This window comes from Vulpes vulpes, chromosome 9, assembly GCF_048418805.1.
Source record: "Vulpes vulpes isolate BD-2025 chromosome 9, VulVul3, whole genome shotgun sequence".
Lineage (NCBI taxonomy): Eukaryota > Metazoa > Chordata > Mammalia > Carnivora > Canidae > Vulpes > Vulpes vulpes.
This window is the reverse complement of record NC_132788.1, coordinates 104636329-104758591: the sequence shown is the minus strand read 5'-3', so window position 1 is coordinate 104758591 and position 122263 is coordinate 104636329. Positions and strand designations below refer to the sequence as shown.

Sequence of the window (122263 nt, the reverse complement as noted above, 5' to 3'; positions counted from 1 at the left end):
TGAGTGGGAAATATCAGAAAGGGAGACAGAACATGAGAGATCTCTGTGAGAAACCAACTAGGGGTGGTGGAAGGGGAGGTGGGCAGAGGGTGGGGGTGACTGGGTGATGGGCACTGAGGGGGGCACTTGATGGGATGAGCACTGGGTGTTATTCTATATGTTGGCAAATTGAACACCAATAAAAATAATTTTATAAAAAAATAAAATAAAAACAATAAAATAAAAAACAATTTTACTTGATAACAGCAGGAAGCATAGAAATAGCATCTGAGAGTCACCATGATTCATTTGAAGAGATTTCATGTGCAGTTTTTAGGTGGTGGACCAAAGACTGTCCTTTTCTGCTTAATCTGTTCAAGTGTCCACATGGCAGTGATACAACCAGAGTGTATGATTTACTCCACTTGCTGGCCTTAAAATTTTGTGATTCCTCTTGAACACTCAAAGTTTTGGGAGGTTCACATGGTTTCCAAAGGCATGCCTGTGGTGCTCTTTTTATGTCATGCAACATCAAATTTACACAGATTAAACTTACATGAAATGCAACCTTCCAGGACAGTTGACAAATTCTTGTGCTTAAGCTCCCCAAATGTTGCTGCTGTTTTCAAGTCCAAGACAGTTGCAAGAAGAGGATAAATCAGCCAAATGTTCTAGGTGCTGTGGGTTTGGACTCTCTAGTCAATATTTTTCCTCCCTCCCAACATGAAGTCCATTTTCTTCCTCCTTTCTGCCTCTCTAAACCTTTTGCTTTCTTTAAGAACTAGCCTCTACCTCCTTCAAGAGCCTTTTCTTCTTCTAGCCCTCAGAAATCCATTTCCCTTGCCATCCATATGATTTGACTTACCCTATATTTTATGTGCTGTTGCACACATGATGTATGTGTTTCCTTTCTCAGATTATAAGCTTCTGGAAGGCAAGAATGATAAATATTATAATGATAAATTAACAAGGTGATAAGTGAAATGTTCCTTGCCTCCACTTAGAGCATTACTTCTCAAGCTCTGCACTGTTGACATTTTGGGCTAGAAAATAACTGGTTGTGGGCAGGCTATGCTGTTCATTGCAGGATATTGAGCAGCATCACTGGCCTCTACCAGTGAGATGCCAGTAACTGCCTTTATCCCAAATAACCATCACAACCATAAAAAATGCCTCCAGGCATTGCCATCTGGGTATAAAAATGATCCCATTGAGAATTATTGGTCTAGACATTAGTTTATAGTGAACAGGTAATTCCTGAAGAAATCATTTGTGGTCAACCAGCTGTTCCAGGAAATTAATAATGGACCAGAGACCTGAATATGTTTGCTAGACATCTAATCTTTACTCGGAGGTGGCGGTTTTATGGGGAACTTCTCTTGTGTTGTCTGCCCAGCTTTTCTTTTCTGGGAACTCCCAGCCCCTGTGGCAGAAGCCATTGACCCAAACCCACTTCTGCTTCTATGCAACATGCACTTTTGCTTAGAAGGGACCATGCTTGGGTTAGTGTTCCAGAGGAGAGGAAATAAAACAAAAGGTGTCTAAGTTGGAGCTCTTAAGATTTTCTTTTATTGCATCACAGAATACTTTGAGATTCTGATTTTGAAAAAGTGACTTCTCCCTGCAAAAACACATATAGGCATCACATCAATCAGGGATGCTTTTAGTTGCAAGTAATAGAAACTAACTGACCTGTCTTTCTGCTCCAAATGTGGCCTGATAATCAGTAGCATAGTGTCATCCAAATCACTTAGAAATTTGGTACAAATGCAGAATCTTTGCCTCTATCCCAGATCTAGTGAATTGGGCTTTTCATTGTAACAAGGTCTCCATGAAAGTCTATGCAAGTTAAAGTTTGAGAAACTTGAGTCTATAGCTCTGCATCATCAGCACTGCCTGCCAACTTGTTACAAATGCAAACCTCAGCTGTTACCTGGGAATCGCCATCAGACTCAGAACCTCTGCAGTGGAGAACCTAGAAATTCATGGCTTAACAAACTCTACACGAGGTTGAGAAACACCATCCTACTCAAAGCGAGGTCCTGGAACTAGCAACAAAGCACTGACTGACTTGTTAGAGATTCAGCATTGCAGCCTTCACTCTAGGTGTACTGAAGCAACCCTGCATCGTAAGAAGACTCAATAGATATAGATGTTCACATGACATGGAATCCAAGTTGAGATCTGGTGAAGCAATTGATGAGATCATCAAAGACACAATCTCCATCCCTTTCCATCTCATCAAAAATGAGAATGTTCTTTACAGACAGCTGAGAATCTTCTGGTATCTTATCTATAGTAAAGGAGTGAAGAGGGAGCTACTGCAGTGGACACTTTACTGGTCCCTCCACATCTGCTCTCATGTCTGTCATCAATATGGCATCCAGCTGGGGGGCCCTCCATTCCCCCACCATCCAGTTTGCCCAGGACTAAAGTGTTTCCCTGGATGTGGAAATGATGGTACTAAAACTGGGACAGCCCACGGAAAACTGAGATGGTGGGTCAACTTAACTCACTTCAGTATGGAGGTCAGATTATGTTCTTCCTCTTTTCAAAATCTTAGTTCCCATAATCACAGTCCAGAGTCCTCCCGGCACATCTCCACAAATCAGAGGTAAGGGTGGAAGTACTTCTACCCTTACCTCTGGGAGTTAATCTCCTAATCTTTTCCTTATAGCTTCCTTCTACTTCTCTCTCCAGCTGAACAGCTCTTCTGACTCCTCCTCAAACAAAACAAACCCACTTCTGTGTCAGGAGTGGCAGGGAGCTTGTTGTTCCCTCCCAGAGTGCTCTTTACCCCTAATGTCTCATGGCTCTCAAGCACTGTAAGTCTCTCTTCACACATCACCTTAGAGTGAAGCTGTTCCCAATCTCTATCACCTTTCCCTGCCTTAGCATACTCCATAGTACTCAGCATTGTTGCACAGACATTTACTTATTATTTGGTTTACTTCTTGTGTTACTCACTGGAGTTTCCCTGCAGCTAGGGCAGGGGGTTTGGTCTGTTTTATTCACCTCCTTATCCTCAGTGCTTAGAATAATATCCAGCATATAGTAAGTGCTCAATAAATACTCCTGGTTTATGATGAACTTGCTGATTGGTCCTTCATGTTCCCGGTTTAGGTCTTATGCTCTCACTATGTCTGTTTTGGTCATCATTTTTCACCCCCCCCCACATCTCATTATATTTATGCTATATTTATGAGTATGCACAGATATATATATACTCAATAGAAAAGATAGAAAACTTGCCTACACCTACAACTAGAAATCAGAATTGCTAGTGTGTCAGCTTTCTTCCATGATCCTTTTGCCTTTGGCATAGAAGGGGCTCCCCACATGCCACATAATATTGTCTCTACTGGTCATTTCCAGTTGCAGCAATATGGCCACCCAGAAGGGGTCCATTCATTGACTTGTCCTCTAACCACTCAGATTTTCTGTCCTAAGTATTTTTATAAGAGACTAGAATGGACCTGGCAGATGTTCAAGAAAAAATACTACTCTAACTGCTAGGAAAAAAGTCATTCAAGGAAACTTGCTTGAGAACAGTAACGCAGGATTTATTCAATAGAGGGATCATCTCAATGGGTGTAAGGACCAGTCCAAAAGGGTCTTGAAGACTGGGAGGAAATTGGACTCAGTTCTGATACCAGCAGTGACAACTGGAGATTTACATCCAACAAGAAGGGTGGGAGTCAGGGGGTGTAAAATCAACAAGAGGAAACATCAGGGCCAGGGGATTTCTTACTGAAAGCAGCTAGTATGGTAAGATATGGAAGGTGGAGAGATACCAGGAATGGGGGATTTTTGCTAAACTGATTTAGCAAGATTTTTGTTCAAACTGGATTCTACAAGGACAGAGACGAAAGCCCAAGGTTGTTGACCTAGTCCAGCCAAGTCCAAGAAGAGAATCTTTGTCAAAGGTCCCATTGGAATGGCCATGAAGATCCTGTTCACCAAGTGGAGAAAGTAAGTCTACAGAGTGAAGAGGACAGACTGAACCACGTTGTAGGGAAAAGGAACAATAATTATGTGATTCTATAGCACAGAGGCTAATGGCCAGAGCTGAGAACCCAAGTGTGGAGTCCCAGGTCCACCAGGCTTGGGCAAGTGGCTCAAACCTTCCCAACCTACCACTCCTACTACAATGTATGGAATCTCTAGGTTCTTGCTGCTCCTCTTGGGATAGCACAGTGTTCCACCAATATTAGTGTGAACTTCAAATTTACTACCTAGGAGACAGACAAAATGTTTATCTCTACCTCAAAGTATGACATTGACTTCATTTAGCTTATTGGGAGAATTATTCATTCTCCAACAAGAAGTAGAGGCTGGCAGCAGGGTGTCTGTAATGGGGATCTGGGCTGGCAGGCAGATGAGGTCAGACAGGGGGAAGTTCCAAGAAGTGAGTGGCTAGAGTCCAAGGAACTGAGAATTAGGACAGTTAGTATTTCTATGTCTGCTTGCAACAGACGGGGCAGGGCAAGGGAGAGGATAAGAAAACCTGTTTCAAAGTAATTTCTGCATAGCATAAATACCATGAAAAGTGGGAAGAAAAGCAACTTCACCTCACAGATCAAGCCTACAAGTCTGAAATGTGGAACTGAAATGTTCCTATATTACTACTTGATACCTCATTCTTTCATTTACCTCCACGGAGGGGCACATGCTTATTAATATTCAATATCTAGTTCTGTGGGTTTGATTCAACTTACTTTTTCTCCCCTCCAGCAGGCTTTCCTGAGGTATGATCAACAAATAAAATTGTATATATTGACGGCGTACAACGTGATGTCTGGATAGACACAGACACTGTGCAATAACCGCACTCAAGCTGATTAACACACACATCCCCTCCCACAGTTACCATCTCTTAGCTTTGATGAGAATACTGAAGCTGCACTGTCAGCATGTTTCAGATATAGAAACCCACGTTGTTAGCTCTAGTCCCCACACTGCACAGCAGACCCCACCCCAAATTCATTCATCTTACACAACTGAAACCTTACATCCTTTGACCAGTATCTCCCCAATTCTCCCTGCCCCCAGGTACTGGCCGTCATCATCCTAGCCTCTGCTGCTATGTACTCAGCTTTCTTAGATTCCACCTAGAAGTGAGATCGTGCTGTGTGTGTCCATCTGTGTTTGGCTTATTTCACTTAGTATCGCATCATCCAGATTGATCCCATGTTGTTGCCAATGACAACGTTTCCTTCTTCTTTAAGGCTGAATAACATATGTGGGTATATATTTCTGGCACAATTCTTTATCCGTTCAGGCTTTGATAGACAGGTTGTTTCCATATCTTGATTATTGTCAAGATACAATGGAATATTACTCAGCCATTAGAAATTACAAATATCCACTATTTGCTTCGATGTGGATGGAACTGGAGTGTGTTATGCTGAGTGAAATAAGTCAATCGGAGAAGGACAAACATTATACGGTCTCATTCATTTGGGGAATTAAAAAATAGTGAAAGGGAATAAAGGGGAATGGAGAAAAAATGAGTGGGAAATATCAGAGAGGGAGACAGAACATGAGAGACTCCTAACTCTGGGAAATGAACAAGGGGTGGTGGAAGGGGAGGTGGGCGGGGGACAGGGGTGACTGGGTGACGGGTGAGGGGTGAGGGGAGCACTTGATGGGATTAGCACTGGGTGTTATGCTATATGTTGGCAAATTGAACTCCAATATAAATAAATAAATAAATAAATAAATAAATAAATAAATAAATAAATTCCACATATGAGTGAAAATAAATAAAATTAAAATAAAATGAATAAAATAAAATAAAATAAAATAAAGAAAAAAAGAGAGTGCTGCAATGCACATGGGAGTGCAGATATGTTTTTAAATGTTGCCAAGCATGCAGGGTTCACAGGGTGGTTGCCGGCTAGGCTGATTAGTGCCCCAAAGTCAGGGATGTCCTCCTTCCTTGGTCCTTATTTCTGTGCCCAACAAGTGACTAAGTGACCAGAGAATTCTGCGGTAAGCATGATGTGGATGCAAATGGCATCTAGAGGTTTGTATTAATGATGTTGCCTTTAATTTGATTTGCCTCTACTTGACCTGTTGAAATAACACCAACAGATTGTGGTCCTCTTGAAACCCCCAAGACTTCTTGAGAAATAGGAAATAAGACTCTACAGTTCCCTCTCTGTTATCAGTTATCAGTTAGAAGGTAGAGGGGCTATGGCGAAGAGGACAAACTTTCTTCTGTGTGGTGAGTGTTAAATATCTTATTTTCTTTGGTTCTAGAACATTTAAACTGTTCAGTTGAGCTGGTGGAGGGCTGGCCTGAGGACATCTCCTGAGATGGGGCATGTCTGGATTTCTAAGTGTGTCTTAAAATTGATATGGCCAATATTTCAATGCCTTTATTTGCCACTTATTTTCAGATACGATGTCTAATGTCCTTGAAAGTAAAAGCAGCATTGAAAGTAGTGCTTCTCAACTAGGGGCAGTTTAGTGCCCCCACAGGGGACCCTTGGTAATATTTGCAGACAGTTCGGGTGGTCTTGCCTCAGGGTGAGGGTGTGCCTGGCATTTAGTGGGTGGTGGCCAGGGGTACCACCCAACACCCTCCAGCGCACAGGCCAGCCCCTGTATGAAGAAGTATCAAGGCCAAAAAGTCAATAGTGCTAAGGCTGAATAATCCTACCTTAAAGGAAGCCATGAAAATTTAGGGGAAAAAATGTAATGGCATGAGCTAAAACAACAACAACAATGTACACCAAATTGGAAAACAAATCAAAACCAAAAAACCTCATGGAAAGATTCATCAGCAGAAAACTCAAAGTCTCCATCCACCAATGGTTTTAACCATTGGTGTAGTTGATTTTTTTCTTAAGTTCCAGTGTAGAGTATCTCCCTTCTCTGGACTTGTCAGCATGTATCTATACACATCTGAAGTTGACAGAGGACTTGGTATTTGGGGAGATCTTGGCTCCAGTCCATGAGGCTCCTCAAGGCGTCCTGAGTCATGTAAGCAGAGTCTGAAGAGAAGTGAACTCTCTGTGTCTTGTTGAATCTCTTCCAAATGGACAGTGAGGGGATCTTACCATGCAAGTTCTCTCCTCTCCCTGTGGCACAAAACAGGACACTTTCTGGTCCCCGGGACTGTTGGTATAGTAAATGCAGTGTTACTAAAAGGCGCAAAATCTCAGAAATTAAGGTTGTGAAGGAGCATTTAAGGAATAAGGTGAGTGGCAATGTAGCCTAGTGAGAGGTTGGGCTTTGCTGCTTCCCCGTTGTGTTCTCCTGGGCAAATTATTGAACCACCATGACCCTCAGGCTGCTGTACTGTAAAATGGGGGTGAGAAGAGGCTCTGTTCCTTGAGAATGTCAGAGGGAATCCATGAGATGGTCATACCTGGAAGGTGCTTATCAGTGCTTACTCAATACTGGGTATCACTGTTGGTAATAGTGGTTCCCTGTCCACCTTCTCTGCTGTAGCTGTTGGCATCAAAACCACTAGTTTTAAATTTAATGTTTAAAAAGTTATTGGTGGGATGAGCACTGGTTGTTATGCTATATGTTTGCAAATTGAACTCCAATAAAAAAAATTAAAAAATAAAAATAAAAATGTTATTGGGACATAATTGGTGCATGACATTATGTAAGTTTGAGATGTACATCATGTTGATTTGGTACATTTATATACGGCAGAATGATGGCCACCTTCACTTTAGCTGGCATCTCACGGTTTCACATAAGTACCATTTCTTGTGTGTCATGGGAATGGATGAGATCTAGTCTGTTGGCAGCCTTGATGTTTCTCCTACCGTGCTGTTGTCTATCATCACTATGCTGTGCACTTGATCTCCAGTACTTACTTGTCTACTAGCTGCAAGTTAGAGCCCTCAAACTCTCCCCAGGCCCACCCCTGTCCCCCCAGCAACTGGTAGCCATCATTCTACTGTCTGTTTTTTTGAGGTCAGTTTCAGAATTACCATGGAATGGGATGGGTATGAGACAGTAATCAATTATGAGAATTCCAGTCTCAGATTCAGGACAGGACACTTTGCTTCTTCAGCTTCCATTGAGCCTCAGCCTCACTGAGAGTCCACATGTTACACCTTCCCCTCTGCTCACCTGTTTTCTCTTCTCCTCTTGCCCCTTCCCCCTGGTAAAATCTAAGCCAGAGTTACAGGGCAAGGTGAACAGTGAGAAAAGCATTAGGCAGTGGTCAATCTGTTCCAGTTCCTTTTGGGGAAGGCACTCTAGTTCTGCAGGAACCTGAGAGCTACCATGGTCCAGCTACCTCTTAGGAGCATAGATTGGCCCCTACCTGCTGGGCTGTGGAGTTGATACTGATTCACAACCCTCCTTTTTGGGAGTTTCCCAGGTATGATCTGAAACGGACCCCATTATTCCAGGGCAGAGAGATACTGAAGGAGGAGACACATACTCTAGGTTGGGGGATGGCAGTTTTAATAAGCAAAGGGAGCTTGCATACAAGGTTTGTCTTGGGCAATAGCAAGATAAATGGATCCCCACACCATGTACCAAATCTTGTAAGTTTATGTATAGAGAGGTGGGCCTTAACTGGGTTCAATCATGCATACACCGCATCACTATCTCAAGGCAAAGTCCTTAGAACAGCCTCTGGGAGCAAGAATGGCAATGGAACCTTCTTTGTAACAACAGGGTTGAGAAGCCCCCGAGTGCCTGGGTCCAGTTCATGGTCAATTGGCAGTCAAGTCTTTTCAATGACTTCTCAGAAGTTGGGCTGACTTGGGAAAGAGGAACACCGTCTGGGTCCTAATGGTTTCATCAGAACAACCAGGATGACTCATACAAGAAGATGGGGTTTTAACTGCTAGGGCAACCAAACTCTTTGCTTTGTCTTCAAAATAATCAAGGGTCACCATGTTTAAAAATCATGAGTGTCACCAAAAAAGGCAGGATTCCTGTATCGATGGGGCTGGTGGTGGTGATGGTGATGGTGGTGGTGATGCTTCTGATATTTTTCTCAAATGGTATTTTTTAACACTTTCATGGCTTCTGTTCCCCAGTATCATTTTATATTCTCTGAAAATACACAATGGTACTTCCTAAGTCACTAGGCAAGTAACACATGTTTACTCTAGGAAAAGTTAGAAAATGCATATGAGCAAATTAAAAACTACTTAGAAATGAGCACTCTTCACACCCAGGTCTGTCTCCTCATACTTTCTCTCCAGCATGTATGAGTACACATTTCTTTTGTGTTCTTCTTTTCAAATCGGCCTCCAGCCACACCAGCATAAACCTGATGTAAGTGCTTAGCAGCTTTGGAAGAAGAGTTCATTTGAGTAAGTTTCTAGCATTTGTTAGTTTTATAAAATTGGTTAGAAACTTAATGAAATGATTCTGAACATTGTTAGGATCAGGGAACTGAATCTCTTTAAATGGTCAAACTATTACTCCTGGTATGAGAGCTGTCTGTGTTAAGGATAATTTACTCCTATTTAGCATGCTGTCATCTTTGTAGTCAAGACACTAAGTTCTATGTTGTAAATCAAAATCTGTCTTTGGCAGGCAATTAAAAGACCATGAGGATAGATTAAGGGAAATAAATGACAGCCTGAGGAAGAAAAACCTACGTTTAATTGGGGTTCCCGAGGGCGCCGAAAGGGACAGAGGGCCAGAATATGTATTTGAACAAATCCTAGCTGAAAACTTTCCGAATCTGGGAAGGGAAAGAGGCATTCAGATCCAGGAAATAGAGAGATCCCCCCCTAAAATCAACAAAACCCGATCAACACCTCGACATTTAATAGTGAAGCTTGCAAATTCCAAAGATAAGGAGAAGATCCTTAAAGCAGCAAGAGAAAAAAAGTCCCTGACTTTTATGGGGAGGAATATTAGGGTAACAGCAGACCTCTCCACAGAGACCTGGCAGGCCAGAAAGGGCTGGCAGGATATATTCAGGGTCCTAAATGAGAAGAACATGCAACCAAGAATACTCTATCCAGCAAGGCTTTCATTCAAAATGGAAGGAGAGATAAAGAGCTTCCAAGACAGGCAGGAACTGAAAGAATATGTAACCTCCAAACCAGCTCTGCAAGAAATTTTAAGGGGGACTCTTAAAACTCCCCTTTAAGAAGAAGTTCAGGGATCCCTGGGTGGCGCAGCGGTTTGGCGCCTGCCTTTGGCCCAGGGCGCGATCCTGGAGACCCGGGATCGAATCCCACATCAGGCTCCCGGTGCATGGAGCCTGCTTCTCCCTCTGCCTGTGTCTCTGCCTCTCTCTCTCTCTCTCTCTATCATGAATAAATAAATAAAATCTTTAAAAAAAAAAAAAAGAAGAAGTTCAGTGGAACAATCCACAAAAACAAGGACTGAATAGATATGATGACACTAAACTCATATCTATCAATAGTAACTCTGAACGTGAATGGGCTTAATGACCCCATCAAAAGGCGCAGGGTTTCAGACTGGATTAAAAAGCAGGACCCATCTATTTGCTGTCTACAAGAGACTCATTTTAGACAGAAGGACACCTACAACCTGAAAATAAAAGGTTGGAGAACCATTTACCATTCAAATGGTCCTCAAAAGAAAGCAGGGGTAGCCATCCTTATATCAGATAAATTAAAATTTACCCTGAAGACTATAGTGAGAGATGAAGAGGGACACTATCTCATACTCAAAGGATCTATCCAACAAGAAGACTTAACAATTCTCAATATATATGCCCCAAATGTGGGAGCTGCCAAATATTTAAACCAATTAATAACCAAACTGAAGAAATACTTTGATAATAATACACTTATACTTGGTGATTTCAATCTAGCTCTTTCTATACTAGATAGGTCTTCTAAGCACAACATATCCAAAGAAAGGAGAGCTTTAAATGATACACTGGACCAGATGGATTTCACAGATATCTACAGAACTTTACATCCAAACTCAACTGAATACACATTCTTCTCAAGTGCACATGGAACTTTCTCCAGAATAGACCACATACTGGGTCACAAATCGGGTCTGAACCGATACCAAAAGATCGGGATAGTCCCCTGTATATTCTCAGACCATAATGCCTTGAAATTAGAACTTAATCACAACAAGAAGTTTGGAAGGACCACAAACACATGGAGGTTAAGGACCATCCTGCTAAAAGATGAAAAGGTCAACCAGGAAATTAAGGAAGAATTGAGAAGATTCATGGAAACTAATGAGAATGAAGATACAACCGTTCAAAATCTTTGGGACGCAGCAAAAGCAGTCCTGAGGGGGAAATACATCGCAATACAAGCATCCATTCAAAAACTGGAAAGAACTCAAATTCAAAAGCTCACCTTACACATAAAGGAACTAGAGAAAAAGCAACAAATGGACCCCACCCCCAGCAGAAGAAGACAGTTAATTAAAATTCGAGCAGAACTAAATGATATCGAGACCAAAAGAACTGTGGAACAGATCAACAGAACCAGGAGTTGGTTCTTTGAAAGAATTAATAAGATAGATAAACCATTAGCGAACCTTATTAAAAAGAAGAGAGAGAAGACTCAAATTAATAAAATCATGAATGAGAAAGGAGAGATCACTACCAACACCAAGGAAATACAAACGATTCTAAAAACATATTATGAACAGCTGTATGCCAATAAATTAGGAAATCTAGAAGAAATGGATGCATTCCTGGAAAGCCACAAACTACCAAAACTGGAGCAGGAAGAAATAGAAAACCTGAACAGGCCAATAACCAGGGAGGAAATTGAAGCAGTCATCAAAAACCTCCCGAGACACAAGACTCCAGGGCCAGATGGCTTCCCAGGGGAATTCTATCAAACGTTTAAAGAAGAAATCATACCTATTCTACTAAAGCTGTTTGGAAAGATAGAAAGAGATGGAGTACTGCCAAATTCGTTCTATGAGGCCAGCATCACCTTAATTCCGAAACCAGACAAAGACCCCACCAAAAAGGAGAATTACAGACCAATATCCCTGATGAACATGGATGCAAAAATTCTCAACAAGATACTAGCCAATAGGATCCAACAACACATTAAGAAAATTATTCACCATGACCAAGTAGGATTTATCCCTGGGACACAAGGCTGGTTCAACACTCGTAAAACCATCAATGTGATTCATCATATCAGCAAGAGAAAAACCAAGAACCATATGATCCTCTCATTGGATGCAGAGAAAGCATTTGACAAAATACAGCATCCATTCCTGATCAAAACACTTCAGAGTGTTGGGATAGAGGGAACTTTCCTTGACATCTTAAAAGCCATTTACGAAAAGCCCACAGCAGATATCATTCTCAATGGGGAAGCACTGGGAGCCTTTCCCCTAAGATCAGGAACAAGACAGGGATGTCCACTCTCACCACTGCTGTTCAACATAGTTCTGGAAGTCCTCGCCTCAGCAATCAGACAACAAAAAGACATTAAAGGCATTCAAATTGGCAAAGAAGAAGTCAAACTCTCCCTCTTCGCCGATGACATGATACTCTACATAGAAAACCCAAAAGCCTCCACCCCAAGATTGCTAGAACTCATACAGCAATTTGGTAGCGTGGCAGGATACAAAATCAATGCCCAGAAATCAATGGCATTTCTATACACTAACAATGAGACTGAAGAAAGAGAAATTAAGGAGTCAATCCCATTTACAATTGCACCCAAAACCATAAGATACCTAGGAATAAACCTTACCAAGGAGGTGAAGGATCTATACCCTAAAAACTATAGAACACTTCTGAAAGAAATTGAGGAAGACACAAAGAGATGGAAAAATATTCCATGCTCATGGATTGGCAGAATTAATATTGTGAAAATGTCAATGTTACCCAGGGCAATTTACACGTTTAATACAATCCCTATCAAAATACCATGGACTTTCTTCAGAGAGTTAGAACAAATTATTTTAAGATTTGTGTGGAATCAGAAAAGACCCCGAATAGCCAGGGGAATTTTAAAAAAGAAAACCATAGCTGGGGGCATCACAATGCCAGATTTCAGGTTGTACTACAAAGCTGTGGTCATCAAGACAGTGTGGTACTGGCACAAAAATAGACACATAGATCAATGGAACAGAATAGAGAACCCAGAAGTGGACCCTGAAATGTATGGTCAACTAATATTCGATAAAGGAGGAAAGACTATCCATTGGAAGAAAGACAGTCTCTTCAATAAATGGTGTTGGGAAAATTGGACATCTACATGCAGAAGAATGAAACTGGACCACTCTCTTTCACCATACACAAAGATAAACTCAAAATGGATGAGAGATCTAAATGTGAGACAAGAGTCCATCAAAATCCTAGAGGAGAACACAGGCAACACCCTTTTTGAACTCGGCCACAGTAACTTCTTGCAAGATACATCCACAAAGGCAAAAGAAACAAAAGCAAAAATGAACTATTGGGACTTCATCAAGATAAGAAGCTTTTGCACAGCAAAGGATACAGTCAAAAAAACTAAAAGACAACCTACAGAATGGGAGAGGATATTTGCAAACGACATATCAGATAAAGGGCTAGTTTCCAAAATCTATAAAGAACTTATTAAACTCAACACCAAAGAAACAAACAATCCAATCATGAAATGGGCAAAAGACATGAAGAGAAATCTCACAGAGGAAGACATGGACATGGCCAACATGCACATGAGAAAATGCTCTGCATCACTTGCCATCAGGGAAATACAAATCAAAACCACAATGAGATCCCACCTCACACCAGTGAGAATGGGGAAAATTAACAAGGCAGGAAACAACAAATGTTGGAGAGGATGCGGAGAAAAGGGAACCCTCTTACACTGTTGGTGGGAATGTGAACTGGTGCAGCCACTCTGGAAAACTGTCGGAGGTTCCTCAAAGAGTTAAAAATAGACCTGCCCTACGACCCAGCAATTGCACTGTTGGGGATTTACCCCAAAGATTCAGATGCAACGAAACGTCGGGACACCTGCACCCCGATGTTTCTATCAGCAATGGCCACAATAGCCAAACTGTGGAAGGAGCCTCGGTGTCCATCGAAAGATGAATGGATAAAGAAGATGTGGTTTATGTATACAATGGAATATTACTCAGCGATTAGAAACGACAAATACCCACCATTTGCTTCAACGTGGATGGAACTGGAGGGTATTATGCTGAGTGAAATAAGTCAATCGGAGAAGGACAAGCAGTGTATGTTCTCATTCATTTGGGGAATATAAATAATAGTGAAAGGGAATATAAAGGAAGGGAGAAGAAATGTTGGGAAATATCAGGAAGGGAGACAGAACATAAAGACTCCTAACTCGGGGAAACAAACTAGGGGTGGTGGAAGGGGGGAGGAGGGCGGGTGTTGGAGGGGAATGGGTGACGGGCACTGAGGTGGACACTTGACGGGATGAGCACTGGGTGTTTTTCTGTATATTGGTAAATTGAACACCAATAAAAATTAATTAAAAAAAAACAAAAAAACAAAAAAAACAAAATCTGTCTTTGGGAGAAACAGGCAGGTGGCCCAGTCATGTACAGAAGCTCCCTGAAGGACTCAAGGGAAGATTCCTGAAATGTTAATACTTTCCTTTTATTTTTCTCAGGGCTTTCCTGCTTGATCATCTTTGTGACAAAACACAGTTCATCGGGCAGAGGTATGTTGGCACTTGAAACCAAGAGCAAGCCTCTTTTTAAGTCACTTCCCAGTATATTTGGATATACTGTGGACTGGATGCATCAGGCCACAGTTCATCAGGATGTGGGTTTGCCCCCATGGCCTCAACAGACAATTGCAAAGCCTGGCAGGCATCATTTCTAAGAGCTCTGCAACTCTTAGTGAATTAGGACGAGCTACACTGATTACCAATTTTGTAGGTCCAGAGTGGCCAAATACTGACAATTTTGTGCAGTTCCTCAACTATTTATTCTACAACTTTTGCACTGTGTTCAGATGGACGACTATGCCCAGTTTCATACAAAGGTGGAATGAGAAAGCAGGCTTCTGTTTTGCCTGACACTTTCAAAAGATCCACCATGCCTCTTCAATACAACCCCACTTTTTTCCTGGTATCTTTTCTTTGCTTCCAGTAGACTCCAGAAGTATCCTTAATCTCTTCCTGTCTTTCCCACAGTCCCCCAAGTCCAGTCGTCTTCCTCCTTAAATATCCTTTAAGCAGGGTCCCCATTCTTTTCAAGTGGGCCAATGCTGTCCAATCGAAACAGAATGCAAACCCAATACAACACTTGATTCTTTTTAGCAGCCCCAGTTAAAAAGATCTTACCACTCACTAGTTGGGCTGGGCATACTCTTTCCAGACTGGAGGGATTGAAAACTATCACGTCTTCATTTGCTGCTGCCACCCGCAAATGCAGAGTGTTCCAGATGCCAGTCACTGGCAGCCAAGCTTGCCTCCATCTCCACAACCTTTCCTTTCACCTTACAATGATGAATATTAAAGATTCCAAAGTGCCTCTTGTTTCTTGTGACAAAATCAACTGCTTCTCAAGATGCCTGGAGGTAGAAATGATCATCCCTTCAGATCGTAGTTTCTGGAGCCAGACTGCCTGGGTGTGATTCCTGGCCTGATCACTTACTACCTGTGGGACAGTAGACAAGCCAATCTCTTTGTGCTTCATTTCCTAATCTATATAATGGAGATAATCACAGTAACCATCTCATGGAGTTTTCTAAAGTCAGTAGTATGATATGGAAAGGGCTGAAGTAGTCCTGATACAAAGCAAGTGTCCTATAAGGATTGGAGATTTCTCCCATCCTTTCTAGGTGAACCACACTCAACTACCCAAATGAGGTCTTGCTTCTCTTGGTCTAGACACACAATAAAAAAAAAAACCTTATGTTGGCCCATTTCTTCCCTCTTTCCCACCTTACCCTTCTTCCTTCTTTCATGGGAACTTTTCATATTACATAGTTTCAAACTTACGGGAAATGGAAAAATATTTTCAGATCTTCTTTCCCTCTGCTTATTCACCAAATGCTTTATCATATAAGTATTATATATAATGAACATTATATATATAAACATATTTATACATTCATTTGTGTATATAATACATACACATGGGACATACACACATTTTTATACTCTATGTATGATATATAATATAGTAATTTCATATGTGCCTTATGTATATGTATATATAGGATACACAAACATAATTTTTTTCTAAACCACTTGAGAAGAAGCTGCAGGCATCATACTCCTGCACTCCTTAATACTTCAGTATGCATTCCTTTTGAAGAATATTTTATTTAAATTCAATTTACCAACATATATTACAACACCCAGTGCTCATCCCATCAAGTGCCCTCCTTAGTGCCTGTCACCCAGTCACCCCATCCCCCCACCTTCCTCCCTTCAGTATGCATTCTAAGAACAAGGACATAGTCTCAAATAATCGCAGACCAGTGAACAAAATCAATGCAACTGACCCATTTGTCAGGGGGCCTTTACTTAGCCTAATCTGTGGTCACATTGTTCCACTCAGTCTAAAGGAGGACAAGGAGGCTTGGAGAGATTTCAGAAATCAACTGAGGTCCCAGCTAAATAAGTTCTACAGCATTAAGAGTACTTCATTCCCCCACAGTGTAAAGGTTAGTGGGAAGGGACAAGCAATTATAATGTATTAAGACTACAATGTCATCACTTTAGTTTGAGCTGCAAACACTTATACGTAGGAGCCAAAACAGGAAGAATGTGGATTTTGGACAGGATAATGTCTCCTAATAAAACATGGCATGATGGTTTTCTTTAGTCAACTTTTTATTTGGACATTTTAGATCTATAAAAACATTGCAACAATAGTAAAAATGATATCCTTACACTCTTCACCTGGATTCATCGATTGCTAACATACTGCCACATTTCCTTCAGGTTTCCTAGCTACCTATCTATACCCACAAATATCTATTAGCAAAAATAATTATAGGTAGCTTTCAGTGAAAATTAATAGAAGGAAACCTCACTAACATGGGGTCTGGAGGTTCAACAGGGGGAGCTCTCCTGTCCTACCACTTGTGGTCAATTGCAAACCCAACAGGAAGAGATGCATCTTGCAAGCGAATACTACTTCATTCCATCAGCAGGAGGAAGAAAGTCTCCTCAGCCCTGCTTCCCTCCTCCAACCCAACAGACTAGCCAATGAGAGATAGTCACAGCCAGTGAGATACAGCCACAGCTCAGCCAATGAGGGACAGTCACAGCTCATCCACGAGAAGCCACTATACTTCAGACTCCCAGTTTACTCCAATGGACTTTTTGTGTAGAACAGTCCTGCGCAGCTTGCTCTAGAGAAGAGCCATGTCCTCCCTTTTTCATGTTCCTTGGATAGCCAGCATGCCTCTGGTTTTTGCATCAGCTAGGCCCATTTCTTCAGCTAGGTTACAATTTCTTCCATCCCAAATAAATCGGTTTTTCCAGTAAAGTAACTGGCAGGGTGTTTTTTTTTTTTAAGGTTAATATATCTATATACAATATCGATATATCTTCTACTTAGTTATTTTTTAATATTTTAATTATTTATTCATGAGAGACACACAGAGAGAGGCAGAGACATAGGAAGAAGGAAAAGCAGGTTCCTTGCAAGGAGTCAATGTGGGTCTTGATCCTGGACCCCAGGATCACAACCAGAGCCAAAGGCAGATGCTCAACTGCTGAGCCACCCAGGTGTCCCTCTTCTACTTAGTTACATATAACACTGAGATTATACAATGGTTTTAAAGAACTATTCATATACATATCTATATATATTTATTTTTTCTGAATCCATTGGAAAATAAATTGCAGATATCATGCCCCTAAATCTTTTAGCAAAGGTCTAGTAAGAACAAGGATATGCTCTTACATTGCACAAGGCCAATTTAGGAAATTTGTGTTGATACATTCTATTATTTAAGTCCATAGTCAAATTTTTTCAATTGTTCCAGTAATGCTTTTTTTTTCTTCAAATTTATGATTTATTCTGTAACCACTTAGGCATGGTATTTACTTACTATGTTTCTTACATCTCCTTTAGTCTAGAATAGTTACTTTCAGCCATTCTTTTTCATTCATGATATAGACATTTTTGAGTCGAGGCAGTTATATCAGACCCAGTACCTCTGAGATTTCCCCATTATTAGGTCTGCTTAGGCATGTGGGGCAGGAAAAGGACGAATGTGATGTTACATCTTTCCTTGTATACCAAATTGGAGGTAGAAGATCGCAGAAAAGTTTAGTTGTTTATCTAATATCAATAACAGAAAATCCATTGACTTAACCAGCTTATTAACTGACTCCAAGAAACTTAAGGTACATCTAGGAAGAGTCATAGAAGAAGTTATAGTCTTAGAAGTCATAGAAGTTTAAAAAAAAACACTACTGAGTAATGTCAATTGCTGACATTTTAAGACACAGGACTTCAAGTGGGCTTAGATTAATTAAATATTGAATAAAACAACAGAACCCAAACAGCTGCCTTCTTCTTCCCTCTCTGTCTCTCTCTTCCTCTTTCCAGATGCATGTATGAGCAACCCCTGCCATAATTCTGCTGCCTGTGTGTTCGAGGAACGAAAATACTACTGTTCTTGCACAGAAGGATATATCTCAACCACAGGGGAAGAAACCTTCACAGACCGGAACGTCAAATGTATAGGTGATCCTGGGCTTGTAGAAAAGTGGCATTACTGCAAGAGTGTCTAAATCTTGGAAGAGAAGGTAGCCATAGGCTTCTTGGAGGCGAAGAACTTTAGTGTCCTACCTGAAGGTTATGTCCTTTATCTCTGTAGCAACATTCATATGAGAGATGGCTAAGAATCAAGGTCCAGGAGAAATTGACTTGTGTTCCATCTCAACTCTAACTAAGTAGCTGTGCAACTTAGGGAAATTGCTTCAATTCTTAGTCTCAAGTATGTAACCTGTAAAATAGGAGTAATCATCATACCTTCCTCAGATGAGGGAACCCAGGTCAGAGGAATGTGTGTTTGTTCAAAGGAGTCAATCCCAAAATTAATGAAATACACGGTTTAAAAAATAAGTTCTCCTTTGCATCCAGTGTTATGCTGGACACTTTACATATTTAAACCACATACCAACCCCTCATGACATGAATGTCTCTTTTAAGTTGAAAGTCAGCAGAATTCTACTGTAAGCGGTTATCTAGTAAATATTTCAGGCTTTGCAGGCCATATGATCTCTTATGTAACTGTTCAACTCTGTCTTTCTAATGTCAAAGCAGCCATAAGCATGAATGGATGTGGTTGTGTGTCAATAAAATTTTATTTACAAAAACAGGCAGTGGGCTAGCCCAGGGCCACAGTTTACAAGCTTGGCTTAAGTATCGAGAATACTTGCTATCCCCCAAATTCCCTAATATATATAGTAGGAAATAGTCATACTTATTTGAAAAAGAAAATGATTTGTTTTGTTAGGTGTGAGTTTAAGTATAACTTCACATATTTTCTAGTGGAATGTTTTCTAAGAGAAATCTGACAGAAGCCACTTATGTGAGCCACACAAGTAATTTAAAAAATTTTATTAGCTTCATTCAAAAAGTAGAAGCAGGAAATTAATTTTAATAATATACTTTAACTCAACATATGCAAAGTATTATTCAAGTTGTAATCAATATTAATTTTATTAGCTTCATTCAAAAAGTAGAAGCAGGAAATTAATTTTAATAATATACTTTAACTCAACATATGCAAAGTATTATTCAAGTTGTAATCAATATTAATGAGACCATTTATATGCTTTTGTTCATTATTGGTTTTGATCTCCAGAAGGCATTTTATGATTACAGTACATTTCAGTTCAGACTAGTCATAGCCTCAGGTGGCTGGTGGTACCTGTTTTGAACAATAGACTTCTTTGACCTGACTCTCACTTGTTGTGACATCCTAAAAAACTCCAGGTCTTTCCATTTGGGAATCTACAATGAGTGGAAGTCAAATTTTTAATTTACAATAATTTTATCTCAGAAATTTATACATATCTCTTCCTTATTTTCTAATATATATTATTCTCAGTTTGATTCTTGTTTCTTTATAATAACTATTCCCTCTCCCCTTTCTGGACCTGCTAAGACTATGGAGACAAACCTGTCCTAATTAAAGTATACATGGTACCTTCTTTCCTCTGATGAACTTATGTTGTTAACCCAACTTATCTCTTTTCTATCCTAGAAATCAAACAGGAGACCTGCTCTAACTTCTACAATAGTGATCCAAATTTCAAAGACTGTCAGAATCAGGTAAGGTTTGCCACTTCATGGGTTTGCACTCTACTTGCACAAGGTGTACAGTGGGGATCATCCTCAGGATACAGTTGAGTGACATAGGGTGGGATACCTCACCATAGTGTGCAAGTGTATTTGATATATATTCCTGTGTAACAAGGGACCTCAAAACTAAGTGGTTTAAACAATAATTATTATCTCCAAATTACTATGAGTTAGCAATCCAGAGAAGCCTTTGTTGGATGTGTTGATGCAGGGTCTCTAGCAAGGCTGTCATCAAGGTGTGAGGATGTAGAGTAAGCAGAAAACTCATCCATGTTGGCAGGAAAGAAAAGCCATGGAGCTGTTTTGGTGAGCATTCTGGCAGCATCTCAAACAGTTAAAAATATAATTACCATATTATGCAGCATTCCATTGCTAGGTATAGCAGAAAATTAAAAATATAGGTCAACACAAAAACTTGTATACCAGTGTTCACAGTAGTATTAACAAGAGCCAGAAATTGGAAATGACTGACTTGCTCATTAAATCCTAAGTGGACAAAAGAAACGTGTCCCATCCATATGATGGACTGCTGCTGAGCCATTAAAAGGTTGAAGCACTGACACATGCTACAACATGGATGGACCTTGAAAACATGATGCTCAGTGAAAGAAGCCAGACACATAAGGCCACAGAGAGTGTGATTTTATTTACATGAACTGTCCAGATAGGCAAATCCAGAGACACAGAATGTAGACTAATGGTTTCCAGGGACTGGGGAGTAGGTGGATGAAGGGATTGAGGGTGACTGCTCAGGATTGCAGATTTTAGGGGATGGTGTGGAAATCGCTCTAAAATTGATTGTGAAAAAAACAAAGTAAAATAAAATTGATTGTGGTGATGGTTGTACAAATTTGTGAATACACTAAAAGCCACTGAATTATACATTCTAAATGGGTGAATTATAGTTCCATGAAATTGTTCAAGAAAAAAAGACGTTGGCTAGATTGGTCAGTGTGCATAGTTGATCCTCCAATATAATTATTCAAAGACTTTGAGTGCCTAAGAAAAAATGTAAAAACCATATGTTCTGAACTCCTTTGTGTTTAATGAGGGGTCCTGAAGCCCAAAGAGATTTCAGTGACTTTTCCAAGGTCACACAGTGAGTTGGTGCCAAAGCTGTGTTTTGCTGACCAGTTTTAAACTATGTGTTTGGGGCTTATCTATAAAAATAGAGACAGCCATCCCAAGCTGATTAAAAGGAAAAATAACAAATACTCTTTTTCTTCTTCTTTCTTAGTTAAATTTGAGTGGTTCTCAGGACAACAGCAGACAAATCTGTACCAGTTTCTCAAAGCTGTTCCATGGCTGTGGAAAGGGAAACACTGCTCTATCCCTGAAGGTCTGAGTGCCTTTCCTTTGGCTCTAGGTGCTGGTGGATGATTTCTCCTCCACCACTCCCCTTTTAAGTAGACTTTGTTTTTTAGAGCACTTTTAGGTTCATAGCAAAGTTGACCAGAAATACAGACTTCCCATATATCCCCGTCTCCTGACCCCCACCCCCACACAGGCACAGCCTCCCTGGCTCTCTTGCACCAAATGGTACTTCTGTGAGCCTGCAATGTCATATCAATGTCACCCAAAGGTCAGAGTTGACATTAGGCATCACTCTTGATACTGGCCAGTCTGTGAGTTTTGCCAAAAGTATAATGACATGTATCCACCATGTATCAAAAAGAATAGTTTCACTGCCCTAAAACTGCTCTAAAACACTCATCTCTGAATTTTTTTAATGTCTTTTACTAACAATTATATATATCCAGGGAGTGCATCATGATATTTTGCCCTACATAATGAAATTATAACAACAGTTAGCTAATTAACATACCCATTTCATCACATTTACGTGTGTGTCTGTGTGTGTGTGTGTGTGTGTGTGTGTGTGTGTGTGTGATGAGAGTGGCTGAAATCTCTTAGCAAATGTACAGTGTATTATATAGTGTTCTTAACTAGAGCCATCATACTGTACATAAGGTGTCAAGACATACTCATCCTACATAAGTACAAATTTGTAATCTTTGACCAATGTAGACAGATTCTGAAGCAAATCAAAACCAGGAACTACTATGATGAGGGAAAGTATTGAAAGACATGCTGAGGAACTGCGTGTACTGAGACTTCCCATCTTAGGATATGAGGCATGTGAAGATTCTCAGAATTGGACACAAGTAGTATTTTCTAATTCAGGGGAATCTCATTTCACCAAAGTCCTTTGGAGTCTGTGCATACAGGGGTGTGAGATGTTCCCAGAATAAGCTTTGAGGGTTCTGTCAATGAGAGGAAATACCTCCTCTTTTAGGCTTCATGTCCAATTGAAATTTCAAGTTATCACATGGCAAAATATTGGGGAAAGGCAAGGAAAACCAAAATCTTCTCCCCAAGTCCCAACCCAGAAAAATACACCATAAAAGTCTAAGAGAAGGAAAAAAGTTTGATTATGGAATAAGTATTAAATCAGCATGCTTTTGTTTTTAAAGTGTCAGATTCTGGGCTCAGGGCTATTGGTAGATTTAGTTGGCCAAAGCACAAGTTCAAATTTGTTTGATTAAAAGACTTTGCTTGACCACTCAAAGCCTCCCGTGCTTCTCACAAGCCTTGTTTCTAACAGGAAATCGGGAATTCCTACCTTAATTTCACAAACCTCACTTCCCAATTAACCACTGGAAAGCCCAAAGAGAAAGCAGTGCTAGTGACATTCTACCTGCAGAATGTGGAGAAGGCTGTCCTTGCAACTGCAGCCATATATAGAAAAGAAAAACAGAGGCTGGAAGGGCCTTTTATGGGTAAGGAATCACAACTCTGGTAAGCACAGCTCCCCTTCCATGTTGTCAGTCTCGGTTCTAGGGTGTTTGCATGTCATCTTGCACAATCCTCCTAGCAATGCAGGGGTGTAGGTGTGATTACCTCTATTTAATAGTAAGGAGGCTGACACTCAGAAAAGTGAATGAATTTCTGGCCTCCTCAATTGTGGAAGAGCCAGGAATCAGACTTTCCACCTTGGTCAGAATGCACATTTTTCCCTCAACCAGTACACAAACAATCAATGTGCATTGCCTGGTACAACTTTGGATTTCGTGGATTTTATTTTTCTTTACATGAACCCACAGTCAACATTTGGAGGTAGACAATTTGACTAGGCACTACAATGAGAGAAAATAATAGGATGCGTCTTTAATTTTGGATTTGAGATATCTATTTCTTATGAATATTCCAGGAAATATAGCTCAGCAAGAAGAAAGTACACACCATCTATAATCCTGGAAATTCAGAGGAAGCTATTTAATTTTTTGTATTTCTTACTTTATTTTATTTTTTGTATATTTTTATTGGAGTTTGATTTGCCAACCTATACTACAACAGTGCTCATCCCGCCAAGCGCCCCTCTCAGTGCCCGTCACCCCATCCCCACACCCACCTCCCCTTCCATTACCCCTTGTTCATTTCCCAGAGTTAGGAGTTTCTCATTACTGTCACCCTCTCTGATATTGCCCACTCATTTTCTCTCCTTTCCCCTATAACCCCTTTCACTATTTTTTTCTATTTCCCATATGAATGAATAGAGAAAGCTATTCTAGCTTAGAGTACTAGTTAGCGATTATTGCAAAGCAAGAGATCACAAGCAGCACATCTGTAATTCATAGTTTCCATGGGTCCAGGAGTCAGGACATGGCTTAGCTGAGGCCTCTGATTCAAAGCATCTCCCAAGACTGAATGAAAATACTGACTGGGGCTGAAGTCTCACCTGAAGGCTTGAACAAGGGAGAATTCGTTTCTAAGCTCCCATGGTTGTTGGCAGGATTCCTTGCCTTGTGGGGTGTTTGAGTGAGGTCCTTGATTTCTTGCTGGATGGAGTTTGGAGGCCTCCCTCAGTGCCTTGCCACTCTGTAGGGCAGCTTGTTTGATCAAAGTCCTCAAGAAAGTGTCTGTTAGCAAGATGGGAGTTACTATCTTATGTAATATAATCATGAGCATGACACCTCATCATCACCTTTGCCATAATCTATTGCTTATAGAAGCAAGTTGTAGGGCCAGCCCATACTTAAAAGGAAGAACTTACCCCAAGGCATGATTACCCCAAGACCAGGATGAGGGTCATGGAGTACCACCTTAGTCTCTCTACCATGCTCAGTGAATTGATTCTTGGCATTGGACACTCATTAGAATGAATGGGACATTTAAAAAATACTTATAGAAGGGCCACTTGGGGATGAGGCCTGCACATCAGTGATTTTAAATGTCCCCAAGTGATTCTAATGGACTCTGGGTGAGAAGTATTCTGTACTTCTCAGACCTAAGAGCCAGACCTTGTCAACGGACCTGAGTTTCAAAGAACAATTTGTCTCTTGGCAGAAGGTGGCCTTGGGTTAGTATCCTTATCTCATTGAGTCTCTGTTTCCAGATCTACAAATTTTATGTATAGAAATTATATATAATATATACATGTGCATTATATGGAATACATAGTATAAGTTATATCTACTTTTTTATATGTGTGTACATAGTATACATATGTTATATATATCATATATACATATATACATATAATCCCCATATATTTATATATACATGTACATTTTATAAAATACATAAGTTATATATACTCCTTTATGTGTGTATATAGTATACATATATAATACATGTTATACATACTAGTATATATACATATAACCCGCACATATATACAAATAAAGATATCCTAACTTCCTCTTTTAAAAAATAAATTCAAAAAAATGAATTCAGAAATATTCCATTTGTATGATCTTTGTGTGTGTGTGTGTGTGTGTGTGTGTGTGTGTGTGTGTGTGTAAAATATGATTTTCCTATTTTAAAGATACTATGTTGCCAAGAATGTGATTTTAATTCTTGATGTTAATGACAGGATGTTTTATTTTTGATACAGAAGTCTGCAGATGCTAGTATTTCCATTCTACACAGGTATATATTTTAAGTCCTTTGTGGTCCCTACTGGTTCCAGGTTCAGACACCAGAGAGCATAGAGGAACTTCTGTTACCTGCACCTGGGTGTGGAGATTCTATCCTCTATCAGGGCCTGACCTGACATTAATCAACATGTACATAAAGGAGACATTAATACACTCTTTCCCTTTTCTCACTAAAAAATACCTAACTCTGGGATACGAATAAGATGTAGTAGAAGGAGAGGTAGGCAGGGGATGGGGTGACTGGGTGATGGGCATTGAGGGGGACACTTGACGGGATGAGCACTGGGTATTATACTATATGTTGGGAAATTGAACTCCAATAAAAGAATACACCAAAAAAATGTGATGAAACATAAAAACATTTTTAAAAGAAAGTAAAGACGGGATGAGCACTGGGTATTATTCTGTATGTTGGTAAATTGAACACCAATAAAAAATTAATTTATTTTAAAAAATAAATAAATAAATAAATAAATAAATAAATAAATAAAAAGAAACTAAAAAATAAATACCCAAGGTAGCTAAACCAGCGTGCATATTATCCGCAATCCACGAAGCTAAGGGACCCTGTCTGTCTCAATCACAACTATGGCTTGGCTCATCATACATGGCCAAAGAATGCACACTAGTGATTTCCTTTAATATTTGGTAACTCCTTAAGGCTATCAATGTTATTATCCCAATCTTGTAGATGAGGAAATTGAAGCTAGGAAAGATTAAGCCACTGACCCAAGGTCCCTCATAGCACATCATACATAGTAAGGTGGTGGCTCCAAGGTGAATCCCAAACATCACAGTTCTTGTCAACATCACTTTCAATGTGTTGCCTCCCTTGTTGATTTGGAAATGGTTATGTCTGCTCTACCTTCCCTCCTAGCCTCTAAATCAGTGCTGGGTTAAAAAGCAAAGGGCAACACTTGACATCCACTTGGAGGCCTATTACCAAAAATAACAAGCATTGGTGAGGATGTGGAGAAATGGGAGCCCTTATGTACTGCTGCTGGAAATGTAAAATGGTGCAACTATGTGGAATTTGTTCCTCAAAAAGAATATACCAAAAAAAACTAAACATAGAATTATTTCATGACTCAGCAATTCCTCTTCTGGGTCTGTACTCCAAAGAGTTGAAGGCAGGAACTCAAAAAGATACTCATACATCCATGTTCACAGCAGCATTGTTTGTAGCAGCCAACAGGTGGAAGCAATTCAAGTAAACATTCACAGATGACTAGATAAGTAAAATGTAATGTATCCAGACAATGCAATACTATCCAGCCTTAAAGGAAGGATATTCTGATACTCGCTACAGCACAGAGGACCCTTGAGAACATTGTGCTCAGGGAAATAAGCAGACACAAAGAACAAACATTCCATATCCCACTAATAGGAGATCCCTAAAGGAGTCCCATCCATGGAGACAGGAAGTAGATAGTGGGAGGCAGGTGTGCATGAGGGGGTTTAATGGGAACAGAGTTTCAGTTTAGGAAGATAAGAAAGTTATGAAGAGGGATGGTGAAGATGTGACTGTGCTTGACACCACTGAACTGTATGCTTAACTGTGGCTAAAATGGTAAATTTCATATCATATGTATATATCATAATAATGATAAAGAAAAGAGTGAAGGTGTATGGTTCATTTCCAGTTCACTTTATGAATTTGACTAAATGTCCACAGGATTTGGCCATTTCTTTCCCACACCAATCAAGAGTAAGCAGTCCCTAGCGCGTATGGGCTTTTCTTTTTGGTGTCCAGTGCAGGTGATTATCATATTGTAGCAGGTGGATAAGGAAATGTTGCTGTTAACCAATCATTCTCTGTTTTTTAGACATTGAAACACGAAGGGTTAAGAAATGCAGGCTGAGAAAGCCATTCAGGCTGAAGGCAGGAAAGCAGACCATGGACATTCTCTGCACCACCATTCAGAAGGAAAGCTTGGGAGGTATAGTATATTGAGGTCCTAGAACTTAGACATCAGCCCAGGAATATTCCCAATGGAATTCCATGTTGCTCCTATAAAACAGTTCCCAGAGGCCCTTTATCATACATGAGGAAGTTCCGCGGATGACATTTCTAAAGCCTAGGTCTGGGAAATTTACACTGGGCTCTTACAGCCAGAAAAAAAAGAAGAAAAGAATCCAATTTCTTATACACAATTGTGTTTACATTGGATGTGTTGAAGTGGGACTGGAGTTGAGATTTCTTAATGACTTCCCATGTGTGCTCCTTGCTTAAGTCACCTCCACCCTCTAGGGAGCTCTAGGCTGGTTTCCTTAAATGGATGTCTTTCCCCTGCACATGAACAGTGAATGGTTCCCCATTTCCTAGAGCAAATTATCCAGCCTTTTAGCTCTCTCTCTTTTAACTTCTGAATATTTGTTATACTTATTCATTTATTTTTTTTGCTTTAAGTTCTAATTTTTAAAAAAAAATTACTTGAGATGTAATTGACATGTAACATTAGTTTCAAGTGTGTGGCATGATGATTTTATATTTGTCTAGCTCATTTTTAAATCTGTGTACCATCTATCATTAATCACCTTAAAGGTTTTCCTTTTATTGCTTTTTATATGACTTTCTCCTCCTGCAAAATTACCTCCTACCAGTCTTTATCTCCCTCCTTCACTTCCTTGCTCTTTCATTTCTTCCCTTTCTCTCTCCCTTCTATCTTTCCGTCTTTCTCCATTTTTCTGCTAGCTTCTCTCTTTCTCATTCTTCACTTTCCTCCTTCTTTCCATCCACTCATTCATCCACCCATCTGTCCATGCATCTACCCAATCTTCTGTTCTTCCTTTCATCTATCTATCCATGCATCCATCTATCTATCCATCCATTTATCCATCCATCCATCCATCCATCCATCCATCCATTATTCCCTGCATCCATCCATTTTTCCATCCATCTACCCACCCACTCACCCATCTGCTAACTTGCCTGCCTTTTTTGTCTTCCTTCCCCTCTCCCTCATTCTTTCCATCGATTCATTGATCTGCATTGAAATGTTTCAGAAATAATGACTTCACTTTTTCCTAGCTACAACCTAAAGTTAGTTATTTAATATCTTTAATCTTGTCCTTTACTGTAGAATGCCAAAGAAAATTTTCCCAATCGAGAATGGTAACAAGGACAAAATTATTATTTAAAATTAAAAATACTTTAAAATTTTTCCCAGCACCATTTATTGAAGTGACTGTCTTTTTTCCAGTGGATAGTCTTTCCTGCTTTGTCAAATATTAGTTGACCATAGAGTTTACATTTCTGGATTCTGGATTCTGTTCCATTGATCTATGTCTCTGATTTTGTGCCAGTACCATGATTTCTTGATCACAGCTTTGTAATACAGCTTTAAATCCAGCATTGTGATACCCCTGGCTCTGGTTTTCTTTTTCTATATTCCCCTGGCTATTCAGCCTTTCGAACTTATTAAACTCAACAGCAAAGAAACAAGCAATCCAATCATAAAAAATACATTAAAAATTAAATGAGTATGACTTATGTGAGTGACTCAGTACATTATCCCATAGTAAAGACTCAATAAGTGGGAACTAAAATTATTTTTTCCAATGGTCTGGCATCCTATCCACAAATGAAAGTTAACACAGACAATTTGTAAAATCTTTGATATTGCCTTCAAATGAGCATCACTGAACCTAGGTGGGGTTTCTTTTGTTGTTGTTGTTGTTGTTGTTGTTGTTGTTGTTTGGGAGGGTTTCTTTTTTATATAAATTTATTTTTTATTGGTGTTCAATTTTCCAACAGATAGAATAACACCCAGTGCTCATCCCATCAAGTGCCCACTTATGTGCCTGTCACCCAGTCACCCCCACCCCCTGCCCACCTCCCCTTCCACCACCCCTAGTTCATTTCCCAGAGTTAGGAGTTTTTCATGTTCTGTCTCCCTTTTTGATATTTCCCATTCATTCTTTCTCCTTTCCCCTTTATTCCCTTTCACTATTTTTTATATTCCCCAAATGAATGAGACCACATAATGTTTGCCCTTCTCCGACTGACTTATTTCACTTTATCCAGGTGCTATTGCATTTATATCTTATGCTTCCATTGGTTCCATCATCAATGAGAGCTTTGTGTCTGAGGAAAACCTAATGACGAAGGAAAAGTTGCATAATTTCTACCTGAACTCCAAGGTAGTGAGTGGTACAATGGGATCCAGAAAGAACACCTCGCTCTCCATGTCCATTAATTTCACATTTCAGCATGAAAAGGTGCGTGAGAACCAGGTGACTCCATTACATCTGCTGGGATTTTGTAACTAACTGGGAATGTTTCCATGCTGATGAATTTACAGGTTGGAAGTTTATAAAAATGAGATAGATTCTCACTCATCTGGGGGACATGGTGTTAGAAAGTCTAAAATGAACCCAGAGTGAGAAACTGGGCTACCCCTGAGCTCTACTGAGTAGATAACCTCAGAATCAACCCCTCAACTGTCCCCCAAGCCTCTGGACAGCTCCAACTTGTCAGACTGGTCCACATAAAACCAGTCATATTTTAAGAAGGCACCAATCCAGATCAGCATATAAGATGAGTGATAGTCATTTGGGGTTTTTGAAGTGCTTCTCAAGTGCTGTAACATGGTGTCAGACCAGGTACATTTCAATAGGAAAGTTTTCTGGGTTTTAGAACTTGCCAAAATTAAAAATGATTCTGTCTTCTTCAAGGGGGTTGTTTGCTGTGTAAGTAATTTCCTCAGAACTAGGCAACTTAAAGTGATATGCATGTATTACTCACTAGGTTTCTGTGGGTCAGGAATGTGGGAGGGGCTTAGCTGGGTGGCTCTGGCTCAAGGTTTCTTCTAAGTTTGTCATCAAGATGTTGGCTGGGATGTGTCACCTGAAGGGTTCATTGAGGCTAAAGGGTTTGTTTTCAGGGTGCTTCCCCCATCTGGCTGTTGGCAGGAAGCTTCTGTTTCTTGCCATGTGGGGCTCTCTGAGAGCTGCTTCAGTGTTCTCACAGCATGGCAGCTGGCTTCCATGAGTGCTCCAAGAGAGACTGCACCTAAGGGAGTGGAATTATGCTTGACATTTTGAAGGGAGTGCCAAAGAATTGGCAGGATACAAAATCAATGCCCAGAAGTCACTGGCATTTCTATACACTAACAATGAGACTGAAGAAAGAGAAATTAAGGAGTCAATCCCATTTAGAATTGGTGGACATTTTTTAAACCACTACAGGAAGAGATGGAGCTGAGTGGTCTGGGTTCAAGTCCCATCTCCTTTCCCATTCACTACTTAGGGAAGTTACTCCATCTTCTGTGATGAGCTCAGCCCAGAAGCTGAGGTTCTGTTACTTCTAGTAGCAATGTGCCTTGTTGGTTCATGGTTCATGTTTATACACATGAGTCCATGTGTATAAAGTCCTTAAAATAGTGCCTGGCATCAGCAAATGGTGCTGGGAAAACTGGATATGTGTGTGCTGAAGAGTAAAGTTAGACCCTTAAATCATATACAACATGACACTAGATGGAACAGACATAAATGTAAGACAAAAAAACTATAAATCTTTTATAAGAAAACATAGTGGGAACGTTTCATTACTTTGACATAGAAAGGGTTTCCTAGGGATCCCTGGGTGGCGCAGCGGTTTGGCGCCTGCCTTTGGCCCAGGGCGCAATCCTGGAGACCCGGGATCGAATCCCACATCGGGCTCCCGGTGCATGGATGGAGCCTGCTTCTCCCTCTGCCTGTGTCTCTGCCTCTCTCTCTCTCTCTCTCTCTGTGTGTGACTATCATAAATAAAATTTAAAAAAAAATTTTTAAAAGAAAGGGTTTCCTAGGTATGACACCAAAAAACAGCCAACAAAAGTAGAAATAGACAAATGGATTACATCAAACTATGCATCAAAAGACACAGTCAGTGGAGTGAAAAAGTAACCCATGGAATGGAAGAAAATACCTGATAATGAATTAGTACCCAGAATACATAAAGAAGGTCTACAATTCAACAACAGCAACAAAATAACTTGATTTTTGAAAAAGAGCAAAGGATCTGAATAGACATTTCTGAAAAGATGATATACAGATGGCCAAGCAGCACATGAAAAGATGCTGGACATCACTAATCATTAGGCATATGTAAATCAAAACCACAATGACATATCACCTCACATCCATTAGTATGGCTACTTTAAAAACCAATTAAATAGAGTGAGGATATAGAGAAATTGGAACCACTATGCACTGTTGATAGGAATATAAAATGGTGCAACCACTATGGAAAGTAGTATGGTGATTCCTCAAAAACTTGAACCTTGTATTACCATATGAAATAATATAGAATACTATTTAACTTTAAAAAGAAATGAGGACTGTTACTATGTAAATGATGAATCACCCAATTCTAAACCTGAAACCAGTGTTACCATATATATTAAATAACTAGAAGTTAAATAAAAACTTGAAAAATGAACAAATACAATTTTGATATGTACTACAACATGGATGAACCTCCATGGTTCAGTATGCTGAACAGGACAGTATGCTGAAGTGAAATACACCAAACAAAAAAAGACAAACGCTGTAATCTTCCTTTTCGTATGAGGTCCTCAGAGTTGTCGAGTTCATAGAAACAGTCAATAGGTGTTTGCCTAAAGCTGTAGGGAGAGTATGAGGAGTTATTTTTAATGGGTATAGAGTTTCAGTTTTACAAAATGACAAAGTTCTGGAGATGAGTTACACAAGAATATGAATATACTTAACACTACAGTGCTGTCCACTCAAAAATGGTTAGGATGGTAAATTTTATGTTATGCAATTTTTACCTTAAAAAAAGCTTTCTTAAAAAATTTGACACCATCATATAAACATTCCCAAGCATTAGATACCATTACTATCTAGGCTCAACCTTTGTTGATTTTTTTTAAATGTAAGTCTGTGGGAATTTCAGGACACTAGGTGGTGAGCACTTATAATATTTTTTTCTGCCATTTCTTTCCTGTCAAAGATGTTGCCAAGCAATATTCAGAAACCACTTCCTCCTTACCCAGCTCTTAGCTGAACATAGGAGATATAGATAGATAGATGATAGATAGATCAATAGATAGATCGATGATAGATAGATAGATGATAGATAGATAGATAGATAGATAGATAGATAGATAGATGATAGATCACCCTTGGACCTGGATTAAGGAAATAAAAAGACTATTGTCTCCATCATGTAATCAAACTTTGGGCATGATTGAGTAACTATGTGAAAGCATTCTGGCTCCATTTATAGCTCCCACTGGGGCCCATTATACTTAAGTTATTCATTGTAGCAGCTTCAATGGGCAGGTCCTCTTATGCATCAAATGAAAGAACAGTGAGAAACACTTTTGTGCACGTACCATATTTTGAGTTGTGTGTGTTACTTAACATCTCTGTGTCTCTATCCTACAATATGTGCACCTGGGAGAGTAACAGTATCTACACCATAAACTGCTGTGGAGGTTGAGTGATTCCATGCTGGATCTATAGATTGGTACCTGCATACATAGATAGGTGTCAGTGTTGTCTGTGTCAGTGATGAGGACGATTGCAATGGAGATAAGGACTATTTGTTGGGAATTCAACAGATGGATTCTCCTCTCCAGGAAATTATATTGCCCTGACCTCAAAAAGGATCTCCTTTTCTTATTTACCTTACAAATGACAGAAGCAGTCAGGTAGGATGGTTAAGATTTATGGCTCTGAAGGCAGAAATCCAGAACTGGAATTCCATCTCCTCCTTTATCACCACAGGACAACTATCAGTTTCCTCCTGTGGAAAAGGAGTATACGAATACCTGCCTCACAAAGGGTTTTGTAAGCAGCAAATGAGATGGTAGATATGAAATGCCTAGTATGTTTTGGAGTATGAACAACAATCAGCAAAATTTAGTTATTCCATGACCGGACTAAGGCAATGTGGTTATTCTCCAGATAAAGAGAGAAAATGAGCAGCCCCTCTGTGTCTACTGGCAAGGGTCATCATGGTCTAATGAAGGCTGTCAAGTCATTTCCTCAGATGAAAATCAAACTGTTTGCAGCTGCAGCCACCTCTCCAGCTTTGCCATTCTCATGGCATCCACCAAATTACAGGTAATATCTACTTCTGTAAATAAATTGACCTTTCATTGAAGTGGAACATTACCGAGTTCCATAAAAAAGAGGATTGATTGAGTGTTTGCATTCTGATATTGAATGGAGAGAGATTTTAAAGCAAGCCCTCTACTTGTGAAAGGCTGTCGATATTTTCAGTGGAAAACACTAGAATGTTGACCTGGAAGTGCAAGTTATTAAATGCTTCTCACAGTTTTCTGTTCCTAAGAATCACAACAGATGCTTATTTTAAAATTCATTTTCTTGATTCCATCCCTGAGAGATTTGGATTCTGAAAACCTAGAGTGAGGGGTCAGGGATGTGCATTTTACAAGGGGATTCATTCCTTAAACAAATATTTGGTGAGCATCTAGGACTGCCAGGCAGAGTCAAAGTGTGTAGAAGATAGCCCCTGTCTTTGTGAACAGGGACATAGTAAGAAATGGATGTCAGAATAAGTGAATTGTGCTGTATGTTGGAAATTTCTCTCTCTGATATGCAAAAATGATAACAGTTACTACTACTCTGTGCTCTCTCAACACCCAGGGAAAGAATGTCAAACATCCCCTTTACATTGATCATACATTGAACTGATAATTTTGGAACCTAGTAGGTTAAAGAAAATATACTAGTAAATTATGTTCATGTTTCTTTTTTACATTTTTTAAAGATTTTATTTATTTATTCATGAGAGACAGAGAGAGAGAGAGAGAGAGAGAGACATAGGCAGAGGGAGAAGCAGGCTCTATGCAGGGAGCCTGACATGGACTCAATCCCAGTTCTCCAGGATCACACCCTGGGCTAAAGGCAACTAAACTGCTGAGCTACTCGGGCTGCCCTCTTTTTTACATTTTTAATGAGGCTACTAGAATATGTAAAATTACCTCATAGGGTGTATCTTTTTTGAAAAAAACAACTTTATTGAGGCATCCTTGACATATAAAAATTGTATTTATAGTTAAAGTGAACAACTTGATGTTTATGTGTATGCACTGTGACAAGACCATCACAGTCAAGCTAAATAACTTACCCGTCACCTCTACATGGATGCCATTTCATGTGGGCATGTGATGGGAATTAAGATTTCAAGCAAATTTCAAGCATACATTACAGCATCGTTAACTCTTGCCACCACACTACACATTAGATCCCCAGAACTCATTCAGCTTTATAACTGAAGCTTAGTGCCCCCTGGTCACATCTCCTCATTTTCCCCTCTGCCCAGTCCCTGGCAACAATTATTCTACTCTCTGCTTCTGTGAGTTTGACTATTTTAAATTTTGCATATAAGTGAGGTCATGCAGTATTGGTCTTCCAGTGTCTGGCTTGTTTCACTTACCTGGTGTCCTCAGGGTTCCTCCACATTGTCACAAATGGCAAGATTTCATTCTTTTTTTAAGGCTGGGTCTATTCCATTGAATGAATACACCTCATTGTCTTTATTCATCTGTCCATCGATGGATATTTAGGTTGTTTTCATATCTTAACTTTTGTGAATGATGCTCATATGATATTTCCATGGGACAGTGCCAGCTTGGTGGTTTCAGGTTTCCAACATCCCTGTGTAGAAAATGCTATCTTTGACTCTATTAGATTGCTAGGACTGCCATAACAAAGTGTCACAGACTGGGTGGCTTAAACAACAGAAATTTAATATCACAGATCTACAATCTGAAAGTCCAAGTGCAAGGTGTTGGCAGGATTGCTTTTTTTCCACAAAGAGTTAAAAATAGACCTGCCCTACGACCCAGCAATTGCACTGTTGGGGATTTACCCCAAAGATTCAGATGCAATGAAACGCCGAGACACCTGCACCCCGATGTTTCTAGCAGCAATGTCCACAATAGCCAAACTGTGGAAGGAGCCTCGGTGTCCATGGAAAGATGAATGGATAAAGAAGATGTGGTCTATGTATACAATGGAATATTACTCAGCCATTAGAAACGACAAATACCCACTATTTGCTTCAACGTGGATGGAACTGGAGGGTATTATGCTGAGTGAAGTAAGTCAATCAGAGAAGGAAAAACAGTGTATGTTCTCATTCATTTGGGGAATATAAATAATAGTCAAAGGGAATATAAAGGAAGGGAAAAGAAATGTGTGGGAAATATCAGGGAGACAGAACATAAAGACTCTTAACTCTGGGAAACGAACTAGGGGTGGTGGAAGGGGAGGAGGGCGGGGGGTGGGGGGGAATGGGTGACGGGCACTGAGGCAGACACTTGACGGGATGAGCACTGGGTGTTTTTCTGCATATTGGTAAATTGAACACCAATAAAAATTAATTTATAAAATAAATAAATAAATAAATAATTTAAAAAAAGAAAAAGAAAAAAAAAAGGATTGCTTTTTTCTGAGCCTTCTCTCTTTGGCCTGTAGATGGCCTCCATCTCGGTGTGTCCTCTGGTGGTCCTCACTCTCTACCTTTTTCCAAATTTCAAATAAGGACACCAGTCCTATTGGATCAGAGCCCCCCTAATTATGTCATACTACTCAGCTCTTTAAAGACCTTGTCTCCAAATACAGTCATATACTGAGGTCCTGGGGACTAAGACTTCCACATATGAATTTGGAGGCAGGGGACACAATTCAGCCTGCAATACTGCCTCCATTTTAAATATGGGGACTTCAGATCTCAGAGAGTTGAAGTCACTTGTTTGGGGGACTTAACTGGGATGCCCATCTGACTCTCCATCAGGCACATAATGACAGTGCTGGAAACTACAATGGATTCCTTCTTTGCTGATTCAGGTGGATCCCATGCTGACCCTGATCACCTATGTGGGGTTGAGCCTGTCTCTGCTGTGCCTCTTCCTGGCAGCCCTCACCTTCCTCCTTTGCCGATCCATCCAGAACGCCAGCACCTCCCTCCACCTGCAGCTCTCCATCTGCCTCTTCCTGGCCCACCTACTCTTCCTCTCAGGCATCAACCGGACAGAGCCCAAGGTAGGAGAATCAGCTGAAACTCACTTTTATGTAAACATTTCCACTGGCATTGCCACTATGATCCTGAAGCCCAAGTAGGTAGATGTAGGAAGAGGGATGGAATACAAAAATTTGGGTAGACAGTCCACTTCCCCCCATTGTCATCAGTTGCCCATTTTTTAGCACTGTCTATTGACAATGGAGTCTCTGGGAACAAGTGTTAGAAAGGGGCTTCCTGGCTATGAAATGGTGGAAATCACATATCTAGTCAAACTCATTTTTTTTAACATGGCAAACCTGAAGATCAACAGAGGAAGTAACTTGGCTGAAATCACATAATAGGTTTTTTGAGGTGTTAGATAGGAACCTCAGAGTCCTGCAGTAAATCCAGTACACACAGATATAGCCCATTTTCCAGCAGAACTTCCTGTGAAAATGAAAATGTTCTATATTTGAACTCTTCAAAATGGTAGCCACTGGTAGGTGTCTAGTATGACTGAGAAACTGACTTTAAAATTTTGATTTTAATTAATTTTTTCACTGTTCTTTTTACATTTTTTAATTAAATTCAATTTGCCAACATGTAGTATAACGCCCAGTGCTCTTTCCATCAAGTGCCCTCCTCAGTGCCCGTCACCCAGCTACCCCATCCCTCCACCCACCTCCCCTTCCACAACTTTTTGTTTGTTTCCCATAGTTAGGAGTCTCTCATGGGAAAAAAAAAAGGAGTCTCTCATGGTTTGTCTTCCTCTCTGATTTTTCCCACTCAATTCCCCTCCTTTCCCTTATAATCCCTTATAATCTTATATTCCATGTGTGAGTGAAACCATGTGATGATTGTCCTTCTCTGATTGGCTTATTTCACTCAGCATAATACCCTCCAGTTCCAACCATGTCGATGTAAATGGTATTCATCTTTTCTGATGGCTGAGTAACATTCCATTGTATATATACCACATCTTCTTTATCAATTCATTTATTGAAGGACATCTTGGTTCCTTCCACAGTTTGGCTATTGTGGACATTGCTGCTATGAACATTGGGGTGCAGATGTCCCAGTGTTTCACTACATCAGTATCTTTGGGTAAATATCCAGTAGTGCAATTGCTGGGTCGTAGGGTAGCTCTATTTTTAACTTCTTGGGGAACCTCCACACTGTTTTCCAGAGCGGCTGTACCAGTTTGCATTCCCACCAACAGTGCAAGAGGGTTCTCCTTTTTCCACATCCTCTCCTACATTTGTGGTTTCCAGTCTTGTTAATTTTCAACATTCTCACTGGTGTGAAGTGATATCTCATTGTGGGGTTTTTTTATGTATATTTTTATTGGGGTTCAATTTGCCAACATATAGTTTAACACCCACTGCTCATCCCATCAAATGCCCTCCTCAGTGCCTGTCAACCAACACCATTTATTGAAGAGATTGTCCTTTTTCCAGGGGATATTCTTTCCTGCTTTGTGGAATATTAGTTGACCATAGAGTTGAGGGTCCACTTCTGGGTTCTCTATTCTGTTCCACTGATCTCTGTGTCTGTTTTTGTGCCAGTACCATGCTGTCTTGATGATCATAGCTTTGTAATACAGCTTGAAATCCAGCCTTGTGATGCCCCAGCATTGGTTTTCTTTTTCAATATTCCTCTGGCTATTCGGGGTCTTTTCTAATTCCATACAAATCTTAGGATTATTTGTTCCAACTCTGTGAAGAAAGTGAATGGTATTTTGATAGGAATTTTATTGAACATGTAAATTGCTTTATGAGTGTTGAACCATCCTTGCATCCTGGGGATAAATCCCACTTGGTCATGGTGAATAATCCTGTTAATGTACTGTTGGATCCTATTGGCTAGTATGTTGGTGAGAATTTTTGTATCCACGTTCATCAGGGGTATTGGTCTATAATTCTCCTTTTTGGTGGGGTCTTTGGTTTGGGGATCAAATGGCCTCATAAATGAGTTTGGAAGTACTCTGTCCCTTTCTATCCTTCAGAACAGCTTTAGTAGAATCGGTATTATTTCTTCTTTAAACCTTTGATAGAATTCACCTGGGAAGCCATCTGGCCCTGGACTTTTGTGTCTTGGGAGGTTTTTGATGACTGCTTCAATTTCCTTGCTGGTTACTGGCCTGTTCAGGTTCTCTATTTCTTCCTGTTCCAGTTTTGGTAAGTTGTGAGTTTCCAGAAATGCATCCATTTCTTCTAGACTGCCTAATTTGTTGGCATATAGTTACTCATAATACATTTTTTAAATCGTTTGTATTTACTTGGTATTGGATGTGATCTTTCCTCTTTTGTTCATGATTTCATGAATTTGAGTCTTTTTTTCTTTTTAATAAAGCTGGCTAGGGATTTCTCTATTTTATTAATTCTTTCAAAGAAACAGCTCCTGGTTTTGTTGACCTACAGTTCTTCTGATCTCTATTTCATTGAGTTCATTCTATTTTGTTGAGTTCTTCTTTAATCTTTATTATCTCTCTTCTTCTACTTGGTTTAGATTTATTTGCTGTTCTTTCTTAAGTTCCTTTTTTTATAAATTTATTTTTTATTGGTGTTCAATTTGTCAACATATAGAGTAACACCAGTGCTCATCCCCTCAAGTGCCCACCTCAGTGCCCGTCACCCAGTCACCCCCACCCCCCGCCGACCTCCCCTTCCAGCACCCCTAGCTCGTTTCCCAGAGTTAGGAGTCTTTCATGTTCTGTCTCCCTTTCTGATATTCCTTTAGCTGCGAGGTTAGCTTATATATTTGAGGTTTTTTTCCAAATTTTTAAGGGAAAAAATACATCACTTGTATTGCGATGTATTTCCCTCTAGAGACCACTTTTGCTGTATCCCAAAGATTCTGAATGGTTGTATTTCATTTTCATTAGTTTCCATGAATCTCTTTAATTCTTCTCTAATTTCCTGGTTGACCCATTCATTTTTTAGTAGGATGCTCTTTAACCACCATGTGTTTGAGTTTCTTCCAAATTTCTTCTTGTGATCGCGTTCTAGTTTCAAAGCATTGTGGTCTGAAAACATGCAGGGCACAATCCCAATCTTCTGGTATCAGTTGAGACCTGATTTGTGGACTGTATGTGGTCTATTCTGGAGAAAGTTCCATGTGCACTTGAGAAGAATGTGTTTTCAGTTGCTTTCAGATAGAATGTCCTGTATATATCTGTTAATCTATTTGGTCTGGTGTATCATTCAAGGCCCTTGTTTCTTTGGTCATGTTCTGTTTAGAATATCTGTCATTTGCTGAGAGTGCCCTCTTGAAGTCTCCTACTGTTAGTGTATTATTATCTAAGTATCTCTTTACTTTGGTTATTAATTGATTGATATACTTGGTGGCTCCCACATTAGGGGCATAAATATTCATAACCATTAGGTCTTCTTGTTATATAGATCCTTTAAGTATGATATAGTGTCCCCCTTCATCTCTTACTACAGTCTTTTGTATAAACTCTAATTTATCCGATATGAGGATTGTTACCCAGCTTTCTTTTGTGGACCATTTGAGTGGTAAATGGTTCTCTACCCCTTCATTTTCAGGTTGGAAGTGTCCTCAGATCTAAAATGAGTCTTTTGTAGACAGCATATAGATGGGTCTTGCTTCTTTTTATCCAGTCCAATACCCTGCATCTTTTGTTGGGATTATTTAGCCCATTCACGTTCAGAGTAACTACTGAAAGACATGAATTTAGTGTCATTGTATTATCTATACAGTCCCTATTTTGTGTATTGTTTCTTTGGGCTTCCTCTTTCTTTTACAGGGTCCCCCTTAATATTTCTTGCAGAGCTGGTTTGGTGGTTACATATTCTTTCAGTTTCTGCCTATCCTGGAAGCTCTTTATCTCTCCTTCTATTCTGAATGACAGCCTTGCTGGATAAAGTATTCTTGGCTGCATATTCATCTCATTTAGTACCCTGTATATATCCTGCCAGCCCTTTCTGGCCTGCCAGATCTCTGTGGAGAGGTCTGCTGTTAATCTGATATTTCTCTCAATATAAGTTAAGAATCTCTTTTCTTGAACTGCTTTAAGAATTTTCTCTTGGGCAGCCCGAGTGGCTCAGCAGTTTAGCTCCACCTTTAGCCCAGGGCCTGACCCTGGAGACCCGGGATGGAATCCCATGTCAGGTTCCCTGCATGGAACCTGCTTCTCCCTCTGCCTGTGTCTCTACCTCTCTCTTTCTCTTTCCCTTTCTCTTTCCCTTTCTCTTTCCCTCTCTCTCTCTCTCTCTCTCTCAAATAAATAAAATCTTTTTTTAAAAAAGAATTTTCTCTTTATCTTTGAAATTTGTAAGTTTCACTATTAAATGTTGAGATGTTAAATGGTTTTTATTGATTTTGGGGGGTGGGGGAGTTCTATCTATTGGATCTGAATGTCTGTTTCCTTCCCCAGATTAGGGAAGTTCTCAGCTATGATTCTTCAAATATATTCTGTGATCCTCTCTCTCTCTTAGCCTCTTCTGGAATCCCAGTTAGATGTAATTCTTCCTTCTCAAGCTATCATTTATTTCCCTAGGCCTTTCCTCATGGGCTCTTAATTGTTTTTCTCTTTTTTCCTCCACTTCCTTCCTTTCCATCAATTTGTCTTCTATGTCACTCACTCTCTCTTCCACCTCATTAACCCTAGCAGTTAGAGCATCCAGTTTGGATTGTGTCTCATTTAAAGTATTTTTTATTTTGGCCTGATTAGATCTCAGTTCTGCAGTAATCAAGCCTCTAGAGTCCTTTACATTTTTTTCCAGAGCCACCAGTAACTTTATAATTGTACTTCTGAATTGAATTTCTGACATTGTATTTAAATCCACATTCAGTAACTCTGTGGCAGAGTATTGCCTCTAGTTCTTTCTTTTGTGGTGATTCCTTTTAGTCATTTTGTCCAGTGCAGAGTGGCTGTATGAGCGAGCTGAGTCAAAAATATCAACCACGACCTAAGTAAAATACACACTAGATGATTCTGAAGAGGTCGGAGACCAGAAAATAAAAGAAAAAGAAGAACAGAACAAAAGAAAATAAAAGGACCACTAAAGTGAAAAACCAATTTTAAAACAAAATAGTAAAAATAAAAAGCCAAAAACAAAGAAGAAAAAGAAAGGAAAAAGGGGGGAGTATGGTGGTGGTGAGGAAGTGATAGTGGAGAGAGAATATAGTCTCCCTAAGGGTACCTAGAGGGTGACCCTCTTGGTTCTGAGTGCATTTTGTTCTGTATGTTAGAATATTCTCAACCCCAAATTTATATAAACCATCAATACTTGTATTAAGACCCAACATTGACCACAAAAACATAAACAAGATAAAAGAGGGGAGCAGAATGGGAAGGAAGAGAGAACATAGTCTCATAGAATGAATCAACACAGTGTTCTAGTTGGTTCTGGGTGTATTTTGGTTGTATGTTAGAAGATACTAAATTCCACCATTGTAAAATAAAATGACACAGAAAAAGCAAAAAACAAAAACCCACATCTCATATATCTACCAAAATTAAATTAAATACATTGAAGGGAATCCAGAATTGAAGGGAATCCAGAAGTGAAAAATATATCTAAGACATGTAATTGTAGAAATATAAAAGTCAAAAAGGGAAAAGCTTAAAAATGAAGAGTTGGTAAAATACTATAGTTAGGCGGGAAAAGAGAAAAAATATTGGAAAATTTTAACCTGATACAAAAATGAGTCGTAATGAAAAAAGAAAAGAAAAGAAAAGATCCTCTAGTTCTATATATGATTTTTCCTCAGTCCTGGAGCTTTCCAGGGCTGCTTTTCCCTTGTTCTTCTAGCAGTTCTGGGGGTGGGGTCTGCTGCACTGATTCTCGGGTGTCTGTGCCTGGGCGGAAATGCCCTGTCCCTTGCCAGGTGCTGGACTCAGTATGAGCTGTTTATCCTGTGAGGCCTCTTTGTTCCCTAGAGGCCCCACGTCTCCCAGGTAAAAGGTGAAAACAAGAGGAAAAAATGGTGGCAGACAGATTTCCAGCTCTGGAGTCGAACTCCCCGCTTGACTAATCTGTCTCCCAGTTCACACTGGTCTAGATGCTCCTGGGGGCAGGCACAGGTGCACTGATCTGCACAGCCTGCACAGCACCCAGCAGCAGGAGAGTTTTTGCTTTCTTGTGCCCTTCCTGCTTCCACCTGTCCCAAGGGGAATGGAGGATAGCCAGCTTTGTCCACTTCAGCACCCTCGGATCCAGGGCCCTGTGTCGCTGGACCCGCATTCCTAGGGACTGCTTCTCCCAAAGAAAATGAAGGACAGCTGCCTCCATCCAGTGCCAGGCTCTAGGTAAAGGGAGCTCTGGGGCCAGCCAGCATAATCAGCTGGCTTATGCCCTGAAGGGTTGTGGTGCTCCAGCCCTTTACCAAGACCAGACCATGTTTTTCGGTGAGCTTTCTCCTGGGTGCCCCTCCTCTTACAGAGTCTTGGGGAATCTTGATGCTTCACTGCCCCTCCTGCAACTCTGCCCTATTTCTCTGCTAAGCACTTTTCTATCAGAGAAAACTGAGGCCCGGATTCTTAAAGTTCCTGCTTGTTCAGGGCTGGGCTTTCATGCCCTGGAGGCTTTCGTGGCTCCCCTTTCACCTGACTTGTCACAGTTCCCCTCTTCCACTTGATTTATTTTTTATTTTTTTTTCGCCTTCCTACCTTGTTAGAAGCAAAAAATAGTCTCTCTGTAGCATGCCAGCTGCTCTCTCTTTATGTCTCAGGACGAATTTGTAGGTGTTCAGGGTGTTTTGAAAGTTACCTAGGTAAGGTTGTGAGACCAGAGGAGATGAGGACCCCTACTCTTCTGCCATCTTGCCTCCTATCTAATTTTAATGAATTTTAATATAAATAGCCCCATGAGTGTTTCCTAACTGCAAGGTAGACTATGAGCTCTCTAGACCTCAAGCTCAAGGTCTCCCAGTGCAAGGAGAGAGAGCAAATCCTCCCTTCTTCCATTAATGTTTTATTTAAGCCCTCAAGTGGATTGGTTGATGCCTACCTACCCTTACTGATGAAGGTGATCTTCAGGTCTACTGACTCAAATTCTAGTGTCTTCCTGAAACACCCACACAGACACACCCAGAAATAATGCTTTACCTGTTATCTGGGCATTAGTTATCTCAGCTGAGTCAACACATAAAGATAAACAGCACACCCACACAAAGGGTAAGGGCCATGGACTATTCATCTACCAACTTTTATCTGTCATGAATCTGAAGAATCTTCCTATGACATTCATTCCTGGGCATTTCTGGCCTGCTCCATACATGGGATAAGCATGGGGCCACTGAAAGTTCCTCAAAAATATGTGGCCCCCAGGCAAAATATTACAGGTGTTAGAATTGAAAATGCAGGCCACACCCAAGTAATACTAAGTGCTGAGGACATAATCGGGTACAGGGGTATAAACCACATTCTTAACTCTTGTCTCCCCTCCAGGTGCTGTGCTCCATCATTGCAGGAGTGCTGCACTACCTCTACCTGGCCGCCTTCACCTGGATGCTCCTTGAAGGGCTACATCTCTTCCTCACCGTTAGGAATCTCAAGGTGGCCAACTACACCAGTGCAGGCAAATTCAAGAAGAAGTTCATGTACCCTTTTGGCTATGGGATTCCAGCTCTTGTTGTGGCTGTGTCTGCAGTAATAGGACCCCAAAATTATGGAACACACACACAGTAAGCATGATGTATGCCTTGATGGTGGAAGTGGTGTCTATGGCTGATACATCATCAGAAATCAAAAGCATTTCAGTCCATTTCCCATTCTAAATTATTCCTCAAACCAGTCTCTTTACAAGCCAAAATTCTATTTTCTCTTAGAAATCCCTAGAGAAATGGTTCTCAGCATCTTTGGGGGCTGGATCCTTTTGAGACTTTAAAATCCAGGGCCTATTTCCCCAAACAGGGAAATGTACCTTTCAGAAAAATGTACTTACACATTAAATTTTGACTATAACTTCAGGATACTAGGGACAAAAAGTACATTCAAGAAATTCAAGGATGTTGGCAAATCAAACTCCAATAAAAAATAAACAAAAAGAAAAAAGAAATTCAAGGATGGAAAAGCCCACCCATAGCCTCTGTGTTCTGTAATATTCTGAAAGAGTAGGCTGAAGAGATTGAGATTCATCCCCAAAATGTAAAGAGTAACAACAATAGCCACAAATCTGGAAGGCTTGTGATGCCTCAGAGATAGCCTATGTTTCATCTCATTCTCCCAGTGATCCTGTGGGGTCAGCACTGTTCATCACCTCATACACAGGATATCTGGGGCTTAGTACTTCTAAGAAACTTTCTCAAGGTTGGAACTATAGAGAGTGTAACTAATAATTCCTCACTAAAGGATTGTTGCCTCACTAAGGAAGTTTGCAAAGCTCTGCAAAGTTAGCTGAAGATGTTAGTATTTTGGCAATGAGGCTGCTGTTGGGAGTAGGCATGCATGTGTTAAAACAACATGATAAAGGTGATTCTCTTGAAGGAAAAAAGATGCCCTGTCTCCATCTTGAACCAAACACCCTACCAGAATGATTCTGGAGATATTATGGTAGCATAGATCAAGGTTGGCAAAAGTTCTATAGGGCTAAAGGGTAAGTATTTTGTCTCTGCAGGTATCCAGTCCTTGTGGCAAATAATGAATATGGCTCTTATGGTAGGAGAGCAGCCAATATGTAGACCATATTAAATGGATGGGTGTGACTGTGTTTCAATAAAACTTTATTTACAGAAACAAGGGGGTGGACTGGATTTGGACTGTGGGTCATCATTTGTAACATTTGGAATAGAACATAAGCACAGGAGCTTTTGTGCTCACTGAATATTGGCAATTGCCTGTTATATGTACTAGTTTTATGCTTCCAAGTCTCTGTTTAGAATAATTAGACTATTTTTGCCAACATAAGCCACAATGTAATAAAAAGGACTTAGGCAACAGAGTACTTGGTACATGGAATTATAGTTGCTTAGTGTTGGTAGGTTTTTTGCTGTACTCAACAACATTATCTCATTTGATCTTTCCTATGAGATCTATATGAGGAAAACTGCAAAAGTGTGATGAAAGAAATCAAAGAAGATTCAAATAAATGGAGAGATGGTTATTGTTCATGAGGAGGAAGATTCAATATTGTCAAGGAGTCAGTCAGTTCTTCCCCAATTGATCTATAGATTCAATACATTCACAATGACAATCCCAGAAAATTATTTTGTAGATATTGATAAACTGATTCTAATGTTTATATAGGGAAGCAAAAACCCTGAGCTGCTAACACAATATTGGATGAGAGGAACAGTCAGAGGACTGACCCAACCTGACTTCAAGAGTTGGCAATATAGCCACTGTCACCATTTAATTTTTTGATACTTGTGTTTGCCCCCACTTACAAAGGAAACTGAGCTTAGAGTGTATAGCTTGTGTCAGATGAGAACCCATATCTGATTCCATCTAAAATCCAGGTTCTGAACTAAATCGTTCCTGGCATTGGTTGAATCTTGCTCAGGAGTCTGAATTCGAGCTCTCTGCCCTCCAAGAAATAAGCAGCTCACGTGTAACCTTCTCTCAACAGCTGCTGGCTCAAGCTCGATAGAGCGTTCATCTGGAGTTTCATGGGACCAGTGGCTGTCATTATCTTGGTGAGTGACTATTGATAGTTATTTATGGGAGTGCCCGCCCTGAGTTAGCCAAGCATAGAGTGTGATTCTTTCTGTGAAAGAAGAAATGATGTGAAGCTAAGAAAATATAGCCTAATGTGATGAACTCCTCTTCCTGGAAATGCTGTCTTCATCTGTCTTTCCCTGCTTCCCCCTGGTTCACTTATTGCTTTGATGGAACATAACCCTCTACTGGGAATTCTTCTAAAAATCCCACATTTCTTCATTCAGCAAATATTTAACAAGTATCTACTCTGCACAGAGTGACATGTTCTCCTGTTCATCAGGAACTTCCTGATCACATCCATTGTCCCGGTATAGATATTAATAGTACTCTTTCACTTTCAAGGTGACTTGGTGTGAATGTTAACTATATAGTCACCCTAATAAAGCACCAAGTGCCACAGATACAAAGACATACAATGTGCTGTATAAAATAGCAGAGCAGGGATTCCCTGGGTTAGCAGGAAGCAGTTTAGTGCTGCATTCAGCCCCGGGTGTGATCCTGGGGTCCGGGGATCGAGTCCCACATCAGGCTCCCTGCATGGAGCCTGCTTCTCCCTCTGCCTGTGTCTCTGCCTCTGTGTGTGTGTGTGTGTGTCTCTCATGAATAAATAAATAAAATCTTTAAAAAAAAAGATCAGAGCATATATGCATAGCATTCTATGAAGCCTGTATCTTTTGGAAAAAGATTCTTAGGTCTACCTCAAATTGAGTTGCCTGCCATGGCCTCAAAATAAAATTCCAATTCAGGTTTTCATTCTGTGTCCACAGATAAACTTGGTGCTGTACTTCCAAATTCTGTGGATTTTGAGAAGCAAGCTTTCCTCCCTCAATCATGCAGTTTCTACCATTCAGGACACCAGGTAAGAAAGTCCCAGAATCAGTGGTATCCACAGATTTCTCCTACAGGACTACTTTTCTTTCTACCTAGGAAAGAAAAACCCATACAAAAATATGATACATTTCCTAGGACTGGATAAAGGGTATGTGAGGTGCAACTTCTAGAGGTAAAAACTATAATTTTAGGTAGCTTCATGTACTCCTTGATCTCTTTATTCAACAAATATTTATTGGGTGCCTCCTTTGTGTAACATAATCATCATATGAAATTCATGCCAAGAGAATCAATGTTATCCTGCCTCCCCCACTTTGTAAATCCACCTACTTCTAGGGACTCTGTTATCCTTTATTGGAGATGTAGAAGGAGGGAGAAGTAGGCTCCATGCAGAGAGCCCTATGCAGGACTCAATCCTGGGACTCCAGGATCACACCCTGAGCTGAGGAAGACACTTAACCACTGAGCCACCCAGGCGTCCCCTCAATACACATTTTCAAAGCTAATTCCACTAAGGCATTTTTCACATAACTTCCAATAGATCTAGGTTAAAGATTTCAAGAAAAATTATTCCAAAAAGTAGGAGAAAGCATTATTCCCAGAAGCAGCCTTTGGAAACCTGGGCTCTCCCTCAGCTTCGAGCTTTCTGTAAGTGACTTAAGCACATGAGGTTGATGTGAATATTAAAACAAGTAACTTATGGAAAGCATTTAGCACAGTGCTCAACACATAGTGATCAAAGATAGTCATTATTGCTCTTTTTCCTTTGCAGAGTCATGACACTTAAAGCCATTGCTCAGCTATTTATCCTGGGCTGTTCTTGGGGCCTTGGATTTTTTACATTTGAAGAGCTGGGGAAGGTGATCAGATTAGTCATGGCGTACACATTCACCATCATCAATGTCCTGCAAGGCATTTTGCTCTTTGTGGTACACTGTCTCCTTAATCGCCAGGTAAGCCTAATTATTTTGTCTCTTGCCAGCCAAGACAAAAAGTCTTACTGAATGGTTGGTCCCATTCTCACCCTTATCTGATGTTTTATGTTTGTTTTTTTTTTTTTAAATAGTCTTTTTTTTTTAATTTTTATTTATTTATGATAGTCAGAGAGAGAGAGAGAGAGAGAGAGAGGCAGAGACACAGGCAGAGGGAGAAGCAGGCTCCATGCACCGGGAGCCCGACGTGGGATTCGATCCCGGGTCTCCAGGAGACCTCTTTGGTCCCTGGGCCAAAGGCAGGCGCTAAACCGCTGTGCCACCCAGGGATCCCTGATGTTTTATGTTTGTATTTAGTGCTGCTTTCCTTCTGGGAAGAGGGTTTAGGTGATGCTTCAGTATGCCATGTGCCCTGAGCTGCCCTAGCTCCTAACTAGCCTTCACATTCCAACCTATCTCTTAAGAGTGTGCTTCTGTCTGCTGCAGATGATATCAAAATACTATAGATTGTATGGCTTGGGCAATAGAGATTTCTCTTATAATTCTAGAGGCTGGAAATCTGAGGTCAGTGTGCCTGTGCTATTAGGTTCTGGTGAGAGCTCTGTTCTTTTTTGCAGAGGGCCACTTTCTTGCTCTGGCCTTACATGGAAGAGAGAGATTTCATGCTTCTCCTTTTCGGGACATTAATCTTTTTGGATCAAGGCTGTACCCTTATGACCTCATTTAATCTTCATCATTTCTATAAAGGGCATCATATCTCCAAATACAGTCACACTGGGAGGTTAGGGCTTTCACATGTGAATTTTGAGGAGACATAGTTCAGTCCATAGCAGAGCATGTATCAGTCAGGATAAGGGAGATTATGCTGCAGTAACAAATAGCCACCACCCCCTGATTTCTGTGGTTTATAAAAATAAAGGTTATTTCTTGCCCAATCTACATAGCCATGGCTTGATCTACATTGTTTTCACTCTGGGATATAGGCTAAAGGGCAGCCCTTATTTAGATATTGGTATTCTTGTGGGACTGGTATTCTCATGGCAAAGGGAAAGGAGATCCTGATAAGTGTAGCTTAATTAGCTTTCTTTCATTGGCCAGAGCAGATTACTTGGCCATACCTAAGTTCACTAGAAAGACACATAATCTCTTATAGTGAAGTGCACTTTAAGGAGGGGCACTGAAATATTTGGCTGAATATGCCAAAAACAGAGTCTTCAGCTCTAATGACAGGTTTTCCACTGAGTATGTTGCCCTGTGACCTTGGGTAGCCTTCCTACCCTCTCTGAGCTTCAAACTTCTCACCTGTGTAAATGGCAACACCTGCCTCACAGGGTTGAGAATTAGATGAGCTATTGCAATATAAATCTCCTAGCACAGTCCTTGGCACACATTAAGTTCTTAGGAGGGTCATCATTATATTTTTATTTCTCTTAGAAGATTGGAAACAGTTTTCCCAGCTTCCCCCCCTTTTAAAAAAAAGATTTTATTTATTTATTCATGAGAGACACAGAGAGAGAGAGAGAAGCAGAGACACAGGCAGAGGGAGAAGCAGGCTCCATGCAGAAAGCCCAATGTGGGACTCGATCCCAGGTCTCCAGGATCAGGCTCTGGGATGAAGGAGGTGCTAAACCGCTGAGCCACCGGGCTGCCCACTTTTTTCCCCTTTACTATTGGTCAGAACTACCAGCAATGAAGATATTGGTGACAAAAATGCCATCATAACACTTCATTAATTTCTCTTTCATCTTCTAGGGCCTTCTTAATGCTTGGTACTCCTCACACCTAGAATAAAGCACAACTTAAGTGTCTTAGTGAAATAATGTTGAATATGAAATATTTAAATATCTTCTTAAAACATGTTAAGTAGGTCTCAGGAAGGAATTCATGAAATCTAAGGATTGGTTCAGCATAGTGGTTAGTGTCAGGGCTCTGGAGTGAGAATGAAGAGGTATTGAATGCTGGCTGTAGGATATGAGACAAGTCCATTTATTTCCAACAACTTCAGCTTCTTTATCTTTAATTGGGGATAACAGAAGAGCCTTCCTCACTTGGCTTATGTCAGGCTGAAATGATATATTGTGTATAAAGTGTATTGAAGATCACTAGTGTTCAATAAATGGTGACCTTTATCGTTATAATCCCCACCACCACCACCATCATCTTCATTGTCATCAGAATCATCATCATGTCCATCAGGCATTCCATGATCACTATCACTTTCACTATTCTCCTCCCTCATTGTCAGGATCATCAACTGACATTTAGTAAATACCTTTTGTATAATGAGGAACTTGAGTTTTAGAATGAATCAACAAGAGGATAGCCAAGAGTGTACAGAAAATCAATGAGAAGGTAGTCATGGGGCTTCGCATGTATGTCTTTTTAACCTTCTCCCTAACCAAGCTCCTAATGTGATGCAAACCTCTGTATTCCTCAGGTGCGAATGGAATATAAGAAATGGTTTAGAGGGATCTGCAAATGGGCTGAAACTGAGAGCACTGAGGTAACTCATTCTGGGACCCAAATCAAAATGGTAAGACCAGCTTCTCTGCAATGCTGTGTACTTGCTGAACCCAACATCTTGTACTGCCAGGAGCTTCCTGGTCCCTTGATCTGAAAGAAAAGAGAAATTGCATTACTTCCTCCATTACTCTGGTGGTTTTTGGTTTTTGAGACCAAAACCAGTAGAATTCTTTTCCCTTATTTCTTCTTTTCCTTTCTTTTCTCCTTTCTCTATTTTCTCTCCTTTTCTTTTCTCTCCTCTCCTCCCCTCCCCTCCCCTCTGCTCTCCACTCCTCTTCCTTCCTCTCTCTCTCTCTCTCTCTCTCCCCAGTCTTTCCACAAATATCCAAATAATATTTATCAAAATTTAAACATAACAACATTCGTTTAACAAATATTTACTAAGTATCCCATATATGCCAGTTACTGTTTTAGGTTCTGGGGAAACACCAGAAGATACATTGACAAAAAATCTTGCCCTCAAGAACTGTTGTTATATAGTAGAGGATGACAAGCCATAATATGGATTATTCAATATTTCACAAAGTGATGAGGAGTATTGAAAAATACAGAGCTGTGAAGAGAAATCAGGACACTTGAGGTGGAGGGAGTTTGGTTTCCAGGAAGGGGGTCATGGTGACAGCCTTTCACTGTCTATTACCACCTTCTATTTTAATTCTCTGCATGACGTCCTCTCTGTATGATATTTCCCTTAGTCTGGAAAACATGAAAGTGTTTACCTTTGGTCAATCTCTGCCCCCTGTAGGTTCAGTGATGTGGTTACTATCATTTTCCTTCTTCCTAGAGTAATGCCTAGCCCACAGAGGATGCTCATTTAATTTGCTGAGTGTCTAAGGTCCTTGTTTATAGATGAGGACACAGAGTGGGAAAGTCCACAGGGTTTGCTCAGAGCTACTCATCTGGGTACAGGGATTCACTCCAGATCATCAACAACTTTAGGACCACTTCCTGGGACATGTACTTTCACACAGAGGACAACTGGCTGCTGATAGTGTCCTAACAGCATATGCCAGTGGCTCAACCCTTGGCTGAAATCACCAGCAGTCAATGGTTATGTCTACCTGGACTGTGTAAAAGAACTGGCCAGCCCATGTGGTCTCCAAACACATGTTGAATAGTGGAATCCATAGCATGGATTCTGGAGTTCACCAGATTTGAGTTGGAATCTGGATTCTTTCAGGCTCTACCTGGTAGATGCTGGGCAAATGGCTTAACCTCTCTGAGCCTCAATTCATTCATCATTGAAATGTCTGATGGACTGAGGAACAAAACAGTGTACATGGAAGCTTTTTGTTCTACTCTGAACCATGTCAGCACTACTTTTATTAATACCAAATTATCAAGAGTCAACTATATAGAAGGCTCCACACCGTAATCCTATCCTCTTATCTTTGGACAATATTTTACCTTCTATAAAGCACATATTCAGGGTGTCTGGGTTGGCTCAGTCAGTGAAGCATCCCACTCTTGATTTTGGCTCAGGTCATGATCTCAGGATCATAAGATTGAGCCCTGCTTTGGGCTCCATGGTAGGCATGGAGTGTGCTTGAGATTCTTTCTCTTCCTCTTTCTCTTCGCTTTCCCAATTCAATCACAACTCTCTCTTAAAAAATTAAATAAATAAAAATAAAAGTAAAAAATAAAAAGCAAATATTGAACCTTACAGTCGTTATTGATCCTCTATAGCATTTAGTGATATTTCACTGTGTGAAGGGAGGAAGGTGGCTGAGGGCAAGTCCTAACTCCACTACTTCCAGGCTGCATGAGGTTTTTTTTAAAGATTTATTTATTTATTCATGATAGAGAAAGAGAGAGAGAGACAGAGACACAGGCAGAGGGAGAAGCAGGCTCCATGCCGGGAGCCGATGCAGGACTCGATCCCGGGTCTCCAGGATTGTGCCCTGGGCCAAAGGCAGGCGCCAAACCACTGAGCTACCCAGGGATCCCCAAGTTTCTACTAGCCTCTTATTGTCTCTCCTTCAGGACTTCATCTGTAAGATGAGGATGGTAATAGTATCTATCTCATCATGAGAAGTAAGCAAGGTCATATGTGTTAGGAACTCAGAGTCCTGCCTGGCACAGGGTAAACAAACACATTATAAAAGTTTTTGAAAGGTCAGATAAATAAAAAGGTCATCATAGATGGCATTTGGGGTGGGGAGAAGGTTATAAAGTCAGATATTAGGACATTTTTATATATACATTTATATTAGGACGTCTTTACTGAGCTTAGGATCTTAGAGAAATTCTGGTTTGTCATTTCCTAAGGTGTTAATTTCTCCTCAGATTGTTCTACCTATTCTCTCCCCAAATAGGTGGAACTACGGACGTCATCAGAAGTCTTTCCTAGAAGAGACCTTGCTTCTGTGTAACTACAGCCAGAGACTCCTGTCTGTGCTATTTGACAAAGAATGGAAACCTGAGCTGGTCCTGGACAGCACCTCCTGTGGTCACACACGGATCAGAAAATGCCATCACCTGTATCTTCCTCCTGAAAGCAGTTCTAAGACCTTTCTTTATTTTTTTTTCTTTTTTTAAATTGTTTTATTGGAGTTCAATTTGCCAACATATAGCATAACACCAGTGCTCATCCTGCCAAGTGCCCCCCTCATTGCCCATCACCCAGTCACCCCAACCCCCCGCCCAATTCCCCTTCCACTACCCCTTGTTCATTTCCCAGAGTTAGGTGTCTCTCATGTTTTGTCACCCTCACTGATATTTTCACTCACTTTCCCTCCTTTCCTTTTATTCCCTTTCACTAGTTTTTATATTCCCCAAATGAATGAGACCATATAATGTTTGTCCTCTTTCGATTGACTTATTTCACTCAGTATAATACCCTTCAGGTCCCTCCACGTTGAAGCAAATAGTGGGTATTTGTCGTTTCTAATGGCTGAGTAATATTCCATTGTATACATAGACCACATCTTCTTTATCCATTCATCTTTCGATAGACGCCGAGGCTCATTCCACACACCTTTCTTTATTTTGGCTTCTGTCTCAAGAGATAGAAGAGGTCACTGGGAGACCTTTGAGACCCTTGCTCAGTATTGTATATCATGTGCCATTAAGTACTCAAGGAATGATTTTTAGTAATGAAGGAAAGTGTATTTTCTTCTTCTAGCTATTGCTACCTTGCCCAAGATTTATTGGCCAACATCTGGATTCACCTGACAGGTTTTTCTCTCTGGGCAATCAATTGCATTTTATGCTCCTGAAGATTTTGCATCATTCAACATTTTCAGAATTCAATAATTCCCATATGAATAAATATTAAAAAGAGTGTTGCTCTCTTACAATGCAAAATTCCTCCACCATCCTGCTTAGGAGCATGTTGTCACCAGAAAGGTCTTGTAGTCAAAACACCTGCATTGTCTTCTTTGCTTGATGATTTTCAAAGCTACTTGTTTCTTGGGTTGATTTTGTTTATATAATATCATTTCAGACCTATCCTGTGGGAATACTCCCAAACCAACAGCATGGGGGGTCACAGCAGTTGTTTCTTTCTTTTTTTTTTTTTTTTGTTTGTTTGTTTTAATATTTCTAATTTCTTTTTCAAAGTTATTGGATTCTAGGAGTGATTTCCAGACCTAGAATTAATAAATGCATGGCTAATTTTGTTACCAGATGGTGTTTTAAAAGCAATTTTACTTGATAACAGCAGAAAGCATAGAAATAGCATCTGACAGTCACCATGATTCATTTGAAAAGATTTCATTTGCAGTTTTTAGGTGGTAGACCAAAGACTGTCCTTTTCTGCTTAATCTGTTCAAGTGTCTCCTCCACATGGCACTGATACAACCAGAGTGTATGATTTACTCACTTGCTGGCCTTAAAATTTTGTGATTCCTCTTGAACACTCAAAGTTTTGGGAGGTTCACATGGTTTCCAAAGGCATGCCTGTGGTGCTCTTTTTATGTCATGCAACATCAAATTTGCACAAATTAAACTTACACAAAATGCAAGCTTCCTGGGCAGTTGACAAATCCTTGCACTGAAGCCCCACAAATTTTCTGCGGTTTTCGTGTCCAAGATAGCTGCAAAAAGAGGATAAACCAGCCAAATGTTCTAGTTGCTGTGGGTTTGGACCTCTTTAGTCAAAATTTTTCCTCCCTCCTAATATGAAATCAATTTTTTCCCTCTTTTCTACCTCTTTCAACCCTTTGCTTCTTTAAGTACTAGCCTCTACCTCCTTCAAGAGCTTTTTCTTCTTCTAGCCCTCACAAATCCATCTCCCATCCTTGGTCTATTACCATCCATATGACTTGACTTACCATATATTTTGTGTGCTATTGCACACAATATGTGTTTGCTTTAAATTATGCCCACCTAGATTATAAGCTTCTGGAAGGCAAGAATGCTAAATGTTTTAATGATAAATGTTTAACAAGATGATAAGTGAAATCTTCCTTGCCTCCACTTAGAGCAATACTTCTCAAGGTCTTCACTGTTGACATTTTGGGCTGGAAAATATTGGTTGTGGGCAAGATATGTTGTGCATTGCATGATGTTGAGTAGCATCACTGGCCTCTACCAGAAAATATTGGTTGTGGGCAAGATATGTTGTGCATTGCATGATGTTGAGTAGCATCACTGGCCTCTACCAGTTACCACCCCCATCCCAAACGATCATCACAACAATCAAAAATGCCTGCAGACATTTTTACTAAAGGCTCACCTACGTCTAAAACTAGAGGCCTGCATTGCTAGTGTTTCAAATTTCTTCCCTGATCCTTTTGCCCTTGTCATATGAGAGCTCCACACATGCCACGTAACTTTGTCCCTAAGGCCATTGCCAATGGAAACAGTATGACTGCCTAGGAGGGATCCATTCATTGACTTGATCTCTAACCATTCAGATTTTCAGTCTTAAGCATTTGAACTAAGAGACCTGCAGGTGTTTAGGAAAAAATGATATTCTGACTCCCAGAAAAAAAAGTCATTTAAGAACACTTGTTAAGAACAAAAATTCAGGCTTTATTCAAGAAGGAAACATCACAATGGATATAGGGACCAATCCAATAGGGTCTTGGAGTCAGGAAGAGATTGGACTCCATTCCAATTACATCAATGCAACTAGAGATTTCTTTCCAAGGTGCAGAGTGGGGGTTAAGGGCTTAAAATCAAAACAGGTAAGACCCAGGCCATGGGAATTCTTCCTGAAGGCAAGCCAGTGTGGTAAGATATGGAAGGTGGTCAGATACCAAGGGTGGGAGATTTTTGCTACCCTGATTTAGCAGGATTTTTGCTCAAACTGGATTCTACAAGGATAGAGATGAAAGCCCAAGGTTGAATCTAGTCCAGCAGAGTCCAAAATGAGTCTTTGTCAGAGGTCCCATTAAAATGGCCATGAAGGATCCTGTTCACCAAGTGGAGAAAGTCAGTCTACAGAGTGAAGAGGACAGACTGAACTACGTTGTAGGAAAAAGGAACAATAATTATGTGATTCTATAGCACAGAGACTAATGGCTAGAGCTGAGGGTTAGAAGGGCCCAAGTGTGGAGTCCCAGGTCCACCAGGCTTGGGCAAGTGGCTCAAACCATCCCAACCTACCTCTCCTACCACAATGTATGGAATCTCTAGGTTCTTGCTGCCCCTCTAAATAGCATAGTTTTCCATCAATATTGATGTGAATTTCAAATTTACTACCTAGGAGGTAGACAAGATGTTTATCTCTACCTCAAAGTATGACATTGACTTCATTTAGCTTATCGGGAAAATCATCCATTCTCCAACTAGAAGTAGAGGCTGGCAGTAGGGCGTCTGTAATGGGGATCTGAGCTGGCAGGCAGGTGAGGTCAGACAGGGGGAAGTTCCAAGAAGTGAGTGGCTAGAGTCCAAGGAACTGAGAATTAGGACAGTTAGTATTTCTATGTCTGCTTGCAACAGGCAGGGACAGAGCAAGGGAGAGGATAAGAAAACCTGTTTCGAGATGCCTGGGTGGCTCAGGGTTGGGCATGGGCCTTTGGCTAGAAGCCATGATCCTGGAGTTCTGGGATGGAGTCACACATCGGGCTCCCTGCTGGGAGCCTGCTCTTCCCTCTGCCTGTATCTCTGCCTCTCTCTGTTTATCTCTCATGAATAAATAAAATATGTTAAAAAAAGAAAGAAGCCCAGTTTCAAAGTAATTTCTGCATGGCAGAAATACCATGAAAAGTGGGAAGAAAAGCAACTTCACCTCACAGATCAAATCCTACAAGTCTGAAATGTGGAACTGAAATGTTCCTATATTACTATTTGATAACACATTCTTTCATTTACCTACACGGAGGGGCACGTGCTAATTAATATTCAATATGTAGTTGTGTGGGTTTGATTCAACTTATTTTTTCTCCCCTCCAGCAGGCTTTCCTGAGGTATGATCAACAAATAAAATTTGTATATATTGACAGTGTACAACATGATTTCTGGATAGACACAGACACTGTGCAATAACCACACTCAAGCTGATTAACACACGCATCCTCCCATAGTTACCATCTCTTAATTTGATGAGAATACTGAAGCTGCACTGTCAGCATGTTTCAGATATAGAAACCCATGTTGTAAGCTCTAGTCCCCATGCTGTACAGCGGACTCCCCCAATTCATTCATCTTACACAACTGAAACCCTAAATCCTTTGACCAGCATCTCCCCAGTTCTCCCTGCGCCCAGGTCCTGGCAGTCATTGCCCTAGCCTCTGCTGCTATATGTACTCAGCTTTCTTAGATTCCACCTAGAAGTGAGATCATGCCGTGTGTGTCCTTCTGTGTCTGGATTATTTCACTTAGTATTGCATCACCCAGATTGATCACATGTTGTTGCAAGTGACAACGTTTCATTCTTCTTTAAGGCTGAATAACATACGTGGGTATATATTTCTGGCACATCTTTATCCATTCAGGCTTTGATAGACAGGTTGTTTCCATATCTTGGCTATTGTCAAGAATGCTGCAATGCACATGGGAGTGCAGATATGTTTTTAAATGTTGCCAAGCATTCAGGGTTTGCAGGGTGGTTGCTGGCTTGGCTGATTAGTGCCCCAAAGTCAGAGATGTCCTCCTTCCTTGGTCCTTATTTCTGTGTCCAATGAGTGACTAAGTGACCAGAGAATTCTGCAGTAAGCATGATATGGATGCAAATGGCATCTAGAGGTTTGTATTCAAGATGTTGCCTTACTTTGACTTTGACTTGACCTGTAGAAATTACACTAACAGATCGTGATCCTCTTGAAACCCCCGATGCTTCTTGAGAAATAGGAAACAAGACTCTACAGTTCCCTCTCTGTTATCAGTTATCAGTTAGAAGGTAGAGGAGCTATGGCGAAGAGGACAAACTTTCTTCTGTCTGGTGAGTGTTAAATATCTTATTTTCTTTGGTTCTAGAACACTTAAACTGTTCAGTTGAGCTGGTGGAGGGCTGGCCTGAGGACATCTCCTGAGATGGGGCATGTCTGGATTTCTAAGTGTGTCTTAAAATTGATGTGGCCAATATTTCAATGCCTTTATTTGCAACTTATTTTCAGATACGATGTCTAATGTCCTTGAAAGTAAAAGCAGCATTGAAAGTAGTGCTTCTCAACTAGGGGCAGTTTAGTGCCCCCACAGGGGACCCTTGGTAATATTTGCAGACAGTTCGGGTGGTCTTGCCTCAGGGTGAGGGTGTGCCTGGCATTTAGTGGGTGGTGGCCAGGGGTACCACCCAACACCCTCCAGCGCACAGGCCAGCCCCTGTATGAGGAAGTATCAAGGCCAAAAAGTCAATAGTGCTAAGGCTGAATAATCCTACCTTAAAGGAAGCCATGAAAATTTAGGGGAAAAAATGGAATGGCATGAGCTAAAACAACAACAACAATGTACACCAAATTGGAAAATAAAACAAAACCAAAAAACCTCATGGAGAGATTCAGCAGCAGAAAACTCAAAGTCTCCATCCACCAATGGTTTTAACCATTGGTGTAGTTGATTTTTTTTCTTAAGTTCCAGTGTAGAGTATCTCCCTTCTCTGGACTTGTTAGCATGTATCTATACACATCTGAAGTTGACAGAGGACTTGGTATTTGGGGAGATCTTGGCTCCAGTCCATGAGGCTCCTCAGGGCGTCCTGAGTCATGTAAGCAGAGTCTGAAGACAAGTGAACTCTCTGTGTCTTGTTGAAAGAATCTCTTCCAAATGGACAGTGAGGGGATCTTACCATGCAAGCTCTCTCCTCTCCCTGTGGCACAAAACAGGACACTTTCTGGTCCCCGGGACTGTTGGTGTAGTAAATGTAGTGTTACTAAAAGGAGCAAGATCTCAGAAACTAAGATTGTGAAGGAGCACTTAAGGAATAAGGTGAGTGGCAATGTAGCCTAGTGAGAGGTTGGGCTTTGCTGCTTCCCTGTTGTGTTCTCCTGGGCAAATTCTTGAACCACCATGACCCTCAGATTCCTGTGCTGTAAAATGGGGATGAGAAGAGGCTCTGTTCCTTGAGAATGTCAGGGGGAATCCATGAGATGGTCGTACCTGGAAGGTGCTCATCAGTGCTTACTCAATACTGAGTATCACTGTTGGTAATAGTGGTTCCCTGTCCACCTTCTCTGCTGTAGCTGTTAGCATCAAAACCACTAGTTTTAAATTTAATGTTTAAAAATGTTATTGGGACATAATTGGTACATGACATTATGTAAGTTTGAGATGTACACCATGTTGATTTGGTACATTAACATATGGCAGAATGATGGCCACCTTCACTTTAGCTGACATTTTATGGTATCACATAGGTACCATTTGTTGTGTTTCATGGAACGGATGAAATCTAGTCTGTCGGCAGCCTTGAGGTTTCTCCTACTGTGCTGTTGTCTATCATCACTATGCAGTGCACTTGATCTCCAGGACTTACCTGTTTACTAGTTCCAATTTAGTGCCCTTAAACATCATCTCCCCAGGCCCACCCCTGTCCCCCCAGAAACTGGTACCACCATTCTACTGTCTGTTTTTATGAGGTCAGTTTCAACAGAGAGGTATAATTACAGGGACATTTTGCTTCTTCAGCTTCCATTGATTCTCAGCCTCACTGATGAGTCCACATGTTCCACCTTCACCTCTGCTCTCCTGTTTTCTCTACTCCTCTTTCTCCTTCCCCCTGGTAAAATCTGAGCCAGAGTTACAGGGCAAGGTGAGCAGGGAGGAAAGTGTTAGGCAGTGGTCAGTCTGTTCCAGTTCCTTTTGGGGAAGGCACTCTAGTTCTGCAGGAACCACACTGACCATCTGGATCCAGCTACTTCTCAGGAGCATGGAGTTGGCACCTACCTGCTGGGCTGTGGAGTTGATACTGGTTCACAACCCTCCTTTTTGGGAGATTCCAAGGTATAATCTGAAACGGACCCCATTATTCCAGGGCAGGGAGATACTGGAAGAGATAGGTCACTCTAGATTGGGGGGGGTAGCAGTTTTAATAAGCAAAGGGAACTTGCATACAAGGTTTGTCTTGAGCAGCAGCAATATAAATGGATCCCTACACCATGTGCTAAATCTTGTAAGTTTATATATAGAGAGGTGGGCCTTAACTGGGTTCAGTCATGCATACACCACATCACTATCTCCAGGCAATGTCCCTGAAGCAGACTCGGAAGTAGGAAAGGCAATGGAACCCTCTTTACAACGACTGGGATGAGTAGTCTGAGTGCCTGGGTCCAGTTCATGGTCAATTGGCAGTCAAGTCTTTTTTTTTTCAGGTTTAAAAAAGGGTTTAATTAAATACAAGAAAGAGGCCAGGCAGGAGGGTGGGGGTCACCTGAAAGCACAAGTCCCTGAGAGCCCCTACCCCTACCCCCTCACAATGCCACAGCTCAGTGGCTGCAAGCAGGTCCCAGTGACTTCGAGATCCTTGGGGGAGGAGCGGAACGGGTCTCTCCAGGACCCTGGATGCTGAACAGGGGCCAGGGACGCATCCTCAGCCTCCTGGGCCCTCAGACCCATGGTCCTCCTCCTGTGAGAGGCACCAGCCAGGGATGGGGGCAGTCAAATCTTTTCAATGACTTCATCAGTAGTTGGGCTGACTTGGAAAAGAGGAACAGCGTCTGGGTCTTAATGGTTTCATCAGAACAACCAGGATGACTCATACAAGAAGATGGGGTTTTAACTGCTAGGGCAACCAAACTCTTTGGTCTGTCTTCAAAATAATCAAGGGTCATCATGAGTGTCACCAAAAAAGGCTGGATTCCTGTATTGATGGGGCTGGTGATGGTGGTGATGCTTCTGATATTTTTCTCAAATGCTGGTATTTTTTAACACTTTGATGGCTTCTGTTCCCCAGTATCATTTTGTATTCTCCGCAAAGACACAATAGTACTTCCTAAGTTACTAGGCAAGTAATCCATATTTACTCCAGGAAAAGTTAGAAAATGCAGATGAGCAAATTAAAAACTACCTAGAAATGAGCACTCTTCACACCCAGGTCTATGTCTCCTCATACTCTCTCTCCAGCATGTATGAGTACACATTTCTTTTGTGTTCTTCTTTTCAAATTGGCCTCCAGCCACACCAGCATAAACCTGATGTAAGTGCTTAGCAGCTTTGGAAGAAGAGTTCATTTGAGTAAGTTTCTAGCATTTGTTAGTTTTATAAAATTGGTTAGAAACTTAATGAAATGATTCTGAACATTGTTAGGATCAGGGAACTGAATCTCTTTAAATGGTCAAACTATTACTCCTGGTATGAGAGCTGTCTGTGTTAAGGATAATTTACTCCTATTTAGCATGCTGTCATCTTTGTAGTCAAGACACTAAGTTCTATGTTGTAAATCAAAATCTGTCTTTGGGAGAAACAGGCAGGTGGCCCAGTCATGTACAGAAGCTCCCTGAAGGACTCAAGGAAGATTCCTGAAATGTTAATACCTTCCTTTTATTTTTCTCAGGGCTTTCCTGCTTGATCATCTTTGTGACAAAACACAGTTCATTGGGCAGAGGTATGTTGGCACTTGAAACCAAGAGCAAGCCTCTTTTTAAGTCACTGTCCAGTATATATGGATACTGAATGCAACAGGGTACAGTCCATCAGGATGTGGGCTTGCCCCCATGGCCTCAACAGACAATTGCAAAGCCTGGCAGGCATCATTTCTAAGAGCTCTACAACTCTTAGTGAATTAGGACGAGCTACACTGATTACCATTTTTGTAGGTCCAGAGTGGCCAAATACTGCCAATTTTGTGCAGTTCCTCAACTATTATTCTACAACTTTTGCACTGTGTTCAGATGGGCGACTATGCCCAGTTTCATACAAAGGTGGAATGAGAAAGCAGGCTTCTGTTTTGCCTGACACTTTCAAAAGATCCACCATGCCTCTTCAATACAACCCCACTTTTTTCCTGGTATCTTTACTTTGCTTCCAGCAGATTCCAGAAGCATCCTTAATCTCTTCCTGTCTTTCCCACGGTCCCCCAAGTCCAGTCGTCTTCCTCCTTACATTATCCTTTAAGCAGGGTCCCCATTCTTTTCAAGTGGGCCAGTGCTGTCCAATCGAAACAGAATGCAAACCCAATACAACACTTGATTCTTTTTAGCAGCCCCAGTTAAAAAGATCTTACCACTCACTAGTTGGGCTGGGCATACTCTTTCCAGACTGGAGGGATTGAAAACTATCACATCTTCATTTGCTGCTGCCACCTGCAAATGCAGAGTGTTCCAGATGCCAGAGATTGGCAGCCAAGCTTGCCTCCATCTCCACAACCTTTCCTTTCACCTTACAATGATGAATATTTAAGATTCCAAAGTGCCTCTTGTTTCTTGTGACAAAATCAACTGCTTCTCAAGATGCCTGGAGGTAGAAATGATCATCCCTTCAGATCGTAGTTTCTGGAGCCAGACTGCCTGGGTGTGAATCCTGGCCTGATCACTTACTACCTGTGGGACAGTAGACAAGCCAATCTCTTTGTGCTTCATTTCCTAATCTATATAATGGAGATAATCACAGTAACCATCTCATGGAGTTTTCTAAAGTCAGTAGTATGATATGGAAAGGGCTGAAATAGTCCTGGCACAAAGCAAGTGCCCTATAAGGGTTGGAGAAGATTTCTCCCATCCTTTCTAGGTGAACCACACTCAACTAGCCAAATGAGGTCTTGCTTCTTTTGGTCCAGACACACAATAAAAAAAAAAATCTAATGTTGATCCATTTCTTCCCTCCTTCTCTCTCTCCCTACCCTTCTTCCTTCTTTGATGGAAACTTTTCATTTTATATAGTTTCAAATTAATAGAAAAATTGGAAGAATATTTTCAGATCTTCCCTCCCTCCCCTGATTCATGAAATGTTTATCATATAAGTATTATATATAATAAACATTATATATAGACACATATAGATATCCGTTCAGTTGTGTATATAATACATACACATGGAACATACATTTGTATACTCCGTGTATGATATATATAGTATAGTAATTTCATACATGACATGTATATATATACATATATATAATACACAAACACATAATCTTTTTTCTAAATGACTCGAGAAGAAGCTGCATACATCATACTCCTTCACTCCTTAATACCTCAATATGCATTCTAAGAACAAGGACATGTTCTAAAATAATCACAGAGCAGTTAACGAAATCAATGCAACTGACCTATTAGTCAGAGAGCCCTTACTTAGCCCAATCTGTGGTCACATTGTTCCACTCTCAGTTTAAAGGAGGACAAGGAGGCTTGGAGAGATTTCAGAAATCAACTGAGATCCCAGTTAAGTAAGTGGTACAGCAGTAAGGTTACTTCATTCCCCCACAGTGTAAAGGTTAGTGAGAAGAGACAAGGAATTATAATGTATTAAGACTACAATGTCATCACTTTAGTTTGAGCTGCAAACACTAAAGTGCATCTAGTGACTAGGTAGGAGCCAAAACAGGAAGAATGTGGATTTTGGACAGGATAATGTCTCCTAATCAAACATAGCACGATGGTTTTCTTTAGTCAACTTTTTATTTTGGATATTTTATAGAAACATTGCAACAATAGTAAAAATGATCACCTTATATCTTCACCTGGATTCATCAATTGCTAACATACTGCCATATTTCCTTCAGGTTTCCTAGCTACCTATCTATACCCACAAATATCTATTAGCAAAAGTAATTATAGGCAGCTCTCAGTGAAAATTAATAAATGGAAACCTCACTAATACGAGGTCTGTAGGGGAGCTCTCCTGTCCTGCCACGTGTGGTTAATTGTAAATCCAATAAGAAGAGATGGACCTTGCAAACCAATACTACTTCACTCCATCAGCAGGAGGAAGAAAGTCTCTTCAGCCCTGTTTCCCTCCTCCCACCCCAACTGACTAGCCAATGAGAGATTGTCACAGTCAGTGAGACACAGCCACAGGCCAGTCAGTGAGAAATAGCCACAGCTCAACCAAAGAAAGATGGTCACAGCTCAGACAATTGGAAGCCACTATACTTCAAATTCCCAGTCAACTCCAATGGACTTTTTGTGTAGAACATCCCTGCCCAACTTCCTCTTTGGAGGAAGAGCTAAAAGAGCTATCTCCTTCCTCCTTCATGTCATTGGACCTCGAACTTTCCTCTGGTGTTTGCTTTAGATATGGTTGCAATTATCTTCCATCCCAAATAAACCCATTTTTGCCAATAAAATAATTGGTTCTTTTAGTTTTAAGGTTCACATATCTGTATACAATAGATATATCTTCCACTTAGTTATATGTCACTTGATATTATATAGTCGTTTTAAAAAATGATTCATATACATATCCATATTTTTTTCTGAATCCATTGGAAGATAAATTGCAGGTATCATGCCCCTAAATCCCTTAGCATTGATCTAGTAAGAACGACGTATTCTTACATGTCATTTTAGGAAATTTGTCTCTGATACAATTATTTAAGTACATAGTTCAAATTTTTCTATTGCTCCAGTAATGCTTTTTTTCATGTTTAGGATTTATTCAATAATCACTTAGGCATTATATATAGTTATTATGTTTCTTTAGTCTCCTTTAGTCTAGAACAGTTATTTTCAGCCTTTCTTTTTCTTTTATGATATTGACATTTTTGTCCAATTGAGGCAGTTATATTAGAGCAGTGAGTCAATTGAGTTTCTCTGAGATTTCCCCATTATTAGGTCTGCTTAGTCATGTGGGGCAGGAAAAGGACGTATGTAATGTTGTATATTTCTTTGTATCAAATTGTAGGTAGCAGATGGCAGAGGAGGTAAGTTGTTTGTCTAATATCAATAACAGAATTCCACTGATTTAACCAGCTTATTAACTGACTTCAAAACTTAAAAGTGCATCTAGTGACAGTACTAGAAGAAAGACTCTTACTTTTTTTATTTTTTGTATATATTTTATTGGAGTTCAATTTGCCAACATATAGTATAATACCCAGTGCTCATCCCGTCCAGTGCCCCCCTCAGTGCCCATCACCCAGTCACCCCATCCCCCCACCGACCTCCCCTTCTACTACCTCTTGTTCCTTTCCCAGAGTTAGGAGTAAAGTCTTTTGCTGACATTTTAAGACACAAGACTTCAAATGGAATTAGATTGATTAAATATTGAATACAATAACAGAGAACCCACAGAGCTGCCTTCTCTCTCTCTTTTTCTCTCTACAGATCCATGTACAAGCAACCCCTGCCCTCATTTTGCTTCCTGTGTCTATGAGAATGAAAAATACTACTGTTCTTACCCTGAATATGTCTCAACCACAGGAAAAGAAGCACTCACAGGCAAGAAAGTCACACACAAAGGTGATGCTGGGCCTGTAATAAAAGTGGCATTACTGCAAGAATATGCAAATCTTGGAATTGAAGCTAGCCATAGGCTTCTCACAGGGAAAGAACTTCAGTATCCTGCCTGAAGGTCTTGTTCCTTTTCTCTGTAGCCTCATTATGTGAGAGATGGCTAAGAATTCGAGGTCCAGGTGAAATTGACTTGTGTTCCATCTCAACTCTAATTAAGTAGCTGTGCAATTTTAGGGAAAATGCTTCGATTCTCAGTCTCGAGTGTATAACCTGTAAAATAGAAGTAATCATCATACCTTTTGCAGATGAGGGAACTAGAAAATATGTTTGTTTAAAGGACTCAATCTCAAAATTAATGATATACCCAGTTTAAAAAATAAGTCCTCTTCTGCATCCAAAGTCATGCAGAATACTTCACATATTTACACCATTTACCACCACCCCATAACATGGATATCTCCTTTAAGTTGAAAGTCAGCAAAATTTTACTATAAAGGGTCATTTAGTAAATATTTCACGCTTTTCAGGCCATGTGGTCTCTGTTGCAACTATTCAACCCCATCTTTCTAATGTCAAAGCAACCATATACATGAATAGATGTGGCTGTATGCCAATAAAACTTTATTTACAAAAAAAAAAAAAAGAAAACAATCAGTGGGCCAGCCCAAACCCATAGTTTGCAAACTTAGCTTAAGTAATAAGAATATAAAAAAAAAAGTAATAAGAATATTTGCTGTCTCTCCAAATTCCCTAATATATACAGTAGGAAATAGTCATATTTATTTGAAAAGGAAAATGGTTTGTTTTGCTGGGTTTGAATTTAAGTATATCTCCACATATTTTCTAGCGGAATGTTTTCTAAGAGAAATCTGACAGAAGCCACTTATGTGAGCTACACAAGTAATTTTAAATTTTCTAGTAGCTTCATTCAAAAAGTAAAAACAGGAAATTATTTTAATAACCTACTAAACTCAGCATATGCAAAGTATTATCATTCAAACTGTAATTTATATAAAAATCATTAATGAGACCATTTGTATGCTTTTGTTCACATTGTCTTTGGTCTCCAGAAGGCATTATGCTTATAGTACTTTTCAGTTCAGACTAGCCATAGCCTCAGGTCGCTGGTGGTTCCTGTTTTGGACAACGGGCTTCTTAGACCTGACTCCATTTGTTGTGACCTTGGGGGGAAAAAAAGTCCAGCTCTTTCAATTTGGGAATCAAGAATGAGATGGAAGTTGAATTCTTGATTTACAATAATTTTTCTCTCAGAAATTTATACATATATCTTCCTTATTTTTAATGTATACTATTTTCAGTTTGATTATTATTTCTTTATAATAAGTATTTTCCACCCTTTCTGGATCCTGCCAAGACTATGGAGACAAACCTGTCCTAATTAAAGTAGACATGGTGCCTTCTTTCCTCTGCTGAATCTATATTCTTTTATTTTCTAGAAATCAAACAAGAGACTTGTTCTAACTTGAATAATAGTGAGCCAACTTTCCAAGACTGTCAGAAGCAGGTAAGGTTTACCAATTCATGGGTTTGCATTCTGCTTGCACAAGGTGTACAGAAGCAGACCATCCTCAGAATACAGTGAGTGACATAGGGTGGGATAGCGCACCATAGTGTGCAAGTATATTTGATATATATTCTTGTGTAACAAGTGACCCCAAAACATAGTGGCTTAAACAATATTTATTATCTCCAAATTACTATGGGTTAGGAATCCAGGGAGTCCTTTGCTGGATGTGTTGATGCAGGGTCTCTAGCAAGGCTGTCATCAAGGTGTGAGGATGTGAAGTAAGCAGCAAACTCATTCATGTGGAAGGGAAAGAAAAGCCATGGAGCTTCTTTGGTGAACAATCTGGCAGTATCTCAGTTAAACATAGAATGACCATATTATGCAGCATTCCACTGCTAGGTATATACTCCCAGAAAATTGAAAATACAGGTCAACACAAAAGCTTGTACCAGTGTTCACAGTAGCATTATTCACAAGAGCCAGAAAGTGGAAATGGCTGACTTGCTTAGTAACTCATAAGTGGACAAAAGAAATGTGGCTGTTGCTGAGCCATAAAAAGGATTGAAGCATTGACACATGCTACAACATGGATGGACCTTGAAAACATGATGCTCAGTGAAAGAAGCCAGACACATAAGGTCACAGAGAGTGTGATTCCATTTACATGAACTGTCCAGATAGGCAAATCCAGAGACACAGAATGTGAACTAGTGATTGCCAGGGATTGGGGGATAGGATGGAGGGATTGAGAGTGACTGCCCAGGATTGCAGATTTTAGGGGAGGGTGGAAATTGCTCTAAAATTGATTGTGGTGATGGTTGTACAAATTTGTGAATACACTAAAAGCCATTGAATTATACATTCTAAATGGTTGAGTCCTGTGAGTTAATTATAGCTCCATGAAATTGTTCAAGAAAAAAGACTGGATTGGTCAGTGTACATAGTTGGTCCTCCGATATAATTATTCAAAGACTTTGACTGCCTAAGGAAAACATAAAGACCATATGTTTTGAACTCCTTTGTGTTTAATGAGGGATCCTGAGGCCCAGAGAGATTTCAGTGATTTTGCCAAGGTCACACAGTGAGTTGGTGCCAAAGCTGTGTTTTGCTAACCAGTTTTAAACTATATGTTTGGGGCTTATCTATAAAAACGATTAGACAGCCATCCCAAGCTGATTAAAAGGAAAAATAACAAATACTCCTTTTCTTCTTCTCTCTTAGTTAAATTTGAGTGGTTCTCAGGACAACAGCAGACAGATCTGCACCAGTTTCTCAAAGCTGTCCCATGGCTGTGGAAAGGGAAATACTGCTCTATCCCTGAAGGTCTGAGTGCCTTTCCTTTGGCTCTAGGTGCTGGTGGATGCTTTCTCCACCACCACCCCTCTTTTAAGTAGACTTTGTTTTTTAGAGCACTTTTAGGTTCATAGCAAAGTTGACCAGAAATACAGACTTCCCATATATCCCCGTCTCCCGACCCCCACCCCCACACAGGCACAGCTTCCCTGGCTATCTTGCACCAGATGGTACTTTTGTGAACCTGCAATGTCATGTCAATGTCACCCAAAGGCCAGAGTGACATTAAGGCATCAGTCTTTTTTTTTTTTTTACAGATTTTATTTATTTATTCATAAGAGACACATAGAGAGAGAGACAGAAACATAGGCAGAGGGAGAAGCAGGCTCCCTGCAAGAAGCCAAATGTGGGACTAGATCCTGGACCCCGGGATCATGCCCTGAGCCGAAGTCTCATACTCAACCGCTGAGCACCCAGGCATCCCAGGCATCCTAGACATCACTCTTGATGTTGTCCATTCTGTGCATTTTGCCCAAAGTATAATGACATGTATCCACCATTATAGTATCAAAAAGAATAGTTTCACTGCCCCAAAACTGCTCGAAAACACTCATCTCTGAATTTTAAAAAATCTCTTTTACTAACAATTTTATATATCCAGGGAGTGCATCATGATATTTTGACCTACATAATGAAATGATAACTACAGATAGCTAATTAACATACCCATTTCATCACATTTACCTGTGTGTGTGTGCGTGCGCACGCACGTGTGTGTGTGTGTGGTAAGAGCACCTGAAATTTCTTGGCAAATGTACAGTATATTATATAGTGTTCTTAACTAGAGTCATCATGCTGTACATGATGTGTCAAGACTTATTCATCCTACATAACCACAACTTTTTAATCTTTGACCAATATAGATGGATTCTTAAGCAAATCAAAACCAAAAACTACTATGATAAGCAAAAGTATTGAAAGACATGCTGAGGAACTGAGTGTACTGAGACTTCCCGTCTTAGGATATGAAGTGTGTGAAGATTCTCAGAATTGGGCTCAACTAGGGTTTGCCAACTCAGGGGAATCCCATTTCACAGAGGTCCTTTAGAGTCTGTGCATACTGGGGTATGAAATGTTCCCAGTAAGGCTTTGAGCGCCCTCAAACCTCTGTCAATGAGAGGAAATAGTCCTCTTATATGCTTCATGTCAAACTGAATTTTCAGTTATTACATGGCAAAATATTGGGAAAAGGCAAGGAAAATCAAAATCTTCTCCCAACTCCCAACCCAGAAAAATACACCACAAAAGTCTAAGAGAAGTAAAACAGTTTTATTATAGAATAAGTTTATATATACATTTTTTTGAAGTTTGATTTGCCAACATATAGTATAACACCCAGTGCTCATCCTGTCAGGTGCCCCTTCAGTTCCCATCACCCAATCACCCCATTCCCCGCTGACCTCCCCTTCCACTACCCCTCGTTCGTTTTGTAGAGTTCGGAGTCTTTCATGTTTTGTCACCCTCCCCAATTTTTCCCACTCATTTTCCCTCCTTTCCCCTATAATACCTTTCACTATTTTTTATATTCCCCATGTGAGTGAAACCATATAATTTGGAATAAATATTAAACTAACATGCTTTTGCTTTTACAGTCCCAGATCCTGGGCCTGGGGCTATTGGTAGATTTACCTGGCCAAAACACAAGCTTGTTTGATTTGTTTGATTTGTTTGATTAAAAGACTTTGACCTCTCAAAGCCTCCTGTTCATCTAACAAGCCTTATTTCTAACAGGAAATCGGGGATTCCTACCTTAATTTCACAAACCTCACTTCCCAATTAACCACTGGAAAGCCCAAAGAGAAAGCAGTGCTAGTGACATTATACCTGCAGAATATGGAGAAGGCTGTCCTTGCAGCTGCAGTCAGAAATACAGAAGAAAGACAGAGCGTGGAAGGGCCTTTTATGGGTAAGGAATCACAACTCTGGTAAGCACAGCTCCTCTTCCATGTTGTCAGTCTTGGTTCTAGGGTGTTTGTGTATCATCTCACACAATCCTCCTAGCAATGCTGGAGTGTAGGTGTGATTACCTCTATTTTATAATAATGATGGTGATGCCCATAAAAGTGAATGAATTTCTGGCCTCCTCAATGGTGGAAGAGCCAGGAATTAGACTTTACACTAGGTCTGAGTACATATTCTTCTTTCAACCAGTACACAAACAATCAATGTGCACTGCCTGGTACAATTTTAGATTTCCTGAATTTATTTTCCTCTACATTGACCTACTGTCAACAGTTTGGAGGTAGACAATTTCATTAGGTACTACAAAGAGAAAGAAAATGAATAGTATGTGGCTTTAATTTTGGATTTGAGACATCTATTTCATGTGAATATTCCAGGAAATACAGCTCAGCAAGAAGAAAGTACACACCATCTATAATCCTAGAGATTCAGAGAAAAGTATTCTAGCTTAGAGTACTAGTTAATGATTGTTGCAAAGCAAGAGATCACAAGCAGCACATCTGTAATTCATAGTTTCCATGGGTCCAGGAGTCAGGACATGGCTTAGCTGAGGCCTCTGATTCAAAGCATCTCCCAAGACTGAATGAAAATATTGACTGGGGCTGAAGTCTCACCTGAAGGCTTGAACAAGGGAGAATTTGTTTCTAAGCTCCCATGGTTGTTGGCAGGATTCCTTGCCTTGTGGGGTGTTTGAGTGAGGTCCTTGATTTCTTGCTGGATGGAGGTTGGAGGCCTCCCTCAGTGCCTTGCCATTCTGTAGGGAAGCTTGTTTGATCAAAGTCCTCAAGAAAGTGTCTGTTAGCAAAATGGGAGTTACTATCTTATGTAATATAATCATGAGCATGATACTTTTGCCATATTCTATTGCTTATAGAAGCAAGTTGTAGGGCCAGCCCATACTTAAAAGGAAGAACTTACCCCAAGGCATGATTACCCCAAGACCAGGATGAGGGTCATGGAGTACCATCTTAGTCTCTCTACCATGCTCAGTGAATTGATTCTTGGCATTGGACACTCATTAGAATGAATGGGACATTTAAAAAATACTTATAGAAGGGCCACTTGGGGATGAGGCCTGCACATCAGTGATTTTAAATGTCCCCAAGTGATTCTAATGGACTCTGGGTGAGAAGTATTCTGTACTTCTCAGACCTAAGAGCCAGACCTTGTCAACGGACCTGAGTTTCAAAGAACAATTTGTCTCTTGGCAGAAGGTGGCCTTGGGTTAGTATCCTTATCTCATTGAGTCTCTGTTTCCAGATCTACAAATTTTATGTATAGAAATTATATATAATATATACATGTGCATTATATGGAATACATAGTATAAGTTATATCTACTTTTTTATATGTGTGTACATAGTATACATATGTAATATATATCATATATACATATATACATATAATCCCCATATATTTATATATACATGTACATTTTATAAAATACATAAGTTATATATACTCTTATGTGTATATATAGTATACATATATAATACATGTTATACATATTAGTATATATATATAACCACACATATATACAAATAAAGATATCCTAACTTCCTCTTTTTTAAAAAATAAATTCAAAAAAATGAATTCAGAAATATTCCATTCATATGATCTTTGTGTGACTGTGTGTGTGTGTGTGTGTGTGTGTGTGTGTAAAATATGATTTTCCTATTTTAAAGATACTATGTTGCCAAGAATGTGATTTTAATTCTTGATGTTAATGACAGGGCGGTTTATTTTTGATACAGAAGTCTGCAGATGCTAGTATTTCCATTCTACACAGGTATATATTTTAAGTCCTTTGTGGTCCCTACTGGTTCCAGGTTCAGACACCAGAGAACATAGAGGAACTTCTGTTACCTGCACCTGGGTGTGGAGATTCTATCCTCTATCAGGGCTTGACCTGACATTAATCAACATGTACATAAAGGATACATTAATACACTCTTTCCCTTTTCTCACTAAAAAATACCTAACTCTGGTATACGAATAAGATGTAATAGAAGGAGAGGTGGGCAGGGGATGGGGTGACTGGGTGATGGGCATTGAGGGGGACACTTGACAGGATGAGCACTGGGTATTATACTATATGTTGGGAAATTGAACTCCAATAAAAGAATATACCAAAAAATGTGATGAAATATAAAAATATTTTAAAAAGAAAGTAAAAAATAAATACCCCAGGTAGCTAAACCAGAGTGCATATTATCTGCAATCCACGAAGCTAAGGGACCCTGCCTGTCTCAATCACGACTATGGCTTGGCTCATCATACATGGCCAAAGAATGCACACTAGTGATTTCCTTTAATATTTGGTAACTCCTTAAGGCTATCAATGTTATTATCCCAATCTTGTAGATGAGGAAATTGAAGCTAGGAAAGATTAAGCCACTGACCCAAGGTCACTCATAGCACATCATACATAGTAAGGTGGTGGCTCCAAAGTGAATCCCAAACATCACAGTTCTTGTCAACATCACTTTCAATGTGTTGCCTCCCTTGTTGATTTGGAAATGGTTATTTCTGCTCTACCTTCCCTCCTAGCCTGTAAATCAGTGCTGGGTTGAAAAGCAAAGAGCAACACTTGACATCCACTTGGAGGCCTATTACCAAAAATAACAAGCATTGGTGAGGATGTGGAGAAATGGGAGCCCTTATGCACTGCTGCTGGAAATGTAAAATGGTGCAACTATGTGGAATTTGTTCCTCAAAAAGAATATACAAAAAAAAAAAACTAAACATAGAATTATTTCATGACTCAGCAATTCCTCTTCTGGGTCTGTACTCCAAAGAGTTGAAGGCAGGAACTCAAAAAGATATTCATACATCCATGTGCACAGCAGCATTGTTCATAGCAGCCAACAGGTGGAAGCAATTCAAGTAAACATTCACAGTTGACTAGATAAGTAAAATGTAATGTATCCAGACAATGCAATACTATCCAGCCTTAAAGGAAGGATATTCTGACACTCGCTACAGCACAGAGGACCCTTGAGAACATTGTGCTCAGGGAAATAAGCAGACACAAAGAACAAACATTCCATATCCACTAATAGGAGATCCCTAAAGGAGTCCCATCCATGGAGACAGGAAGTAGATAGTGGGAGGCAGGTGTGCATGAGGGGTTTAATGGGAACAGAGTTTCAGTTTAGGAAGATAAGAAAGTTATGGAGAGGGATGGTGAGGATGTGACTGTGCTTGACACCACTGAACTGTATGTTTAACTGTGGTTAAAATGGTAAATTTCATGTTATGTGTATTTATCACAATAAAGACAAAGAAAAGAGTAAATGTACCCGGTTAATTCCTAGTTCACTTTTTGAATTTGATTAAATGCCAACAGGATTTGACCATTTCTTTCCCACACCAATCAAGAGTAAGCAGTCCCTAGAGTGCATGGGCTTTTCTTTTTGGTGTCCAGTGCAGGTGATTATCATATTGTAGCAGGTGGATAAGGAAATGTTGCTGTTAACCAATCATTCTCTGTTTTTTAGACATTGAAACACGAAGGGTTAAGAAATGCAGTCTGATAAAGACATTCAAGCTGAAGGCAGGAAAGCAGACCATGGACATTCTCTGCACCACCATTCAGAAGGAAAGCTTGGGAGGTATAGTATATTGAGGTCCTAGAACTTAGACATCAGCCCAAGAATATTCCCAATGGAATTCCATGTTGCTCCTATAAAACAGTTCCCAGAGGCCCTTTATCATACATGAGGAAGTTCTGCAGATGACATTTCTAAAGCCTAGGTCTGGGAAATTTACACTGGGCTCTTACAGCCAGAAAAAAAAAAGAAGAAAAGAATCCAATTTCCTATACACAATTGTGTTTACACTGGATGTGTTGAAGTGGGACTGGAGTTGAGATTTCTTAATGACTTCCCATGTGTGCTCCTTGCTTAAGTCACCTCCACCCTCTAGGATGCTCTAGGCTGGTTTCCTTAAATGGATGTCTTTCCCCTGCACATGAACAGTGAATGGTTCCCCATTTCCTAGAGAAGAAACCTATGAATAAACCTAACCAAAGAGGTAAAGGATCTATACCCTAAAAACCTAGAACACTTCTGAAAGTAATTGAGGAAAACACAAAGAGATGGAAAAATATTCCATGCTCATGGATTGGAAGAATTAATATTGTGAAAATGTCAATGTTACCCAGGGCAATTTACACATTTAATGCAGTCCCTATCAAAATACCATGGACTTTCTTCAGAGAGTTGGAACAAATCATCTTAAAATTTGGGTGGAATCAGAAAAGACCCCGAATAGCCAGGGGAATATTAAAAAAGAAAGCCATATCTGGGGGCATCACAATGCCAGATTTCAGGTTGTACTACAAAGCTGTGGTCATCAAGACAGTGTGGTACTGGCACAAAAACAGACACATAGATCAATGGAACAGAATAAAGAATCCACAAGTGGACCCTCAACTTTATGGTCAACTAATATTCGACAAAGCAGGAAAGACTATTCACTGTCTTTTTAACTTCTGAATACTTCTGTTTATTTTTATTCATTTCTTTTTAAATTTAAGTTTTAATATTTTTAAAATTTTACTTGAGATATAATAGACATAAAACATTATATTAGTTTCAAGTATATGACATATATGATTTCATTTTTGTCTAACTCATTTTTAAAACTGTGTACAGTCTATTATTAATCATTTTTAAGATTTTTCTTTTATTACTTTCCATATGTCTTTTCCCTCCTGCAAAATTACCTCCTACCCATCTTTTTCTCCCTCCTTCACTTCCTTGCTCTCTCCTTTATCTCTTCCCTTCCTCTCTCCTTTCTATCTTTCCTTCATTTTTCTCCTATCATCCATCTTTCCCATCTCTCATTTTCCTTCCTTCCCTCCATCCATTGAGTCATCCACCCACTGTCCACATATCACCCAGCCGTCCTTCTTTCCGTTCTTCCATCCATCCATTCACACATCCATCTATCCATCCACCCTTCCATCTATCCATCCACTATTCCATCCTTCCTTCCCTCCTTCCATTTATCCGTTCTTCCCTAAATCCATCCATTCTTCCTTTCCTGTACCCACACATTCACCCATCTCTAACCTGCCTGCCTTCTTGCCTTCCTTCCTCTATCCCTTTAGCCTTCCATCAGATTCATTGATCTGCTTTGCAATTTTTGAAAAATAAAATAATGACTTTACCTTCCAAGCTCGAACTGAAAGTTATTTATTATCTTTAATCTTGTCCTTAACTGTAAAATACCAAAGAAAATTTTCCCTATCAAGAGTGGTAGCATCTGACTCTAAAAAAAATAAATCAAAAATAAATCAAAAATAAATAATAAAGTGGTAGCAAGGATGAAATTATTATGTAAATTTTAAAATACATTTAAAATTAAAAGAGTATTACTTAATGTGAATGACTCACCACATTGTCCCATAGTAAAGGCTCAAAGATGGTAATTGAAATTATTTTTTTCAGTGGTCTGACATCTTATCTAAAAATTAAAGCTACCATAGACAATTTGCTAAATCTTTGATGTTGCCTTCAAATGAGCATCACTGAACCTAGGTGGGGTTTCTTCTTTTTGTTTTTTTGTTTTGTTTTGTTTTGTTTGGGGGGGGTCTTCTTTATCCAGGTGCTGTCGCATTTATATCTTATGCTTCCATTGGTTCCATCATCAATGAGAGCTTTGTGTCTGAGGAAAACCTAATGACGAAGGAAAAGTTGCATAATTTCTACCTGAACTCCAAGGTAGTGAGTGGCACAATGGGATCCAGAAAGAACACCTCGCTCTCCATGTCCATTAATTTCACATTTCAGCATGAAAAGGTGCGTGAGAACCAGATGACTCCATTACATCTGCTGGGATTTTGTAACTAACTGGGAATGTTTCCATGCTGATGAATTTACAGGTTGGAAGTTTATAAAAATGAGATAGATTCTCACTCATCTGGGGGACATGGTGTTAGAAAGTCTAAAATGAACCCAGAGTGAGAAACTGGGCTACCCCTGAGCTTTACTGAGTAGATAACCTCAGAATCACCCCTCAACTGTCCCCCCATCCAGACCAGCATATAAAATGAGTGATAGTCATTAGGAGGTTTTGAAATGCTTCTCAAGTGCTATAACACGGTATCAGACCAAGTATATTTCAACAGGAAAGTTTTCTGGGTTTTAGAACTTGCCAAAATTAAAAATGATTCTGTCTTCTTTGAGGGGGTTGTTTGCTGTGTAAGTAATTTCCTCAGAAGTAGGCAACTTAAAGTGATATGCATGTATTACTCACTAGGTTTCTGTGGGTCAGGAATGTGGGAGGGGCTTAGCTGGGTGGCTCTGGCTCAAGGTTTCTTCTAAGTTTGTCATCAAGATGTTGGCTGGGACGTGTCACCTGAAGGGTTCATTGAGGCTAAAGGGTTTGTTTTCAGGGTGCTTCCCCCATCTGGCTGTTGGCAGGAAGCTTCTGTTTCTTGCCATGTGAGGCTCTCTGAGAGCTGCTTCAGTGTTCTCACAGCATGGCAGCTGGCTTCCATGAGTGCTCCAAGAGAGACTGCACCTAAGGGAGTGGAATTATGCTTGACATTTTGAAGGGAGTGCGAAAGAATTGGTGGACATTTTTAAAACCACTACAGGGAGAGAGGGAGCTGAGCGGTCTGGGTTCAAGTCCCATCTCCTTTCCTACTCACCACTAGGCAAGTTACTCAGCCTTCTGTGATAAGCTCAGCCCAGGAGCCAAGATTCTGCTACTGCTAGTAGCCAACGTGCCTTGTTGGTTCATGGGAGAGATGAGTCAATGTGTATAAAGTCCTTAAAATAGTGCCTGGCATCAGCAAATGGTGCTAGGAAAACTGGATATGTGTGTGCCGAGGAGTAAAGTTAGACCCTTACACCATATACAACATGAACACTAGATGGAACAAAAATGTAAGACCTAAACTATAAACCTTCTAGAAGAAAACAGTGGAAGTTTCATTACTTTGACATAGAAAGATTTTCCTAGATATGACCCAAAAAAACAGGCAACAAAAGTAGAAATAGACAAATGGATTATATAAAACTAAAAACTTCTGTGCATCAAAGGACACAGTAAATGGAGTGAAAAGGTAACCCATGGAATGGTAAAAAAAATACCTGATAAGGGATTAGTACCCAGAACACATAAAGAACATCTGCCATTGAACAACAGCAACAAAATAACTTGATTTTTTAAAAAGAGCAAAGGATCTGAACAGACATTTCTGAAAAGATGATATACATATGGCCAAGAATCACATGAAAAGATGTTGGAAGTCACTAGCCATTAAGCATCAAATGAAAGAACAGTGAGAAACACTTTTATGCACGTACCATATTTTGAGTTGTGTGTGTTACTTAACATGTCTGTGTCTCTATCCTCCAACTTGTGCACCTGGGAGAGTAGCAGTATCAACACCATAAGCTGCTGTGGAGGTTGAGTGATTCCATGCTGGATCTATAGATTGGTACCTGCATACATAGATAGGTGTCAGTGTTGTCTGTGTCAGTGATGAGGACAATTGCAATGGAGATAAGGACTATTTGTTGGGAATTCAACAGATGGATTCCCCTCTCCAGGAAATTATATTGCCCTGACCTCAAAAATGATCTCCTTTTCTTACTTACCTTACAAGTGACAGTGGCAGTCAGGTAGGATGGTTAAGATTTATGGCTCTGAAGGCAGAAATCCAGAACTGGAATTCCATCTCCTCGTTTATCACCACAGGACAACTATCAGTTTCCTCCTGTGGAAAAGGGGTGTATGAACACCTGCCTCACAAAGGGTTTTGTAAGCAGCAAATGAGATAGTATATATGAAATGCCTAGTATGTTTTGGAGTACAAACAACGATCAGTAAATTTTACTTATTCCATGACCGGACTAAGGCAATGTGTTTATTCTCCAGATAAAGAGAGAAAATGAGCAGCCCCTCTGTGTCTACTGGCAAGGGTCATCATGGTCTAATGAAGGCTGTCAAGTCATTTCCTCAGATGAAAATCAAACTGTTTGCAGCTGCAGCCACCTCTCCAGCTTTGCCATTCTCGTGGCAACCACCAAATTAAAGGTAATATCTACTTCTGTAAATAAATTGACCTTTCATTAAAGTGGAACATTACCGAGTTCCATGAAAAAGAGGATTGATTGAGTGTTTGCATTCTGATATTGAATGGAGAGAGATTTTAAAGCAAGCCCTCTACTCGTGAAAGGCTGTTGAAATTTTCTGTGGAAATCACGAGAATGTTGACCTGGAAATGCAAGCCGCTACTTCTCAGTTTCCTGTTCCTATCACAAGAGATGCTTATTTTAAAATGCATTTTCTTGACTCCATCCCTGAAAGATTTGGATTCTGAAAACCTAGAGTGGGGGTCAGGGATGTGCATTTTACAAGGGAATTCTTTCCTTAGACAAATATTTGTTGAGCATCTACGACTGCCAGGCAGATTTGAAGTGTATAGAAGATAGCCACCACCTTTGTGAACAGGGACATAGTAAATAATGGATGTCAGAATAAGTGAATTGTGTTGTATGTTAGTAATTTCTCTCTCTAATATGCAAAAATGATAACAGGGACTACTACTCTGCGCTCCCTCAACACCCAGGGAAAGAATATCAAATATCCCCTTTACATTGATCATACATTGAACAGATAATATTTGGAACCTAGTAGGTTAAAGAAAATATACTAGCAAATTATGTTCATGTTTCTTTTTCACATTTTTAATAGGCCTAATGGAATATGTAAAATTATCTCATAGGATGTATCTTTTTTAAAAAAACAACTTTATTTAGGCATTCTTTTTTTTTTAGATTTTATTTATTTATTTATTTATTTATTTATTTATTTATTTATTTAAATTCAATTTGCCAACCTATACTATAACACCCAGTGCTCATCCCATCAAGTGCCCTTCTTAGTGCTCATCGCCTAGTTACCCCATCCCTCCACCCACTTCTTCATCTGCAACCCTTTGTTTGTTTCCCAGAGTTAGGAATATCTCATGATTTGTCTCCCTCTTTAATTTTTCCCACTCAGTTTCCCTCCTTTCCCTTATAATCCCTTTCACTATTTCTTATATTCCACATATGAGTGACAGAAACATAGATCAATGGAACAGAATAGAGAACCAAGAAATGGACCCTCAACTCTATGGTCAACTAATATTTGACAAAGCAGGAAAGAATACCTACTGGAAAAAGAACAATCTCTTTAATAAATGGTGTTGGCAATGAGGAGGGCACTTGATGGAATGAGCACTGGGTGTTATGCTATATGTTGGCAAATTGAACTCCAATAAAAAATAAAAATAAATAAATAAATGTAAAATAAATAAACATTTAAAAATGAATAGTGTTGGGAAAATTGGACAGCCACATGCAGAAGAATGAAACTGGACGATTCTCTTACACCATACACAAAGATAAATTCAAATGGTTGAAAGATCTAAATGTGAGACAAGAATCCATAAAAATCCTAGAGGAAAACACAGGCAACAACCTTTTTGAATTTGGCTGCAACAACTTCTTGCAAGATACATCTAGGAAGGCAAGGGAGACATTCTTGACATTAAAAAAATTAGATATATATTTAAACTGAGGGGGGCACTTGATGGGATGAGCACTGGATGTTATTCTATATGTTGGCAAATTGAACACCAATAAAAAATAAATTTATATATATTTAAGGTGAACAACTTGATGTTTTGGTATATGTGTATGCATTGTGACAAGACCATCACAGTCAAGCTAAATAACTTACCCGTCACCTCTACATGGATGCCATTTCATGTGGGCATGTGATGGGAATTAAGATTTCAAGCAAATTTCAAGCATACATTACAGCATCGTTAACTCTTGCCACCACACTACACATTAGATCCCCAGAACTCATTCAGCTTGTATAACTGAAGCTTAGTGCCCCCTGGTCACATCTCCTCATTTTCCCTATGCCCAGTCCCTGGCAACAATTATTCTACTCTCTGCTTCTGTGAGTTTGACTATTTTAGATTTTGCATATAAGTGAGATCATGCAGTATTGGTCTTCCAGTGTCTGGCTTGTTTCACTTATCTGATGTCCCCAGAGTTCCTCCACATTGTCACAAATGGCAAGATTTCTTCTTTTTTTAAGGCTGGGTCTATTCTATTGAATGTATACACCTCATTGTCTTTACTCATCTGTCCATCGATGGATATTTAGGTTGTTTCCATATCTTGACTCTTGTGAATAATGTTCATATGATATTTCCATGGGACAGTGCCAGCTTGGTGGTTTCGGGTTTCCAACAGCCCTGTGTAGAAAATGCTGTCAATGCCTCTATTAGATTGCTAGGACTGCCATAACAAAGTGTCACAGACTGGGTGGCTTAAACAACAGAAATTTAGTTTATCACAGATCTACAATCTGAAAGTCCAAGTGCAAGGTGTTGGCAGGATTGCTTTTTTCTGAGTCCTCTCTCTTTGGCCTGTAGATGGCCTCCATCTCCCTGTGTCCTCATATGGTCCTCATTCTCTACCTGTTTCCAAATTTTAAGAATTTATTTACTCATGAGAGACACACACAGAGAGAAAGAGAGAGGCAGAGACACAGGCAGAGGGAGAAGCAGGCTCCATGCAGGTAGCCTGATGTGGGACTCGATCCCAGTTCTCCAGGATCAGGCCCTGGGCTGGAGGTGGTGCTAAACCACTGAGCCACGGGGGAGGCCCAATGTTTCCAAATTTTGAATAAGGACACCAGTCCTGTTGGATCAAGACCACCCTAATTATGTCATACAACGCAGCTCTTTAAAGACCCTGTCTCCAAATACAGTCATATACTGAGGTCCTGGGGACTAGGACTTCCACATATGAATTTGGAGGCAGGGGACACAATTCAGCCTGCAATACTGCCTCCATTTTAAATATGGGGACTTCAGATCTCAGGGAGTTAAAGTCACTTGTTTGGGGGACTTAACTGGGATGCCCATCTGACTCTCCATCAGGCACATAATAACAGTGCTGGAAACTACAATGGATTCCTTCTTTGCTGACTCATAGGTGGATCCCGTGCTGACCATGATCACCTATGTGGGGTTGAGCCTGTCTCTGCTGTGCCTCTTCCTGGCAGCCCTCACCTTCCTCCTTTGCCGACCCATCCAGAACACCAGCACCTCCCTCCACCTGCAGCTCTCCATCTGCCTCTTCCTGGCCCACCTGCTCTTCCTCACAGGCATCAACCAGACAAAGCCCAAGGTAGGAGAATGAGTGAAACTCACTTTCGGTGAACAATTCTAGTGGCTTTGCCACTATGCACCTAAAGCCCAAGTAGGGGTTGCTGGATGTAGGAAGAAAGAAAAAAGGTCCAAAAATTTGAGTGGATAGTCCACCTTCCCATTGCCAAGAGCTGCTCATGTTAGTGCTGTCAAAAGTGGGCCTCTGGGTGGTGCAGCGGTTTAGCGCCTGCCTTTGGCTCAGGGCGCAATCCTGGAGACCCGGGATCGAATCCCACGTCGGGCTCCCGGTGCATGGAGCCTGCCTACGTCTCTGCCTCTCTCTCTCTCTCTCTGACTATCGTAAAAAAAAAAAAAGAAAGAAAGAAAGAAAGAAAGAAAGAAAGAAAGAAAGAAAGAAAAGTTTCATATAAAAAAAAAAAGTGGGTATCTGGGAACAAGTGTTAGAAGGGAGTTCCCTGGCTATGAAATGGTGAAAATGGATGTGCCTGGGTGGTTCACTAAGCATCCGAGTCTTGTTTTTAGCTCAGGTCATGATCTCAGGGTCATGTGAACATGTGCCTCATCTGGCTCCGCACTCAGCAGGGAGTCTAATTCTCCTCTCCTATTTCCTCCTCTTCTCTCTCTCTCTCTCTCAAATAAATATTTGGGAAATGGTGAAAATCACATATCTAGTCAAACTAATTTAACTTAGCAATCGTGAAGCTCAAGCAGAGGAAGTAACTTGGCTGAAATCATATAATAGGTTTTGTGAAGTTTTTTTTTTTTTAAGATTTTATTTATTTATACATGAGAGACAGACAGAGAGAGAGGCAGAGACAGAAGCAGACTCCATGCAGGGAGCTCGATGTGGGACTCAATCTCGGGACTCCAGGATCACACCCTGGGCTGAAGGCAGGTGCCAAACCTCTGAGCCACCCAGGGATCCCCGGCTTTGTGAGATTTTAGATAAGAACCTAAGTGTCCTTCATTTAATCCAGGGCACACAGATCTACACCAGCATTTTCCAGCAGAACTTCCTGTGAGGATGAAAGTGTTCTGTATCTGAACTCTTCAGATTATGGTAGACATTGGCCATTATGTGGCTTTTAAGCACTTGACATGTGGCTGGTGTAACTAAGGAAGTGACTCTTAAATTGTGTTTAATTTTAATGAATTTTAATGTAGACAGCCCCATGACTGTCTCCTAGCCACAAGTTAGACTGAGCAGATCTGTAGATATCAAGCTTATCTAGCAGATTAAGAAGGACGCTGAGGTGTTTATTTTGTGATTAATTGTGATTTATTTTGTGATAATATAGTTCATCTAAAGCCATTAGGTCATCTTTCAGCACTTTGCTAAATGAAAACTTTTAACATAGGATAGTCATCTTTCTCAAATAGTGTCATATTCATGAGCAAAATTAATCTAAACTAAAGGTCTAAAATTGTTTCCCAGGCCTAACTGGTCAGCAGTTGTTTTTTGTTGAGTCTGCTTGATGGTTTTTAATTTAAAAAAGAGTTGCCAGCATCTGGGTTCTTACCTCAAATAATTGAAGGCAAGTTCTGAAAGAGACATTTGCACACCCATGTTCATAGCATTGCTCACAATAGCCAAAGGTAGAAACAACCCAAGTGTATTGACAGATGATGGGGTAAACCAAATGCAGTATATACACAGGATGGAATATTATTTAGCCTTAAAAAGTAAGGACCTCCTGATACCTGCTACAACATGGGTGAACTTGAGGACATGTGCTTAATGAAATAAGCTAATAACAAAAGGACACATCCTGTCTGATTCCACTCATAGAAGATCTCTAGAACAGCCATGCACACCCACAGAGACAAAGAGTAGATAGTGAGAACCAGGGGCGTATGAGGGGGTGGAAAGTGAGTGTTTCAAGGGGAAAGATTTCTGTTTTGCAGAATGAAAAGAGTTCTGGAGATGGATGGTGGGGATGGCTGCATAACAGCATGAATGTACTTAACACAGGCATCCACTGAACTGAGAACCGTCCACTCAAAAATTGTTAGCATGTTGAAATAAAAGGCTTTTTTTCCAAAAAAAAAAAAAATGTTAGCATGGTAAATTTTGTGTTATGTACTGTGTGTATTTTACCACAAATTTTTTTAAAAGCTGACAGCATTTAAAAAACAGATTTTGTACAACAATTCATATTTCCAGGTGTGTGTGTGTGTGTGTGTGTGTTATTTTTTTAAGATTTTATTTATTTATTCATGAGAGACATAGAGAGAGAGGCAGAGACACAAGAAGAGGGAGAAGCAGGCTCCCCACAAGGAGCCTGATGTGGGACTCGATTCCGGACTCCAGGATCATGCCAAAGGCAGACGCTGAACGGCTGAGCCACCCAGGCATCCCATGTCTGTGTGTGCGTGTGTGTGCACACGCACGCGCACACACGCACACCTTTTAAAGAAAAGAAGCAATGGCAATATTCGGTTCACATTCTGGCATGGAAACCACTGCTAGAGATGAAAGTAACTGCTGCTTCTCAGAAGGGTCACATGGCACAGTTCTAACTCCTGCCTATTCCTGAATGTTTGCCTGCTTGACAGATACGTGCTGCCTGCCTGGCCCTCCACAGGTATTTGAGTTTGCCATGATGAACCGACCCAGAGAAGTATGGGAACTCATTCTAAGTATCTTGCTCTGCACAACTATGTTCCATTTACCTTGCATTCCCTTTGCTCCAAGGAATAGTGGATATTGTTCTCTGTGCACCTATCAGATTCTCCCAACTTTTGTCTCCCCTCCAGGTGTTGTGTTCCATCATCGCTGGGATGCTGCACTACTTGTACCTGGCCTCCTTCACCTGGATGCTCTTTGAAGGGCTGCAGCTTTTCCTAACTGTCAGGAACCTCAGGGTGGCCAACTACATCAGTGCAGGGAAGTTCAAGAGGAGGTTCATATACCCTTTTGGCTACGGGATCCCAGCTGTGATTGTAGCTGTGTCTGCAGGTGTCGGACACAGCAATTATGGAACACATACTCAGTAAGCACAGTGTCTATGTCATAAGGAAGTAATAATATATGTATGAGCTCCCATGTATTAAACATCTGGTTTCTGAGCTATTGTAGGCTCTGTGGGGACCCCAGGAAACAAAGCAGACAACACGCAAATAGATATATGATATAATGTTAAGCTATGATGGCTACCACCACAGAAAGCAAAGTAGAGAAATGGGAATATATGTGAGGTGATATTTTAAATAGTGTGGTCAGGGGGACCGCTGAGAGGTAAATGCTCTATATCATATGTATCTGATTTTTTAAATGTCTTACTGTGTTAATCTCCTGTTGCTGCACTAACAAATGAGACCAAACTGGGTGGCTCAGAACAACACAATTTTATTATCTTAGAGTTCTGTAGGTCAGAAGTCCAACATGAGTCTCATTGAGCTAAAATCAAGGTATCAGCAAGTACATTCCTTCTTGGGACCATTCCGGGTGTTGCCCATATTCCTCAGCTTATGTCCCCTTTCCTCTGTCTTCAGAGCTGGCAACATTATACCTCTCTGAACATCCTTCACATCTCCTTCTGACTCTTCTGTCTCTCCTTTACACTTCTAAGAATACTAGTGATTATATGGGATCCACTCAGGTAATCCAGGATAATCTCCCCATGCCAAGATCCTTGCACTCAATTATATGTGCAAAGTCCCTTTTGCTTTGTAAAGTAGCAATTAACAAATTCTGTGCATTAGGACTTGGACATATTTAGAGTGGTGAGAGGCTCATGTTATTCTGTCTATCATACTTATACATTGACCTTCTTTTGTAATTTGTTCTAACTTGCCAAATTAAATTTAGTAACAAGTGGGCAATCGTGGGTTTAGGGTGAATATAATTTTTGGAATAGAAACAATGTACACAATGTAATATTACTCAGCCATTAGAAACGACAAATACCCACCATTTGCTTCGACGTGGATGGAACTGGAGGGTATTATGCCGAGTGAAATAACTCAATCGGAGAAGGACAAGCATTATATGGTCTCATTCATTTGGGGAATATAAAAAATAGTGAAAAGGAATAAAGGGGAAAGGAGAAAAATGAGTGGGAAATCTCAGAGAGGGAGACAGAACATGAGAGACTCCTAACTCTGGGAAACGAACAAGGGGTGGTGGAAAGGGAGGTAGTCAGGGGGTGGGGGTGACTGGGTGATGGGCACTGAGGGGGGCACTTGATGGGATGAGCACTGGGTGTTATTCTATATGTTGTCAAATTGAACTCCAATAAAAAAAAACAATGTACAAAAAAGTATCCATTGAACTAAGCAGTAAACAACTTACTTTGGAAATGCGACTTGAGGAAAGGGTACTGCCTTTTATGGATGAAAATCAGAGTTGAAACTAATATTTTTGTTACTAAAAGCCAAATACGTGTTTATCCTGTTATTGGTCTATTGCAATGATTTTCAGCTACGGGTGATTTTTTTTTCCTCCACACGGGACATTCAGCAGTGTCTGAAGACCTTTTTGATTGTCACAACTTGAGGGAGGGGTGGCCAGACATGCTGCTAAATGTTTTGTGATGCACAGGCCAACCCTACCATGAAGAACCATGGGCCCCAAATGTCAGCAGTGCCAAGACGGAAGAATTCTGGTCTATTCAAAGTCACCGCTCTGAGTTTGTAATTGAATTCTGATAGTGGAAGGACATGGTGGCGTTCAGTAGGTCCCCTGTGCTTAACTGAATGGTCTGGACAACTATGCCAGAATGTAGGTCTTCCGTGAATAGTAACCATTGTTCATTTTTTTTCTCCATGTTATGACTGTCATTGTTATATTATTTACTTCTCCCTGACCAGTTCCTGTGCCCATTTTTCTTCCTGTTTCAGTTTAGAGGCGGATTTTTTTTTAAATGCATTTGCTTCTTTTTATGAAGATCTGGAAAGTTGTTTATTCTGTTTTTCAGCTGCTGGCTCAGCTTTCATGGAAAATTCATTTGGAGCTTCATGGGACCTGTTTTTGTTATTGCTTTGGTGGGTTTATAATTTTTGTTGTTGCTTTGAATATATAAGATACCAAGTTTAGCTGATATGACAAAGGGATAATTGGATAAATACCTATGTAAATTTTCTTTAGAGTCCTTGGACTTAGAACAAACATACCAAGAGACTATGGACAACTTTTCTTTGTGGAAACAGTCACATCTGAGCTGAAATTAAGACATTATATGTTACCTTGTTGGCATCAGTGATGATTTGGCTTTCTGAAAAAAATTGGCCAAGGTCAATCAGCTTTTTAAAATTATAATAAGAATATTTAGCATGAGCTGTATCTTCAAAGTAAAATTTCAGGTGTACGATGCTGTATTGTCAACCATAGACATGATGTCATACAGCTGAGTTCTAGAGCATAATCAGCTTGCATGAATAGAATATTATACCTCCTGAATTATAACTCCTTATATCACTTCTCCACCACTCCACTCTGATACCACCATCCTACTCTCTGCTTCTATGTCTTTGACTATTTTAGATACCTCACGCAATCATGAGGTGATTGGAATGGTGATTGGTATGATGGAATCATACCATATTGGTCCTTCTGTGACTGGCTTACTTCACATAGCATAATGTCCTAACGGTTCATCCATGTGGTCACATATTGTAAGGTTTCCTTCTTTTTTAGGGCTGAGTAATATTCTACTGTGCCTATCCATCTATTTATACAACTAGCTATCTCTATCACATCTTCTTTATCCATTCTGCTAATGGACACCTAGGTTGTTTAAACATCTTGGCTATTGTGAACAATGCTGCAATAAATATGGGAGTGGATATTTCTTCAAGATTTGGGTTTCAGTTCTTTAGGATAAGCACCCAGAAATGAGACTGCTGGATTATATGTCAGTTATATTCTTAATATTTTTAAGAAGCTCCATACTGTTTTCTTCAGCAGCTGCACCAATTTACATGCCCACCAACAGCGCACAAGGGTTCCAATTTCTCCACAGGTTTACCAACATTTTATCATTCTCATTTTCAAATAACTTAAAATTCACAAGAAGTTGCAAAAATAATACAGAGAGTCCCAGGTAGCCCTCACTCAGCTTTCCCCAAAGATAATGTTTTATATAATCATAGCAAAATATCAAAACCAGGAAAATGACATTGGTATAGTCACATCAACTAGACTACAGACCTTATTTGGATTTCATTTCTGAACTGATAAAATATATTTGCAAACAAAATCTGATTGTCAATCTTAGGGGGTTTTAATGGTTGTATAAAACATTTAATACATAATTTTTAAATTTTATTATGCAAAAGGCATGCCAATGGGTGGGGGAAAAAACACCTTAGTAAATACAAGCACCAAAATGGAAATAGTGCTTATCTCTGTGTATTGAGTTTCTTCTCTGGAATTTCAGATAAGTTCTGTTTGTTTTTCTGCATTTTCCTAATTTTGGATAATGACCATATATTGCTTCTCTGATCAGAAAAAAAGAAAGCTAATTTTTAAAAATCAGGGCATATATCCAGTGAGTTTCAGGAATCTGAAACATATTTTACAAGTTTCAAGAATAAATTCCTATGCTATTTCCTATTTAATTATAAATATTGGGTATTAGCCTACTTTAAATTGCCCTTCATGTCCCTTCCACAGATCAATTTGTCCTTCTATCTGACCACTCTGTACATTTTAAAAGACCAGCTTAGCTCCCTCAATAACGAAGTATCCAGGATGCACAACACAAGGTACGTGGGTACAGAGCCAGAAAATGCAAAAGAGATTGGGTTTTTTTCCTCCAGACTATTTCACTGTATAAAGTGAGGGCAGTGATTCTAAACTGGGGGCAATTTTCTAAAGACATTTTTGGTTATCACAACATGGGATGGGCAATGAAGAGGGAAAAGTTGCTACTGGCATCTAGATGTCAGAGGCCAGGAATGTTGTTAAACATCCTACAACACACAGTACAGCCCCCGCCACAGAGATGATCCAACCCAAATGTCGGTAGTGCTAAGGTTGAGAAACTCTGAGTTAGAAGAATAATTTAGCCTTTGCAGTTTTCTCCATTTTTTATGATTTAGGAAACTTATATGGTCCAGGTGAAAAGCACAGTTTATCCAGTATATGAACCTCTAAGGATTTCTAAAGAAGTCGTTTTCAGTACTTAATATTATGAACTATATATTGTAATTAATATTATTGCATAAACTTACTGTTTTATGCAGGTGTTATTTAGGTACAGAGTAAGAATAATAGATCAAGAGACACCTCCCATTAAAAGATAATTTGTTATACTCACAGACCTCAAGAGGAAGGACATGTTGTGCCAGGAGAGGGAGGATGTCCTGGGGAAAAACACCAGAGTTGGCTAGGAGGCAGAGAGAAAGGAGAAATTGTAGGCAAGTGCTTTTATTGTGGTGTCTGTGGGAAGAAGGTGAAGCGGGGTAAACAGTTTAGGATCGGATAGCTTGAAAAATTAGTGGGCTCCCAGGCATAGGGGCTGTCCCCAGTTGTTTAGTATGTGGCCTTGGGGTGATTAAGGCAGGTGGATGTGGCTTGGAATGTGAGAGCCCCACAAAGGAGGTGGTTGAGGGTGTGGGCTCTGGATTGATTGGTTTGCATTCGAAAGGCATGTTCTAAGAATTGTCTAACCCCAGGAGGAGGAGGCACTCCATATTCAGCAAGGTTCCACCTGTCGGAGCAACAGAATACAGAAAATAAAAAACATAGTTAATACATTTATAGCATATAATTATAATAAATGCCATTACATTAATATCATGAATACTGGAACATATCCTATTTCAATATACCAAACATAAATATATATGTTTTGTATTATGTAATGTATTACTTTCTATAAATAATGACATGAGATATATAACACTTCACAATATATTATCCTAGCATTACATATCAGTGAATCTCTATAACACTCCTGCCAGGGGTAATCATGTTGAACAGGTTGACATTCTAAGTAGTCCCAAGCCCTGCAGCAAGAGTGAGAGATGGGAGAGAAAGCGTTGCCATGAGCTATGGAGCTGAGATGAATAGCGTCGTTCTGCATCTTTGTTTTGGCAGGATGCTGACGTTCAAAGCCATTGCTCAGCTTTTCATTTTGGGCTGTTCTTGGAGCATTGGCTTCTTTCTGGTGGAAGGAGTCCTGGACCCCATCAGGTCCATAGTGGCCTATTCCTTCACCATCATCAATGTCTTACAGGGCATCTACATCTACTTGGTCTACTGCCTTCTCAATCACAAGGTAAACCAGTCTGCCCTCCACACATTCCCCTGCCTGTTGGTGTCTCATGTTTTACTGCTACTTTTTGTCTCTTGGACTTCTCCAGTGCTTGAGTAATGGTTGTGTATGTGTGTGTGCAGGGGGCTCTTTCTTCCACATCTTAACATTTGTCCCAGGGATCACCTTTCCAAGATTTGTCTCTCTTGCTTCTAGTCATTTGAACTTGCACTGGATAGAGCCATACAAGGTCCACAATGAGACCCTGAGAATCTTACAATGAGAAAATATGCACACACACACACAAATGGGGAAGGGATAGTAAATACTGAGAAAATCTTGCTTAGGACTTGATTTAGGAAAAATCCCCAACTATGAAAACAAGTCTGGATTGTTACATTTGAAAACTGAATTTGTAAATTGTAAATGTGGGCTAATTCTTAGAAAGAAAAAAGAATCAAATGTCTCTTTCGAGGGACATTATTTTAGGCATTATGGCATGAGAGCCATGATATAATGATTTTTATGTGATGCCCAACTTTTATAAACTGCAGTGCAAAGCACAAATATCTTGGGATTTGCTAATTTTACAAGGATCTCTGAATCTTTTAATATTCTAATCATTTTCTTGGGTATGTCTGCCTTGTTATGATTCTTTTATAGAGTTTCACTTCTTAAATTATCTAGTCTAATTTGCCAGATTTTTATTTGTATATAGTAAGGATTGACAAACTTTTCTCGAAGTGTCAAATAGTAAATAGTTTTGGCTGTTAAAGAAATATTCTTGCTGTGGCAGCTATTCACTTGTGCTCTAGTAGCATGAAACTGCCCATAGACAATATGCCACTGAATGGGCAATGGCTGCATGCCCATAAAACTTTATTTACAAAAACAAGTAGTGGATTGCATTGGGCCTGGGGGATTAGGTTACTGATTCCTGGTCTACTGTGTTTTGAAAATTCTCTGACATCACAGTCATTGATTTCATGAGCTTGCGTATTTTTACAAGATTTTCAATTTCATTTTGCAATCATTTGCATTGGGACTTACTGATTGGATCCTTTACTGTCTGGTAGAATTATGGATGTGGGGAAGTACAATAAGCACTACATATATTGCAATTAATTTTTTTTTATTTTTAAGTCACCTCTCTACCCTGTGTGGGGCTCAGATTCACAGCCCTGAGACCAAGAGTCACATGCTCTACTGACTGAGCTGCCAGGCACCCCACATGTAATGCAATTAATGGTCAATCATTAAATGTGACTAGTTAACAAAATGAAGTAAATCTTTATCAATCATTTCATTGCAATTTAAATTTAAAATACAATAAAAAATTTAATAAAACTGATTCTTTAGAAACCAGGAAAAATAAGACAGCAGACAAAGGTACACAAATACAACTATTACAAAACTTACCAAACTTCAGAGTATTTTAAAATGCCAGCACTGAAAAAAAAATTTTTAATTTTTATTTATTTATGATAGCACACAGAGAGAGACAGAGAGGCAGAGACATAGGCAGAGGGAGAAGCAGGCTCCATGCACCGGGAGCCCGATGTGGGATTCGATCCGCGGTCTCCAGGATCGCGCCCTGGACCAAAGGCAGGCTCTAAACCGCTGTGCCACCCAGGGATCCCCTGAAAATACCAACACTGGATGTTCAGTTACGTTATCTGGTACCACTACATTTGGTCTTCACTTTCGGAAGGCTACAGGAATATTATACTATATTTATTTTTATCACTTCCTAGGATTGATTACATTAATTTTGTAAGACCCAAAAGATAAAAAATTCTCTCTCCTACCAGCCAACTTTATTTTTTTAATTCCAGTGTAATTTTTTAATAATAAATTTATTTTTTATTGGTGTTCAATTTGCCAACATACAGAATAACACCCAGTGCTCATCCCATCAAGTGCCCCCCTCAGTGCCTGTCACCCATTCACCCCCACCCCCCGCCCTCCTCTCCTTCCACCACCCCTAGTTCGTTTCCCAGAGTTAGTTCTGTCTCCCTTTCTGATATTTCCTACCCATTTCTTCTCCCTTCCCTTCTATTCTCTTTCACTATTATTTATATTCCCCAAATGAATGAGACCATATAATGTTTGTCCTTCTCTGATTGACTTATTTCACTCAGCATAATACCCTCCAGTATGTTAGTTTCAGGTGTGTGATATAGTGAGTCAACAATTCTGTACATTACTCAGTGATCATCATGATATGTGGACTCTTAATCCCCTTCACCTATTTCACCCATCCCCCCACCCACGTCCCCTCTGGCAACCACCAGTGTGTTCCTTGTAGTTAAGCATCTGTTTCTTTTCTGTCTCTTTTTTCATTGTTGTTCATTTGTTTTGTGTCTTGCAGTCCATATGTGAGTAAAATCATATTTGTCTTTCTCTGATTATTTCACTTAGCATTATACCATCTAGGTCCATCCATATTGTTGCAAATAGCAAGGTTTCATTCTTTTTTATGGCTGAGTAATATTTCATCACACATACACACACACACACCACTTCTTCTTTATCCATTCATCTATTGATGGACACTTGGGATGCTTCCATAATTTTCCTACCAGCCAAGCTTAAAGGATAATCTAATGATGGGTTTATGATGAGGACAAGACTCAGCATCACCTTCTGAGTAGATTCAAACTCACTCTTAGCTTATTAATCTATGGGACCTTATAAATTCATGATTTTTACATACAATTTTAACTTTCCCCTAAATAACTTAGTCTCAGACCTATCCATATGGCATCTACAAGAGACCCATTGTAGACCCAAAGACATCTCCAGATTGAAAGTGAATGGGTGGAGAACCATTCAAATGGACTTCTAAAGAAAGCTGGGATAGCAATCCTTATATCAGAAAATTAGATTTTAAACCAAAGACTGTAGTAAGAGATGAAGATTAACATTATATTATACTTAAAGTGTTTATCCAACAAGAAGATCTAATAATTGTAAATATTTATGCTCCTACTTAGGAGCAGCCAATTATATAAAACCAAACCAAAGAAACACATGGATAAAAATACAGTAATAGTAGAGGACTTTAACACTGCACTCACAGCAATGGACAGATTATCTAAGCAGAAGATCAAGGAAACAGAGGCTTTGAATGAGACACTGGACCAGATGGACTTCACAGATATATACAGAGCATTCTACCCTGAAACAACAGAATACACAGTCTTCTCGAGTGAACATAAAACATTCTCCAGAATAAATCACATACTGGTCACAAATCATGTCTCAACCAGTACCAAAAGATTGGGATCATTATCTGCATAATATCAGACCACAATGCTTTGAAACTAGAACTCAACATCACAAAAGGAAATTTGGAAGGAACTCAAATACTTGGAAGTTAAAGAGCATCCTACTAAATAATGAATGGGTCAACCAGGAAATTAGAGAAGAATTTTAAAAATTCATGGAAACAAATGAAAATGAAAACACAACTGTTCAAAATGTTTGGGATGCAGCAAAGGCAGTCCTAAGAGGGAAGTATATAGCATTACAGGCCTTTCTCAAGAAACTAGAAAAGTCTCAAATACCAAGCTAAACCTTACACCTAAAGGAGCTGAAGAAAGAACAGAAAATAAGCCTAAACCGAGCAGCAGAAGAGAAACAATAAAGATTGGAGCAGAAATCAATGAAATATAAATCAAAAGAACAGAAGAGATCAGTGAAACTGGAAGGAGGTTCTTGGAAAGAATTAATAAGATCCATAAACCCTAGCCAGACTTATCAAAAAGAAAAGAGAAAGGACCCAAATAAATGCAATCATAAACAAAAGAGGAAATATCACAACCAACACCAAAGAAATGCAAACGATTCTGAGAACATATTATGAGCAACTATATGCCAATAAATTTGATAATCTGGAAGAAATGGATATATCCCTAGAAACATATAAACTATCAAAACTGAAACAGGAAGACATAGAAAACCTAAACAGACCCATAGCCAGCAAGGACATTGAAGCAGTCATCAAAACTTCCCAACAAACAAGAGTCCAGGACCAGATGTTTTCCCAGGGGAATTCTACAAAACGTTTAAAGAAGAAAAAATACCTATTTTTCTGAAACTGTTTCAAAAAATAGAAATGAAAAGAAAACACAAATAAATCAGTCAAGAAACGGGCAGAAGATGTGAACAGACATTTCTCCAAAGAAGACATGCAATAGCAAACCGACACATGAAAAAATGCTTCACATCACTTAGCATCAAGGAAATACAAATCAAAACCACCATGAGATACCATCTCACACCTGTCAGAATGGCTAAAATTAACAAGTCAGGAAACAATAAATGTTGCAAGGATGTGGAGAAAAGAGAATCCTCTTACACTGTTGGTGGTAACACAAGCTGGTACAGCCACTCTGGAAGACAGTATAGAGAGGTTCCTCAAGAAGTTAAAAATAGAGCTACCCTATGATCCAGCAACTGCGTTACTAGATATTTACCCCAAATATACAAATGTAATGATTACTCAGCCATTAGAAACGGCAAATACCCACCATTTGCTTCAACGTGAATGGAACTGAGGGTTTTATGCTGAGTGAAGTCATTGGACAAGGACAAATATATGGTTTCATTCATACAGGGAATATAAAAAGTAGTGAAAGAGATTATAGGGGAAAGGAGAGAAAATGAGTGGGAAATATCAGAGAGCACCCTCTCAGAACATGAGAGACTCCTAACTCTGGGAATCGAACAAAAGGTAGTGGAAGGGGAGGTGGGTGGGGGGACGAGGTGACTGGGTGATGGGCACTGAGGAGGGCACTTGATGGGATTAGCACTGGGTATTATACTATATGTTGGCAAATCGAACTCCAATAAAAAAAATACTAAATAAATTAATTAAATAGTTTTTTAAAAGACCAGTTTAAAAAAAAGAATAAAACACAAATGTAATGATTCGAAGAGGCACCTGCCCCCCAATGTTGATAGCAGTAATGTCCACAATAGCCAAATATGGAAAGAGCCCAGATGTCCATCAACAGAAGAATGGATAAAGATGGAGATATATATATTTGTGTGTGTGTGTGTGTGTGTGTGTGTGTGTGTGTGTATACACACACACAATGGAATATTACCCAGCCATCCCAAAGGATGAATACTTACCATTTCCATCAACATGGAGTGAAATAAGTCAATAAGAGAAAGACACCCATCATATGGTTTCCCTCATATGTGGAATATAAGAAACAGCACAGTGGACCAAGGGGAAGGGAGAGAAAACTGAGTGGGAAGTCATCAGAAGGGGAAAAAAACCATAAGAGATTCTTAACTCTAAGAAACAAACTGAGGGTTGCTGGGGAGAGAGGAGCTGGGTCAAGGGGTGGGGCAACTGGGTGATAGGCATTAAGTAGGGCATGTGATATGATTAGCACTGGATATTGTACTCAACTGATAAATTATTGAACTCTACATCTGAAAGTAATGATGTGCTATATGCTGGCTAATTAAATTTCAATTTAAAAATAATTAATAACTTCAATTGTAAAAAAGAAAAACTATTAAAAAACAGTAAAACTTAGTCCCCAAATTTTTGTTTGTTCAGCTTCATGTAATCTAATATCCTGCCATTATATATATTAATCTGGTCTGATAGCATTTTCAATTTATTTAAATTCAATTAGAAATAAATACCTTATAGTACATTGTAACCAGCAAGATCATACAATTATATCACATGTTATACTTACTAGAATATTCTAGAGGTTTTATATCTCAAGAGGCAAGGGAAGAATTCTTCTCAGTTTTTCTAAGACAGCTAATACACCATTTCGCCAAACCTCTGGAGTGAAGCATCTCCATTCTTGTTACAGTTCCTTGTTTTGGGTCAGCTGTCCAATTTGCCCATTTTCCTTATTATTTTCCCTTCCCTCCTTACATGGAAAAAAGTATGTGGTCATATTTAAACAGACATACTCAAAGAAAAATAACATCACATGTCAACACAGTCTTCTTTCCAAGGTGAATACATTTGCATATTTTTCATATTTTTATATTAACTTTTCTTTTTCCCAGAAGCAGCATGGCTTTATAGAAGTTTACAGATTTGGCAGTGTTACAAATATCTCTAGTATGTTCCCTCTCCATGCTCTGGCTATCCAGGGAGCTCCGTGTAGCCTGCTCCTTTATTCTTTCCATTACTCCCTTGACATTTTGGAAGCATCCTTGTTCCTTGGACACCAGGGGTTCCAGACCCATCTAAAATGTCTTTCTTAAAGACATGGCATTGGGGATGCCAGGGTGGCTCAGGAGTTGAGCATCTGCCTTTGGCTCAGGGCATGATCCCAGGATTGAGTCCCACATCAGGCTCCCTGCATGGAGCCCTGGTGGCTCAGCAGTTTAGCACTGCCTTCAGCCCAGGGTGTGATCCTGAAGACCCAGGATCAAGTCCCATGTCAGGCTCCCTGCATGGGGCCTGCTTCTCCCTCTGCCTGTGTCTCTGCCTCTCTCTCTTTGTGTCTGTCATGAATAAATAAATAAAATCTTTAAAATAATAATAAATAAATAAATAAATAAATAAATAAATAAATAAATAAATAAATTCTTAAAAAAAAAAAAGACATGGCATTGACCACTCCCAAAGGAGCCTGGTGTATCAGATGAGTCCGTGTATCATTTGGCTGTCACCAGATGACATACAGAGATTGAGATATTTGGTTTGTGCTGACATTTGCAATTCAATTCCAACAAGACTAAATCCTTTCATAATTTAGCACTCTCTCCCATGAAACATTCAGCCTACTTCCTCTTTAGTAAATGTCCTTACACATCCTGCAAGACCGGCCAAGTCAGCTCTCTCCTGAGGTTTTGTGCCAGTGTTTCCTGTTTCTGGGGGCAGAGAGCTCAACAGTATGAGCTTCAGTTGTAAACCTCAAGAGTACAGAGACAAAAAAAAAAAAAAGAGTACAGAGACATTTGAGCCATTTTTCTCTCTGTAATAGTGCACAGCTATAAGACTTGTACAATTTACATGTAAGAGACCATTTTCTTTTTTTAATTTTTATTTATTCATAAGAGACAGAGAGAGAGGCAGAGACATAGGCAGAGGGAGAAGTAGGCTCCCTGCAGAGAGCCTGATGAAGGACTTGATCCCAGGATCCCAAGATCATGACTTGAGTCAAAGGCAGACACTCAACCACTGAGTCACCCAGGTATCCTTAAAAAGACCATTTTCAAGAAAAAGTATATTCTAAAATTTCTGTATAGTCTTTGTATGACCATTCTCTTACACATACACGAAGATAAACTCAAAATGGTTGAAGGATCTAAATGTGAGACAAGAATCCATCAAAATCCTAGAGGAGAACACAGGCAACAACCTTTTTTAATTTGGCCACAGCAACTTCTTGCAAAATACATCTATGAAAGCAAGGGGAACAAAAGTAAAAATGTACTATTGGGTCTTAATCAGGATCAAAAGCTTCTGCACATCAAAAGAAACAGTCCACAAAACTAAAATACAACCTACAGAATGGGAGAAGATATTTGCAAACGACATATCAGATAAAGGGCTAGTATCCAAGATCTATAAAGAACTTATCAAACTTAACACTGAAGAAACAAACAATCCAATCATGAAATGGGCAGAAGACATGAACAGAAATTTCTCCAAAGAAGATATACACATAGCCAAGAAACACATGAGAGAATGCTTCACATCACTTGCCATCAAGGAAATACAAATCAAAACCACAATGAGATCCCACCTCACACCAGTGAGAATGGCGAAAATTCACAAGACAGGAAACAACAAATGTTGGAGAGGATGTGGAGAAGGGGAACCCTCTTGCACTGTTGGTGGGAATGCAAACTGATACAGTCACTCTGGAAAACTGTGTGGAGGTTCCTCAAGAAGTTAAAAATAGAGCTACCCTGTGACCCAGCAATTGCACTACTGGGTATTTACCCCAAAGATACTGATGTGGTGAAATGCCTGGACACATGCACCCCAATGTTCATAGCAGCAATGTCCACAATAGCCCAACTGTGGAAGGAGCCATGATGTCCTTTGACAGATGAATGGATAAAGAAGATGTTATATATATATACAATTAAATATTACTCAGCCATCAGAAAAGATGAATACCTACCATTTGCTTCAGTGTGGATGGAACTGGAGGGTATTATGCTGAGTGAAATAAGTCAATTGGAGAAAGACAATCATCACATGGTTTCACTCATACATAAAATATAAGAAATAGTGAAAGGGATTATAAGGGAAGGAGGGAACTGAGTGGGAAAAATTAGAGAGGGAGACAAACCATGAGAGACTGCTAACTCTGGGAAACAAAGTGTTGCCAAAGGGGTGGGGGTGGCTGGGTGATGGACACTGTGGAGACCACTTGATGGGATGAGCACTGGGTGTTATACTATATGTTGGCAAATTGAATTTAATTTTTTAATAAATTTATTTTTTATTGGTGTTCAATTTGTCAACATACAGAATAACACTCAGTGCTCATCCCATCAAGTGCCCACCTCAGTGCCCACCACCCAGTCACCCCCCACCCCCTGCCCACCTCCCCTTCCACCACCCCTAGTTCATTTCCCAGAGTTAGGAGACTTTCATGTTCTGCCTCCCTTTCTGATATTTCCCACTTATTTTTTCTCCTTTCCCCTTTATTCCCTTTCACTATTTTTTATATTCTCCAAATGAATGAGACCATATAATGTTTGTCCTTCTCTGATTGACTTATTTCACTCAGCATAATAACCTCCAGTTCCATCCATGTCAAAGCAAATGGTGGGTATTTGTCGTTTCTAATGGCTGAGTAATATTCTATTGTATACATAAACCACATCTTCTTTATTTTTTTAATGTAAAAAAAAAGAACAAAGTCACTCTAGGGACAAAACTAACGCCTAATGATATGCTGGATGGTCAAAGCTAACATTTAGCAATTAGGGACATCTGACCGGGAATCAAACTTGAGTGCTCTGCTTTTTAGGGAATATTGTGGGGGAACAATATCTCCTAAATATCACAAATGCTCTCATACTTTGTATTTCTTTTCACTATTTGCATTGCATGTTCATGAGGTATCATTTAGAATAATAGCCATTTAGATATAGTCCTTAATGCACCATTTAAAATTATTTTCATGTTATAAACTTTAAATTAAGTTTTAAGTTTTATTACCTGAAGAGTGATGTATAAATATTGTTTGATACATAAATGTGATATACGTATATGATTCATAAATATGATTCAAAATTAATTAAAATTTCATGAATTCCCAACACTACAATAAAGACATAAAATCATAGTTAACATCATTACTATCCATCTATAATCACTTATTCAATCAATTCATGGATACCTATTTGGAATGGTGCATACAGCATACTTCTTCAAAAGAGATAGGAACTGCAATGATCATTGGTGTACAAGTATCTGTCTGAGTCCCTGTATTCAAATCTTTCAGATGTAGCTAGGAGTGGAATTGATGGATCATGTGGTATTTCTATTTGCATGTTAGAGGAACCACAGTGGTGTTCCACAATGGCAGCACCATTTTCCATTCTTACCAGCAATGTACAGAGGTTCCAAATTTTCCTCATCCTCACCAACACTAGTTATCATTTTTAAAAAAATCATATGGCCATCCTAGTAGGTATGAAGTGGTATCCCTCACAATGAATTGCCATTCAGCCATAAAAAAGGAATGAAGTTCTGATACACTCTACAGCAAGGATGAATCTTGAAAACATTACACTTAGTGAAATGAGCCAAAGTTAATGGGCAAATATTGTGTGATTCCACTTAAATGAAATACCTACAATAGCCAAATTCATAGGAACAGAATGTAGATTAGAGGTTACCAGGGGCTGGGAAGTGGAGATGGGAATGTATCGTTTAATGGTTATAGGGATGATATGAAAGTTTTAGAAATGGGTAGTACTGATGGTTGCACAATGTCATGAATATAATTAACACCACTGAATTGTATACCAAAAAAATGGTTACAATGGCAAATTTATGTTATGTATGCTCCACCACAATGAAAATCATTAAAAAAAAGAGTTAATGATATAAATGCACCTCACAAAACATTAACAGGAGGGTCACTATGGCCAATGACTAAGGTTGCAGGTCATTTGAAAAACTGGCAGGAGAGGGGAGGCATGAATTCACGCCTTCCTGAGCCTATTTTGTGGCACTCATCTCTTGTTCATAGTTTCTCTGAAATCATGCCCATTTTTGTGTGCTCACATACTCAGGTACGAGAAGAATACAGGAATTGGTTCAAGAAGATGAAGAAAAGGACAGAAACTAACAACTATGACTTGTTTGGCTCAGTCACCCACACCAGAATGGTAGGATTTCCTCTTCTCCCATTCCATGCTTTTCCCCATGTTTGACCCTTCGTGATTTCATCCATTTGAGAATCCTGATCCTTGGGAGTAGTCTTCATGAATGAATACCATCAGCCAAGGGTGGAATCTTTCTAGAATTATTTGTACAAAACTCTCCTAACATAATTCACACTACTGTGAACTTCTTTGAAGGCAAAAACATGGAACTTCTCTGTTGTTCCAAAGACCTAGAGCTAGTCTAGTTCACAAAAGCAGACATTCCAGAGCCATAAGCAACAGAAACATGAAGGGAAAAGTTTCTTGTTTAAGTAAAACTTCTTCACAAGTTCAGAATGGTTACTAACCTTGATTGACTACATTAGGGTTGATCTGTTAAGTTTTCTTAAAAGGAGAAGAGAATGGGTCTCAAGACAGCAGCAGTAGAAGGGACATAATAGAGATACTGTTTGCCTGTCCTCAATATTTTATTATGAAAAATCTCAGACATAGAAAAGTTTTAATAATTTTACAATGAACATCCATATATGCACTACCTATAGTCTATAATTAACATTTTCATACAGTGGCTTTATTTCATATCTGCCCATCTATCCATCCCCAATCACTGCATGACCCTTTCTTATTTTTTATATGATCACATTTTAATCATTCAGTTTGTAGCTTTCAGCAAGCCAAATCTGTTGCTTTTGTTCTTTGAGGGCAATCATCCAAGAACACGTAAATCAATCAGCAAAAAATTTTTTGGTCTATTATAGGTGTTCTGAATCCTAGGAGTCATCTCCGAATGAAATGAGTTAACACTAGTAAAGCATTTAGAACAATGCTGGTAGGTAGTAAGAGCCATATCAGTATTTGTTAGATAAAAGTTTAATGAATAGTGCAATCCCCACAGTGGAGATCATGGGCATTGAATACGTGTGCTCCCTTCAGTATTCCTGCTCACGGATTTATCTCAGAAGCTGGGGACACTTGGTTGCCTGAAACCCATGGTCAGAAGTTTGTTTCTTTTTTTATAATAAATTTATTTTTTATTGGTGTTCAATTTACCAACATACAGAATAACACCCAGTGCTCATCCTGTCAAGTGCCCCCTCAGTGCCCGTCACCCAGTCACCCCCACTCCCCACCCTTCTCCCCTTCCACCACCCCTAGTTCGTTTCCCAGAGTTAGGAGTCTTTATGTTCTGTCTCCCTTTCTGATATTTCCCACACATTTATTCTCCCTTCCCTTATATTCCCTTTCACTATTATTTATATTCCCCAAGTGAATGAGAACATATAATGTTTGTCCTTCTCCGATTGACTTACTTCACTCAGCATAATACCCTCCATTTCCTTTTCATGATGAACAGCTTTCTCTTTTGTCCCCGAGTCCTTCAAAGCTAAGCCAGGCATTTCTTCCTCTTTGCTACTTCGGACCTTTAGAAAGGCCGGTGGGAATTGAATGAGGAGCTTGATTGAAAGGTGTAAATCAAAAGCTCAGAATTAATGCATCATTTATGTACATAAGCTGTAACAATAATCTGAGAATGGTGTGGTTTAGTGGAAAGAGCAGAGTAGGGGAAGCGGGATAAGGAAAAAGGGAGAAATAGAGCATGCGGACCTTCTGTTGGGAGTGAGAAATGAAGGGATCTCATCAACCCCTAGAAGGTGTTGAAGGTGGACCCATTATAGTTTCAGCTCAGCAACCTTCTCTTTAGCTGACCGTGAGCAGGTGTTTTCACGTCTGTGGTCCTAGCTCCTGTCCGTTGAGGATGCTGAAACCATGTGATCACTCAACAAATATGCATGAACAGCCTGCTCTGTGCCAGTCACTGTCTACGCATTGAGAACATGATGGTAAAGAAGAGATGCTGTTCCGGCCTTAAGAGAATTCAGTCAGCGAAAAGATGGGGACTGAATAATCACCACTTAGGCAATGACTCACCCAGTTCTCATTCTGGCAGATTACTCGAAACCTCCAGCAGATAATCTTTTGATACAATAGCTTATATGGCTCCTTGATTTTAATCTGGAAAGTACCTGTTCTTTTACTTATAATTGGCATATCATTAATACATTTTCTTTCCCTTCTGTCAATTTCCCAAATGGAGATGGAAAAGACAGTGGGCTTTCCCGGGAAAAGCAGCAACTTATCTTCATGGCATAACGTAACCCACACTCCAGACTCATCATCTTGCTTTCCTGAGAGTAAAAAGGAAGAAGAGTAAAGCGACTTACTAAAATGCGTTTGGGTAACTCTTCCATTATACCATGGACATGTGAATGGAAATTATGTTTTTATTCCATAACACGGTTTGGAGAGCTTCCTTCAAGATCTTGACTCCTACTCTCCCCTATACTTGATACATATGTACCCAATTTGCTGTGAAAGCAAACTGTTTTCTTTCTCTCTCTTCCTCCCTTTCTCCCCCTCCTACGCTCCACACTCCCTCCTTCCTTCCTTCCGCCTTCCTTCAGTTTATATTGGAGCATGGCACTCTCTGCACCAATTTTCCCATTATGCCTGCCTGGTTTACATGAGTCTCATCTCTTTGGTGTATTTCCATATTCCATACTATTGTTTTCAAACTAGATGGTCTGATCATTTGAGAGAACGCCGGGTCTTTGATGCTGGAGACTCAAGAGAAAGACACAGGGCAGAGAATTTAAAGAATGAACTGCTAGTTTGAGCATATAAAGTTTGTGCTGATTTGCACAGTGTTTGAATAACTGTGGAATACTCGATACTGATATTATTGCTACTCCTAGCAACTGGTTGCTCCACTTGCTCTTCCATTTTATTCACATAATATGAAGATTTGAAGTTATCTATAAAATTTACATATCTGTGGCGTGTTATTAAGGTAATTAAAATGAATTTTTCATTATTTGAAATAATGTGGTTTTTTTTAAACATAATTTATAACAGGAACTGAATGATTTACAGTTTTTCTCTTGCAGCAAAAATATGGGTGACAATTTCTTATGTGGTCCAGACTGGATGTACTCTGTCTTCATGTTCTCGGCTCTAACTACAATCTAAATTTGTGTTCTATTATCAAAGCTTCAAGAAATGGAGTGGAGGGATCCCTGGGTGGCGCAGCCGTTTAGCGCCTGCCTTTGGCCCAGGGCGCGATCCTGGAGACCCGGGATCGAATCCCACGTCAGGCTCCCGGTGCATGGAGCCTGCTTCTCCCTCTGCCTGTGTCTCTGCCTCTCTCTCTCTCTCTCTCTCTCTCTCTGTGACTATCATAAATAAATAAAAATTTAAAAAAAAAAAAAAGAAATGGAGTGGGGTGGGAAGGAGGGAGAGACAGAGATTGTTAACCTTGCCTGTCTTACAGTGCTAAAAAGCTTAGTACCAGTTTTGGAAAATCCTCTTGTAAGTTATCATCATGGTCGGAGTGATAATACTGATGATGATAAAGTTTGGTGTGATGTCTGTGGGTGGTTCCAAACAGCACTGATGAGATTCATTCACTCACTCATTACTGAAAGAAATATTCAGTTTGTTATGTTTCCCTATTTCTCCACATACAATGTTGAGGAAGATGGAAGAACATATAATAAAATGTACCAAACTGTAAAAATCGGCATATTATTTCAACATTCTTATGGATATGGATGACTTCTTTAAAAAAGACAATCTTGAGCCCTGGGTGTTATATTATATATTGGCAAATTGAATTTAAATTTTTTTAATGTAAAAATAAATAAATAAAAATAAAAAGACAATCTTGGGGGAACAGTTTTAATTTCACAGAAAAGTTGAGAGGAAGGTATTGTGCCTCCTAACCCCACACATGCACAGCACCCCTCCCCACTATCAACATCTCCCACCAGATGGTACATTTGCTAAAATCAATGAACCTACACAGACACAGTATCATCATCCAAAGTCCATAGTGGACGTTAGGGTTCACTCCTGATGTTGTACCTTCTATGGGTTTGGACAAATCAGTAATGACATGTATCCACCACTATGGTATCATACAGAGTAGTTTCGTTGTCATAAAAATCCTCTGTGCTCCATATCTTTATCCTCCTCACAACCCCCGGCACCACTGATCCTTGTCCTGTCTCTATAGTTTCATCTTTTCAGAATGTCACAGAGTTGGAATCATACAGTGTGTAGCCTTTCAGACTGGGTCTTTTCACTCAGTCATAAGTACTTAAGGTTCCTCCATGTCTTTTCATGGTTTACTGGCTCATTCCTTTTTAGTGCTGAATAACATTCCCTTGTCTGGATGTCCCACAGTTTATTTGTCTATCACCTACTGAAGGACATCTTGGTTGCTTCCAATTTTTAGCAGTTATGAAGAAAGCTCCTATAAACATCCTTGTTTAGGTTTTCACATAGAGATAAATTTTTATGTCCACTTTTGTGACTGCACAATATTTTTCAAGGTGAAATTTTCTCAGGGTAAGACCACCTAAGACTGGGATCATCAAACTATGGCTGATGGTTCAAGTCCAGCTCATCACCTACGATTTTTAAAGACCAACCATAAGCTATAGGTGGTTTTTACATTTTTAGTTCATTGAAAAAATCAAAAAGAGAATAACATTTTGTGACATTGAGAAATAAATTCAAATTTCAGTGTACACAAAGAAAGTTTTACTGGCATGCAGCCATGCCCGTTCATGTACATATTGTCAGTGGCTCCTTTTGTCTACAACAGATTTGAATAGTCACAACAAAGACAGTTATAGCCCACAAAGATGAAAATATTTACTATCTTATTTACTTTTTTTATATGGATATAGTTGACACACACTTTATATTTTTATGAGTATAGTTGACACACCATTTTTTTGTATTTTTTATTGGAGTTTGATTTGCCAAAATATAGCATAACACCAGTGCTCATCATGTCGAGTGCCCCCCTCAGTACCTGTCACCCAGTCATCCCAACCCCCCACCCACCTCCCCTTCCACTACCCCTTGTTCATTTCCCAGAGTTAGGTGTCTCTCATGTTTTGTCATCCTCTCTAATTTTTCCCACTCATTTTCTCTCCTTTCCCCTATAATCCCTTTCACTATTTTTTATATTCCTTGTATGAATGAAGCCATATAATGATTGTTCTTCTCCAATTGACTTACTTCACTCAGCATAAGACCTTCCAGTTCCATCCATGTCAAGGCAAATGGTGGGTATTTGTAATATTCCATTGTATATATATACCACATCTTCTTTATCCATTCATCTTTCAATGGACACTGAGGTTCCTTCCAGTCTGGCTATTGTGGACATTGCTGCTATAAACATTGGGGTGCAGGTGTCTCAGTCTTTCACTGTGTCTGTATCTTTGGAGGTAAATCTCCAGTAGTGCAACTGCTGGGTCATAGGGTAGCTCTATTTTTAACTCTTTGAAGAACCTCCACACATTTTCCAGAGTGACTGTACCAGTTCACATTCCCACCAACAGTGGAAGAGGGTTCCCCTTTCTCCATATCCTCTCCAGCATTTGTTGTTTCCTGCCTAGTTAATTTTCCCCATTATCACTGATGTGAGATGGTATCTATTGTGGTTCTGAATTATATTTCCCTGACGGCAAGTGATGCAGAGCATTTTCTCATTCTCCTACGTGTGGCTGTCCAATTTTCTCAACACGATTTGTTGAAGAGACTGTCCTCTTTCCAGTGGGTAGTCTTTCCTGCTTTGTTGAAAATTAGTTGACTCTAGAGTTTAGGGTCCAGTTCTGTGTTCTCTATCTGTTCCATTGACCTATGTATCTGTTTTAGTGCCAATACCATACCGTCTTGATTATTACAGCTTTGTAATAAAGCTTGAAGTCAGGTATTGTGATGCCACCAGGTTGGGTTTTCTTTATCAACATTCCTCTGGCTATTCAGGGTCTTCTGTGGTTGCATACAAATTTTAGGATTCTTTGTTCCAGCTTTGTGAAAAATGTTGATGGTATTTTGATAGGGATTACATTGAATGTGTAAATTGCTCTGGGTAGTATAGACATTTTAACAATGTTTATTCTTCCAATCCATGAGTATGGAATGTGTTTCCATTTCTTTTTTTTAATAAATTAAATTTTTATTGGTGTTCAATTTGCCAACATACAGAATAACACCCAGTGCTCATCCCGTCAAGTGTCCCCCTCAGTGCCCGTCACCCACTCACCCCCACCCCCCGCCCTCCTCCCCTTCCACCACCCCTAGTTCGTTTCCCAGAGTTAGGTTTCCATTTCTACACATCTTCCTCAATTTCTTTCATAAGTGTTCCATAGTTTTTAGAGTACAGATTCTTTACCTCTTTGGTTAGGTTTATTTCTAGATATCTTTTGGGTTTTGGTGCAACTGTAGATGGGATTGATTCCTTAATTTCTTTCTTTCTTCTGTCTCACTGTTAGTGTGTAGAAATGCAGCTGATTTCTGTGCATTGATTTTATATCCTGCCACGTTGCTGAAGTCCTGTATGAGTTCTAGCAACTGGAGGGGCAAAGTCTTTTGGGTTTTCCACATACAGTATCATGTCATCTGCAAAGAGTGAGAGTTTAGCTTCTTTGCCAACTTGGATGCCTTTTATTTCTTTTTGTTGTCTGATTGCTAAGGTTAGGACTTCTAGGACTATGTTGAACAACAGTGGTGAGAGTGGGCATCCTTATCATGTTCCTGACCTTAGGGGAAAAGCTCTCAGTTTTTCCCCGTTGAGAATGATATTCACTGTGGGCTTTTCATAGATGGCTTTTGTGATATTGAAGTATGTTCCCTCAATATCCCTACACTTTGGAGAGGTTTTTTTAAGATTTAATTTATTTATTCATGAGAGACACAGAGAGAGAGGTAGAGACATAGGCAGAGGGAGAAGCAGGCTCCCTGCAGGGAGCTGACGTGGGACTTGATCCCAGGATCTCGGAATCGTGACCTGAGCCAAAGGCAGATGCTCAACCTCTGAGCCACCCAGGCATCCCTGTTCTTTTGATTTCTATTTCATTGACTTCTGCTCTAATCTTTATTATCTCCCTTCAGCTGAATTTAGGTTTTATTTGCTGTTCTTTCTACAGCTCCTTTCAGTATAACATTAGGTTGTTTTGAGCTATTTTTATGTCCATTTTTATTTCATTTTTGATCCTTTGTTCTCCAGAATGTGTTAACTCCCAAAAAACAAATAATATGCAGAAGACATGAACAGACATTTCTCCAAAGATATCCAGATGCCCAACAAACACATGAAATGATGCTCATCACCACTCATCATCAGGAAAATAAAAATCAAAACCCAGTGCTCATCCCATCAAGAGACCCTGCCCTCAGTGCCCGTTACCCAGCCACCCCATCCCCCTGCCCACCTCCCCTTCCACTATCCCTTGTTCACTTCCCAAAGTTAGGAGCCTCTCACATTCCACCACCCTCTCTGATTTTTCCCATTCATTTTCTCTCCTTTCCCCTATAATCCCTTTCACTATTTTCTATATTCCCCATATGAGTGAAACCATACAATGTTTGTCCCTCTCCCATTGACTTACTTCACTCAGCATAATACTCTCCAGTTTCATCCACATCAAAGCAAATGGTGGGTATTCATTGTTTCTAATGGCTGAGTAATATTACATTGGGTGTTATACTATATGTTGGCAAATCGAACTCCAATAAAAAAAACATACAAAAAATCAAAACCACATGATAGTACTTCACACCAGTCAGAATGGCTAAAACCAAAACACAAGATATAACAAGTGTTAGTGAGGACATGGAGAAATAGGAACCCTCCTACACCTTTGGTGGGAATTCAAACTGGTGCAGCCAATCTGGAAAACAATATGGAATTTCCTCAAAGTTTAAAATAGAGCTACCCTATGATCCAGTAATCACACTACTGAAAATATAGAAACATTAATTCAAAGAGAGATATGCATCCCTATGTTTATAACAGTATTATTTACAATAGCCAAATTATGGAAGCACCCCAAGTGTCCACTGATAGGTGAATGGATAAAGAAGATGTGGTGTATATATACAATGGAATATTATTCATTCATAAAAAATAATGAAATCGGGATCCCTGGGTGGCGCAGCGGTTTGGCGCCTGCCTTTGGCCCAGGGCGCAATCCTGGGGACCCAGGATCAAATCCCACGTCGGGCTCCCAGTGCATGGAGCCTGCTTCTCCCTCTGCCTGTGTCTCTGCATCTCTCTCTCTCTCTCTGTGACTATCATAAATAAATAAAAATTTAAAAAAATAAAAATAAAAAAATAAAACTGTATAATTCTTTTAAAAAAAATAATGAAATCTTGCCATTCGCAACAACATGGATAGAGTATAGAGAGTATTATGCTAAGCAAAATAAGTCCGATAAAGACAAAAGCCATATGATTTCACTTATGTGGAATTTAAGAAACCAAATAAAGGAGCAAAGCGGGAGGAAAAAGAGAGGATGGCAAACCAAGAAACAGACTCTTAACTATAGAGAACAACCAGATGGGGGAAGGGGGGGTGAAATAAGTCAAGGAGATTAAGAGTACATTTATCATGATGAGCACTGAGTAAAGTATAGAACTGTCGAATCAGTGTATTGTACACCTGAAACTGATAGAATACTGTGTGTTGACTGTACTGGAAATAAAATACTTATTTTAAAACAAGTGTTTTGTTTAACTTACACACATTTGTGAACTTTTCGGTTTTTCTCCCGTTATTGATTTCTAGTTTTATACCATTATGATTGGAAAAGACACCCTGGGTGATTTCAATACTTTTGAGTTTGCTGAGACTTGCTTTGCAGTCTAGCATATGATCTGTCCTGAAGAATGTTTCATGTGCTCTTGAGAAGAATGTGTATTCTTCTGTTGGATGGCATGTGCTCAGTATACATCTCTTATATGGTTCCCTGTAATACTCCTGTCCTTTATCCTTTATACTGGAGTTAAATGGTTAACACACTACCATATTAGAGTATTAGAGTATTTTGACATCCTCACCCTTATCAGGGTTTATATATTTTCACATTTTTGTGTTACCAATTAGTGTCCTTTTAGTTCCCCTTGAAGAATTCCTTTCAGCGCTTCTTGTAAGGCAGGTTTCGTGGTGATGAATTTCATCAGTTTTTATTTGTCTGGGAGAGTCTTTATCACCACTTCATTTCTGAAGGATAATTTTGGCAGGTATAGTATTCCTGGTTGGCATTTTCTCTTTCTTTTTGCACTTTGAATATACTGTCCCACTATCTCCTGGTCTTGTAAGGTTTCTGCTGAGAAATCCCTTGGGGGTATTAATCTTCTTTTCTCTTGCTGCGACTAAGATTCTCTCTTTATCTTTGATTTTTGACAGTCTTATAATGACATGTCTTGGAGAAGGTCTTTGGAGGTTTAGACTGTTTGGTGATGTATGCCTTTCATGAGCTTGGGGAACCAATCCCTCCCTAGATTTGGGAAAATCTTCTTTCTTTCCTGTTTCTTTAAATAAGTGTTTTCTTTCTTTGTCTCTCTTCTCTTTCTGGGGCTCCAGTAATTCACAAATTGGTTCTTTTGATGGTATCCAATAAATCATGTTGGCTTTCTTCACTCTTTTTCACTCCTTTCTCTTTGTTCTACTTTGACTGGATAATTTCAAAGTTCCTGTCATGTGTCTTATAGATTCTTTCTTCTGCTTGGACCATTCTGCTGTTGATAATCTTTAACACATTTTTCATCCTATTCATTGAATTCTTAAGCTCCAGAATATCTATTTAGTTCTTTTTTATGATTCCCCCTTTTTAAAAAGATTTTATTTATTTATTTGAGAGAGAGATCACAAGCAGGAGGGAGGGGCAGAGGGAGAAGCAGACTCCCTACTGAGTGGGGAGCCCAGTGTGGGACTCAATCCAAGGACCCTGGTATCATGACCTGAGTTGAAGGCAGTCACATAACCAACTGAGCCACCCAGGTGCCCTCTTTTTATGATTCCTATCTCTTTGTAAAACTTGGGTTGACATTGTTTTTCTGATTTCACCAAATTGTCTTTCTGTTTTCTTATATCTCATTGATACTATCTTGAGTTGCTATTTTGAATTCTTTTTCAAGTAAATACTAGATCTATTTTTGTGTTTGGTTACTGGAATATTATTAATATTATTCTTATGCTTTGGTGGAGTCATGTTTCCTTGTTTTCGTGTTCTTTGAAGTTTTCCCTTGCTATCTTTGCATGTGAAGTATGGTTCCTGTTCTAATTTTTACTAAGTGCCTTCAGGGAGAAATACCTTCTTCTGTCAACCCAGCTAGAGATTCTGAGGCTTTCTTTCTCAGATCTGTGGTTATACCAGCTCCATGCTTCTTGTTCCTTCTTGTGGCAGAATTATTACATTTGTGTGCCTTCTCTCTATCATGCAAGATACTAGATCAAGTGTTTGGGTAAAGGCTCTCTCATACATGGGTGATTGTCTAAGTCAGTGTTTTCTAAGGGCTCCTCAATTATGGCTAAAAGAAGCTGCACTAGGTTCAAGAAACACGGCAGGACCCTCAGCTGGGGCCACAGTATGTCTGCCGTTACCCGATGCAAAGGTGGGTAAGAGTCCTCCCAGGTCTCCTGACATAGTGCTGGAACCCACAACTCCTACAAGGTACTTTTGTTCATGAATGGATGCTGGATTTGTGTTGGTGGTGGGGGGAGGGGTACAGGGAGGGCAGAAAAAGCAAGGGTGTCTTATGCTGCCATGATGCTGACATGTGGCCATATATTTCTTAAAATACTCTTTCTGCCCCTTTCTTCCTCTGAGACTCCAGTGATTAGTAGATTGTTTCTCTTTTTTTTTTTTTTTGTTTCTCTTTTTTATATAGATTTTTATTTATTTATTCATGAGAGACACGGAGAGAGAAAGGCAGAGACATAGGCAGAGGGAGAAGCAGGCTCCGTGCAGGGAGCCTGATGTGAGACTCAATCCTGGGACTGTGGGATCATGCCCTGAGCTGAAGGCAGACGCTCCACCACTGAGCCACCCAGGTGTCCCAATTGTTTCTTTTTTTAATGGTGTCCATTAAGTCCTGAAGGCTTCCTGAATTATACATCCTTTTTTCCTCTTACTCCTCTGATTGAATATTTCGAGTGATCCGACATCAAGTTCAGTGATTCTGCTTTATGCAGTCTGCTGTTGACAATCACTAAAATTCTTTGGTCACTGTTTCTCCAGATCCAAAATTTCTGTTTGGCTCTTTATGGTTTCTCTTTGTTGAGCCTTGTACTGTTTTCCTGATTTCATTCAATTGTGCTTTCTTCTAGCTCTCTGAGTATCTTTAAAACAATTACTGTGAATTCTTTAAAGGGAATCTCAGGTATCTCCACTTTTGGGGGGTCAGTTATTAGAAATTTACTGTGTTCCTTTGCGGGGGCCATGTTTCCCTGATTCTTTTTGAATAATCAAAGGCTCCCTGGAGCCTTGTATAGGTGTCTGCACATTTGAAGGAACGATAACCTCTTCTAGACTTGATAGACCAACTTCAATAAGGGAAGACTTTCAAGTACAGGGGTGTGTGTTGGCTCTGGATCAGGATCTCGGAACACAGGGGCAGGCACATGATGTCTCATCAGCTCAGGCTGCTGGGATCCATAGCATCAATAACCGTGTGGTCCTTGGCAAGTACTGCAGGGGGTTCAAGGTGACTCTAAGGGCTGTTGGGGACCTCAGTTAGGGCCCAGGGCAAGGAGTAGTTGTGGGGCAGAGCCACTGGCATGTATGCACTCAACTGCGAGATCTAGTTGCAGGGGTCTGTGTAATACCCAGGGGTGGTTGAAGACACACATGAAGTGGTGGAGGGCTGAGCCAGCTGCAGGTGCACCAGTATCTGTGGGGGTTCTGGCTGTCAGCCTACACTCTTGAGGCTGTAGGGCCTTTCCATGGGTAGATACATGGCACTGGAGGTGTAAAAACAAAGTGGGGTTGGGGGCATGTGCATAAATAGATGGAAGGACTAGTTGCAAATAAGCATAAGGATATAGATAGCGACAACAGACAGAGACAAAGGTGAGCTTAGCTAAGGGGGTCCTGGCTGTCTACGTGCTTTCCTGCAACATCCTTACTGGTACATAGCAGTAAATTCAGGTGGTATTAGTCAACCTGGGGGTAAACAGTTGTACAGCTTGAGGCACAAGTTGCAGGTGAGCCCAGTGGTGCAAGTTAATGACTAGAGATAGGACTGAACTGGGGCCACAAGCAGCTGTGGGGGTCTGGCTATTGGCGCACTTCTGTGACTACAGGATATCACCATGGGCATGCAAATGGCAGTAGAGGCCTGTGACAAGAGTCAAGCCAGCAGCATTCAAATGCACCGCTGGAGGAGCTAGCCCCAAGCACTTGCATGGAAAAGGTTCAGCTGCAGGTATCAGCCAGGTGTCACATACACAGGCAGCTTCAGAGGCCTGAGTTGTCTGCCAACATGCATCCCATCTTCCAGCAGGTACATAGAGGAGAATATGGGAGGTATTCTTTTTTTTTAATAAATTAATTTTTATTGGTGTTCAATTTACCAACATACAGAATAACACCCAGTGCTCATCCCGTCAAATGTCCCCCTCAGTGCCCATCACCCACTCACCCCCACCCCCCGCCCTCCTCCCCTTCCACCACCCCTAGTTCGTTTCCCAGAGTTAGGAGTCCTTATGTTCTGTCTCCCTTCCTGATATTTCCCACACATTTCTTCTCCCTTCCCTTATATCCTTTTCACTATTATTTATATTCCCCAAATGAATGAGAACATACACTGTTCGATTGACTTATGAAGGTGTATGAAGAACATACACCTTCTCCTATTGACTTACTTCACTCAGCATAATACCCTCCAGTTCCATCCATGTTGAAGCAAATGGTGGGTATTTGTGGTTTCTAATTGCTGAGTAATATTCCATTGTATACATAGACCACATCTTCTTTATCCATTCATCTTTCGATGGACACCGAGGCTCCTTCCACAGTTTAGCTATTGTGGACATTGCTGCTAGAAACATCGGGGTGCAGGTGTCCCGGCGTTTCATTGCATCTGAGTCTTTGGGGTAAATCCCCAACAGTGCAACTGCTGGGTCGTAGGGCAGGTCTATTTTTAACTCTTTGAGGAACCTCCACACAGTTTTCCAGAGTGGCTGCACCAGTTCACATTCCCACCAACAGTGTAAGAGGGTTCCCTTTTCTCCGCATCCTCTCCAACATTTGTTGTTTCCTGCCTTGTTAATTTTCCCCTTTCTCACTGTGTGAGGTGGTATCTCATTGTGGTTTTAATTTGTATTTCCCTGATGGCAAGTGATGTGGAGCATTTTCTCATGTGCATGTTGGCCATGTCCATGTCTTCCTCTGTGAGATTTCTCTTCATGTCTTTTGCCCATTTCATGATTGGATTGTTTGTTTCTTTGGTGTTGAGTTTAATAAGTTCTTTATAGATTTTGGAAACTAGCCCTTTATCTGATATGTCATTTGCAAATAAATATCTTCTCCCATTCTGTAGGTTGTCTTTTAGTTTTGTTGACTGTATCCTTTGCTGTGCAAAAGCTTCTTATCTTGATGAAGTCCCAATAGTTCATTTTTGCTTTTGTTTCTTTTGCCTTTGTGGATGTATCTTGCAAGAAATTACTGTGGCCAAGTTCAAAAAGGGTGTTGCCTGTGTTCTCCTCTAGGATTTTGATGGAATCTTGTCTCACATTTAGATCTTTCATCCATTTTGAGTTTATCTTTGTGTATGGTGAAAGAGAGTGGTCCAGTTTCATTCTTCTGCATGTGGATGTCCAATTTTCCCAGCACCATTTATTGAAGAGACTGTCTTTCTTCCAATGGAGAGTCTTTCCTCCTTTATCGAATATTAGTTGACCATAAAGTTCAGGGTCCACTTCTGGGTTCTCTATTCTGTTCCATTGATCTATGTGTCTGTTTTTGTGCCAGTACCACACTGTCTTGATGACCACAGCTTTGTAGTACAACCTGAAATATGGCATTGTGATGCCCCCGGATATGGTTTTCTTTTTTAAAATTCCCCTGGATATTCGGGGTCTTTTCTGATTCCACACAAATCTTAAAATAATTTGTTCTAACTCTCTGAAGAGAGTCCATGGTATTTTGATAGGGATTGCATTAAACGTGTAAATTGCCCTGGGTAACATGGACATTTTCACAATGTTAATTCTGCCAATCCATGAGCATGGAATATTTTTCCATTTCTTTGTGTCTTCCTCAATTTCTTTCAGAAGTGTTCTATAGTTTTTAGGGTATAGATCCTTTACCTCTTTGGTTAGGTTTATTCCTAGGTATCTTATGCTTTTGGGTGCAATTGTAAATGGGATTGACTCCCTAATTTCTCTTTCTTCAGTCTCATTGTTAGTGTATAGAAATGCCATTGATTTCTGGGCATTGATTTTGTATCCTGCCACGCTACCAAATTGCTGTATGAGTTCTAGCAATCTTGGGGTGGAGGCTTTTGGGTTTTCTATGTAGAGTATCATGTCATCGGCAAAGAGGGAGAGTTTGACTTCTTCTTTGCCAATTTGAATGCCTTTAATGTCTTTTTGTTGTCTGATTGCTGAGGCGAGGACTTCCAGTACTATGTTGAATAGCAGTGGTGAGAGTGGACATCCCTGTCTTGTTCCTGATCTTAGGGGAAAGGCTCCCAGTGCTTCCCCATTGAGAATGATATTTGCTGTGGGCTTTTCGTAGATGGCTTTTAAGATGTCAAGGAAAGTTCCCTCTATCCCAACACTCTGAAGGGTTTTGATCAGGAATGGATGCTGTATTTTGTCAAATGCTTTCTCTGCATCTAATGAGAGGATCATATGGTTCTTGGTTTTTCTCTTGCTGATATGATGAATCACATTGATTGTTTTACGAGTGTTGAACCAGCCTTGTGTCCCGGAGATAAATCCTACTTGGTCATGGTGAATAATTTTCTTAATGTGTTGTTGGATCCTATTGGCTAGTATCTTGTTGAGAATTTTTGCATCCATGTTCATCAGGGATATTGGTCTGTAATTCTCCTTTTTGGTGGGGTCTTTGTCTGGTTTCAGAATTAAGGTGATGCTGGCCTCATAGAACGAATTTGAAAGTACTCCAAATTCCAAATTTGGAAGTACTCTTTCTATCTTTCCAAACAGCTTTAGTAGAATAGGTATGATTTCTTCTTTAAACGTTTGATAGAATTCCCCTGGGAAGCCATCTGGCCCTGGACTCTTGTGTCTTGGGAGGTTTTTGATGACTGATTCAATTTCCTCCCTGGTTATTGGCCTGTTCATGTTTTCTATTGCTTCCTGCTCCAGTTTTGGTAGTTTGTGGCTTTCCAGGAATGCATCCATTTCTTCTAGATTGCCTAATTTATTGACGTATAGCTGTTCATAATATGTTTTTAAGATCGTTTGTATTTCCTTGGTGTTGGTAGTGATCTCTCCTTTCTCATTCATGATTTTATTAATTTGAGTCTTCTCTCTCTTCTTTTTGATAAGGTTGGCTAATGGTTTATCTATCTTATTAATTCTTTCAAAGAACCAACTCCTGGTTCTGTTGATCTGTTCCACAGTTCTTTTGGTCTTGATTTCATTTAGTTCTGCTCGAATTTTAATTAACTCTCTTCTTCTGCTGGGGGTGGGGTCCATTTGCTGCTTTTTCTCTAGCTCCTTTATGTGTAAGGTGAGCTTTTGAATTTGAGTTCTTTCCAGTTTTTGAATGGATGCTTGTATTGCAATGTATTTCCCCCTCAGGACTGCTTTTGCTGCATCCCAAAGATTTTGAATGATTGTATCTTCATTCTCATTAGTTTCCATGAATCTTTTCAATTCTTCCTTAATTTCCTGGTTGACCTTTTCATCTTTTAGCAGGTTGGTCCTTAACCTCCACGTGTTTGTGGTCCTTCCAAACTTCTTGTTGTGATTAAGTTCTAATTTCAAGGCATTATGGTCTGAGAATATACAGGGGACTATCCCGATCTTTTGGTATCGGTTCAGACCCAATTTGTGACCCAGTATAAACCACATCTTCTTTATCCATTCATCTTTCGATGGACACCGAGGCTCCTTCCACAGTTTGGCTATTGTGGACATTGCTGCTATAAACATCGGGGCGCAGATGTCCCGGCGTTTCATTGCATCTGAATCTTTGGGGTAAATCTCCAACAGTGCAACTGCTGGGTCGTAGGGCAGGTCTATTTTTAACTCTTTGAGGAACCTCCACACAGTTTTCCAGAGTGGCTGCACCAGTTCACATTCCCACCAACAGTGTAAGAGGGTTCCCCTTTCTCCGCATCCTCTCCAACACTTGTTGTTTCCTGCCTTGTTAATTTTCTATGGGAGGTATTCTGATGGCATCCAAGAATGTGAATATCTTTGGGTTTTCAGATACCATGCTAGCCATTTGTCTCTTCAGAGGGGAGAGGTGCTGGGGTCCTCTGCACAGCAGTTCACTTGGAACCAGTGTGGCTCTTGCTGTGTGACTGTTACTGATCCTCTGTTCTTTTTTTCTAGCCTTCTCTATACATCTAAGGTTTGCTATGTCTAACTGAAGTGAAACAGAAATAGGACCCTTGTGTGGTACCCCAAAAGCCCAGAGAAACTGGTTGCTCACACGGCTCTCCCTTTTCCAGTGAGGGAAATTCTTTCTAGGTAGCTCCCCAGTGGCACTGAGCAGTGCCCGACTGGAAGACAGGATGATGCAAGCAAAATTAAGATGTCTTTCCTTCCCTTTTTGTGCACTTATTCTCAAGGGGTTTTCCCCATAGTGTTGCTGACGTTTCTTACGTGGACATATGAGCTCTCTCGTAGCTGCTTTTGTTTATGGATAGGTGTCTGACTATTGATCTTTGTGGGGGAACCAAGGGGGTCTCTATTTTACTATCTTGGTGTTGCTACTTCAAGGGTCTTAAGAATGCTAAATGAGGGGCGCCTGAATGGCTCAGTGGTTGAGCATCTGCCTTTGACTCAGGTTGTGGTCCCAAGGTCCTGGGATTGAGTCCTGGATTGGGCTCCCCACAGGAAGCCTGCTTCTCCCTCTGCTTGTGTCTCTGCCTCTCCCTGTGTGTCTCTCATGAATAAATAAAGAGAAGGGCAGCCTGGGTGGCTCAGTGGTTTAGCGCCTGCCTTTGGCCCAGGGCATGATCCCGGAGTCCTAGGATCGAGTTCCACGTCGGGTTCCCTGCATGGAGCCTACTTCTCCCTCTGCCTGTGTCTCTGCCTGTGTGTGTGTGTGTGCATGTGTGTGTGTGTGTGTGATAAATAAATAAATAAAATCTTTAAATAAATAAATATCTTTTTAGAAAAAAGAATGCTGAGTCAAAGGAAACCACAGATAGGAAAAGAAATCAGAAAGATGTGAACAAGTAAGGAGTACCAATTAAACACAGAAATTATTAAAACACACATACCAAATGAAAATTGTGGAGTTGTAAGTACAAAAGCCAAACTGATGAAAATTCACGAGATGGGTTTGACAGCACGTTTGAGCAGGCAGGAAAAAGGACCTGTGAACTTGAAATTAGAACAATTGGAAATTATCTCATCTGAGGAGCAAAAAGAAAAAGCCATGCACAGAGGGAAATGTAATGCTATAAATGCTTATATTCAGGAAGAGGACAGATCTCAAATCAGTACAATGATCTCCCATTTTATGATACTGGATAAAGAGCAAACTGAAACCAAAGTTAGACATGGGAAACAGATAACAAAGATTAGATTCAAGGTAGATGAGAGAGAATGGTAAACAATACAGAGAATCAGTGGAGGTAAAAGTCAGTTCTTGGAAAAGATCGACAAAAAAACAAAAATTTAAGACTTTATTTTTTCATAAGAGACACAGAGAGAAAGAAGCAGAAGGAGATGCAGGCTCCTGTGAAGATCCTGATGTGGGACTCAATCCCAAGACCCGGAGATCATGACCTGAGCCAAAGGCAAATGCTCAACCACTGAGCCACCCAGGCATCCCAAAATCAATAAAATTGACAATCCTTTAGCTAAATCTACTAAGAAAATAAAAGATCAGATGCAAATAACAAAAATCATAAATGAAAATGGGGACATTATTACCAACCTTACAAGAAACACAAAGGATTATTAGAGAATATTCTGACCAAATAAATGCCTACAAAGCACACAATCTACATGAGATGGGAAAATTTCAAGAAAGAGTTTCAAAACTGCCTCCAGAAGAAAAGTAGAAAATTTGAACACATCTACTTAAAAGTAAAGGGGTTAAATCAGTAATCAAAAATCTCCCAACAATGCAAAGTCCAGCACAAGGTATATCTTTGGCAAATTTTTTAAAAGATTTTATTTATTTATTCATGAGAGAGAGAGAGAGAGAGAGAGAGGCAGAGACACAGGCAGAGGGAGAAGCAGGCTCCATGGAGCCTGATGTGGGACTCAATCCTGGGACTCCAGGATCATGCCCTGGGCCAAAGACAGGCACTAAACTGCTGAGCCACCCAGGGATCCCCTGTCATTGACAAATTAAAGAAGATTTAACATCAAGACTTCTCAAACTTTTCCAAAATATGGCAGGAGGAAAATGTCTCTTAAATCATTCTATGAGGCCAATATCCAATATCAAAGCCAGAAAAGAACTACAGTAAACTACAGACCACTATCTCTTATGAATATATACATATGAAAAATCATCAAAATAGTGGCAAACAAAATCCAATAGCACATTATAAAGAAAACAAGTACTACGAACAGTCTTCTGCCAATATTTTTTAAATTTATTTTGAGACAGTGTGTTTGTGCGAGTGGGAGAGGGGCAAAGGTAGAGGAGAGAGTCCCAAACAGACTCCACACTGAGCATGGAGCCTGACAAAGGGCTCGATCCCACAACCCCAAGATCATGACCTGACCCAAAATCAAGAGTCAGACGTCCAACCTACCAAGCCACCCAGGCACCTCTCTGCCCATCCATTTTATACACAACTTAGGTGAAATTTGCTGTTGTAAAGCACAAACTATAAATATTCACTAAAGAAAAATTAGAGCCCTGAATAGTCCTTTATCAATTAGAAAATTGAATGCGTAGTCAAAACTTTCCAAAAAAAGAAAGAAAATCCCAGTCTCAATTGGTTTTACTGTTGAACTCTACCTTGATGTACATATGCATTATAACATTCCAACAATCAAGCTCATGATCATATTTATCACCTACCTAGTTACCATTTTTTTTCTTGGTGTGAACTCTTAATTTGTACTTTTAGCAAATTTCAAGTATACGATTCTCTTAACTATATTCACCATGTTGTCCATTAGATTCCCATGACTTATTCATCTTACATAACTGAAAACATATACATTTTGACAAGCATGTCCCCATTCCCTCCTCCTTACAGCTCCTGACAATCACCATCTAATCTCTGCTTCTATGAGTTTGACATTTTTTATTCCAGATATAAATGAGATAATGCAGTATTGATCTTTCTGTGTCTGGCTTATTTCACTTATCATAATGTCCTCCAGGTTCATCCATGCTGCCGTAAGTGGCAGGGTTTCCTTATTTTAAAAGCTGAATAACATTGTACATATATGCCACATTTTCTTTATCCTTTTATTTATTGATGGACATTAAGTTTTTGTCCTTATCTTTGGTATTGTGAAGAATGATGCAATGAGTGCAGTACAGATATCTCTTCATGATAGTAGTATCATTTCCTTGGGATCATATGGTAGTTCTATTTTTAATTTTTTAAAGATTTATTTAATTTTTTTAAGATTTAAAAATGTTAGGTAGGCAGAGGGAGAGGATCTTAAGCAGACTCCCTCTAAGCACAGAGCTCGACACAGGGCTCAATCTTAGGACCTTGAGATCATGATCTGAGCCAAAACCAAGGGTTGGACACTTAACCAACTAACCCACTCTGGCACCCCTTATTTCTAATTTTTTGACGAATCTCCATGCTGTTGTCTATAATGGCTACACTATCTTATACTTCCATTAACAATGTATAAGTATTCCTTTTCCTGCACATTTTTTCCAGTATCTTTTATCTTTTGACTTTTTGATGAGTCATTCTAGCAGATGTGAGAGGATATGTCATTGTGGGTTTTTACATTTTAATTCAATTACCCAACATATAGTACATAATTAGTTTCATTGTGTTTTTGATTTGCATTGAGTCGCTGACCTGATGATCAGCAACGTCAAACATCTTTTCATATCTCTGTTGGCCATTTGTACATCTTCTTTAGAGCACTATGTTCAGATCCTTTGCTCATTTTTAAAAATTGGTTTAGAGTTTTTTGAGATGTATGAGTTCTTTATATGTATAATGAATATTAACTCCTTGCCATGTATATGCTCAGTGGATATTTGCTCCCATTCTGTAAACTGCCTTTTCACTATGTTGTTTTTGTTTTGTTGTTTTTTGCTGTGGAGAAGCTTTTTAATTGGATGAAATTCCACTTGTTTATTATTGCTCTTTTTACCTGGGCTTTGGCCAAAAAGTTATTGCCCAGACCATTGCTCATAAAGTTTTTTCCTGTCTTCTTCTAGGAGTTCTATGTTTTCAGGTCTTACATTTAATTCTTTAATCCATTTTTCAGTTCATTTTGTGTATAATGGAAGATAAGGGTACAATTTCATTGTTCTACAGGTGGATATACAGTTTTGCCAGCACCATTTGTTAAAGAGACTATCCCTTCCTCATTGTCTGTTCTTGACAATCTTATGGAAGATCAGTTGACAGTAAATGTGTGGATGTATTTCCGGGTTCTCTAATCTGTTTCAGTGGGTCTGTATATCTGTTTATATGCCAGTATCACACTCTTTTGATTACTGTAGTTTTGTAAAGTATTTTGAAATCAGGAAGTATGATGACATCAGCTTTGTTATTCTTGCTCAAGATTCCTTTGGCTTGTAGGGTAGCCCTATTTTTAACTTTTTGAGGAACCTCCATACTGTTTTCCAGAGTGGCTGCACTAATTTACATTCCCACCAAGAGCATAAGAGGGTTCCCCTTTCTCCACATTCTCCCCAACATCATTTGTTTTCTGTGTTGTTAATTTTGGCTATGCTGACAGGTATCTCCTGTAAGGTATCTCATTGTATTTTTGATTTGTATTTCCCTCATGAAGAGTGATATTGAGCATCCTCTCATATATCTGTTAGCCATCTGTCTGTCTTCTGTGGGAAAATGTCTGTGCATGTCCTTTGCCCATTTCTTAACTGGATCATTTTTGGGGTGTTGAGTTTGATAAGTTCTTTATAGATTTTGGACACTAACCCTTTTTCAGACCTGTGATTTGCAAATATCTTCTCCCATTCCAAAGGTTGCCTCTTTTAGTTTTGTTGATTTTTTTTCCTTTGCTGTGCAGAAGCTTTTTATCTTGATGAAGTCCCAACACTTCATTTTTGCTTTTGTTTTCCTAGTCTCAGGAGACCTATCTAGTAAGAAGTTGCTGCAGATGATGTTAAAGCTACTCTGGAGTTTTTATGGCTCCATATAAATTTTAGGATTGTTATCTCTACTTCTGTAAAGAATATCATTGGAATTTCTTTATAAGGATTTCACTGAATCTGAGGATTACTTTGTGTAGTTGTGGACATTTTAATTCTATAAATTGTTCTCATCCATGAACATGAGACATATTTCTATTCATCTGTGTCTTCTCTAATTTCTCTCATCAATATTTCATAATTTCAGTTTACAAGCCTTTCATCTCTTTGGCTAAGTTTATTATTAAGTGTTTTGTTGTGACATATGTGGCTTTTTGTTGAGTTGAGGCATATTTCTTCTATGCCTGTTTTGTTGAGAATTTTTATCATTTTTAAATTTTTTTTATTTATTTATGATAGAGAGAGAGAGGCAGAGACATAGGCAGAGGGAGAAGCAGGCTCCATGCACCGGGAGCCCGACGTGGGATTCGATCCCGGGTCTCCAGGATCGTGCCCTGGGCCAAAGGCAGGCGCCAAACCGCTGCGCCACCCAGGGATCCCGAGAATTTTTATCATAAACGGATGTAGAATTTTGCCTGTTTTTTCTGCCTCTATTGAGATGATCATAATTCCTCTTTAATTTGGATCATGATTTATCACATTGATTGATTTGCATATGTTGAAACATACTTGCATCCCAGAGATAAATCCCACTTGGTCATGATGTATAATTCTTTGTTTTGTGTATTACTGATATTTGCATCTATCTTCATCAGGGATATAGACTTGTAGTTTTCTTGTGATGTTTTACTTGGCTTCGGTATCACAGTGATGTTTCACTCATGAGTTTGGAAGTTTTTTCTCATGTTTTTTAGAATGGCTTAAGAAGAATCAGCATAATTTCTTCTTTGAATATTTGGTAGAATTCACTCATGGAGCCATCTGGTCCTATGTTTTTCTTTGTTGGTGGGTTTTAAGATACTGATTCAGTCTCCTTTTTTGTTGCTAATTTGTTCAGGCTTTCTATTCTCCTTGATTCAGTGTCAGTAGAATGTATGTTTCCACAAATTTTCCCTTTTCTTCCAAGTTATCCAATGTGTTGGTGTATACTTGTTCATAATAGTCCCTTGCAATCCTGTTTATTTCTATGCATCCATATGTCTCTTCTTAAATTTCTGATTTTATTGAATCTTCTCTTTATTTCTTACTCTACCTAAAGATTTGTTGACTATATGTATCTTTTTTTAATCTGTTTTGTTGACTTTTTTCTATTCTTTCTATTCACTATTTGATTTATCTCTGCTAAAATCTTTATTATTTCTTTCCTTCTGCCAACTATGGGTTTAATTGTTCTTCTTTTTCCAATCCCTTGATATGTAAAGTGTTTGAGATCTTTTTATTTATTTTAGAGAGGGAAAGGCAAGGGCAGAAGGAGAGAAAGAGAGAAAATCTTAAGCAGACTCCACACCCAGCATGGAGCCCCATGTAGGGTTCAATTTCATAACCATGAGATCATGACCTGAGCCAAAAATCAAGAGTCAGACATTCAACTGACTGAGCCATCCAGACACCCTAGATCTTCCTTGTTTCTAAACGTAGGCATTTTTTTGCTATAAACTTTCTTTTTAGTAGTGCTTTTACTTCTCCC

At 39.8% G+C, this 122263-nt stretch overlaps 2 protein-coding genes across 2 annotated transcripts; both read left to right on the top strand.

Annotated features, from left to right (window-relative positions):
- Positions 1-6036: 6036 nt before the first annotated feature.
- Positions 6037-53655, top strand: LOC112912543 (adhesion G protein-coupled receptor E4-like). Its single transcript, XM_072721623.1, has 16 exons — positions 6037-6208; positions 14520-14570; positions 18430-18567; positions 20096-20163; positions 21431-21532; positions 22799-22973; positions 26960-27073; positions 29161-29354; positions 33051-33209; positions 35964-36158; positions 43535-43770; positions 45654-45720; positions 46513-46604; positions 47349-47529; positions 49946-50041; positions 52347-53655. The coding sequence occupies exons 1-16, from the start codon at positions 6178-6180 to the stop codon at positions 52401-52403; spliced, it is 1956 nt and encodes a 651-aa protein (XP_072577724.1). The 5' UTR covers positions 6037-6177; the 3' UTR covers positions 52404-53655.
- Positions 53656-57330: 3675 nt separating this feature from the next.
- LOC112912544 (putative adhesion G protein-coupled receptor E4P) lies at positions 57331-111587 on the top strand. The gene is made up of 13 exons (XM_072722145.1): positions 57331-57361; positions 59840-59982; positions 69358-69532; positions 73089-73202; positions 75202-75395; positions 77485-77643; positions 80610-80804; positions 83543-83778; positions 85705-85771; positions 87402-87493; positions 88830-89010; positions 99244-99339; positions 111501-111587. The coding sequence occupies exons 1-13, from the start codon at positions 57331-57333 to the stop codon at positions 111585-111587; spliced, it is 1770 nt and encodes a 589-aa protein (XP_072578246.1).
- Positions 111588-122263: the final 10676 nt, after the last annotated feature.

What these genes read in the sequence shown, in the direction of transcription:
- LOC112912543 (XM_072721623.1), top strand. Translation starts at nt 6,178, where the DNA reads ATGGCGAAGAGGACAAACTTTCTTCTGTGTG. An exon ending in GCTGGAAGGGCCTTTTATGG is followed by an intron (nt 22,974 to 26,959) that starts GTAAGGAATCAC and finishes TCTGTTTTTTAG; the next exon opens with ACATTGAAACACGAAGGGTT. An exon ending in TCAACCGGACAGAGCCCAAG is followed by an intron (nt 36,159 to 43,534) that starts GTAGGAGAATCA and finishes TCTCCCCTCCAG; the next exon opens with GTGCTGTGCTCCATCATTGC.
- LOC112912544 (XM_072722145.1), top strand. Translation starts at nt 57,331, where the DNA reads ATGGCGAAGAGGACAAACTTTCTTCTGTCTG. An exon ending in TCCAGGATGCACAACACAAG is followed by an intron (nt 87,494 to 88,829) that starts GTACGTGGGTAC and finishes TTGTTTTGGCAG; the next exon opens with GATGCTGACGTTCAAAGCCA. An exon ending in ACTGCCTTCTCAATCACAAG is followed by an intron (nt 89,011 to 99,243) that starts GTAAACCAGTCT and finishes TCACATACTCAG; the next exon opens with GTACGAGAAGAATACAGGAA.